The sequence below is a fragment of the Triturus cristatus genome, chromosome 4_1, assembly GCF_964204655.1.
Source record: "Triturus cristatus chromosome 4_1, aTriCri1.1, whole genome shotgun sequence".
NCBI classification, from domain to species: Eukaryota; Metazoa; Chordata; class Amphibia; order Caudata; family Salamandridae; genus Triturus; species Triturus cristatus.
In genome coordinates, this window is record NC_140585.1 from 761,039,554 (window position 1) to 761,183,732 (window position 144,179).

Sequence of the window (144,179 nt, forward strand, 5' to 3'; positions counted from 1 at the left end):
TGTAACCACGCCGGCCGGGCCAAAGCAGTACTCCCTCCACAACAATCAGCCCGCTAGTGGCTGTGGTGGGCCAGGGAGGTGCAGAGACCACGCAACACACCGTCACTACAGGTAGGTTCAATTGAGTAAAAAGATTGAGTAAAATGAAATTCGTGCAATAGTTCTTTTTTTTAAAAGTGCACATCAGAACAATTTAGTTTTAAGAAAGTACAATTACATTAGAGCATCATACAAGCAGCGCGCGAAGCATACGTGTAGCCGTCCGCTTCTACCAACAACTGCAGGCTTATCCTTTGATGATTCTAATATGATTAATTGGTTTAAGGCCAGAATTAATCAAATATGATGTTTTTATTCAACATTTGGTATTATTTCTAATGATAAACTTAGGTCAAAGTTTAATCTTACCCACAGACAGGTTTTTAAATTCCTTCAAATTAGAATTTTCTTTACAGAGTAAGGGGGAGAGGTAGGGGGATTTGGTAAGAATGAGCTTGTTGACAAACTGATTAATGCTACTCCCTCACATACGCAGCAGCATTTACAACTTGCTTAATTATCTTATGAAAGATGATATGGAAAAGTGCTCTGCTAAATGGCAGGTGAAATTAGATATTACTTATGCGACGTTTCAATAAGCATTTTCATGTGCACAAATGGATTTAACACCTGCCAATCTTCAAGTTCAATTTTATAAGACCTGTTTCGCGATATATTATACCACTTCCCGAATTGCCAAATGGAATAATGGGAAAGGAGTGCATTTTCCTCGCTGTGCCTTTTATACGGTACATATGTTTGCAACCTGTAATTCTCTTTTCCATTTTTGAGCTTTGATTTATATTTCTAGCTCACTCCTGTCAAAAGATAGGGTTTATTAAGATGTAATAAAGCCTTCCCAGGCTAGTCCATGGACCTAGCCCACTACAATATGGGAAATTAAATTGGCAGTTTTTCCTTCACCAGGGCATACAAAACCTATTTTATAATGTCCCTGCTTATAATAACAATGCACCCTACCCTTTGGGCACTTAGGGCAGACCTTAAGAGTGACTTATATGTAAACAAAGGTAGTTTATGACTTTGTAGGTGCTTTTAATTCCGATGTCAAATTTGGACACAGCTGTATTTTATTAGCAGCCTGCAAAACAGGGATGACTTTAAAACGACAGCAGTCACCACAGCAGTGCACACTTTTGTGTATTAAATCCACTGAGCCTCTTAAACCTACATGCCCTACCACATACTAGGGATTTACAATAGGTTGTCAGTACTAACTGTAATAACACCTAATTACCCTATACTTTTTACACAGAGCACTGGCTCTGGTTAGCTGAGCCCAGGGCACAGTAAGAGTCAGAAAACCAGCATCTAGTAGTCCAGATGGGGGAAAAGAGTGAGGGGAAATCTGCAAAAAGCCCTGTCTACTCACAGCAACCTACTCCCGGACAAGAGTAAAAAATGATAAAATAATGTCATAAATTAATACTGTGCAAAATGTGCTGCATTGCACGGCACAATTTGCCTTTTCTTGCTACAAAATTTAGTCAACCCTGCCACTTAATTTGGCCCTCACAGTCACATAATTTCAGTGGCCCTAGTTATAGTGATCTTACTCTGTCTAATCACATCTCTTCGCAATGGGATAGATCATAATTCAGTTTGATAAACTGCAATGTGGCATTATATACACAGATTGCCATTAATGCTAATTATCAAAACTTACCTCAGAACTAAATCATTGATTACACAGGTATATTTTCAAATTCACATCTCTAACGTTTTGCCACAAATAAAATTTGATTTTCAGAGAACTAGATAGTGTCTGCGTACATCACAGCATATGCTTTATATGGCTATATTGAAACCAAATATGTACAATTTTCAAGACAAAATCTCATCTATTCTTTTTGGTCACATTTCCTAAATAACATTGTTGTCTTTTTACAATTCACTGCATAGGACTAGGTTTAATACGGCTCGCTGTTACAGAGAAGGGTCACATGGCTGATGATTCATGCACAGAAGCTGCAGAGCTTGTGGTCCCTCAAAGCTGTACCACATACACATTCAAAAATTATATGCTACATGCTCCCCTTCAATAATTTATTGTTTTATTTAGTCAACATCATCATGTTGAACACCCATCCGCTATATAATGAACACAAAACACACCACATACAGGCACCCACCATATGAATTAACGCTATGTTCATATCCATACACACAACACATAGGCACACTGCCGCCAGGCTCAAACACAACACCCACACTAAAAGGGCCATGCCTTAGACACATGCACAAAACCATGACAGGTGCACACACATACAGTACTCACATTCACTCAAACTGCACATGTTCACAAGAAGACCCCACATACAAGATAGATACCAGCACAGACATTCACCATTTGCAAACAGGGTCTCGAAAACTGCAAATCCCTCAGCCTCTTAGTTCTCCTCTCAGTTGAATCTGCCTAGAATGCATATATCACAGTGACCAATGAATGATGGATGGAGCCCAACTGCCTGATATTGAACACTAACAAGACTGAAGTTGTCATGTTTGGGGACAGCTCCTCTGTGTGTGATTCCACCGGCTGGCTGACAGAGCCAGGACCTATTCCAAGCTGCTCCACCAACACCAAGAATTTATGGAAACGTCTTTGACTGCAAACTTGACATCACAGCTCAGGTCATACTCTGAAGATGCTGACGGTGATTTTGAAATGAATCCCAGTCAACTCCTGGAAAACTATCACCCACACTCTTGTCACCAGCAAACTAGACTACAAGAGTACCTTCTCTGCTGGGATCAAGAAGCATCGCTTCAGTAGGCTGCAGAACAACCAGAACCGAGCAGCCAGAATCATTCTCAACCTCCCACGGCACTCAAACACTTCAACTGACCTCAAGGAACTACACTGACTACCCATAGCATGAGCACATTTACAAACTCCTCTCTCAAACTTTCAAGGCACTCTGGCTGAGCATACATCAACAACTGCATCTGCTTTTACAAACCTTCCAGACACCTCACCTCGGCCACACTCCCACTTGCACACATCCCACTCATACAGGAAAACCAGATCTGGCGGTACAGCCTTCTCCTACATCGCTCCTAAAGAGTAGAATGAGCTGCTGTTACACATCTGGGCCTCCTCACTTCTTGAATTCCGCAATACTGCTTTCTTTTTTCCAAATGTGTTGCTGGTTTTAGCTTTTTTATTAATGCAAGTACACCTCGAAATGATGACATTAAAATAAACACTTACAAAGTTCACAGTGTGCAAAGAAATAAATGGTGGGAAACCTGCAAGGAGTAAATAGCCATTCTTGCTAGTGAGCAGATGTCATTGATTGCGTGTGGTAACAGGGACCTCCTAGAGCTTTAACCACTATTACAATCTGCTTGGATTCCAGGTGTTTGTATTGAAGCCGGGCGTGCTGAAAATTATGGGAGTTGGGGTGGATGAGTATAGACATTAGCTCTTACTCGGAAATAATTCTCTACATGCTCTGTATGCCTGTTTGGAAGATGACATAATGTAAATCTAGGGTGTGTAGGCAACCTCCCGAATTGAAAAAAATGTGGCCCAAATATGCCCACCCGAACACACCCTTGGCCCATCCGAATATAAATTCCTGGAATGCTGATACCGCAGGACACCACAAAAAGTATCAGTACTCGGAGATAGCAGGACTGTCAGCAATGAGACATTTAAATACAGGAAATAGGCATACACACAAATACTCTTTAGAGAGAGAGAGAGAAGAGAAACAGTATCAAAAACGCATGTGCACATGGCTACACGGGATATTTCTGGTGACCTAGTTTCCATGGCAGTTCATGACAGAAACAGCAATTTGATCCTTTTGTAAATGGAGAATGATATCTCCAGGCTTAAAAAGCAATTTTCTCTGTTGTAGATACTGGATGTCAGCTATAGGTGCAAGTGCCACTCTCACAAAACCTGCATTCATTTTGTTAAACCTTTTTTTTTCTCTTGTTATACTGACAATCAAATATCGCAGATCGCCACGAAGCCAAGATACAGCAGAGTGAAAACATATCAAGGTTCTGTAATTTCACTGCTGCCCAGTTATCTTTTTCTTATAAACACTTCTACCTGCGATGCTAGGGAGGGCATCATTAACAGATTACCAGATTAATTACAGCACTCTCTCTAAATGTTCTCAGGTTATGATGTATCACACACTTTGAATATGTGACATATGAATCTTTTACAAATGACTGAAGTTGAAAAAACTGTCTTGGTTCTACCAATAACCTGACGACAAAGATATACTTAGGGGCAGATCTATGTCGGAGATGCGCCACTTTTACGCCGCCGTTGCGTCACTTTTGTGACGCAGCGGCGGTGTAAACCCTGCGCCACGTTGCGCCATATTTACATCGTGACGCATCTATGGAGATGCGTCACGATGTAAAGCCCTGCGCCACGTAAAACCTGCGTCAGGTTTCACGTGGGCGTGTCGACATAGGGGGGGGCGTTCCGTCGCAGGAACGCCCCTGAAAAGTGACTCAGTCAAATCTATAAGATTTGACTGAGTCACTTTCCCAACGCTGATGCGCCAAAACCCTGCGCCTGCTTGAAGCAGGCGTAAGGCTTGACGCACCATGTTAGGGATAGGGTTGGTTGGAACAGTGCTGGAGGTGCGTCGCGCTTGCGACGCAACTGAAGCACTGCGCCAACCTTACGCCATTGGATGCGTCACGCATCTGTTTATTCCTGCGCCATGATGCGCCGCATTATAAATGCGGCGCATCATGTGTGGCGCAAGGGTAAACTTGCGTGACGCATCATTCCTGGCGCATCCTTGCTGATTTGCAGGGATGCGCCAGGCAACATAAATCTGTCCCTTATTTTTTTGTCTATTAGTCGAACTTTAAGAAAACATCTTCACCACACGTCACTATCCCATTCCAATCCGAAAAGCAAACTGATACAATTACAGCACTCACATTTATTGACATTTCAATTGTCATGCGTACGGAGTACAACCCCTTTTCCCGGATGACCGATTAATAACCCGTGAGAAGAGAAATGAAGCTCATAAGTGCAGACAGAACGATTACATTTTGATTAGTCTCCCCTGAAAAAGTATTCGGTTCTGTCAACATCTGGGCCTGCCACAACTACACAATGAAGGCTCTAGGAGCCATGGGTCAACCCCCCTGTGCTGTAAGCAAAGAAGGCCCTAAGCAACAATTCTAAAATTCCAGGGTAAAATGCCTGTATCCTGTAAACGTGGGAGATCCGAGGTTCCACAGAATAACAAGCATTGGCAAAGCCAATAGGTCGAGTCTTAATATGCCACTTTATGTAAATACAGACAATCACTAACACTTCACGTAGTCTAATGGATGCATTTAGAAAAAGGCGGGGTGATAGTGATTAGCATGAAGTCAGAGAGTAATTCTGCTCTGGATGGAGCAAAGGCCCTTGCAATCCACGTTTTAAAGGTTTGGCAAGAACATGTATTACAAGCAGCTGCGCAGTCAAACAGACCTAAAAAGGCCAATGGAAGCTGTAAATGAGATTCGAGGCAAAAAGTTGTCAAGAGGCTACAAAATGTAATTGAATGAGACACCAAGCGCCTAGTGGTCTAAGTGAGTGGGGTCTTTTGGGAACTATGTTACCATGCTTTTTTTAAAAATGTTATAAAAAGGTTTCCCTACACTTTGTTAATGCACTCCTTCAGGCTTCAGGTAAAGTAAAAACAGCAGGGCGCCAGGGTGCTTGCTAGCTGAAAAATATGTAAATGTGCAATATTGGTTAATCACCAAACATAAAGGGTGTTTGGTCACCAGTTTAGGTTTAATTGATGGAATCACCTTAAGTTTCAAGGTGACAAAGTTTGGGGCCTGATTATGACTTCGGAGCAGCCACAGTGACGACGGTGCAATACCGCCTCTACCTCCGCAGCGCCAAAGCCACGCAAGTACCGAAAACCCTATTATGAGTTGCAAATGTGCAACTCGAAATATGGTCGGCGGTTCTTTGCCATTCCCATGGAATACAGGCACCGCAATGAGAACAGAATAAAAGGTACAGTAAGACATGGACGTAAACGTCCATGCCATGCTGGAATTTTGTGGGGATACAGACAGGGGGGCAAATGTTGTGCCCCCTGAATGTATCCCCATGGTGGGGTGCCCATGGGGCCGTGTAGGGCTCCCTTTGTTCCTGCACCACCAGCCTTTTCATTGCGTGGCTCCGCCATGACAATGCTGGCGGTCCAGGAACTCGAAATATGCTGAGCGGGACTGTGCCAGTCCCCACTCAGCATATTGCGCTGTGGTGCCCCTGCGCCACCCCCAGAGAACGACTGATCCATGGCACAGCCAACGGTAGACCGCCACAACGACTTTAGAAATCATAATACCTGGGAGAGTGGACCACCACTGCTGCGCCACCGCAAGTCTGGTAATCGGGCCCTTATTCAAGAGGCTAAAAAATGGGTGTTACCATCTGAGGTCTGGAATGAGCCCTTTTAATGGATAATAATATAAAATGCTTGCACTGGAAACAGTCTGATTGTGCATTACTAAAATATATATTTAGAAATCATCTGTTTTATCTTAAATATTAAATTCTTCCACAGTTTACAGCAGCCTATCAAATACTGCCTGTATGACTATTTTAAAATAATGAGACACGCATAGACAGTGCTTTATTTTAAACGATGGGGCTTCGTAGCACTACAAATAAACATCATTTTTCCCCACTGTACAAATTAGGAACAACAGATACTCCAACACAATATATTCACTTGGGCCCATCAAAACATATACACTCAATACCTGGTAAACTGCTGGGGTTGATAAGTTTTGTGAGTTGATCAATACCTAAAATGTATTAGATTTACTGATCAATTAGTTCTTTCCATTTGGTCTGTGGACCAAATTAGTTGGAACTAGTTGATGGCAATGATGCACATATCCCTTCTTAATTAAATGATTTTTTATATGCAGACATAAACACAGACTCAAAAAGTTTAAAAACCTTTATCTAAATTAAATGTGAGTGAACCATTCAAATGCAGACACCATCAATCATAGGAGGGAAGAATTCAAATTAAAATCAGATTTCATTCACATATACGGTGCATTGACGTTGCTCAGAAAAGAGAGGATAGAGACAGCAGTACATACGGAAATGTACGAATTTTACAGTTACCAAGAGATGGTGTGAAGACCAACCCCCTGGCAAAAGGGCTGATAAGGGTCCCCTGGGAAAGGACAGGTGACAAAGGCTTCAGGACAGGAATCAGGACAGGATAGTGGACTTCTCTACACCCGACGAATACGACGCACCCCTCTCTGACAATCTCTTCCTTCTTGAGATTCTTCCGCGATCTTCTTTTAATCAATTACTTAAGAAAGGTACATTTTCTATTAAAATCTTCTTCAGCATCTCACAGCAATCAGCGTCACTAACTACTCCGACAGCATCTCCCCTCTCAGCATTCTCTCAGGCTCTCACACACCCAACTAACTAAACTACCTCAATTAAACCTTTTTTGATTCATGTACCACCCCCTACAGTTGCAATATCATAAAAATACGAGTTCTAATTGGACAGGCAAGGGGCGTTAGGTCATCACACCATGATGGCGTAGCACTTTTCTTTGTTCATAAACCCATCCCCTTATTATTTATTCATCTTTATTAAGTTCTCATGCGGATTTTATTCAATCGGCAACAATATTTCAATAACGTCCATATGATTTCCTTCATTGCCCTCATGGCTTCTGAGTTCCCAGGGTTTAGCAGTTTGGTGGCCTTGGATGCAGTCCAATCATGGGATCATCCTTTCAGGGCAAGTAGCGTTCAGTCATGCGCAGTAGGCTTTCAATCAACCATTCAAGTAAGGGTATGAAGTCCCAAATACGAACTAGTGAAAAGGTCAAAGAGAGAAAATATTAATTAAAAAAATAAATGGTTTCAGTGTATACCACCCACCTCTAATCTATTAACCTTTATTTATCAGTTCTTTCCCCACATTAGCTTTTAATAGATAAAGCATTTTCTAAGCAGTGAAGCAGGTGCCATGCATGTGGGTCTTAAAGACACCATTTTAGTGCATTCTGCTCATGCGCGAGAAATTCCCTCCAAGATGTTAAACGTCACATTGCGTAGATGCAATTGGCGCATGCGCAGTAATGTTTTCCCTGGTAGAGCTGCGCTTTTAGTCCGCTATTCGTATTAATGGTTAGTAAACACATAGGCAAGCATCTCTATCCCTCATATGAGTGAAAGGTACAATGATTATTCACAAGACATAGTTAGTAATTCATGTTAATAAATTAAACAAGTGGATTGAGTTCAAGCAAGTCTCTTAGAAAAGTGTCCTTGCTCCATCAATCCTCTCTCTGATGGCATTATATGCCATCATAAACTACCCATCCCAAAACAGATGCCAGCTTTCATTATTCCCTGAGTTCAAATTTCTCTTTCTCTTTCCCTTCTTTCTCTTTGTTTTCATAATCCTTAATTTCTTTATAAAGCTTGCCTTTCATTTCTTCTAGTTGTATTTCTTCGTTCTCTCTTTTTCTCTTCCTTCCCTTTCCATATAATTCATAATTTCCTTTTCCTCTACAATATCTACACCAAACCGTTATTGTTAAGACTATTATTGTCACACCAACTAATGGTAAGATTATTTGACCTAAAAGACCTTTTCCTATATTAGTACACCATGTCCCTATGGAAGTTATACTCTTTGTTAATCTTTCCCATACACTGTCAACCTCCAGTGGTTTCAAGATTTCATAAAATGTCATAATATTCTTTATGTACTCTTTAATTTCTTTACTTTTATCAGGAATGTCAGTGCAACAGTGTTGAACTTTAAGCATTCCATAGACTCCACCCTCTTTTGTCAATAATATGTCCAATGCAAGACGATTTTGTAAAAACATTGATCTAATTGCAACCATTTCTGTATTGATCATCAAGAAATCTCCAGCAGTATCAGTCGACAGATTATCAAATACTGTTGATAACTGACAAATTCTTTTGGAGTTTAGTATGACTCCCACTGAAGGTATTAGTGCACCAAATATATCACCTACTATTTCTGAAAAACTAGCCCTCTTTCTTCGTGTTAGTTCATTAGTGTTCTTATTGCTTCCAGTGATTCTTTTAACATGATATATCTTAGGAAATACAATCCCAAAATAACAACTTCCGTACCACTGTGCAGGTAACCTAAAATAAGCGTTACTCCCACTCACATAATAAACTCCAGGAAATACTGGATCAGTTCCCCCTTTTAGTCCCCAACCTCCCAAAATTTGGAAGTTATGTTCACATTCACTGGAACCAATAAATATATTATGGTAATTTGTCTTTAATCTATGAATGCAGGTCTTCCCTTTCGTTTCAAAGTCCAGGGACATCGCAGCATGAGTTCTGCCAGCGGTATGAATTCCCTCCCTTTCAGCCCATGTTGGAACATGAGTTTTCTGTTGATCAGCTTTCTTTTGGAAGTCCTGCCTTCTTTCCTCAATTAAATTCAAAAAATGTTTTTCTTCCTCACGTAATGTACATGTTAGTTTATGGTGATGTGCTTTAACTAAATCTATTGACTTCGTTGTCAGGAAGAATTCACCCATGAACTGTGCACTTTGCGCACTAAGTACGGTATTCATGTTCCTTCAAATAGGAAGTTCGGAAAATACTACATCTAGATTTGAATAGTAATACTGTAATTTTCCAGTTGCATAAAACAAACTTGCTAATACTACATAATATACCATAAGATAATGGTAAGTGATGATATGTGACACCCTCTGCTACTGATGCTGGTAATTTCATACAAACTTAACAATCACTAATCTCCATTGTGTCAATGTATTGGAACAATACTTTTGTGAAGACATTTAATGATTTATCATTATCTGCCACTGTGTGCTGGAAATCTATCTCATATGCTCATTCTACTCTATCTCCTTTAAGTATAGCTGTATTTTCATTTATATCAGTGTCATTGTTCTTATTTGTTATCATAAGTAAAGGAACTGCTACTGTCACTAATATAACACTACACATGAAAACCTTACAGCATCTTTGTACACAACTTCGTTTCGGTTGCTCAGTGACTCTATTTCTTGCCATTTTGATCTCAGAGGATACTTTCTCCTCTTATTTTAGTACCAGGAATTTTCTGAATTTTAAGTTTAAGGAAATCTCACTCATTTTCTTTAACCTGTGCGGGATTCTGATTTTCAGATTCCTCCCTTATGTCCAGATTCTCACATTCTTCCAATATAACGTAGGTCCACTCAGGACCTTGGTATTTATTGTTCAGAATTTTCAATCTTAGACTTCTGCGTACATTTTTCTCCTTCTTTTGCCTAGTTTGAATTTGACTTGCGATTTCATTCACTTGTTCTGGTCTTTCTATTATTCTTTTCAGAACAGATCTCAGTTCTTTCACTCCTCCTGGCCAGTTATCTCCTTTTATATCTCGTTTTATTTGTACTGCACTTTCACCCTCTTCGTTTTTACTCAATGTTCTTTTATCATTATTATTATTATTTGGGGGGTTTAAGCACAATCTGTTCTTTTTCAGTTGAGTCACTTTCTGTCTGTTAATGTTCAGGTCTTTCTATTGTTGTTATTTCATCCACCTGAACGTGTTCTTTTTCTAGCTGTCCCTGTTTGGGTTTGCATTGTTTTTTTTTTCTTCCGCCCAAACGTGTTCTTCATGTCCTAACTGGTCCTGATCAGGTCTTATTGCAATTTGCTTGGCTGCTGCAAAATCGTGTTCTTCTTCTCCTAACTGTCCCTCCTCAGGATTGTAAACAGTTTCAGTTACCTTTTCCTGAGTGTTTTATTCTTTCCCTACCTGTTTCTGCTCAGGTTCTAGGGTTGCTTGGTTCTCTTCTTCTTCCTCTTGAGCATGTTCTTCTATACCTATCCGTTCCTAACTACTGTTCTGTCTGTCTCATCTTGTTCGGCTTCTTGAAATGAAATGAAATGAAAAAGGAATTTGCTAAAGCGCACTGCTGCCAAGCGGCTTCCTGGCGCTGACACCTAGTCCAGACTCACAAGAACAGTCCCAGAGAGCTAGATAGGGAAAGCTTGGGAAAACAGAAAAGTTTTAAGGGCCTTACGAAAGTGGGTGTAAATAGGAATGGAACGAAGGAAAAGAGGGAGACTGTTCCAAAACCGGGGGGCAAGGACTGAAAAACGAGTGCCACCAATGCGGGATTTACGGAATCGAGGAACATGGAGAAGAGAAAGTGAGGAGGAGCGGAGAGTGCGATTAGGAGCGTGGGGAGCAATAAGAGAATTAATGAAATAAGGAGCAGAACGGGCATGAGCCTGAAAAGCAAAACAAGCAAGTTTGAAATAGGATCTGAAATACACGGGGAGCCAGTGGAGGCATTTAAGAGCAGGCGTGATGTGAGAGGTTTTGGGGAGACGAAGGATAAGGCGAGCCGCCTGGTTTTGGATGGCCTGAAGGCGGCGGGTTTCGTAGGCAGGAATGCCAACGTACAGGCCATTCCCATAATCCAGGCGGGACGTGATGAGGGCAGTAATAATAGTTTTGAGGGCATCAACAGAAAAGAACCTTGATATCTTACGAATTAAACGAAGGGAGAGAAAGCAAGAAGACACCACAGAACTTATATGGGCGTGCATAGAAAGATCCTGACTAACCTTAATACCCAAAGTCCGAACAGAGGCAGCCGGTGATGGAGGAGGACCAAAGGAAAGGGGCCAGTGGGAAGGGGACCAGGGATTGGAGGGACCACCCGTGAGTACAAGCTCCGTTTTATCAGGGTTGAGCTTCAAATGATTGAAGCTCATCCATTGGGAGATAAAGATCAGAGTAGAAGAGAATTTGGGAAGAGAATCAAGAGGGGAAGAAAGATCGAAAACGAGCTGGAGGTCATCTGCGTAATTATACACAGAGACCCCCAGCGCCAAAAGTGAGGAGATGAGGGGACGAATGTAAAGATTAAAGAGTAGAGGGGAAAGAGAAGAACCTTGGGGGACCCCGCAGGTGACCGAACGCGGGGGAGCGGAAAAGCCGGAGAGCTGTACCGCTTGTGACCTGCCTTGAAGAAAGGACGCCACCCAAGATAGGGCGAGGCCCTGGATGCCCGCCGCGCTGACACGATCGAGAAGAATGGCGTGGTCGACCGTGTCAAACGCAGCGGACAGATCAAGAAGAACCAGGGCTTGGGGGAGGTTTTTGTCCGCCATCCCCTTGAGTTCATCAAGGACTGCAAGAACCACACCCTCAGTGGAGTGGCCTGGGCGAAAGCCTGCCTGATGAGAGGCCAAAAGGGAATTCTCCTCAATATAGGCGGACAGGCAGGATGTTACATAGCTTTCCAAAATCTTCCCAAGGTAAGGAAGCAAAGAAATAGGCCTGAAATTAGATAAAAGAGAGGGATCCAGACCCGGTTTTTTTAAAATAGGCAAAACAATAGCAGATTTAAATGAAGAGGGAACGGAGCCGAGAGCCAGGGACGTGTTAAGAAGGGCAAGAGGGGGGGCCGGACAGTTAGTGTAGAGAGTTTTAAGGATCCGTGCAGGAGCGCAATCCGTAGGGGAACCCGACTTAACCTTGGCCAAAAGGTCAAGAAAAAGCTGGGGAGAGATAGGTTGAAAGCGATCCAGAGTGGAGGTAGAAAAAGAAGAGAAACCAGATTGTTCAGGTGAAGGAACAGAGGGAATATTAGCTTTAATGTTGGAGATTTTATCAATAAAATAGTCGTTGAGAGAAGAACAAAGAGCTTGAGATGGAACAAGGGGTGAAGAAGCGCGATCAGAAAAGGCAAGACTGTGAACGAGAGAAAAGATTTCGCGGGATTTATTGGCAGAGAGGGCCACTTTCTCTGTGAAATATTTGGTCTTAGCCGCGAGGACGGCTCTTTTATAGTCGCAGAGAAGGGCTTTGTATTTGGCACGAAGAGTCGGACAGTAGTTCCGTCTCCAATGGCGTTCAGCGCGCCTGAGACTAAGTTTGAGGGCTTTCAGATCATGAGAAAACCATTTGTGAGCGTCGTGGGGACGGACAGATTTAACCTTCTTGAGCGGGGCCACCCGATCACAGGAAGAGGAAAGCCAAGCACTGATGGTATTGGCTTGACTTTCCAGAGACAAACCCGTAAGATCAGGGGCGGATGAGACCAAGGAGGAAGAAAGAACATTAAGATCCGTCTGGTTCCAACTCCGAGCCAAGATATTTTTTGGAAGAGGAGCTTTGGTGACCGAGCCGAGGAAGATGGAGAATAAAATCATGGCATGATCAGACCAGACGCAAGGAAGGATGGAAACAGATGAAATGTTACAACTTGAGGACCAAACTTGGTCCAGAGTGTGGCCTTGGACGTGAGTAGGGGCCGAGACATGGGGAAGGAAATTTAGACACCGAAGTGTGGCAGAAAAATCTTTGGACAAAGAGTCCTCCCTGGGGTCCCCAGGCCAAAAGTTGAAGTCGCCCAGCAGCAGCAATGAAGAATTGTTTACCACCAAGGTGGCCAAGAGATCCTGCAGGGTGGAAACAAACTGCGGCATAGGGTGCGGGGGGCGATACATAAGGACAACAGTAAGGGGTACAGGGAGATTAAGTGACCGGGCCACAAGATAGTCTACATTAGGTATGGGGGGATGAGCAAGGAGTTGAAATTTCAAAGATGAACGTATTATCATAGCTACCCCCCCCCAGCCTTGCCGTCAGGGCGGTCGGCACGGAGGGCATTGTTTGTACAATTACTTCAGGTATATCAATTTCTGGTATCCATCCCTCCTGACTTGTGTTCGGTTGTTCCAAGTCTACTACTTCTGAATCTATTTCTCTAGATTCTTCGACTTCACAACCTTCAGCTACTTCAACTGTTTTAGTCAGTTCTTCCTCAGAAGGGGCTGGAACCCGTTTGGTATGACTGGCATGGATCCAATTGGGTAACCCTGCACACTTCACTGCTGTGGTAGTGACCAGTAAGACATGGCGAGGATCATCCCACCTGGGGTTCTAGGCTCGTCTTTCTAGCGTATTTCTTCACTACAACCCAGTCTTCAGGATTCAAGTCATGCGCTTGTGGTGGCTGCCTTGCAACTGCTTCCTCTCCAACCTGGTGAGGGACAGAATGCACTGTGTCAGCCAATCCTTTGCAATAATCCAATACCAAATCATCATTTAAACTCATTAATTTATCGCTGGGAATAAATGCTTGTCTCATTGCCCTTCCCAAGATGATTTCATGGGGACTCAGTCCTGTTTTTCTATCAGGAATACTTCGAAGTCCCATCAATACAAGAGGCAATGCATCTGACCAAGACAATGATGTGGATCCACACATTTTAGCCAGCCTTGACTTGATTGTGCCATTATTTGGTCAACCACTCCAGAAGCCTCTGGGCAGTATGCACAGTGCAGTTTCTGATCAATTTTGAATACTTCACATATAATCAAATTACTTCATTATTAAAGTGAGATCGTCTATCGAATTCCAAAGTCACTGGGAAACCGAAGCATGGTGTCAGTTCCCTCAACAGTAGTTTAGCAACTGTTAGACCATAATTTCTTCTAGTGGGATACGCTTCCACCCATCATGAAAACAAACACACTAAAACAAGGACATACTTCATTCATCTACATGGAGGTAGTTCTATGAAATCTGATTGTAATCTTACAAATGGACCTTCTGCCTCTCCAATTTTTCCCCAACTGACTACTGTTTTCCTGCCTGGGTTCTGCTGCTGACAAACTAGGCATCGATGGCCAAGACTCTCTGGGACTATCCTGAACTTCGGATTGTACCAATTTTGTCTGAATAGTCTAATCACGGCATCTCTGCCTACATCAATCATTCAATCAATCATAGTATTTGTAAAGTGCGCTACTCACCCATGAGGGTCTCAAGGCGCTGAGAGGGGGAGGGGAGTTTCACTACTGCTCGAAGAGCCAGGTCTTGAGGAGTCTTCTGAAGGCGAGTAGGTCTTCGGTCTGCCGTAGGTGGGTAGGTAGGGTGTTCCAGGTCTTGGCGGCGAGGTAGGAGAAGGATCTGCCACCGGAGGTTGTTCGTTGGATGCGGGGGACGGCGGCGAGGGCGAGGCTGGAGGAGCAGAGCTGGCGGGTGGGGCTGTGGAAGCTGAGTCTGCTGTTCAGGTAGGCTGGTCCGGTGTCGTGGAGTACTTTGTGTGCGTGGGTGAGGAGTTTGAAGGTGATCCTCTTGTCGACGGGGAGCCAGTGTAGGTTTGTCAGGTGGGGGGTGATGTGGCTGTGGCAGGGGACGTTGACGATCAGTCAGGCGGAGGCATTTTGGATGCGCTGTTGTCGTCGTAGGTGTTTGGCTGGGATTCCGGCGTAGAGTGCATTGCCGTAGTCCAGCCTGCTGCTGAGGAGGGCCTGTGTCACCGTTCTTGTTTCGGTCGGGATCCACTTGTAGATCCTGCAAAGCATGCGGAGGGTGTTGTAGCAGGAGGAGGAGACGGCGTTGACCTGTTTGGACATGGAGAGGGAGGAGTCGAGGATGAATCCTAGATTGCGTGCCTGGTCGGTGGGTATCGGTGCTATCCCCAGAGTGGTCGGCCACCAGGAGTCGTCCCAGGCCGAGGGGTTGGGTCCGAGGATTAGGACCTCCATCTTGTCCGAGTTCAGTTTCAGCCGTCTGCTCCTCATCCAGTCGGCGATGGCCTTCATTCCATCGTGGATGTTGGTTTTGGAGGTGCGTGGGTCCTTGGTGAGGGAGAGGATGAGCTGAGTGTCGTCGGCGTAGGAGATGATGCTGAGGTTGTGGTGGCGGGCCACTTGTGCGAGGGGGGCCATGTAGATGTTGAACAGCGTTAGGCTGAGGGAGGAGCCCTGGGGGACGTCGCAGATGATATCGGTGGCTTCGGATCGGAAGAGTGGGAGGCGGACGTTATGGGATCTGCCGGAGAGGAAGGATGTGGTCCAGTCGAGGGCCTTCTCTTGGATACCGGCTTCTTGGAGGCGTGTTTTTAGAGTGCGATGGCAGACTGTGTCGAAGGCGGCCGAGAGGTCCAGGAGGATGAGGGCTGATGTTTTGCCGTTGTCTAATTGGCGCCTGATGTCGTCTGTGGCAGCGATGAGGGCAGTCTTGGTGCTGTGGTTTCGTCTGAATCCGGATTGGGATGGGTCCAGGATGTTGTTGTCTTCGAGGTGGCGGGTCAGTTGCATGTTGACGATTTTCTCGATGAGTGGCACCATGATACAAACAGGCTATTGGGGAAAGTAAACAATCTGGCATGATTGGTCTGCCATCGGGATGGATCCATACATCATCTTCCGTTCTTCTTGCGCAACCTGCTCTTAACCATATTTCCTTTTTGCTCACCTCAACCTCATCCTGTAACTGTTTCACCTCATCCCATGTTTCTGGAGCTGAGCAAAACATAAGTTGGCATCTGTTTTCACTTATTTCAATTTTTCAATTCACTGCCATGTTGGTCTTTGTGCAATATTTAGCAATCTAGTCAGCATATCGGTTACCGGACGCCACATAGTCATTTCCTGACTGGTGAGCAGCACACTTGACAACTGTACTTCTTTTGGCAACTGAATGGCTTCCAATCATTCTTTCACAATTTTCCCATTTCTTATTGGAGACCCTGAAGAAGTCAGAAATCCCCTCTGCAGCCAAATCTGGCCATAGTAATGCACAATCCAGAAACCATATTGAATGTCAGTAAATATGGTTACCCTCCAATTTTTCCAAAATTTGCATGCTTTGATTAAAGCCATCAATTCAGCTACTTGTGCAGACTTTACTCCTGGTAAATGGGATGCTTCAATTACACCTGCATAAGCCGCATTTAGTCCTCCTCCCTCAACCCTCAGGCAGGAACCATCTACAAATAGATCATGATCGGGATCTTTTAGGGGCTCTTCCCTAATGTCAGGTCGGGGCTTTGTACACAATTCTGTCACGTCCAAACAATCATGATCCACGTCATCTGTCACTTCTTCACAGGTGGGATCTGGCAATAGGGGGGCTGGGTTCAATACTGTACATCTTATTACAGTCAAATTTTCTGGTCCCAAAATCACTCTTTCATATTTAGTCATCCGACTGGGAGTAAGGTGCTGTGTTCGAGTTCTTGTTAAAAGAATCTCGACTGAATGAGGGACAAAAAACCTTAACCGAATGTCCCATAACAATAGGTTCACTTTGCTCCAAGCTCAAACAAGTAGCAGCAACTGCCTTTAAGCAGCCAGGTATAGCTGAAGCTACAGGATCCAAAGTAGCAGAGAAATAGGCTACTCAAACCATGTCTTTGAGTCAAAACTGAAAGTGCACAACCTTCTCTCTCACAACAGAACAATGCAAATTATTTCGTGTGTTAGACCTGGCACCATTGGCGTGGGTCTCTCTTCCATTTTTCGCTGTTGTCTCCTCTGTTTTTGGTGGTGTTATGTGTATTGGCTGTCTGGTTTTGGAGGGACAGGGCAGGCTGAGTCAGACCTGGGTTGAATAGAGAGATCTGTATTGGAGTATGGGGAGGGGTAGCTCCTTGATCTGAATAGGGCTGTGCCTGGCAAGGTGAATGCTGGCTCCACCTCCTACTGTGCGTCTGATGGCAGACCCCCTCTTAGAGAACGAAGACTTTTGGGGTATAAATATCTGTGCTGAAACCCCTACAATTTGTGTTGCTCCTGGACAACAAGAAGAACCTCTGTCCGTGTAACTGAAGGAATCTGCAGGAGGTGACTATCCTTGTGCTTGTGTGCTGTTTCTTGGATTGGCCTGCAGTGGTTACTACTGGACTTGGAAGAAGAGGAAAAGGACTTTGAAGGAACTTTTATTTTTTCTACAGCAATCACCCAAGGGCTAGAAGAGAGATAGCCTCCTGCTGGAGTCTCAGGCACATCAGACTCCACCACCAGCCTCATGTTTCCTCCCAGCAAGGATTTCTATCTGCAGGTGAGGCTCCTGTGAGTTCCAGGGCCTCTAGTTATACTACAGAGAAGAGAGTGCTGAAAATCATCGCTAACGCCCGTTTGCGAGCTGCCGCAGCTGAAGCGCGTATGAAAAATCATCACGCTGCTGCCGCTGAGGGCTCGCTTCCGGAAATCATCGCATCGCACGTTTGCGGGCTGCCAAAGGCTCGCTAACCGGAAGATCATCGCATGGCACGTTTGTGGGCCTCCAAGTGCTTGCTAACCAAAGGTCATCGCATCAAGTTCATCACTTCACGACATTGCAGCGCGGACGCCGTGCGTCTGCCATTTTCATCGCATCGCATCAGGATCATCGCTCCCTCGCGGAGCGCCATTTCTTTTCATCGCAACAAGATCGCACATGCAACAGGCTTGGGGCATCATCCTCCCTCGCTGCAAGGATTTCAACGCATCGCCGGCTTAGCATAGTAGGCATGTACAGATTCATTTGATTCTTGAGTTGTTCTGTCTATCTTTACCCAGTGTGTCTCTTTTGGAGGAATCTTTCATTTCAGGAAAGTAATTACTTGATGATATTTCTTCATCACATCATCTGAGGGAGCTCCTGCCTTAGCATCTCTAGAATACTCCTCACTTGGCCAATAAACTGTGATCTTGCACTCTGTCCACAAATCTGCAGGCATCACAATGTCAAACAAGCCATCTAGGTTTTTCAACAAAACCTTTGAAACCTTCACAAACCTCTCAACTTGTTTATACCATTCCAATGGTTTTTCTCTCAATTTCGGTAAAATCATTTGTAAATGACAAAATATTCTGTCTGTTCCACAGGGCATGAACATATCCACCACCTGGCACTTCTCTCATGGGACATAACTTCTCTGCCTTTCCTGATTCTTTAAGTAAATACTCAGAAGGCGTTCGACTCGCTTGGGCTTCCTCCTTTTTCCTTGTCCACCTAGTTCTCCACCTGTCTTGGTCTCCACATTTTTGTAAAATAGTTAGTAATTCCTTTATCTTTATCTGTAATTTTCCACCAGACACATTCATGTTCTCTTGGTCTTTATCAGTAAATTCTGCTCTATAGGGTTTCTGCAATGCTTTCAATCTCCCTATCTCCACTCCAATCTCTGAGGCCACCTCAGTCAATCTCTCATGATACACCTTTACATTTCACGTAATACTTCTACATATGAACAATAATTCTTCTTCATTGTAATCATTCAATCTCCCTATTCCTACATTGACAGCAATCATTTCCTCCAATTCCACTTCTAATTTGTAAATGTCTAAAATCTTTAGGACTGAACTTCGTCTCTCTATTCCTTGTGCCCATCTTTCCAAATCTTCTGGAGTGACTGCAGTGGCACTTCTAGTTCTCATAGGATTTACTGACTCTTTTTCTTTCATGATTTCAGGGATTATAGGAAGGTCCATTAATGAAATGACTGAGCTGCACTCACTGGCTTGATCCTCTGTTATGACCACCTCTGTTATGGGATTACTCGCAGGAACGAGTAAAATTTGAGACTTTTGGACATTCATTGCATTTCCCATTAATGGCATAACAGGACCTATAGTCACTGGTACTGTCAGAGCTTCTGGATTTAGATATAACTGATTTATTTTCTGTATTCATTCTTCTCTATTTCTATTTTTAGGCCTCTCTTTCTTGGTCTTGAAATAACTGATGTATTATGTAAGACCTGTCCTCTAACAGTTCATCTTCTGATTCACCATGTCCAGTTATGTTCAGATGCTTTGTTTTCTCCTTACATTTACTTCCTGGTGGTTCCTCTGCCTCTAACACTGGATATAACACTTCTGATACCATAGCTCTTCTCCATTGTTTCATCTGATCTTCACGTGATCCATTCATATATCCTGGGAAAAATCCCTTCATCCTGCCTCCTCTACACTTTTCTCTCTCATAGGACTCAGGCTCCCATTCTTCTAAAGCCTCATACTGAGTTAATCTAGGTCTAGGTTCCAAATCAGTCATTCTCATCCTTAAACTCTGAAGAATTCTCCCATTGAAAGTACCATATTCTGGAAAAGCTAGCACTCCATCAACTTTTGTATACTGTATCCAGTTTTCCATCCATACACAAGTATGATAACCTCTCTCCATCATCATGAATGAAGCTGGCGTTTTCAGATGCGGGATAGGAATCTCCTCTCTAGTCAATACGGGCTTGTCTTTCTTGAAGAAATTCTTAATTTTCTTCATAAATGTAATTTTCCTCTTTTCTCCATACATTTTGGGCAAGGGTCTAAGTATAAAATTGTATTCTGCAAACCCTTGAAATCTTCTATTTGGATGATCTACCAAATCAGACTTCTTCATACAATTTTCTTCTGTCCAATCCTAGCGCAGCTTCCACTTTCTTAACCAATTAGAATCAGGTTCGCACTTGTGGTTTGACCAATCCCAGCGCAGCACCTGTGACATCAGTATCACTCCTCACTACTGACCCCTCATTTACAATCTGTGTTTGTCACACACACCCGCTATTTCCACCAATGCCAGCGCGGCACACTGTGACGTCAGTACAACTCCAGCAACTGACCCTCCCTTCACATGGTAATACAAAAACGTATTTCTCAATACTTTTCATTAAATTCTTCGTTAGTAACAACATAGAAACATTCGCTACTTTGCCTGTTCCACTACATAAAGGATAGATTTCTTTTCACTGTGAGTAAAACATTGCTCTCACTCTTCACTGAGTAAAGTCTTCCATTTACTCTTCATACACTGCGAGTAAAACGTTCTGTTCACCCTTCATTTAAGCTTGAAAGAACCTGTTACTCCTTCGGTGTTACCCTTTCTAGGTGATATAAGACCAAAGTTTCATCAGCGAACTCTCTGCTATCAATCACTCTCACTTTTATACGAAATAGTCCCTATTTTAACACTGCCATCCCTGTGTAGCTTCTCAGTGCTATTCCAACAGACGAGTAACCTCACTGCAGTGTGGCTTCCATTTACCACCCGCTATTCCTTCCCGAAATTTCCAGGTAGCACTGTACCTGTGTTTCCAGACAACATAAAACACGACACAACCGTTTTCTTGTTAAACATAAATCAATAATCAATAATCAATACTCATCACCAAACTAGTCAATAATAACCATAGCTCTGCTACCAGAAAACTGATCCAGCGGTACACTAACAACAGATACTCCAACACTATATATTCACCGGGGCCCATCAAAACATATACACTTAATTCCTGGTAAACTGCTGGGGTTGATAAGTTTTACGAGTTGATCAATACCTAAAATGTATTAGATTTACTGATCAATTACATCTTTCCATTTGGTCGGTGGACCAAATTATTTGGAACTAGTTGATGGTGACTTTTATATGCAGAAATAAACACAGATTCAAAAAGTTTAAAAACCTTTATCTAAATTAAATGTGAGTGAACCATTCAAATGCACACTATAGACACCATCAATCATAGGAGGGAAGAATTCAAATTAAAAACATATTTCATTCACATATACGGTGCATTGACGTTGCTCAGAAAAGAGAGGATAGAGACAGCAGTACATACGGAAATGTACGAATTTTACAGTTACCAAGAGATGGTGTGAAGACCAACCCCCTGGCAAAAGGGCTGATAAGGGTCCCCTGGGAAAGGACAGGTGACAAAGGCTTCAGGACAGGAATCAGGACAGGATAGTGGACTTCTCTACACCCGACGAATACGACGCACCCCTCTCTGACAATCTCTTCCTTCTTGAGATTCTTCCGCGATCTTCTTTTAATCAATTACTTAAGAAAGGTACATTTTCTATTAAAATCTTCTTCAGCATCTCACAGCAATCAGCGTCACTAACTACTCCGACAGCATCTCCCCTCTCAGCATTCTCTCAGGCTCTCACACACCCAACTAACTAAACTACCTCAATTAAACCTTTTTTGATTCATGTACCACCCCCTACAGTTGCAATATCATAAAAATATGAGTTCTAATTGGACAGGCAAGGGGCGTTAGGTCATCACACCATGATGGCATAGCACTTTTCTTTGTTCATAAACCCATCCCCTTATCATTCACATATACGGTGCATTGATGTTTCTCAGAAAAGAGAGGATAGAGACAGCAGTACATACGGAAATATACACATTTTATAGGTACTAAGAGATGGTGTGAAGACCAACCCCCTGGCCAAAGGGCTGGTAAGGGTCCCCTGGGAAAGGACAGGCGACAAAGGCTTCAGGACAGAAATCAGGACAGGATAGTGGACTTCTCTAGACCCGCCGAACACTACGCACCCCTCTCTGACCCTCTCTTCCTCCTCGCGATTCTTCCGCGATCTTCTTCTAATCAATTACTTAAGATAGGTAAATTTTTCATTCAAATCTTTTTCAGCATCTCACAGCAATCAGCGTCACTAACTACTCTGACAGCATCTCCCCTCTCAGCATTCTCTCTGGATCTCGCACACCCAACTATCTAAACTACCTCAATTATACCTTTTGGGATTCATGGACCACCCCCTAAAGTTGCAATATCGTAAAAATACGAGCTCTAATTAGACAGGCAAGGGGCTTTAGGTCATCACACCATGATGGCATAGCACTTTTCTTTGTTAATAAACCCATCACCCTTATTATTTATTCATCTTTATTAATTTTCCATACGTATTTTATTCAATTGGCAACAATATTTCAATAATGTCCACATGATTTCCTTCATTGCCCTCTTGGCTTCTGAGTTCCCAGGGAATAGCAGTTTGGTGGCCTTGGATGCAGTCCAATCATGGGATCATCCTTTCAGGGCAAGTAGCGTTCAGTCATGCGCAGTAGGCTTTCACTCAACCATTCGAGTCAGGGTATGAAGGTCCAAATACGAACTAGTGAAAAGGTCAAAGAGAGAAAATATTAATTTTAAAAATAAATGGTTTAACTGTATACCACCCACCTCTACTCCTTAAACTTCATTTATTTGTTTTTCCCCCGCATTAGCTTTAGTAGATTAACAGCCTCATGCATCAAGCCAAAATCCAGTCGGTAAAATACCGAATCGCCAATAACACCCGTTAGCGAGTAAATAAAACCTAATCCCAATGCATCAACCCAAATACAAAAATCGCTATTTAAGGAATCCTTAAATAGCGATTCCTTAAATTGCGATTGCATTTAAGGAATCCCAAATTGAGATTCCTTAAATGCAATGCATGAAAGTTAAAAAATTAGCGAATTCGCTAATAGGGGGAGCAAATTACCATGAAGATGAACTGCATGGTAATTTGCTAAAAGTTTGCAAAATGCACTTTTGTGCATTTTTCAAAGTTTCATGTTGCGCACACACATGCCCTTAGAGCATGTGTGTGTGCAACACATGTGCACATATCAATTTCAGGGGTGCAATAGGGTGTCATTTTGACACCCTTTCACCCTTGAAATTGCATGAGCAATTTGCGAGAACCTACTGGTACTCGCAATTGGCTCATGCAATCTCCAATTCATTCCTATGGGCCTGGAGGCCCATAGGAATGATTGGGACGGCATTCCTTAATTGCTACTCGCAATTTGCTAATCGCAATTAAGGAAAGTTAAGGAATCGCTATTTGAATAGCGATTCCTACATGCATAGCCTTTTGCTATTCCTTATTAGCGATTCCTTATTTTTCGCTAATAAGGAATCGCAAATGGCATTGTTGATGCATGTGCCCCAAAGCATTTTCTAAGCAGCAAAGCAGGTGCCATGCATGTGAGTCTTAAAGACACCATTTTAGTGCATTCTGCTCATGCGCGAGAAATTCCTTCCAAGCTGTTAAACGCCACATTGCGTAGATGCAATTGACGCATACACAGTAAAGTTTTCCCTGTTAGAGCCGCGCTTTTAGTCTGCTATTCGTATTAACGGTTAGTAAACACATAGGCAAGCTTCTCTATCCCTCATATGAGTGAAAGGTTCAATGATTATTCACAAGACATAGTTAGTAATTCATGTTAATAAATTAAACAAGTGGATTGAGTTCAAGCAAGTCTCTTAGTAACGAGTCCTTGCTCCATCAATTGCATTAACCAATTTAGGTTTCATAACGTAAACGAGTTAGACCTGCAATTTTTAAGGTGTGTTCTTTATTTTACATACAATTACTTAATGGTGAAAGACTAACAAAACAGTTACAGAGCATTTTGTTCTTTTAAGCCACATCTTTGACCCTTCCCCCACACTGACTGACTCTGCCCCCTTTTTACACAGGGTCACAGTTCCCACACTTTTTAATGCACTTTAACCACTATATGCACCACATACTTCACATGATTCAGAGACTGTTAAGATGGCCCTGAGCACAGTATGGTAAACAGGATGGCCCTGAGCACTGCATGCCAAACAATCACTGGCAAATCCAATAAGTCTCACTTTAGAGTGCTATTAGAGAGCTGTTAGAGAGCTATTGGCTCTGCAAGCATCATGTATTCATGCCTTATAGTATCAAAGTAGGTACTGTACAACATGAAGGAAAGATTATAAAAGGGAAAAAAAACAAGCACAATGATGCAGTCTCTGTACTATATCATTTTGTATGAGTGTGCATGTATAAAGCATGCATGGGCGCACACACAAAATGGTGCTGCCCAGAGACTGCATCATTGCACTTTTTTTTTTTTAACATTAATGGTGTTTGGTTAGCGGGTTGGGGAGGACCGCCATTTGGAGCTGGGTAGGTGAAAGTGACATAGAGGATGAAGAAGCACAAAGGAGAGAGAGGGTAACAGGGGAGGGTACAGAAGCACACAGACAAGAGAGGGCAACATAAGTGCTGATGAGGGTGACACGCACAGAGAAAACAATGTGGAGGGCATAGAAGCTCATGAGCAAAAGCTTGTTTGAGGGGCCAAAGGACATGAGAAAGAGAGAGTGTGACTTGGAAGGAAACAGCTTGCAAACACATACACTCTTATGGAGTGCTTCATCAAAAGGAAAAAAGTAGGTCCCAAAATACGAGCAGTGGAAGTGTAGAACTTGCCCTTTTTGGCTAAAGTTCCCTAAACTTTTTCTTTCCCCCCAGACCTTTTTTCTGACATGGTGTTGCCAACTTAGATGCTTTGGACACTTTGCCACTGCTAAACAGTGTCAAAGTGCAAGTCCTCCCTCTTCAAAGTGTAATGGCAATTGTTGTGTTATTTATTTATTTTTTACAGAGTTTTATATAGTGCGAACTTGACCTGTACCGGGTATCAGAGTGCTTTACATAGCACCAGTTGCGTTACATGAGGACACATTCATTTTTTATTTTGTTGGGCACGGGGAGATTAAGTGATTTGCCCAGAATCACAGGATGTTCAGCGTCGTTGCCGAGACTCGAACCCAGTTCCCCAGATTCGAGGTCGACCGCCCTAGCCATTAGGCCAACTCCTCTCCCCAATGGTTGTCCATGATTGGTATGTTTGCCTTACTAACAAAGTCCCTAGTAAAGTGCACTATGTGTGCCAGGGCTGGTAATGCAAACGCTACTAGTGGACCTGCAGCACTAATTGTGCCACCCACACAAGTAGACTTACAAAGGGAACTCAGGCCTGTCATTGCAGGGCCTGCACCCAGTTTGTTAAACTGCCATGTTGTTCTGACAAGTGCACCCACTTGTCAGACCTTACCCTTCCATTTCTATGCACATCAGACACCCCTATGGTAGGTCCAGGGTACCCCCTGGGCAGGGTGCAGTGCATGTGAAAGGTAGGACATGTCCTGACAGTGAAATAATCTCCATTTCGTTTTTCACTGTTGAAAGGCCATCTTGCCCATAGAATAGAATGGGAAGGCTGTGTCTCCTGGAACATAGCTGGATTAAAGAATAAACTACCGTCGATGGATTGGTCATCTTTCATCGAAGCCCATGACATTTTGGTGTTTCAGGAAACCTGGTCAGTGGACCCCGTGTACCGCCCTCCTGGACTCTTATCTTGACCAGTACAATGGTACGGGTAACCTAATAGTAGCAGGTGATTTTAACTGTTGTTTTGAACCACTGGACACCCATGATGTAGATCTCAGCTTAGAGGAGTATTATCAGTGGAACATTCCGCAACTGACATTAACCCCTATTAAAAAATGGACGAAAGCTGCACTCCAGTTTAAAGTTTTATGTTTGGAACGAGGGATTAGGGCTGCAAATGGGAGGGTGGATTCGGATAGGCAGGGTTCCTCAACTTTTAGTAACGGGCTGAGAAGTAGTCGTATAGACTACATTTTTCTCAATAAGGAACTTTGGCCCTCCCTTATGGATATGGTTGTCACGGAACGGGTGGAAAGTGACCATAACTCTCTAGTACTGTCTTTGCAGCTGGAAGGACGCCTTGTCACTGAAGAACAGGCAGTGGAATGCGCCCATATTGAAGTGCAGCTTAGTAATGATACCAGAAGAGTAAAATGGTCAAATTGTATTAATAATGAGGAACAATTGGAGTTTATGAGGCAGTTGGTTGATAATGCAACAGTAGATCTCCAAAGATGTGTTACACAGGAGGATATTGACACCAATGTTATTGTCATCCATAATGAACTTTTTAATAAGCTTAAGGGCTTTTTTATAACCAATGTAAAAACATCCAAGGAAAAATATGGCCCAATGGTGGATACATGGTATGGGAAATCATGTAGGGAAGCTTATAAAGCATTATCTAGGGCCATAAGATCTAAGAATAGGGACAGCATCAAAAGAGCGAGGGTGGGTTACAAGCTTGTACAATATAACGCGAAAAGGGACTGGGATGAGCAATATTGGGACGAACTAGTCAAAGCCAGTAAAGATAGAAATATGGCTACATTCTGGCATTTGGTGAAGTGGGGTAAGGGGAAATCAAATCAAATTCCCAGCAATCATGTAGCACCCGAATTATGGGTATCCCATTTCAAGACCCAGTTTGCTATTGCAGACCATGATCTAGATCATGATCATGAACCATTCTTGATTCCAGCAGGTATTCCCCCCTTGCACTTTACTAAGCGGGAGGTAGAAAAAGCACTAAAAGCAGTCCAGAGAGGTAGAGCGCCTGGGTTGGACTGTGTACCTGCTGATCTGTTCTTGCAAAATAAGGCTACATGGGCAATTTATATTCAGTCCCTAGCGAATGCTATTGCCAGTGGCTCCCCAATACCAGACTCATGGCAGGGAGCCGAGATCCTTCCAATATTTAAAAAGGGGGATCGTTCAAATCCTGGTAATTATAGGCCTATAAGCTTAATTGATTGCCTACAGAAAGTGACTGCCAGGCTTGTGTTGAGTCGTATCCAGGTCTGAATAGATGATTATGATATCCTCTCTCCATTGCAGGCTGGGTTCCCCTCATACACGAGCACTATCGACCAGGTTTTTAGGTTTGTTTTAATTTACTGGCACGTGGTGATCTTAAGAGGCGGTACACTATATGCTGCTTTTGTAGATCTAAAGGCGGCTTTTGACCTAGTTCCACGTGCAAAGATGTGGAGAGTATTTGCGGAACAGGGCATGCCTTTGGATCTTCTGGCCTTTTTAATCAAACTTCACACTTCTAATTTTGTACAGGTTCGTTGGGGTCAGCAGGGGAGGGTGACAGATAGGTTTCTGATTGCCAGAGGGGTTCGTCAGGGGTGCGTTTTGGCTCCAACTCTTTTTTCTTTGTATATAAATAGGGTGAATCTGTATTTTATGAATCATCCAACCGACGCCCCCACTCTCGCTGGCATGAAGATCCCCCTGCTTATGTTCGCAGATGATACTCTGTTAATTTCCAACACCCAGAAAGGTTTGCGGTCGGCGATCGATAGATTTGAGGAGTTCTGCCTGGACTATGGCCTTATAGTCAATGTGGATAAGACCAAGTTCATGGTGCTACATAAACATTAGATCGTAAAAGGGAGAGTAGTCATGAATGAAGCCACTTTAGAGCAGACTCAAGTTTTTACATACCTGGGTATAACTTTAGGTAGTAAACTTAAATGGAAACCGCATATAGATCAGTTGGTCCTTAAACACGCACAACTGTCTGGTGCATTATTAAAGGAACAGCGTCTCTCACACACTAAGCCTCTCGCCCCCGCGTTAAAAATTTACAATTCAAAAATTAGTGCTTCTGTCCTGTATGGGGCCGAATTATGGGGTTTTAGAAACATAGCACCACTGACAATTTCCCAAAATAAATTCTTGAGGGATTTAACTGGACTTCCACAATCTACACCACTTTTGCCCCTTTACTTAGATTTGGGTTGTCATCTTTTCGAGGATGTGGCACGTTATAGACCAGTGGCTTACAGGAGAAGGCTCTGGGTTACCCCTGAGCTTTCCCAGTATGCACAGGCTCTCCTCGAAGTAAGGGATGCTGACAGTGCGTGAAAAATTCCCTGGCTGAGGCCTGCAAAGGTTATATTTAGTGCGATGGGGCTGAGTCGATTGTGGGAAAATCCTGTAGACAATGTCTTTCCTTCTAGAAAGGATTTTAAGGAGACCTACTGGAGTATGGTTACCATGAAGCTTTATTCTTCTCTATCCAGGCCATCTTTAACGAGGGAGTTTATGGAGATGAAACATGTTACCGAATATGAAGGATACTGGGATTTTATTACGCTTTCTATAGACAGGAAACGTTACCACCAATTTCGGGTGGGCACAATTCATTTGTTGGTAAGAGGTGTTCTACGACCTGCACAAAATGTCCATTCTGCCCGACTCAGACTGAATCTATAGTGCATATCTTATTCATTTGCGCAGCCTACATAAAAACCGATGCACAAATGGATTAAAGCAATCTGTTTGTCAAAGGGTATTAACACTGGCAGCGAAGCATTTAGGATGCTAAAAACAGACACAACGGAACCTATAGTAATTGCGGTTGCCAAATTTTAAACTGGATGTGGGCCATTCGTGCCAATAAGATGAGATTGCACTAACTTGCTTTTTAAAGTAGACACCTGGTCTTTTTATATAGTCACTCATATACATGTGGCACCTATTGTAAATAGGCATGGGGTTTTTATTGAGTATAGATTGTATTTTTGGATGGAACTACTAGTTGATGTATTTTCCTATTGTATCAGTTTTATCTATTGTATCAGTTTTATATTACTTGTCGTAATGGTATGTTTTTTAATATTTTAAATGTAAATATCTTTTATGATTTTTGTTAAATCGAAATAAAGACTTATCAAATCAAATCGAATGGGAAGGCTGTGTAATATGTTTTCCAGCGTATCTTCCCAAAGGCTTAAGATGGAGAGATGACGTTTAGCATGCCTGAACTCACAATGTAATAACACATTTTTTTATGAAGGTGGTTTTTGCATTGTGTGTTTATAAGCCACTCTTTTAGAATTGGCTGGGTTTTTGTGCTCCAATATTTCAGTGTGTCTCTGCCTGGTTGTGGATTGACTGTCTGGATTTGAAAGCAATAGGATCTGGGGAATGTCTTGACCCAGAGGAGGAAGTGAGACAGCAACAGGCTGACCTGCATCTGGAGTGTAGGGGAGGAGTAGCCCCTAGAGGTGAAGAGGCCTGGGTTGCTGCTAATAAACAATTGTCCCATCTCCTGCTGAGTGATTGAGCATCCAGACCCCCACTAATCAAAGGAAGAAGGTGTCACTGGCAGGGAGGGGTCAGTGCCCCCCTGAGCACAAAGACTTCAAAGCCATTGAGGGGTATAACTATGAGAACTGAAGCCCCTGAACTTTGGAGACTGGCTTGATCAAGATTGAACAAGACTGGAGCTACTTCGTGGTCAAGAGGAACCTTTTCCAAGGAAGAAAAAACTGAAGAGACTGAAGGAAAGGACTGACCCTTGCTGTGTGTTCTGGGGCTGGCCTGCAGTTTGCTGTTTTAACCAAGGAAAGGCTAAAGGGACTTTGTTGTGTGCTTTGTCTTCCTGCTTGTAAGAACTTTGCTGTGTTGTGCCCTGAAGTAACTTATCCCCAAGGGCCCGAGGTGAGCTGGCTCCCTGTCATGGAAACTCAGGAACACAAAAGTTTCCAGGAGAGTCTCAGCGGCGCTGTGTGCGTGTGCTTGTTGCAGCCTGAGACCCTCATAAGGTGTGCCCTGTGATCGTGGGCACCTGGAGTCCAAGCAAGGATCAGCGACGCTGTGTGCGTGTACTTTTTGCAGCCTGAACTCTTTATGAGTATTGTCCAGTTATCCTGTGCACCAGAATCAAAGCGAGTCTCATCGACGCTGTGTGTATGTGCTTTGTGCAGCTTGAGTCCTTCGTGAGGATTGCCTTGTTATCGTCCTCATCGGAATCCAAGTGAGTCTCATCTACGCTGTGTGCTTGTGCTTTGTGCAGTGTGAGGCCTTCATGGGGATTGCCTTGTTGTCATGCACCCGGATTCCAAGTGAGTCTCATCGACGCTATGTGCGTGTGCTTTGTGCAGTGTGAGACCTTCGTGAGGATTGCTTTGTTAACGAGCACCCGGAGTAAAAGTGAGTCTCAGCGACGCTGTGCGCGTGATCTTCATGCAACCTGAGACCTTCGTGTGGAGTGCCCGGCGATCGTGCACCCGAAGCTCAAGGAAGTCTCAGCGACACTGTGTACGTGTGCGTGTGCCCTGTGGCAGCATGAGATCTTCGTAGCAGTAGAGGAGCTGAGCCGCTGGCCCGAGCCCGCCGTTGCCAATTCACAAAGATTGCATCGGAGGCCCAAGTCAATGGATGAGGAGAGTGGGTTCGCGCCCCCCAGGTAACGTGTATCGACTCCTGGGGTGGGGTGCGTGCTCGGAGGGAGACGCTCTTGGCCTCTCTCCCATTCCGGCAGCGCAAGCTTATGCTTCGGCTCGTATCGTGGCCCGTATTGCCAAGGGAGTGGCAGTACTGGGGCCGTAGTGCGGAGCGGCACTTTTTGTTACACAAATATCGTGTTGGGGGCGGATGTATGACGTTACAATGCATACATTTACATCGCGGTACATTACATCGTGGTTTTGACAACGCAAGTCGTTACAACGACTTGCGTTGGAGGGCGCTGGATTTAGGAGTAGTATAATTTACTATTCCAACTCCAGTCTACGTACAGTAGGGAAGGTGTTGGATAGTAAATTATACTATTCCTTGTCCTAGAGCGCCATCTAGCGCAAGTCGTTGTAACGACTTGCGTTGTAAAAACCGCGATGTAATGGCATCGCGATGTAATCCCCGCGTTGTAAACGATGTTTCCCATTGGGGGCAACTGTTGACAAAGGCTGACTGCAAGTCATAAGGAGTGGCGGAGAGACCGCCTAAGGCACCATGATCGGTGCCGGAGTGTATTACGCATTATCTTATTTCTGCATAACGGAGTACCGGATTGTCGTATTACACATTGCATCATTTCTGCATAACGGAATACCTAATTAGAATATTACGCATTGCATTATTCCTGCATAACGAACTACCTGATTAGTGTATGAAGTATGGCATTATTTCTGCATAACGAACTACCTTATTGTCGTATGATGCATTGCATTGTTTCTGCATAACGAACTACCTGATTAGCATATTACACATTGCATTCTTCAAGCATAACGAACTACCTGATTAGTGTATTACGTATTGCCTTATTTCTGCATAACAACGAACCTGGTGGTTGTATTACGCATTGCATTATTCTTACATTGCAAAGAGCCCGATTGCTGCATTACGCATTGCATTATTTTTACTTTGCAAAGTGCCCAATTGTTGTATTACGCATTGAACTATTGTTGCATTGCAAAAGTGCCTGATTCTAGCATTACGAACTGCATAACATGGTATTAGGATTACAGTGGAATGTTTAGAAGTACTCATTAATATCGCCAGAACTGACAAGGGCTGACTGGCCTAATAACCAGCCAGTAGAAATAGTAAACATACTCATATGTCGGATTTATATCGTGTGGTCTTATCGTATATCTTTTTATATAAAATGTATACTCATTTTTATAAAACTCGTGTGGAGTCTATTTGTGGTGTCATCACTGGGTTGCTGTGAGCGTGGTTGCAAATACTTTACACATTTGCCTTGAAGATAAGCCTGGCTGCTCATGCCAAGCTACCAAGGAGGTGAGCGGGGGCTATCTCAGAAGGTGACTTTCCTTTCCCTGACGTGGAAACTTTTATAAGTAATTCAGCATACAGATGAACACGAAGCAGTTGAGTTTCATAGTTCATGCTTTAATTCAGGATCGAGATACATCAAGCGCCCCATCGGTTTATACCATCTCCAGACCGCTCCCTGCTGCAACTGCCCACTCTCCACCAACCACGCATTCCACATTCCCAAAAGGAATCCCCACGAGCTTCCCCGTCACGCAGCCATTCTACTACATTACATGACATGTAAATCCCAAATACAACAGAAACGTGGGTCCCTATTTGGCCTAAGGTACCTACCTCAGCCAACCAGGGATCCCTGGTCTAACAGGAAGGATACAAGTACTTTGGCCATACTCCTAGGGAGGGTCAAACACAAGAAGAGGATGTGAAGCTGGTACACGCTGACGAAGGAGAAACAAGCAAATGAGAGTGACGATGAAGCTAACCAGTGTCAAGAAATGGGCACGCTCTGAGCCCACTTCAAGCTAACAAAATGTCCCACAAGCGCCAGTGCATGCACTGTCTTAGATGAAAAAGACTCTGGGAACCACAGCCCGATGTGGATTATAAGTAAAGTTGCCCATATGCACAAATTGGTGAACGGGCCATAGAGACTGGAAGAGAGGGAACTGCAATAGCCACTAAAGGGTAAAATGCACCGGGGGATGTACGAGAGGAATATCCTAAAAACCACAAGATACAAATCCTGCAGTAAGTAAGGGAAGGGAAAATTACCTATGCACCAAAGGTTAAAATGCATCACGAGACTGCAAGAAAGGCAGGGCGACGAAAGAACCACAGGTTAAGATATATCAGGAGACGGTTTGAGAATGAGAAGGCTCAAGAACCACATGGTAAGAGGGCTACAAAAGCGGAAAGGGGGAGGGAATGCCCTATGCACCAGTATAGCAAATTGCTGGAAGTCACCACATGTTTAAAGGCATTAGAAGACTATAAGTGAGGCAGGCCTTGGGCACCGCAGGGTGAAATGTATCAGGAAACCACAAGGGACAAAGGCCCAAAGCTCTCCAAAGCAAACACACATACTGTCAGAATCCCTACACCAACAGTAAATCACACCAACAGTGAATCCTAGCCAGGCCCTGACACACACGCTCATAGCTCACTGTTCTCAACTCCATATGTTGAATAGAAATCTCTCTATGTATAATCTGCCAGTTTCAGATGTTGCGCATCTGCTCTTCCCCGGAAGGATGAGTCAAGCGCGAGCGAAGTGATCTGAGCTCGAGACCCGAGGCTCCGCGGATATCAAAGATGCTTATGTGGGATAGATCTGGCTGAGCCGTCTGCCCATGTAAAAGGAAACAGTCGACATTGTTTTCATACAACAGGCATTTACGAACTGCATGAATCGCACGAGGTGGGAAGGTGAAACGTTTCATATAGCATAACAAAAGACTTGCATGATTCTTACAAGAAACGGACATACACTAACTTCGCTGTCTGACGTTTAGACCCAAGTTCACTAATCCTTCATGCTACCTAACTCAGCGAGGCAAGTTGCTGCGCTGTGTTTCGTAAAGGAGAGAAAGCTGAACGGTGCCATATTTCCCAAGATATGGGGCTGTTCAGGACTCTCCTTGCCCTGGTACTAATAGCTGCCTAGCGCCAACACAGGCACCTTTGCACCATCATGCAAGGGTGTCTATGTTTTGGGCAGGATTGTTTTTGTGCGGGGATGGATACCTTCCTGCACAAAAACAATCCATAGCGGCTTTTTCTTCTTTACAGCATGGTGAGGTAGGCTCATGGTGCAAACCCAGGTCTCCTGACTGTAGTTAATCTGGGTTTGGGTCAAAATACATGGGTGGTTGCACAAGAACGACCATGCTCCAGCCATGTAAAGTGCCCCTGAGGCAGGGTAAGGAAAGGCAGTGCAAGGTGTTGTGTTGCATTACTTTTCAGGTGAAAAGTGACAGAAGGCCAGGGAAATATTGATTTGCGTGGCTTTGTAAATGTCAGTTATGCACTTGCAATGGTTTGCGTTGACTTGCATGACACAAGAAAACCACAAGTGCTTTGTAAGTCGTGGCCCTATTTTGTGAATGAGAAGATTGCAATTGGTGCAAATTATGGAAAATGGAAAAAACCTTTCTTCGTTCTATCACTTACTGCTGTATGCCTTTCGAATACTAGTGTATACAGAAGGGCCCCCTGTTAGGTGCTCCTAGAACAGGGAAATAACTCATGAAAGAAGTAACGTTTCTAGGCAGCAACAATTTAATTTATAAGTTTAAATCAACATAAGAATCTAATCAATTGAGACAGTATACTCTCACATAGATAAAAATATATGAATCTTTTTATTAATTTTGAATAAAAGTCTGACTATGTATACATGGATATACTGCAGACAGGTCACATAGAACATTAACAAAACGACATAAATCAATCATAATGACAAATAGTGATACATAAAATAAATACTTAACAATATATACAGTACAAGATATATTGGCGTCAAAAACAGTGAGAGATGATTGTTTCAGTGGAACGATGTAATTTTCTACGCGCGTTTCGGCATATGAAACGCCTTCTTCAGGAAAAGCCAAAGTAATTCTGAGTCCCAGAAGAGGGTTAATGCAGGGGATTCTCAGTGTGCAGCAACAGGTGACAGTTACGGTAGATTCTACCGGTTATCGAGGGTCCTGATAATAAAGGTTGAGGATAATCATATGGATCCTGACGCGATATCTCTATATGGATTAAAACAATAATACTCAAAGTCTCTAGGTATTCTCATGTTCCATGGTTATGGTTAAATCAGTCATGGAGGGCGCTTAAACATAAGTCACCGAGAATTACCGGTAGTTATTCAAATTGGACCGGACTTTATCCTACAGCCTTGAACTGTTTGTTAATCAATTTGGATCTCTACGTAGGGTGGAGGGCTAGGACATCGATGCAATGATCAGTGCCGATAATAAATGGTTCAGTATATGGTCTACCACGCCTCTCTTCTATCCAGCACAACGTAGAGATCCAAATTGATTAACAAACTGTTAAAGGCTGTAGGATAAAGTCCGCCCTCCATGACTGATTTAACCATAACCATGGAACACAAGAATAACTAGAGACTTTGAGTATTATCGATAACCGGTAGAATCTGCTGAAACTGTCACCTGTTGCTGCACACTGAGAATCCCCTGCATTAACGCTCTTCTGGGACTCAGAATTACTTTGGCTTTTCCTGAAGAAGGCATTTTATATGCCGAAACACGCGTAGAAAATTACATCGCTCCACTGAGACAATCATCTCTCACTGTTTTTGTAGCCATTATATGTTGTACTGTATATATTGTTAAGTATTTATTTTATATGTATCACTATTTGTCATTATGATTGATTTATGTTGTTTTGTTCATGTTCTATGTGACCTGTCTGCAGTATATCCATGTACATAGTCAGACTTTTATTTAAAATTAATAAAAAGATTCATATATTTTTATCTATGTGAGAGTACACTGTCTCAATTGATTAGATTCTTATGTTGATTTAAACTTATAAATGTAATTACTACTGCCTAGAACCGTTACTTCTTTCATGCCTTTCGAATACTAAAGTGTGTACTTTTTCGACACAATGCTTACACATTTCATATTCAACCAATGAAATGAAAGGAGTCATAGACCGAAGCCATATACTTAGTTATGCTGATTTTATCAACGTCTGAAGGATGAATGGCTTCGTTGGCACCACCAGAACCCACTTATCCCAGGTCAGTTGGAAGTTTTTAGCCAGCCCTGGCTTTTTACCTCTTGTTCATTTTCATTCCTGCACTTGAAGTTTCACATATGTTGAGGAAAGCACAAATCTACAGTTTCCAGAATGCAGAACAGTTTTGATATTAACATAAATAAATAAATATATAAATGAACATGACTGTTTGCCTGCACGTGACATTCCTCGAATAGCAATTTGAGATGGCTATGGGGTTTTGGGTAGTGAGCAATGAGAAAGTTTTCTGCCAAAGGACTACTACTTTTCTAGTCGAATTTGGACAGTTCAGTTTCTCAGGGAAAAAAGACCGCTAATTCTAGATTAGGAGTTGTCAGCTGACTGTATGACAACCAAACTATCCACTCCAGAGTTCTGACCTGCAATTGCCAACTGTTGTATCAAGAAAACAGACACAATCTCCTCTGACTTAAAGAATGAACTAAATAAACTCCCTCAGCCGTCAGAGGGCCATGGTCTTATGAGCTAAGGCCCTATTCTTCTTACATTTCGACATAAGGCATATTTTACACCAATTTACACCAATCTCCCCGGAGCAAAACTTTGAATTAAAAAGAGATGCAGATTCCTCGCCCGCTTCCCACCACATGCCTTTAAAGACGTTTCTCTTCCCACATTTAGTTTCAACCTTTGAAAATGCCTTAATATGTCATATCCCTCAGGCCAGATACAAGCCTTGCTCAAATACATGATTGCCCGCCCCAGCTGATAACTTCCAAGGCAGATCCGGCAGTCGTGACCAATTACAGGACTCTTTTACTTATATATTTATTTACCATTTGTAAAGCGTTAAATGCGCTAAAAAATATTTTTCTGATGCCAACATAACTGGTCCATTTGTGGTGTAATTTGGACTATATTCTACTGCACATTATCATGATCTTATTCCCTAACCAGAGAATTTCACCTGGCCTCCTGCCAGCAAACACACTTCACTTGTGTGAATGCGTGAGTTATTGCCCCAGTTTGAGACATATTACAGAGGTTAATATTTCTCATAATTAAAGGACTTTCATATTCTAATTTGCTTTGATTGATTTTGTTGGTTTTACAACAATTTAGATGTTTGGTTCTGGTTGGAAATAAAACGGAACCACTCATTCAGGTAAAACCGATGAATCTCCGGGCCACATTTATCAACTTTTATGTAGCACAAGGCAGCTAGACAACTTGCAGGAATGGGTCATATCTATCAAGATATGGAATATTCCTGCTCTCTACTTGCGCTGGCTCGGTGCAGCCTAGAGCCAATACAGGCACTCTTGCGTCATGGGGCAAGGGTGCTTGCATTGCAGGCAGGATTGTTTTTGTGCAGGAAAGGACATCTTCCTGCACAAAAACAATCTTTTCATTGATGCACTTGAGGAGGCCGATAACAAAAAATATATTAAGTGTGATCTCCGGTTTGTTCCTTTCTTGATGCTGCTGATCCCCGACTCCTCCCGAAATCAAACAGAGCAGCAAGGAGGAAATTCACTTGATACTCGATCTGTATTTGACCTTACTGAATAAGTGAACAAATAATAAACAATAATTATTCAGCTTATCTTTGCAGTGGTTACGTTGACTTATCAAATGGTATGTGACGCCTTAAAAAAAAATTGCATACCTTGCCAGTACCAGACTGTGTTCCTAGAAGGGAGTCAAGAAAGAAATATACAACAAGCAAAAGAAAACTCTGTTCTCAATAGAATTGTCTCAGGCTTCACAGAGTTCGTAATTAAATGTCTTCTGGTTTAAGTTGTTCACAAATCTCAAAGAACTATGTTGCAAAACTTATGCAAAGATGTCGTGTTCTTCTTGACGTCTTCAAAATAGGTCCCAAGAAGAAATAATGACGTCTTCAAAATAAGTTCCCAAGAGAAATAAAATATTAATCAAGTTGAGCTCTTACCGGTTTTGACATAGCTCTAAAAATAAATGTTACCGCAAACTTCTCGAAGGGTTGCCAAGCAACCGCCTTGGTTGATGACTTCTTCTCTTTGTGTTGCAGGATTAGAGGAAAGACGCCGGGCGAGCGAAGGAGCCAGACGGATGTCTTATGATGAAGAAACTCCCAGGAAGCTGGAATCCGGAAAGGAAATGCCGGGCGAGCAGAGGAGCCAGCCGGATGTTTCCCCTGGAGACTGGAACGGAGGAACAGAGTTCACGAGTCGATCGTGAAACGGAGGCAGGTAGGTAACGTTTACAAAAAGCGAAGCACTGGGAAAAGACGGGTGGGGTTTAAATAGTCACCGGGCACGCGTTTAGCAAGACAGTTTAAACGTGCCCTGAAAGGTTCAGATTTTTGCATAACACGTTTTCATCAACAGAGCAGTTACAGGTGTCTGAAAACGTGGTCAGATAATTGCCCAACTGAGAAGTTAGCAGATGCCTGAAAACGTGTACAGATAATTATCTATAGCTTCAGCCGTGCCTTAAAAGAAATCCTACAATCAACAAACATTGGCAACAACAATTGAAATTTCCATGACTGTATTACATAGAGGCCAAAACAGCACTAGACAATCAGGACAAATGGCGCTAGAGAAGTCCTAGTCCGGGGAACATCTGTCTAGTTCACCAACAAGTGATGAATTTAGGGATTTCTGGATACACAGCTTAGGTTTTTCGCAAAATTAAGTATCTCAAAAATCTTGCTGGTGATGATGTGAAAGAAGTAATGAAGAAAATGCTGTAAACTGATGAAGAAATTGCATACCATCAGATTAAAGAAATGTTGAATCTCGAGTTTAATCTAGTACCAAATGTTGATTACAAAATATATATTTTCAGTCAAGAAGGACAAAGAGTTGGTGAAACCATTGATGACTTTGTAGAGACATTTGATACGCTCATCAAACACTGTAGGTTCAATTAATTCAAAGATGAGCAAGCTATCCATTTTAGAGTTATAGATGGATGCTTGCCAGATTCATTCATACGACAGATGCTGGGAGAAACTCTTATTCTGGAGCGAGTGTTGATGGCTGAAGAGCAGGTTGAAAAAAGAACTTGCATCGTTACTTAAGCATGACATTATTGAGCATTTTACTGGTCTGACACCATGGGTTTTTCACATAGTGGTAGTGCCCAAAATCGACAGTGAAAAATCTATATGCATATGCGTTGACATGCATTATGCAAACAGGGTGTTGGACTTGGCCCTTTTTGCAGGGTCATTCCAGAACTTTCTGCCTTACTCCAGAAATTATTTATGACCTGTTGTTGGTGTTTTTAGGACTCCGGGCACTTTATCACTGCTGTTCAGTGCTAAAGTGCATGTGCTCTCTATGGTAAACTTGGTAAGATAGGTCTACACCTGTTTGGAATATTTAATTTACCTTTCAGTCCCTTGTACAGTGGTATTTCATATACTCAGGGACAGTAAATGAAAAGTTACTGGTGGGCTTGCAGTGCTGCATGCGCCACCCACCAAAGTAGCCTTTTAAACCCTTCTCAGGCCTTTGCCACTGCAGGGCCTGCGCACACAGTTTACTCCTCTCCCCTTTTACTACATATCAATCACCCCTAAGTTAGGCCCTAGCTAGCCCTATGGGCAGGGTGTGGTGTAGGTAAAAGGTAGGACATGTGCCTTAATTGTGTGGCATGTCCTAGTAATGACAAACAGCCTATTTGGTTTCTCACTGCTGTGAGACTGCTCTCTCGTAGGGACGCATTGAGGATTCCCTGATACGTGCTTCAGTGGTAATTCCTGACATGAGAGGCGTAGCGTGATCAAGTTTGGTATGTTTGGGTGATAAATGCTGCTTACTGGTGAAAGCGGATTTATGATTACTATTTTAGAACAGCCACTTTTAGAAGTGGGCATTTCTGTGTGCTATTTTTCTTTGTGCCTGCCTATTGTGTACTGACTGTTTGGCCTTGGAGTGACAGGGGCTGTGGAGGTGCAGTGGCTCCAGAGAGTCTGAATGAGTCAGTGCTAGGCTGAATAGGCCTGGTCTGCATTTGGAGTGGTGGGAGGAGTAGCACTTGCGCCTGAAGAGGGCTGTGCCTTCCTTCCACAATGATGGCTCCTCCCCCCTGTGGTGTGTCTGTGGCCAGGGCTTACACTTAAAATGGAGGTTGTTGTGCACTTGCAAAGTGCCCCCCAGAACTGGTTTGGACTGGGCTCAGAGCCTGTGCCACAGGGAGAACAAAGACTGTTGAGCTATAAGTACTGGGTCTTTGACCCCGTGTCTTGTACGCTACCTTGTGGAACTAAAAGCAGAAGATGCTGCGTGGGACTTGTGACCGGCAGGCTGAGCCTGGAGAAACTGCCTAGGGACTGGACTATCCTGGTGGGGCTGAGAGAAGGACTGTCCCTCTGTGCTGCGGTCCCCTTGTGCCGGCCTGCCAGGCTGCGCCCTGCTGGCATGTCCTCAGCACTCTCCCAGGAGTGCCTCTATGCCCCTGGCCTTGGCAACATCAAGTGCTTTTATCTTTTATACCATAGCGCGTAGTAAAGTGCTTTGGTTGGCCTCGTGCAAGCAGAGAGCAGGTGGAGAGCTCTTTGCTGATGGGGAGCGCTGTGGGCTGCTCCTAGTTGTTCCCCAGCTGGGCAATTCATGTCCTGGTCTTCACCGGCCTTGGAGTGCAGGAGGAGCACTTCATTTTTCCAGTGGTCCCTCAAGAAGCTCGAGGTGAGCGCTTCACTATTACGGTGGTAAGGAAAGCACATTCAGAGTGCTGCATGTAACGAAGGGATCAGCGCGCAGCCAATCCCCTGTTAGTGCCAGTGAGAAAAGCAGCCGGGATCCCAGGACCAAGCACGAGGTGAGCGCTGGCCTTTGGACCCGGAAATCAGGGCAGGTCCGCAAGGGACTCTCTGCTCCCAGGTGCCACCTTGGGCAGCAGTAGGAGCGTCTGGTGGCAGAAAGGAGCACCGACCGTCCTGTCGAATTCCCCTTTCAGTGAGGGCCCCATTCCGAGGCAAGCTTCAAAGCCGCCAGGCAGGTTGCCATAGCAACAGGAGACCCGCCATGGCCAACGGTGCTGCAGAGAGGAGCAGCATCTCCTAAGACAACAGGGGAGAGCTTGCATGCGGCTCGACCGGCAAGAGACCGGGTGAGGAGCTGAGACGGCGTAATTCAATTTGCCGGGTATAGCAGCTGCCCCTCATGGTAGTGGGCAGCTGCCTTGACAAACAGGGCGACTCTGGCCATACTTGGGGGAGCCTGTGAGGTCGCCCCACAAGGGAGGTGGTCCGCCCTCCCCCTTTCTGACACGCACTTTCCAGGAGGCATTGTTGTGGTTTTGGATGCTCGGGGGAAGCCTTGACAGAGTCCCGCGAGTCCTGGAGTAGAAAGGAACCTCCTTGATAGTACCGCACTCCTTAATAGAGGCACCAGAGCATGGTGCCCTCTCAACGATGAGAAGGCGGTAGTAGTGGTTATGCCTTCTGGGTAAAGGTGAATATTGCATTATTTATGCCTGTTGCGAATCAGGCTTAGTGATGATGATAATGCCTGATGCTCACATATATTTAAAAGGTGTTACATAGCCCAAGTTTGCACCCTATGTACTGTGAGGGTAAATTTATGGATGTGTGCACTCTGATAAGTATTTACTATGGGGCACTGCTGATAGTGCTTATGCATAACGGTTCTATGTTGTTTTGATAACATGGGGACCCTATGAGTATTGTGTCCAGGGCCCTGCATATGTCTATGACAGTGGCCCGATTGGCCTAGTGGTTTACTTAATCCCTGTGAAGTCATGACAAGTGCCAGTGGCACAGCGATATTTATGTGATTGTGTTATAATGTGTCTTTATGGACAATACAATGGCTATTTTTATATAACCTTGTGTGGAGTTTCTTTTGTGGTGTGCCTAGTGTGTCGTTGCTGTGTGAGTGTATTGCGCAAACGCTTTACACATTGCCTCTGTATTAAGCCTGAAAGCTCGTGCCAAGCTACCAAGGGGGTGAGCAGGGGTTATCTTCAGTGTGTAAATCCCTTGCCCTGACTAGAGTGGTGGTTTATGTCTGGCTTAGGCACATCCCCTAGCCAACCAGAAATCCCATTTCTAACAGAGGGCAATTGAAAGAGAACGAAATCCAGGTCCACATATTGCTCACATGATCACCTAGCAAGACAGTGCATAAGTGTTCTCGCATCTTGATTTAAATAAAGGTTATCATCAGTTGGAACTCAGAAAAGATTGCAGGTACATTACAACACTTTCTACACATGTTGGTCTGTTTCGTTGCAAAAGACTCGGGTCCAGAAGGTGTGCCCTAAGATATCTTCAAGTCTAATATCCTGCTATGGGCCCCTCTACTAACACAGGATTTTAGGTCAGTAACCCATTCCCAAATTGTGGAAGACCACTTTATTGGTCCCAATATTTAAAAAAAGGGATAGGTCCTTACCATCATGCTACAGCCCATTGTATTAACTGAAGCCTAATTTAGTTTTAGAACTGGTCTATGGACTATTGACCAATGCCTAAACCTCTATTTAATCTTGAGGCAAAACTCAAAGGTAAAAAATGAATCATTACATCTCACCTTCATAAAATTACTGAGCGCTTTCGACCTCAAGAATCATGAAAAGCTGTAGGACCTAATGAGTGGGATGGGTTTGGAACAGGAACTTGCAAAACTTAGATGTCAGATCCACCCAGACCTGACAGGGTGCATTATGGCCCCTCTGGTGAATGCTCATCACACATTAAATCTTCTAGGGGTGTTAGGCATGGATGCATCATGCCCCCTTTCTGTTCCTATTGTATATAAATGGAATTAACTGCTTTCTGATGGAGAAAGAGAAGGATGTGACGTGAACGCGAAAAGAGCCTATTCCTATTTTGCTGTACACGGAGGACACAGTATTAATATCCCGCACAGCAAATGGGCTGCAAACTCTCCTGTACCTATTCTTGTCTTTTATGAGAGACTTGGACCTTCAAGTCAATTTATGACGTGTGGTCGTCCTAGCACAAAGTCCAAGTCTTTTTGAATGGGAGACCACCTTTTAGCAGAGTTAATGCATTATTTTTACTCAGTCACTTAGTTGGACTTCAGTTATTTTATAGGAACTCAAAAGCCATTTTAGATTCACCTGAAAATTGCAACACAATCCTTTACCTGAAATGCTCAGCCTTCAAAAGTCTAAGTGCATCTTGGCAGGAACCTACGGTGTCGGGTTATGGGGGTACAATAATGCTGGGCCCCTTCAAAGCATAGAAAAGAGTTTTACTTGTTGATTACTGGCAGTTCCGGGTAATACAGGTACCTTAATATGTCATGAAGAAGTGGGGTTGACTTATTTGGAAGATCTGATTGACCTGGTGCCTCTATTGCTCTGGATAAAAATCTGAGGCACACCTGAAACTGCAGTGATTAGAACATGCATAACTGATTGACTGTCACTAGATAAAGCCACTCAGATCCCATGGTAACCCAATGTAAAAAAACACACTCAATATATTAGGCCTCATGGACCTGTACGATAACCCTTTCATGAGTAAGCAAGAACATAAATCATGTGTCAAATAGTGTTATTTGGACTATCATCGAAATATACTCTTAGAGCAGTAGTCATTTTATTTTATTTTTCTACCCAGTACTCGGAGCCGAGATGCTCCTTTCCCGTTCCACTACTGTGCAAATCGAACCTTATACTTTATAGAGAAGGGCTAATATAATTGCAGTCCTTAGGCTAGCAGGAGTTGTGTTACTCCTTATAAAACTATCTAACAAAAGCCTTTCAGATTTGGTAGAGATATGGAACATAATGTATTATTTACTGTGAGGTTGACTTATGCACTTTATGCATCCTTGACATGTGTATGGCACTTTTATGATATTCTATTTTTAGCTGTTTTAGTGGACTGTGTGTTTTAATGTTGTAGTATATCTTTATTTCTGTGTTATGCTTTTATGGCCTGAGGACGAATTACGTTTTTTGACTATGACTGAGAGACTCAATTTTGGTGTGTCATCGGCTGCCGAAATTTTCCAAGACGTCATTTGACGTATCATACAGCCTGGTGTAAATGCATTTAATTATAGCGATGACATTGGTTTTCAGAGCTACACAGAAAGAGCACGATAAAGCTCTCACACAAGCACGACGTTTACTTACGATGCAGGTTTGACATTAAATGCAGACAAATGTGAGTTCCACAAGACGAAGTTGCAATTCTTAGGCCATATCTTTTCAGATGGGTGTATAACACCTGATCCTTCAAATGTACAAGTGCTGTCAAATGCTGATCTCCCACAAGATGTTTCTATGCTATATTTGTTCCGTCCATCACCACCCCCTTTTGTACCGCTTTGTTCGCCATAAGTTGGCAGGGTATACTCAGACGTGAGTCCCTTGCTCACTTTGCCACTGGATTCAAGCAAGCCTGGCTGAAGACGGCTGAAATGCCAGAAACCGGTCCTAGGAAGCTTGTTTCCGGTCCAGGGAAGGCATGGCTTGGCAGTTCGGGCTGGACTGTTCCCATGAGGCACAGGGTCAGACTGATTTACATATGGCCATGTCTGAACTGGGGTGGCAGAGTGGGCTAAAGAACGGTGATGGATCAAACCCAGATCTGTTGACTGGGTGTGAGTGTTTGATTGATTCTGATGCTCCGTCCATCACCACCCCCTTTTGTACATTTGTTTCATGGCATGGCCAGTTACTGTTCATAATACATAAGAGACTGTGTTACTGCAAGTGCTCCATTATGAGAGTTGATGAAGAAAAAAGTTTCATTTGAGTCGCCGCAAGAATGCGCAAAAGATTTTAAGATTAAGTAAACCATTGAAAGTGCTGCTGAAATAGCCTAATTTAATCCAACGTTTAATTCAGAAGTAGTTGTTGATGCTAGTCCTGTCAGGTTAGGCGCTATTCTTGCACAGCAGACATCCAAATTCACAAAGGCATATTGTGGCATATGCCAGTAGACATCGGTCTCAGACAGAACATGCTTACTCACAACCTGAGAAAGAAAGTTTAGCTGTGGTATGGGCTTGTAAACATTTCTATGTGTTCCTGTATGGAAACCCTCTTACATTGGTAACTGATCATCAAGCTTTACTTACAATATTTGGCAATCCAAAAGTTCAGATGCTTCCTCACATTGAAAGACGGGGATTATGATTGTAAGAGTACAATTATACCTTTGTACATCATCCACGAAAGAATCAAAATCCTGCTGACTACTTTTCCAGAGTGCCTATTCAAAGTCAAGGGACTCCATTCAAGATACACCAACTGCTATATCATTATCCCAGATCATCACTGCCACAAGTCATGATAGTGACATGCTGAAATTGAAAGAGATAATCACACATCAGTCATGGAACCGACACACTCGACCCCTCACCAATGATGGTGAATACCAAAAATATGAGAACAATAAAGATGAACTGTCTATAACTCGGGAAGGGGTCATACTACGAGAGTCGAAAATCCTAATTACGGAGAGTCTGTGACAGAGAATGATCGAAGTGGCTCACAAAAGACATCATGGCATAGTTGCCACAAAGAGAGGTCTGCAAGATCGAGCTTGGTTTCCATACCTAGATGAATGAGTCAAAAAAGAACTCAAGGCTAGTCACCTATGCAACTGCCTTTCTACAAATGTGAATCAACATACATTGAGTGTGTCAGAACTCCCTAAGGATGCTTGGGAGAGAACAGCCATTGATATCTTTAATCCACTTGATAACGGACATCATGTACTAGTAATCGTGGATGAAAATTCCCACTTCCTGCTCACAGAAGATTTTTCATCCACTACTCATGAACGAGTCATTGAGAAACTAGATAACAAATTTGCAACATGGGGCGTTCCAGCCATTGTGAAGTCTGATAGTGGCATGCATTTTAACAGTCAGGAATGTAATGATTTCCTACAGCATTTGAACATAAAGCATCAGAAGAGTGCACCTTTGTAGCCGCAGGCCAACTGACTCATTGAGCATTTTATGAGTATGCTATAGAAAGCAGTACAGTGTGCAACTCTACAAGGACTCAAGTTAAAAGCTGTACTGAATTCTACCCCATGAGCCTATCGTTCAACATGGCCACAAGTGAAAGACCTGAACCTTTGTTGTTCGGGAGAGCGATGACAACTAAGTTACCTCAATGGACCATCCAACCAAGAAAACAGTGAAAGTACCACTTGCATAAAGGACTTGGTTAAGAAACATAAAATGAAAGCCTATGCAGACACGAGGCTACAGGCAAAGAACCTCATGTTCCACAAAGGAGAACTCATGCTCACCCGGCAGAGAGACACAGGAAGTCTAATGTTCCCTAAAATGTTGAACCTTGCTGTGTGGTATCCACCAAAGGACATTCTGATGACCCCCCAGCATCCTAGGATGTCTGTAACCTGAGACTCTTCTCACTTTAGGCATTTAACTCATCAGCCTCCTGATTGAAGTGGTGAATGAAAGACTGAGTCTGAAAAACTAATGACTGTTGATGTTTCTTCACCATTTTTGAAGATCTTTGACACTGAACACAACAGCTCCCAGCAACCAGATCAGGTGTTATGATCAAAGCACCAACAAGACAAATTGAGAGATATAAAGCTGTGTATGAATGCTAATCTGTAAAAAAAAATACTTTTAATTTAACAGTGGGGGAGATGTAGTGTCTTACGAATTTTTAAGATGGAATCTTTTTGGTCCTTACCGGACTGGGTAGAGCTGTAACGTAGGTGTTAGAGTAGAAGGCAATACACGCTTGGTTTAGAATGTTGAGTTCGCAGTTACACTCAGTACAATAAAGATGTGTCATATTAGGCTGCATGTGAGGCATAGTCATAGGCGGGTACCCAGGCTGGGGTGAATGCTACATAAGTTAAGCCTGACTGCTTTTCTTCCAAGCTATCAGAGGGTAAGGCATAGTTAATGTAGTGGGTTTTGTGGTTCCTGCTGACAATGATTGTGGTTTTCGCTTGAGTAAGTTTTTCATCCCCTTCAACCAATCACCCAGCTTCCTACATGTTTTTTATAAATGTGTTAAAATGTTGCCACATGTTCTAATAAATGCCATCTTGGACAAGATGCATTATGCAATCTCTGTCACTCACGTCAGTCCACCCCCTTGCCCACCATACGCAACTTCTCCCCACAGGCTCCATAGAGCACAGTCAGACTGACATAGATTGGTTTATTTCCACCGCTGTGAATACATTGCTTTTGATGAACTTCCACCTGTTCCCTACGATTTGAAACATTATCAAGGTCTCTTCCACTGCCTTCCATTGATTGTGAATGCTAGTCCATTCACCTGCTGAAAGTTAAGCATGTTCTGATTATCAAAAAGAAGAACAATTCTATTGTTTAAATGCTTCATTTTAGTCACAACATTTCCGGATGATGTTAAATTTTTAAATTGGGAAATTGGGAGAGTGCTTCTTTGTTAAGGTAATAACTGATATTTTTTGCTGCATACTGATTTGCCAAAGAGAAGATCTTTCTTGCTTAAACCATGATGATTTTGTAGTTATACTAATTTGCTATGCGAGAAATGGCGATAGGACCCTAGTTTTGGGGTCAGCCAAAATACTTTCCTGTTCTACTAGGGATGCTTTCCGATTTCTTTTTTGATTTTGCTTCTCATTTGGGACTATTGGGAATATTCTGATTTCGCATACTCTCTATGATTTTGTATCTGAGGAGAGCCTTTATGGCATTATTTCCAATCTCCTTAATTTGAATTCCGTAATAAAACACTTTAACTTATTGCTGATCTAGAAACCATTTATTGAGTGTGCTTTATTATTATATTAACTGATTTACTCTGCTAATCGATGTTTCAGGTGTGTCCTAACATGCAATTCAAACTGTGGGAGAGCCGGATGAGGTAAGAAATTAGGGGTGCTGAAATTTCAGGGTATCTAGTTTTTGGGGTACAGTTCTACCACAATAATGCTGGACATTTACTACCTGTTCCCATGTTAATACTTTACTGCAGGCAGTGGATGGGAGGCACTTTGTTGTAATATATTCAGTATGTAACAGATCATTGTCAGATGGGCTACGTTTTTTACTTTTTTAAATGGGGTTGTAGTGATTCACTGACCATTCAGCTTCCCAGACTTTTCTGCCAACAGCATTTTGCGTGGTTCAAAAAATGTCAAGTACTAACTAAACAAGCACTGCAAATCACATAGGTCTCACCTATGTCAACTATTGCCTTTGTCAATGTTTTAAGCCCCGTTGTACACCAGCGCAGCTGCTATGCAGCATGGTTGAAAGTTTTCAAAAATACACCATGATGTGGGCAGCGCTGGCCATGTCATATTGTTTTTTTTTATTGCTGGCGGGAGGGCTAGAGGTGGGTGAGCCACTAAAAGCTCGAGCCAGGCTCGAGCTTGAAGCCTGGCTCTGGCTCAGCTCAAGGTCCTCTTGGAACCTCGAGCTGAAGAGAGAAAAGCTTTCATTTGTCTTTTCCTGCCTCCCTCTCTCCCTCTACTTTGGTTGCGGCTTTAGGGCCAGTGCTGCCGCCTTTGAATCAGGGAAACCAGGTTCAAGTCTCAGAGTTGGCTCAACATCCCGTGATTCTTGGAAAATCACTTAATCTACCTATGCCTGTAAGTAATGAATGTGACCTTGTGTAATATAACTGGTGCTCACACAAAGCACTCCAATTTGGACTTTGGGTCGAGTTTCTGCTATATAAGAACTGCATCAAAATGCACAAAGAGGACAAAACAAATCCTTAACATAAGGAAAGATAGTATTTTCCTGGATTATTTGTACAAAATGAAACCAGAAAACCTGGAAATATCGCTGCTTCATCACTTAAATTGTGTGATCTTGGGCAAATATTTTAGTTCACAAAACTCTTTTGTCTTCATTATCTTGTATGAAAGCTCTTTCAAATATCTGAGTTCAGAATACCAGTTTTACAAAAAGCTTTTGTGGTTGATTTAATAGACTATAGTGAGACTCTATAGCAAACTGGGCTATATACAGGGTTTACATGACAATTGTCTTGCCTCTTAGCGCAATAATCGTTTATGTTTAAAAACAATTACTTTTAGTAAGTACTTTTTAGTTCAGTGCTATAATATGATGTATAAATGTCAAAGCTTCACGTTAATGAAATGCACATTTTTGAATTTTAAAGCAACTTTATCCTATTCTATGTGGTTTGTTGTGTGATTTACATAGAAAACATTTTCAGGGCTCTGCTATTGCATGGGCTCTAACATCCAAAGCAGATCCTTGGCTCTGCTCTGGCTCGGCTCTCCCTGTGAACGTATTGCCTCAACCACCTCTACAAGTGGCATCTCAGAGAGGAGGACATGCAACAAGGAGAGTGTAGATGCCTACTGCCCTGTACTCCCACCAGCAATAGAAAAAGTGTCATGATGTGACCAGCGCTAGCCACATAATCAATTTGTTTTACTGTCAGTCAAGTCACCTTGCAACCGCACTATTGTGCAATATGGCTTAAAACATTGACAAAGCCAGTAGACAAGACCTACTGGCTTTGACAAAGCTTTTTTTTCTGGCAGGATGGGAGGGTGGGGAGTAGAAGCAAGAATAGGAGACAAGAGAGTGGGTGGCAGGAACAAATCAGGAGGGTGTGGGGATGAAAGCAATAAAGGACAATGGGAGGATGTGGAAACAACAATCCAGTAAAGCAACAATGTGGGTAGGAGGAGGTAAGCAACAATGGGGTGAGCAAAAACACGGGTGGGATGGTGCAAGCATTACCGGGGGTCAAGCAACAGCACTGGAAGGGAGTGAGGGAGGTGGCAAGCAACAATGCGGAAGGAGAGTGTGGGAGTGAGATACAACTATGCGGACAAGCCAAAATGCAGGCTGATATAGAGCAAGGAACAATGCTGGGTGTGAGGGGCCGAGCAACTGCATGGCCAAGCAACCATGGGAGGTGGGAGGGTGGTACAGGGCGAACAACAGCGCATAGCTAAAAGGAGCCAGAACCAAGTCGAGATGGGAGGGGACAAGCAAAAATGCAGAGCAGGACAGAAGAGAGGGGAGACGGACTGCAAACACAGGCACTATTACAGTGTGCTGCTATTAAACAGAAAAGGTGGCTCTGAAAGTGTAAGCTATGGAAGTACATTGGCAAAGAAGCAGTACTTAAGCTGTGCACCAGGGGATGGACAAACTAAGGGGAAGTGAAACTCATAAGCACTGACTAAAGGGAAGCAGGGAAATGATTGAGAATGAAGCCAACCAATGGTAAGTAATGGGTGGGTTTTACGTCGCCTATAAGTAGGATGTCTAAAGTGACACTTAAAAATAAGAACATGCACAATGATGGCTAAATATGGGTGAAACTTACGGACACCACCATCACCAATTAGTAAGAAAAGGGACTCATAAAAGGTGGTCCAACAAGTAGCAACCCTGATCCTCAGTGGAAATTGTTCTTGGCTGTCTGTCCTTTGCCTGTAGAAAGGCTGGTTAAAGCCCAAGCATTGATGCCTCCTGTGGGTTTGTAAGGCAATATTGGCATCAGAATGGTGGCTTCACAATGACGTCCTCTCACGTAGTTACCCCGATATTCCGTACACATGCAGCTGTGTGGTGCAGCATATGTGATTCATGCTTCCTCTTCTGCTCAATTTGTGTAGGGCTGGACATGCTCACCAAAGCAGGGACATACTTGTGGTGCAATTTTCTCCTAAGCATAGCCGAGGACTGTCAGGTGCTGACCTTTTCCAGTTCACCTCACAGTAGGCCTTTATGTGCTGGTAGAGGCTGTGCTGTTTAAAGATGATATGAAAACAAGGTAAAAATGAGATCAGAGGTGCAACAGAGGAGCAAAGCACCAGGGGGCTTATTTACAAGACTTTTATTGACATTCTGGCGGTGCACAGTGCAACGCCATTTCTACAATGCCACATCAAGCCACCCTGTGTGGCTTTTCATGGCCTCATAGATATGGTGTGAGGCAAAGCAGCGAAAGTCTCTGTGTTGCCTCACACTACGAGGGGGATGCGTGCATGAGCGTTACAGTGGGTGTTTCCATGTAGCACCCATGCCATTTGACACATTCCCAGATGTAAAATGTTCTGTAAACCTGGGAATGCATCATATGCCTATGCCTCTCCAAGGGAGGCATAGGGGAGGCACAATGAGGAGAAATAACTTTATTTCTTCTTGGTTACTCCTATTTCTATATGTGCTGCAGTCAGCAGCACACATAGAAGGAGGAAATCCCCTCCATTGATATTGTGCAAGAAGGTGTCCCTTCCTGCACAAAAACAATTCTTCCTACAATGCAGGAATCCTTGTACCATGGTGTAAGGGTGCCTATGTTGGTGAATGGCAGTGAATTTTGCACCAGCACTGGGGAAGAGGACAGGAAAGTGCCATATCTCATAGATATGGTGCATTCCTACCATTTTCTTTTGATGTAGGGCAGAACAGCAAGAAGGCTTGCAGCACTGCCCTTTTCCAAAAGTTTGTAAATGAGGCCCTATTTTCAAACTATTGCAGCTCAAAGCATCAATCAAAAGGTGAGGTGCCTGTTTTATTAATGAGAGGAAGCCAAAATTGAAATTGGATGTTCCCCTGGTTATAGAGTGAACACCTAGAAGGCATAAATTGCTTCTTGCACAGATGAAAATGAGTTCATGTACATACAGAGACAATTGGACTATACCAAAATGAAACCTTATTCTAGTCCCCCCTGACTATGACATCATTAGAATAGATAGACTAGTCAAAACCAGGGTTGGCATTGCCTGCATCCATACAACTACCCTCGCTGTGAAACAGATACACTCAGTGCCAATGTCCTCTTATGAACACCTGGATCTTGAAATCTTGAACAATTTGTACACTCCACATGATATATTACCCCACTGGAGGCAATCTTCTGTTCATTGAACAAATAATGGAGACCATATCAGTCAACGCGGACCAACCCCATAACCATATCTTCCTTGGTGATTTCAACTTACATTAGAACAATGAAAATGATCCATTAGTACATACCTTCAAGACCTTCCCAACTGACCTGAACCTCACCCAGTCTTGCAACAAGCCTATACATTACAAAGGTGCCATACTAGATCTTATCATTGCCAAGGATAATATCATACAATTAGAAGACATATTACCTTGCAATTGGTCAGATCACCTTTCAATCTCCTTCAGTATCTTGGAAAAGGTGTTGATCAGACATGGTCAACATCGAAAAAATAAACAATGGGCATGTGAGTTGAGAAACTTCAAAGTAAATGATCTTACCGTTATGAGAAGTAATCTTCTGCCGCCACCCCCCTAAACATGACAAATCTCGAGGAACTCACTGATCACTACATGCACTCCATGACTGATATCTTCGATGCACTGGCTCCCCTGCAACTCAAAAAAATCCCTAGCAAGCATTCTAAACCCTGGTTCAACGGTTCCCTCAATGTGGAACGATGTAAACTCAGACTCGATGAAAGAACGTGGAGAAATTCTCCCTCCCTAGACAACCTAAAACAGCTAAGAAATACAAGGAAAGCTTTTAACAAACATATACGCACCGCCAAATCTGGTCACTTTAGGTCACAGCTGGACAAGGCCAAAAACAGACCAAAAAAACTCTTCGAAATCATCAATCAACAAACGAACCACTCTAACCAGCTCGGGCATTTAAGGACTCAATCCCAAGCAGCGAGGAATTTTCAGTCCATTTCCTTGAAACATAAGAAAGATTGAATTAGATCTGCAACTCTCCCTACAAGACTTACAAAATCAGGCTCTCTCCACCAACGCCTGGGTTGAGCTCTCCTCAGGTGGAATTGGTTGCCTACACTCAAGAAAATGATGCTTCTTGGAGCACCTTCAGATTTCCGGACGACGCTGGGCTGCTTAACATGATGACTACATTAAAACCATCAAACCACTTCTTTGATCCTATGCCCTCCAAACTCTTTAATTAACTTATCTTGTCCATTTTCCCTCTATGGTCAAAGATTGTACATGAATCTCTCACACATTGAGTGATTCCTAATTGCAGCAAGTCACCCCAATCCCAAAGAAACCTAAGGCAGACTTATCCAATCCTAACAACTTCCGACCAAGCTCCAATATCATGAGTATGTCCAAACTTCTTGAGAAGTATGTCCATACACAACTCTGCAACCACATTGAGCATTTGCAACTACTTGACCAACACCAATCGGGCATAAGATCTGGTCACAGGACCAAAATGGCATTAACACACATAGTAGACGATGCCTTCAGAATTCTGGACCAAAACGAACCATGCCTAATTATTCTGCTGGATCTTTCCTCAGCGTTTGACACGGTCAAACCCGACAAACTAATCAACCTTTTAGAAACAAGGATGGGTTTATCAGATCCAGTCCTAAATTGGTTTGCCTCTTTCCTTCAAAACAGATCTCAAATAATCAAAATTAACAATGATTTCTCCAACAGTGAGCCAGTCTCTATTGGAGTTCCATAAGGATCCGCACTTTCACCCAATCTCTTCCACCTCTACTTGGAACCTCTCACCGAAATTCTGAAACGGTCTGACATTCAATATCACATGTATGCAGATGATGCTCAACTGTATCTAAAAATCTTCTCACCGGACGACATTACTACTCTCAACCATGCTCTTTTGAAAACTCAGCAGCGGTTATCTTGCAACCACGGTATGTTTAAACACACTCAAAACAGAATTCCTCCTGATTGCCCCCACAATTATACTGCATGCATTCAGGGCTAGCTCCAACAACTAACAGCCCTCAATTTCACCCCTCATGTTGTGAGCTCCACTGGATCACTTGGCTTAATCCTGGACAAATGCCTGAATATGCAAGATCACATCAGTGCAAGATGAGCCATTCACCAACTATGCGCATTAAGGAAAATCAAACCGTTCCTGCCGCCTACTGACCTGAAACAAGCTGTCCATTCCCTAGTTATCTCCTGTTTAGATTACGGAATTGCAACTCTGGTAGGGCTACCCAAAGCTAAACTGGCCCCTTCAAGGCCACTCTGAACTCTGCTGCCAGACTCATCACCGGCTCAAGAAAGCATGACCATGGCAGAGGCGGCTGACAGAGGCAAGATGGCGGCCGTGCTGCCGGCCGAGTAAACTGGCTTACTGACACCCTCTAAGTAAACCTCTCCCCCCACTGTGGTCTTTATGGAACCAGACTGCGGGTCTTTTTGGCATGATTTGGAGGCTCTGGCAGAGGTGTTGCGATCAGCCGGCACCTTCAAGACTTTGCAACGCTGGTCCCTTCTTTCTCCGGACATGGACTGCTTGTACAACACGCTCGATGCCTCCGAAGGCGACGATGAGGCGCAAAGAGCCACGGACCGCCCACAGCAGTGAATTTCGCAAATCCCGCGAAGGCTACTGGCGGTGGGATTGGAGCCGGCGCTGGAGTGCGGAGCGTGGCTGGTGGTGTGTCTCCAGATTCAGGCAAACAGATAGTGAAAGGAGGGGCCCCTGCCCACAGTAGGCAAATGGTGACTGCACTCTTCAAAGCGCAGGCAGTAAGATCTAAACAGGCTACAGAGATGGTGGCCGATGGTGGGACTACAGTCAAGGCCTCTGTGATGAGGAACCCTTAGTTACCCCTGGAAGCACTCACCCAGGCCATCTCTTCAACTTCTTTCTTCAATGGCAAAGAGGTGAATGCTGGAAGCAGGGTGACAGGGGATGATTGTAGGGAAACCTTATAGTCTGGGGAAAGCTTGGACAGCTGTGGGAGCACATGCTGAAGGGGGTGCAACGCCAGTAAATAATAAAAACAAAAAGACCCCTAAGGAGGCTGGAAGCCTCCAAAATGCCCTGTTAGAAAAGGGGGCAACTGACAGAAACCATGGAGGCAGATCTAGAGGGAAAGATAACACAGGGAGCTCAAATACCCTGTTGGGAGAACAAGGTGAAGGCCGGGACAACTCTGGACCTATAAAGGAGGGGGACTCTGGAGACAAGTTTTATTCGATGTCAGACCCCTCTAACTCCTCTGGGGACGACGGTCTGGGAATGGGCTGAGCAGAAGAAGATTTAAGCCAGAGTGATGAGAGTGATACAAGCAGCTTGCAATTGGAAGAGGGGGACACAGGTGGTAACTCTGCAGGCGCTCCATTAACGGTTCGTAAACATAGAGAGCACACGAAGATCTCCGCAAATAAGTCTAAAGACCCTGCTGGGTCATTTGTATGGGACTACTATTTTTACCCTAATCTGGATAGCAGTGATGTGGTTGCTGGAGAGGTGCCCATGGGGTCCGGGATATCGCAAAATCCAGAAGAAATCTTGCTCTCCATTATTTATCAGAGTATCATGGCCCCCAGGGAGGAGACTCAGACAGAGAGCCTGAATACCCACGGCGCATGTCGTAAACTACAAAACTCTATATGTAGAGTTGCGAAGTCCTGTTTGGAGTTCGCAGTAAGGATTTGGGAGGCAGAAGCCCGGATTTCAACATTGGAGGATAAGCTCATTACACAAAGAACCCTCACTGATTCCCTAAAATCACAAAAGGAAGTCACTATCTGGAAATTTACTGACCTGGAAAATCGTGCTAGAAGGAATAATTTGCGGATTCTGGGTGTTCTAGAAGGCATGGAGGGAGCTGATGTTTGGAACTTCATGGTAGAACTTTTTATGGAGGCATTCCCAGAACTCACACAGTAGGACTGGAAAGTGGAGATGCACAGGGCCCATAGATTCCCCTTCAATCAACATAAAAGAGCGGGTCAATCCACAACCAAACCCAGAGCTATTCTGATCTGTTTGAACAATTTTTTGGCCCGGGAAGCAATTTATGACTTGGCTAGACCAGATCGGAAAAGGGCAGGAAAGGGGTGTGAATTTTTTGTTAGGCCCGACTTCTGTCATGCTACAGTAGCGAAAAGATGGCAGTTGCGGCAATTGATCCCATTGCTTCGGGCAAAGGGAGTGCAGTTTTTTTTGCTCAACCCAGCCAAACTAAAAGTTATTTGTAAGGGCCAGACACAGTTTTTTACTTCCGAAGTACAAGCAAAATAATTTTGGCAATCGATTTAGGGTATATATGTAAATATACTGTTGGTTTCGCATATGAACTGATTAGCTGTTGTCTACTTTGGAACCCAAGTGGGTTTTTCTCCCTATTTCTTGCCCTTTTCGGTGGGGGGGTACCAGGGAGGTTGGGGTTGCTAGTATCTCATCACTGAGGACCTTCGGTCCTTATGCCTCAATAAGTGGGAGGGAGGGGGGATATGGAGGATGTGGGGTGGAGAGTGGTTTGGGTTAGAGGTGGGCGGGGGCTTTGGGGAGGAAGGGGGGGCCGAAAAATAATAAAAAAAGAAATATTGTGGAAGAAGGGGGAGCATCACATAATGAGTGAGCACGGAGAGAGTAAGGGAAAGTTTGAGGAAAGGTGTAGCATGGTGAAGGAAAAGACACAGATGAAGAAGGGTCCTGAGAGAATCTGGTGGGAAAGCCTCTGCTTCGGAAATGGGTAAGGTGAATATATGTACTATTAATGTGGGGGGCCTAAATGACAGGGGTAAACGAGCAAGGGTTGCCGCGCCTCTGAAAATGCAAGGGTCTGATATAATTTGTCAGCAGGAAACAAACATCCCATGGGGAAAACGGTATATCTTGATGATTAGCAGCTACACCCTGGCTGCATGCTCTACCCAAACTTCCAATATAAGGGGGGTTGCTATGCATGTTAAAAATTGTATAGGGCCTGTCAATGGGGTAAAGGGGGATAAATGGGGTAGAGGGGCGATTGTGTTATTTCCGATGGGACTGACAATCTGCACTATCTATGGTTCGAACCCGGATGAACCAAAAAAATGTAATGCTCTAGAAGTTGAGTTGGCAACCTGGCCAGAACCATTAGTTATCTGTGGGGATCTGAACATTAACCTTGATGTGCACTAAAGACAAGTTATGACTTAGTGGACGTATGGAGTGTGAATCACCCTTCAGATCCAGGCTACACATATTTTTCCTATCCTCACAGTAAATATGTCAGGCTAGATTCTTTTTTTGTATCGTCATGAATGGGTAATGGTGTGGAAATTAAGAAATGTCCTAAACTACGATCTGACCACAACTCATTAATTTTGGAATGTGTAACACAGTCAGGTGTACGAGCTCAGCCCAAGTGGACATTTGATAGAAAACTGCTATACAATGCCTCCTTATGCAACACATGCGGCAATGGATTAAACAATATTTTGATGTGAACCGCTATAGTACTTCTCAAACCATGGTCTGGGATAGCTTTAAGGCGGGTATGTGGGGGGAAGTTATCAGCTTTGTTGGGAAGAACAGGCGATTGGAGAAGTAGGAAATAGAGGGCCTGATTGGTAGACTAACTGTTCTAGAAAAGGGCCATACCTTAGCGATCAGCCAAAAGCAACATGTGACAGTAACATCCTTGCAGCAAGAAATTGTAATGACTAAAGCTGAAATTAGTAGCTATTATAATAGGAGGTGTGCAGCAGCGTACCTGGCATATAAAGAAGATAGCTATGAGTACGGAGAATCTGTGGGTAAACTTCTGGCGCTCCGTACAAAACAGAGGTCAACAAGGAATAATATTTCAGGATGGGCGGTATGTCAAAGGATTGAAAGATATTATTAAAGTTTTTTAATGCTTTTATCAGGATTTATATCGGCAGGGGGATATATATCCCTCCTCCCCTAATTGGATAGAGAGTATGAGGAGTCTTCAAAGGATTGATGATGACACGCAACAAGAGTTAGAGGCAGGGATTACACTGGAGGAGGTGATAAACGCCTTACAATCTATGGCCTCAGGAAAGGCGGCGGGTCTTTAGAAGAAGATAAGCTATTTCAGGTGAAACTCACACCATTACTTTTAGATCTGTTTATTGGGGTACAATATAGTGGTATGCCACCGGCCTCATGGCAAGGGATGGATATAGTTATCTTTTTTAATAAGCCACCAGACAGTCCAGCCTCATATCGGCCGATTTCAATGCCGATGCTAAGCTTCATTTAGTAGGTTTATAGCTCAGGTTGTCTCCCACTGGCAAAACAGCTTTACTCCGGGGAGAGGAACCACTTACCATATTAGGCGAACTATCGCCCTATTTGATGCAACAGAAGTATCAGAGGAGAAGATGGCCTTGATTCTCCTAGATGCAGAAAAGGCCTTTGACCGTGTGGCCTGGCAGTATCTATGGTGGAATTTGGAACGTAAGGGGTTTGGTCCGGGTCTCATTACAGCAATACGAGCAATGTATTTTAGGCCCCATGCTAGGCTACAGATCATGGGCCAAGAGTCAGGCTGTATTGAGGTTGCCAGGGGAACAAGGCTAGGTTGCCCCAGCTCCCCAATTTTGTTCGCCTTATATATAGACCCATTTATTCAGCAATTACTCCAAAACCGGCGTATAAAGCCAGTATCTATCAATGGCTTTGACACCAAAATGGCATATGCGAATGATATCCCTATCACGACTTCAGATCCTGAGATGGCGGTTATAGAAATAGAGAAGCTGGCCGAGGAATATGGTAAGACCTCAGGATATCTCCTGAATGCAGGGAAAACGCATATTGTTTGCAATTCCAATACTTTCTGTATGGATAATCGCAGGTCAGATGTAGCAGTGTATCTTGGGGTTAGAGTCTGCAGCAGGGTTAGTGAAGTGTGGCCAATAAATCTGTGCCCCATGGTTAATAAGATCAGTACAGACTTAAAACACCTGGATAGATTACATCTTAGGATAATTGGTAGAAGTGATATCCTAAAGATGATGATTTTCCTTAAGATTTTGTGTCTTTTTCGCTCCATTCCCTTGGAGATCGGTCATTTCTTAAAAAGACTGGATTCTCTCTTCATTGGTTTTATTTGGCAGTATAAGAAAATCCGCTGATCCTTAAGGCTTTTAACCCTACTACAAGATTGTGGAGGATGGGCGATTCCGAATATGCTTTGCTATTACTACGCTACTTTTCTACAACAGATGGCGGAACTGTTCTCCATGGGGAATACAGGTGTCAATATCAGGGGCCAGGAGTATGATACAGTTATTCCTTCTATTTATGAACTGGTTGTGGGTAGATCGGCCGGCGGAGTGCTTCTTAGACAATTTGATGCCAGTTATTACAAGAAAACGCGATTTAAGTGTGTGATTGCAGTATGGAAAGTAAGGTCTAAATTGGTGAAATTATGAATATACCTATATATAATAGATATTCGCCGCTGTGGCAGTCCTCCCTGTTTCCTGCAGTGTCATATTACGCTGCAAGTAAACAATGGGAACAAAAGGGTATAATCAGAATCGGGGATTTATATAGGGCTATTCAAACCTGATCGTTCCCTGATCTTCTGAAGGGATATGGTGTAACGGCTGGATAATATTTTAAATATATTCAGATTATCAGCTATCTCTCCCAGGCCCGGAATAAGCATCTCTCTTTCATTAAAATTCCACTATTGGACGCAGTTATGAGCTCTGGCTCTAGGATTAAACACATCTATAAAATGTTATTGGATGCAGTTCCAGACGACCTAGAGAAGCTTGAAGTCAATTGGACTCGGAAACTGGGTGGTGGAGACGTAGATTTGTACAGGTCAATTGCATTAGGATCAGAAATTTTTCTAGCTGCTAATCTAAAAGCCCAACATTATCAAACGAGTTTTTGTTTGTACTTTACTCCGGCCACACTTTTCAGCTGGGGAAGAGGGAGAACAATCTATGCCCTAGATGTGCTCAGGGTCCAGCTGACTTGATGCATATGTTTTTTTGTGTGTGGGAAGCTGACACACTTAATAGAATGGATTGAGTCGTTTTTGTAAGACACATTAGGCAGGAGAGTTGTTGTAACCCCACTACTGATGTTATTGGGCCATGATAGTAAGGAGCAACTGGATAATCGCCAGGTGAAATTTACATTCATCGTGATCACAGTTGCTCGTCTGCTTATTGACACTCAATGGAAAGACGTGGAGCCCCCTACTTATCAGACTTGGATAGACCGCTTTTTCACTATTTATTATCTTGAGCGAACCTTGTATTATTGTAAAGGTGGCCATAGTGGTAAGAAAGGGCGGAAGATCTGGACACCAATGAGTAAATGGCTTACAAGGCATAGTGGGGGTAGGGATTGGTTAGATTCTGGCTTGTAAAAGAGGGTTGACTACCCCAGAAGGATGGGGTGGACGGGCGGGTATTCGAGTTTCTGGAAAAATGTTATTTATTATTTGCTGGTTGCCACCTGAATTATTCATTTCAGATGTGTTCCCTCTCTCTTAGGTAATGAAAAGCTTAAGAAAAGTATATTTAGTTATCTATGTGGAAATATTTGTACATATTAATTTGTGAGGCTACAATGTTTGGTTTATAAAAATAAAAAAATTAATGTCATATGTGCCAAGTTACCACTTCAACCATGACAGTGCAGCATGTGCCAGTATAAAAACATTCAAATCTTAAAAAAAAAAAAAAGCATGACCACATCACACCAGACCCACTTCAACTCAGCTGGCTCTCCATCGATACAAGGATCAAGTATAAGATAGCCTGCCTAATGCACAAAGCGCTCCATCAGAACACGCCCACTTACCTGGCAAATAAACTTGAGTTATCGGGTGGGAATTGCGCACTAAGAAGTTCACACACTCTAATGCTGAAACCACCAAAGTCAAAAAAGAAGAGAACTTACAGCCGTGCCTTCTCAGGTCTTGCTCCGAGAATTTGGAACGCTCTCCCGCCAGAAATCAGAATGAACCCCTCGACCTATGCATTTAAAAATGAAGTCAAAGGTTTGCTCCGGAATGGTAACTTGTGACATTAGTTCTGTAGCCTTACAAACTAATGGCGTTGACCTACAACCCTGTATTCCCTTGTCTACTATGCAATCTTCACCTTGTTAACTGTTTACATTTCTATTTTGTCTCCGTTGTTTTTCTGTTGCATAAGCTTAGCTATCTATTATGTCCTCCTGTACCAGCCTACCAGCTGGCTTCATTGTACAGTACTCTCATACCCCGCCGGGTCTTGTTCGTGCTCTATAAAACTTTTCAAATAAAAATAAATAAATAAACCTCATCATCTTGTAGAGCTGAACTCCATTGCAGATTGATCTGAGGTCCAGCACAGGTGCAGCCAAGTCAGTGGGTGATATCAGTGTTGGCACTGGATAGTGCAGGTACCAATGGACAATAAATATTTTGGTCACCAGCACATGTGTTTTTTTTTGACAAATTAAACACTCAGTGGTTGTGAAGTAATTTTGTATTACAGGCACTTGGCATCTATGTTTTAGAATTGTGCAAGATGGTCTAGTGACTAGTCCATTTTGAAATTGTGTTTTTCATGGAACATCAAACGTTAACCTTGACAGATTGAAGGAGTTTGTTTTATATATTTACTTCCCTGAGCTTGGTCGGAGCAGGCAAACCCTATTGTGAGTGTCAGAGGAATAAAGCATGAAGTCTGTGAGAGCAATTCAACTTCAAGTTTGGAATAGGAAGGATTTCCTGCAGGAGCCTTAATTAGTGCATGGCTTGGTGACACCATAAATCATGGTGCCCACAGTGGACAAAGACTCTGCGCACTTCCCTATACTGCTAGCTATACCTTCCTTTTTCCTTTGAGAGAGCGCAAGAAATCTGTTCAGATGAAGGAGCATCAGTTCCACTCTGGCTGAGGGTGCAGGTGTTGTGTTTGTACATTGTGAACAGGTTTCCAGCTTATTATTCTCTGTTGATACCCCTTCCTTTCAAGCTGTTGGTGAGCCATCCTCATTTTGTGCCAGCCAGATAAAAGCTCTCCATAATTTTCTTTTCACAGTTTATTTTTCACACCTTAATGTGGTTCATATGTCTATTTCTCAATGTCTGTGGGAGTACTTTCTTGAGCTCATTATGAGACTCCCTCCTCATACCTCTTATTGTTCCTTGGAGCATTTGCTCATTATGCAGCTTGCACTACGTTTAGTAAGAAAACACACATTTCCAAAAACACCTGAGTCGTTTATTTTCTGTGTGCCACTGTAGGACTGGCTTGGTAGCAACCATCTTGTAGAAATCCAGTGCTCACTGGTCTGGTGGGCACTCTCTGGGCTCCAGCAGTGCTCGTGCCTCAGGGGAAGGCATTGGCTAAGCCAATAGATCTGGCTTTATTGAGCTAAAAAATAAAAAAGACCCAGCATGCACATATGCTGTTTTCATATGTTAACAAATTAAAGCCAGGCCTATTGACTTTCCAAATGTGTATTCTAGTACTGGCTTCGAGGGTGTCTTGGCCTCCATTGTGTGAAATGGCAGACTCCCACCACCATGGCCCAAAGTACTAGCCCCCCTGAAGTTCGGGTCTAGTTGTGTCCTTGCTCTAAAACAACATCAGCTCTGGTGTACCACAAGGCATTATTGTTGGTCACATGTTGTTTAACCAAAATATAGATCCCTGGGAAAGGCTTTTAACCTACAAGACATTACTATCTATTAATACCCTGAGAATACCTAATTACATCTTAAGATGTCTGCTCAAGTGAGGTGCCTTTGCAGCTGGCATGCTGTTTTGAGGAGGCTGTTCCTGTACCCTAGAATGTGTGCCTTCTACCTCCATCTGTGCCAATGCGCACATTCATGATGCAGCCTCAATAGTGACGTCTTCCAAGAACACATTGGAGGACTCTTTCCAATGATCCTGATAGATTCAAGGGCCTTTCCATCGGAGACATTTTGCAACTTAAGCCAGTGATGACACTTCACTTCTGTTGGAGGACAGATGTTCCGTTGTACCAATACTGAACACCTGTGACGTAGATTGAGCCAGTGGCCCAGAAGATATGCACTTAGACCAAGTAACCAGAATGTTAAGTACCATGTATTCACTTAATAGCAGTGGCTATCCCGTCCTGCAGCAGGATTCCCATGGTGCACTTACCCGAGCCAGATGTGTTATTGTTAATGTGCTGCACTCCCTATTACCTCACACTGCTGAGGACTAATCACTCTATCAGTACTAAAGTAAACACACAAGTGATGGAGGGAATGCATGAATTAACCTCACCCATTGATAATTATTTGGGCCCCATCACAGCCCATCTTCTTTTTGCCCACCATGTCACATCCGATTAAACCCATCCAAATGACTAGAACAGTCAGCAACGAGGCCAGATATTAAATGACCCCTTAAAAATGCGGTTAATAGCTTCACCAATCAAATACGCTCAATGATAAAAAGGAGAAACAGCTTCAAAAACGCAGGAGTCCACCGTTAAATGCATATGACAGCGCAGTCCGTGACAGACAGCCACTCGACCCTTTTGTACATGGAGAATCATATTTGCAATCGAAAAACGCCATTTTTCTACCGAGTAAATAAATGATGTCGGCTATCGGTGCACATGCCGCTCTTATGCTATAGGTGTGTATTTTGCAGGACTGCTTTTTCTTGTCCAAATACAGACACAAATATTGCAGACTGCCAGGATGTCTTGATGTGGCAACCCAATAAAGTCTTGTAATTCCATTATTGTCTATTTGTCGTTCACTTTTATGAACATTTCTTTCGATGTGATCGTAGAGAAGACATCATTAAAATACATTATCAAATTACGGGCATTTTTACAAAGGATTGGCGCAGGGCAGCGCCGCCAGTCATTTTGCTGCGCTGCCCTACAGCCAATTCGAAAGGGCAGAAATGCACCGTATTTACAAGCTAGGGTGATTCCTGTCCTTTCAGCCAGCGCCTGCGCAAAATTATCAGCCATGCATCAAGGCAGGCACCCTTGTACCATGGTGCAAGGGTGTCTACATTGTAGGAAGGATCCATTCTCTTGTAAATGAGGCTCAATGTCACTCTGCCATTGCTTTTCACTAATTCAACAGATAAACTGCTGAACAGAAAAATATCAATTATGCACTTACGTTTAGGTTGTGTTCAATTTGATTGCAATTTGAGGAACCATTTGTGTGAGTGATAAGTTTTTTCTTGAACAACAGGCTCTTAGCATACTGATGAGGCGAGACAGATTTTTGCTATTATTGGCGGACAATGAAATATTAATTCCCCCTGACATATTTCTGCTTTGCTCAACTTCAGTACCTGCCAGGTCTGCACCTAAGGGAAGTCCCATAGGCCACACAGTGAAAGGGACTGTGCTATCTATAAGCAGAGGAGGCCCAAGGCTTCACAGTGTCTGGAAAACATTCGCATGACCAATGAGTCTGGATGGAGCTATTGAAGTTGCCACTGCTGGTTTCCTTTGCCATAGTTTTTTTTATTTATTTACCATTACAAGAAAGCAACACATTAGCCATTTTTGGAAAAGTAAACAACAGATAGAATATAACAAAGAGCATTAAGAACTGGCCGCCTGTGCATCCACAAGCATGTGGACACATGGGTGGGCATATTTAAATGTTTTTGGTATAAACTGTTCAAACTCATTCTAAGATGAGTTATGTAGATGTCAACATATGTGCTTGTTAGTGCATGCATGGGCAGCCATCCTGGAGTATTTTTGTTGAAGCAGAAAACACTGAAATGCTTTCCAAACAGGTCTTTAGTAGCATAAAAAATCCTTCAAAAATGACAGTTTGTGCTTGAGCACTTATGTGCATCATTCATCTTTCAATTGTTTTCAAACACTTTTTTTATTTAAAAAAAAAAAAGGGAAATCCCATTGAAAGAAATCTACCCACATCAGTGTAATTCTAGAGGATGCTAAGGCAGCAAGTGTCCCAGTAGCAGTGTATGAGGAGCTGCTGAGTCCTAGCAAAAGTCATTTTTTTAAAAAGTTTTCAATAGGAAAAGCTTCTTTTTTTCAAAAACAAAGGCCATTTGCTCTCTCGCCCTTGCACTAAAGGTGATTATAGCAAACACAAGGGGATGATGGATGGATGGGATTGGTTTCAGGCTAACAGCCCTCATCAGCCAGGCTAGCTTGAATCAAGTGGCAAAGTGAGCAAGGGACCCAAGTCTGGGCATACCCTGCCAACTTAGGGCGAACAAAGCAAACACAAGGAGATGATGGATGGAGTGCTGAAACTTTTCAGACACCCACCCCCAGTCACAGACCTCGGTTGAATCCATCATCGTTCTTTAGCTCACTTCGCCAACCCAGTTCAGACACAGCTTTATGCAAATCAGTCTTGACCCTGTGCCTCATGGGAACAGTCCAGCCCGAATTGCCAAGCCATGTCTTCCCTGGACTGGAAACAAGAATGCTGGGACCGGTTTCAGGCTAACAGCCGTCATCAGCCAGGCTAGCTTGAATCCAGTGGCAAAGTGAGCAAGGGACCTACGTCTGGGCATACCCTGCCAAATTAGGGCGAATAAAGCAAACACAAGGAGATGATGGACAGAGCGCAGAAACTTTTCAGACACTCAGCCCTAGTCACAGATCTGGGTTGAATCTATCATCGTTCTTTGGCTCACTTCGCCACCCCAGTTCACACACAGTTATATGCAAATCAGTCTTGACCCTGTGTCTCATGGGAACAGTCCAGCCCGAACTGCAAAGCCATGTCTTCCCTGGACAGGAAACAAGCATCCTGGGACTGGTTTCGGGCTAATAGCCCTCATCAGCCATGCTAGATTGAATCCAGTGGCAAAGTGACCACGTCTGGGCATACCCTGCCAACTAAGGGCGAACAAAGCAAACAAAGGTGATTATTTCTGGGTGGTTGTGCACAGGAAAAATGCCATCACTAGTCAGATTATATAACTATTGATCGACCTATGAACGTTTGTGTCATTGCGCAAGGGTGCCTGCATTGGCGCTAGGCAGAATGAAGTGGGCCAGCGCCATGAAAGAGCATTTCTGCTCGGGCTCTTTGATTCAACGTTGCACAGTTTAGTAAATCTGACCTACAGTACAGCAAGAGAAGATCAGAGGGCTATTGAATGTGGAATCTAACTGGTAATGGAGTCTGTGAGGAGAGAGATGAGCGCCACGAGCGAGAGAGAGCTTGAAATAAAAGATAGGAAGACCAACTAAGTGCTTTGTTGTCAGTGGCACCAAGGCTGAGAAGAAGAGAACATGGTGGACTGATCAGCTATACTGAATGCAGCTGAGGTCTAGGAGTAGGAGGATATATGATATATTGTTAGTTCGTTGAAGTAATGAAAAAAACACATGTGAGAGGGTAATTTCAGTAAATTGGTGGGGTCAGAAAACTGTATGAGGCCAAATAAGGTTTTGGAGGTGTGAAATTAGATCAACTGGTTAAAGACAAGATGCTCCAAGCCTTAAGACGAAGAAGAGAGGTTTGGACACAAAACAACAAAGAGACGGGGTAGATTTTTCAATATAGGTAATATCACTGCTGACTTTTAGCATAAAGGATAGTAACCAGAGCTATAAGAGAAGTTGAAGAGAGAGTTTTAGGCAAGATAGGGCAAGGCAAGATCTCATCTACTGCCTCCTTCAAAAAATAAGTTTTTACCCTCAGCTATCACCTCTGTGTATGGATTGTAACCATACCTGTGACTCTTTTATGATGCCTAACATTTTTATTGCTGACTACCTTTGAGAACAAGTTTAGTAATTTGTGTATTCTCAATGCTCTTTATTTCATTCATATATGTGAATATTTTAGTTAGCTCAATTATACCCTACCATCCCTTCATGTAAAGTGCTCTGATACCCACTAAGGCCATGTTCGCACAATTCAAAACCTTATAAATAAAATAGAACTCTAGATAATTTGAGATTCTGTGAACTTATTGGATAGTCAGTGCAAAAGAGGGATTGGCTGATTTCAGTATGGGGATTGTAGGAAGGGGGAGTATTAGGTAGTGATGCCGGTACTCTCACAATACCCCAAAGATGGATCTTGAATTCACAATAATAAACCCTGGTGGACTGACAAAGAGCAGTCAGACTTTACTAGAGGAACATGTGTTAAGCACTTCAGAGTACCAACATGAATGATAAGTAACTGACACCACTTGAAAGAAATACAGCACCACTTTCTAAAAATAAAGCAGATTTGTATATGAATTAGACCCCAAAATGAAATAAATCATATAAGTACAAGTGGAGTTGTGAATTTTAGAAGCAATATTAAATAAATAATTCCAAATTTGTGAAGCGCAAACTTATCACCCCTAAGGGTATCCAGGCACCAGCGGGCCATCGGGGAGATTAAGTGGGCTATTGCCCAGAGTCACATGATGCTGAACTGAGCTACCGCCAGTGCCAGGGATCGAAACATGAGTCCCGTGCTCTGGAGTCAGCCACTCACAATAATCACTACTAATCAGTACTGCAAATCTTTAGCGTTGCTCAATGTTAAAAAGCACTAGTGACAATCGGTCACTTACAGGTCGAGTTGCTTGGAACCAAAGAGGATCTTAGAACCAAGACACGACTCGGGAAGCCTGGGTGCAGAGTTGTCCTGGCTGTCCTTGGTGCTAAAGTGGGAGTCGCAGGGAAACAGGTTTTACTGCTTGCACAGTGCTGGTGAGGAGACAGGTGCAAAAAGTTAACAATGAGGTCACTACAAGTGTCGGATGAAGGTGTTGTGGTGTTCCCTTCGGTTGCAGGGTTGAGAGAAGTTGGTGGTTGCCGGACTGGCCACCAACAAGCCTTGGCAGCAGTAAGGTCAGAATGAAGTTATTTTGCTATCCAGAGGTCCGGGGGAAAGTGGTAGCTGCCTAAAACTTGCTAAGAGGTCTGGACTATGTTTCACACAAAGTAATGGACCGTCTACCTTTGGGCGATCCCTCAGCGGGCCTGATGGTCAGTGAATCTTTCGCTCTGGTATGCTCTTTTTACCTGTAGTGTGCAGGGGTCTAGTGCCACTAGTTCAGGGTGGTCTGGAGGTGCCTTTGACTTCAAATGGGTCCCTTTGTCTGGGCAACTGGTCCTTGGTCTGGGACGAGTCACAGTCATGCAGCGTGCAGTTCCAGGAAGGTTACCACAGGTGCAGAGTGTCTCTGGTCACAGACTTGGGCCTCTTCTGTGTCTTTTTTTGCAAGTCAGATCGAAACTGAGGTTCTGGTACCAGGAGTGCCCCTTAAATCCTAGATTAGGGGTGTGGGTGTAAGTGGCCAATAGGCTACGAGCCCCGACGCTAATCCTCCCCTGAGCTGACCACATCCAGGGGTGTGTGTCACCTTTTCTGCCCAGAACCCTCTATTCTGCAACTTTTAAAAATGGCAGACACCTTTCTTAGCTGCACTGACCAGGTAGGCCACTCAAGAGGTGTGACTAGCCTTCTGGGTGTGTATATCTCTTCAGTACCTAATTTTCCCACCTGCCCGGGTACAAATGTGCCTAGGGCTGCAGGAGGGCTGTTTCCTTCTTTGGGAAGCAGCCTGGTTGCATGTAACAGGTGGTGAAGGCTCACCACCTTGATGTGCCACTTCACTAGTCATCCTGTCAGTGAGGGAGGTGTGACCTTCTTCCCATCCTGGCCATGGGTTCTGTCTCCTGGGAGAGTTCACACCTCCTGTCAGGGGGTCAGATTCCTGTCATGTCTGCACCAGTGGCGGGTTGGCAGCCAAAGCACAGGAACGGTTGGGGAAACTAGGTGGGCAACCTGTAAGGTAGCCACTTGGGTGCATGCCACGTCGACATTAACATTGACATGAGAGTAATGTCAGAGGTGTTGTTTGATACCAAACAATATATTTCAGTTATACCATAATGGAGTTGGTGACCTCGAGTTTGGGCGGGTGCCAGTCCATGTTATCCAAAGGACTGTTGATCACTTATAGTAGCTTGTAATGGAAAAGGTCACTATATAGATATATAAACTTGCACTTAAATGTCTACAACTTTAATAAAAATGCACCCTGCCTCCTGGGCACAGGAGGCCTTCTTTAGTGGTGGCAGGTATATATAAAAAATAGTGAGTTGCCCTTGCCACACATGGTGAGGGCAAAGTCGAGTTAGAGGAGTTTTCACAGCTGTAGCGGTAATATGTTTATCTGGGTCCCTCAGGGTGGCACAAACAGTGCTTTGGGCCCTGGTGTCCCCATTAACTCCCATGCCCTGGGTACCACTTGTACCGTTTCTGATCGATATTTAAGGGGATTGCCAATTGGTGCTGCCAATTCACATGCATCAGTTTTAGGGGGAACGCACTGGGGCCTGGGCAGTAGGTTCCAGTGCACTTCCAGAGTCATAACCATCAACATTGTAGCAAAAAGTGGGGGGGTGACCATGCACAAGGGCACTTACTTTCCTATAGGGATCAATATAGTAGAAGATGCAGGCTGCACTATAGATGGTTTAATGGCATATGTTTGGGTTACAGCAGAGGGGTACGAAGAGGAATATGGGATTGTTAGTTATGATATAAGAGTATTCCTGATAATTGTTAATGTGGATGAAATGTATTAGGCAAACTCTAAGTAATATTTAGGGAAATCTGGGAAATTAAGTCAAGAAAATAGTTGGATCTGGCTGTGATCATTGATTTAACCAGGTCTTTCAGAGCATTTTACTGTCCTCCAGATGCTCTGTGGTCATGCCTTTGGACTATGTGCACAAAATCCCATCCCTTCTTGCTTTTATGGTGTGGATGTTGGGGAAATCAATTTCTGTGGGTGCTGGAGAAGTTACCAGGAAGAGATTGTGAGCTGAATGATCATTTCATTGTGTCATTAAAATTGTAAAAGAGAGTAGATTGAAGCAATGATCCGAGGTCATAATGAAAATGGTTTAAGAAAAAAGGCATAGATCTTGATGGGTATTTTAGTTTTGCAACGGGTATGTTTTCATAAGCAAAGGGATGGAAGGGTACACACGATGTTCTTGTTTTCACACATACTTTGTTTTATAATGCTCAAAATTGATAGATGTGCTACTTTTGCCTGTAGTATTTGGCACCATCAATCATTGTGCTTGCGGTAATACAGAAACAATGAGGAGAATATCCATGTGACCACGTGAGAGACAGGCAGATTCACTCTGTGCCATCTGTAAGTCCAGGTGTGCTATTACATCTAACTTTTACCAGCTAAATCATAATAAGATCCAAAATCTTGTGGGGTTTGCAGGGCTTATCCTTATTTACCCACACTCTTTTTTTAAAACGTATGCACATCAATAGGTAAACCTCTGCACTTATTTGACATACATTTCTATTATATTGCTCAAATTAGTGGATACTCGAAATTTTGAGTGTAATCACGAATAGCAGGATACGAAAACGCTGGATATTATTCTAGATTCTCAGCAGAATATGTCAGTCCAAGTCCCCACTATTAAAAAACGTATTTTTAACTGTAAGAATTCCACATATTCATTTCACCTACAAAGTTCAAGCAATTACACTGCTTGTTTTGTCGAGAGTCATTAGGTCGAGCCTAGGCAGCGCGTATAAGCTGTCTGGAAGACCTGCTGGAATCACTAGACGGAGTGCAGTCCAACCTGGTGTTTTTCAGTGGTTCACTTCTGCGTCGCTCTTCCTTGCTGGCTCCTTATTGGTTGGCATTCCAGAGACATCCCTTCAGTTTTTCGCTCGGGAGCACCTGTAAACTACAGTTTCCTTACATTGTATGTGTTGATATGTTCCTTCGAAGACTACTTGTTTTTTTTCCAGTGTGTTGTGCTAAAATGTGGGGCACTGGAATGTCAGTTGTTTTCCACATGAGAAGCCCCTGATAGAGTGCCGTGTTGTTCTGAAATTGTAGGTGTGCATCATAATCACCGGTAGTCCGCACCCATATTTTTAGTGGGAGATTATTAACGTGTGGTTTAGAAATGTAGTACTAAAGGTAGCATATAATAGTGCAAATAGAAAAGTAATCATGTTAATTATGCAGATCAATGTAGTGTTTAATTGATAATGTATTTTAGATAATGCATAATGAATTAGTTCATGTATAATGGGATGTCCTAGGTTTAAACGTGCACCATATTAAAAGTCTGGACGTGTAGTTTTGCTCATTCATGTATGAAGTATAATGAAATCAATGCTTTTAATGTGATTTTAGAAATGCGTGTTTATAGGCAAAGGCCTGACTGCATATATACGTTTCAGAGGAAGGCCTATTCGTTCTTATGTTAGCTGAATCTTGTAGACCGAAAATTGTTTCCCTTGGAAAGGGTCTGGGTTTTGAGAAAGTCAGCAGATCTCAGAGAGTGGAAAGTTTCTCGTTCCCATGTTTCTGTTACAGGTGCAAGGACACCTGGCTTGTTAGGAAGACTAACCCTTTGTTTTAGGAGATAGGATGGCAGGAGAAGCAACTATGGGAGTACACTGGAATGCATATATGATACTTTCAGCGGAGAAGGTGCCTGGATCCCAAGGTCCATCTAACCATCTTTGGATGAAGTACGAGTTTCGGTGGAAAAATACAGAAGGAAGACCTGGCCGGAGAGGTGTGACGAGGGCGTGTTCTACTATTTTGTGATTTTGAATTAGGGACAGTGCCCCGAGGGTTGAGCAGTTGAGGATTAGATGGGAAGCTAGAAGGAGCATCTTAGAATGAGCTCTGTAGCTTGGGCTACTGATTGAGCAAAGTGAGTGCACTTCTATGGAAGTCTTCACTATTGACACCTTTTTACTCTCTTGCCTGGGGACAAATGCTAAGTAGGGATGTCATCTTAGAGATAGAGTAGGGATAGACTAATTATTTTTTTTTCCTTTTTAGGTTAATGACTTCTAACATAGAGATTGGATCAGTTATTGGTTGCCTAATGCTTCTGGAGCTAACTATTCTTCTTATTCTGAGTCGGATGAGACTCCTGCGTAGAATATTCTTTGTACTAGTGCCCATTTATTTCCTTAACCTCGTGATGAGGTGCTTGTATGTGCAATTATTTTTGGCTTTGTAATAAATCCCAAAACTTGAAATTCGGAGTCAGTGATCTTTGGAGTATAAGTGGAAGTTCAATTGGTTATATTGAGAAATTCGATTTTCTTTCCTTCACACTATTTAGCAGATAAAAAGGTCCAGTCGGCCTGAGGAGGATTCTTAGAGATGGTAAGATATGGTAAGATAAGAATCCAGTTCTATCAGTCGGTAGCAGAGTAGGATGGTTATCTCTGATAGTAAGGGGACATCTAGATCAAGATAAGATATTACCGAGTCCCATAGAGCTCGAGCGATGGTGATCCATTGGATTGTAAGTGGAGGACGACGGCGGTTCATGGAAACCGACGGAGAGTAGCGGTGCGGCGGAAGTAGCAGTTGGTGGTAGCGTGAGCATGAACAGGGTGATGTTGTGTTAGATTGCGGTGTTGATTTGAGTGTGTGATGTCTTGCAGAGTTGGAATGAGAGTCGTGTGATTGAGGATTGGACTGTGAGCGCTCGTGGGCCAAGAGATTTGATTTTGATATCCCAGGATAAGAGATTGTGGTGTAGAAGACACCCAGAGTTGAGATTGTTGACCAGAGATTGTGGGAGTCATGAAACGTCATTGACAACCCACGGATGATAGGGAGCATATGTGTGAGTGCGTGAGTAACCGCCGCTGGTCGTAGATTGCTGTATGTGGAACATCGAGAGCTTGATTTAGAGGCGATTGTCTGGTCGTTTTGCGGACAGACAGTTGCCAAATTTGAGGTCAACAGTTTCGAGAGACTGTCCGGTCGTTTGGTGGACAGACAGTCAGAGAAGTGATTGTCCGGTCGTTTCGTGGACAGATAAGGACTTCAGAGTGTGAAAGGGACGCGTGAAAGGGTGAGAAGCGAATTGTAAAAGAGGGGAACTGCTGCAAGCGGAGGAAGAATGACGTCAGACAGGGCCGCGCTGCGATAGGTCGGTTGGTTGGTGTGAGTAGCGCTGGTACTGGTGGATTGACATCAGGAAGTAAACGAAAATATTGTGTGCGAATGAAAAATCAGTTCATCATGAAATGTTTTAAGGTTTTACGAGAACTCTGTAGAGGAGACAGACATGTGGTTACTCGGGGAGGAGAAGAAGCCCCTCCCGAGGATACTCCAGCACATTACATGGCTAAGAATGTGGGGTTGCATACCATAATTTGGCTTGAAAATTGGCATAAAATGACTCAAGGAGAAGGAGAATTAATCTTCCCATGATATGGTACTTTCAGGTTAGACGTGTTGTACCAGTTGAAATCTTTGATGTCTTCTTTGCGACCTCTGCCTATACCGACACAATTTGAGGCGCTACACGCATGGATTAGAGCAGCATATGACAGGAAATGGGATAGAACTCAGGAAAGGGTGAAGAAGTCAATCAGGGCATTCCAAGATGTGTGATGGGATGCATTGGAGAAAAGGTGGACAGTGGAAATGATAGATTATATCCACTAATAGAAAAACAGGAAGCGCGCAGGCGAAGAGCGTAGAGGAAGATGACAGTGATATGGATGACAGCTTGGTAGAGAGATTGTTGTCAGAAAGACCACCTCCATTTAATCCAGATTCTCAGGAAGGAAAGTCAACACCAGTAGAAGGGATTGGTGGACCACAGACTCAGTCAAATATGCGGGTAGTAGGGAAAATCTCAACAGGAACTGAGGACATGAAAATACAGTCTCCAGTAGGTACAGATGCAGCAGGAATTGTGAGGTTACCGGATGCTCTAACCATACCGGTTATCATTGGACCCATAGTATCGGTTTAGGACCCAGAAAAAGAGAAAAATGGCAGTCTAGCACAGTCAACTGCAGGAGAGAGAATCACTATCAAAGAGAATGGCGCAGTGAGGGAAAGAGCACAGGCTCCGAGACCTATAAAATGGAGTACGCCATTGCCAGCCACTGCAGATTACTCTAGAGGACAGGTGGATGTGAGACTGGTGAGATCAAAGTCTTTGGCCGAGTCCAGATCAGATCTGAGAATGTGGGTACCACCTGTGAGGGATCCGAATGGTAGGATGACAGGGAATAGTGAGCAAGATGAGTCAGGAGCCAGACCAGTTTCTGGAAACATGGCATAAGAGAGTAGGTCTCGAGATCAGAGCTGCGAATATGATGAACGGAATGGCGCAGCTTGTCGAGAAATGTTGAGAGGTGCCATGAGGGCAAGGATGTTGGATGTAGTGAGGTTGAAAGCAGAGGTAGATGAAATAATTAATGGAAATCTGCCTTTGGACAGGATAGAAATTTATGAACAAGATGATCTTCCTTTTGGACCAAAGGATGTGACTTGCAAGGCAAGGACTGCGCATGAGAAACTGACAGACTTGGCAAAGAAGTACAAGATGGATTTGTCTAAAATGAAGGCATTGCAGGGAAGCCACAAGTTGCAGTATAGTGATCAAGAACTGGAAGAAAAGAGGGTCATTGGATTGAGGACACACATCAGAGATTTGATTGTAGGGATGCGTGAATGGATCATGCTTGACAAATGGGAGGAAAGGTGGTCTAAGAAGAAGAGCTCCAAAATGACTGGAGGAGAGACGCCGCCTCTGAGTGGAGGGATGTTAGGGGTAGAGAATTACCCTTTACGAGAGGTAAAAAATGGAGGGTACGTGCATGTACCTTGGAGTAGAGGTGATTTGGCTGCATTTACGAACAATTTCCTCGGCTGAGGGAAAAGCCTGTAGAATGGTACAAGCAGGTTGACCGTTTTGTTAAAATCTCGAAAGTGTTGTGGATTGATTTGAACACATTGTTTGATATTGTCGTACCAGGCGATTTATGGTCAGCTTGTAAAGTTGCGATTGAATGGCCGACTTCTGAGACAGAAAGGGATTCTGTCACGAAAGGTCCGTTACCTATAGTTATGAAAAAGTTCCAACAAGTGATTACATGGTTGAAATTGAAGGTATCACCTCAAGATATTGATTGGGTTAAGATAGACCGAACTGTTCAGGAACCAAAAGAGACAGTGCATGAGTATCATGAACATCTTTTGCAAGCCTTCAAACAGTACAGTGGGTTAGACACCTTAGACCCCAAGGATATGGGACAGTTTGTTTCAAAGTTTGTTTTGGGATTGAGACCAGAGGTTAGTTTCATGATACAGCAACATTTGATTTGCTGGCAGAATAAGCCCGTAGATGAAATTTTGCGGTAATGCAAGGTACTATAGTGACGAGGTAGATACGAAGCATCGGAAGTTGAAAGACAAACTGATGCTAGTCCAGATGCAAACGGCCCGGGTCCAACCTAGTGGAGGGAAGCTGGGGAGAAGACAGGGAAATAATCAAGGGAATCAGAATGTGCAAGGACAGGGAAAAGGAAAACCTGTAGACCCTAAGATGGGAATGGATGTGGCGATCTTTGTCACCAGATCAGACATTGGAAGCACAAGTGTCCCCTGAACCCGGCAAACCAGATGCAGCAGGAGGTAGAGATAGCTCAGGTACCTGTAGCTGAAGTGGTCAATGACAAGGCCAAGATCGATGAAAGGGGGGACGTTCAGTCTGCAGGTACAAGTTCCCCAGCCACCGAGGGTCCCACAGAGAACTCGGACCTACCAGCAGATGCCTCTTTTTGAAGGGTATGATAAATACAGCCCAGACCCGTTGGCATGACGGTGCCTGAGGGGGGAGGAGGACTGCACACTTGGAGCAGTCCTGGAGGTAGACCAGAGGGGACCGTTTGTGGAAGCAGATGTTGACGGTCACCCTACCACCTTTTTGGTTGACACTGGTGCTACCCGATCAGCAGTAGTTCCCAACCTACCCCTCTCGGGACAATCGATCAAAGTTGTTGGAGTGGCGAACAAGAAAATGACTAACCCATTGACAGAGCCGATACCTGTGAAAATAGGAACTTTCCGAGACCGACATCATTTTGTGGTGTGTGACTCGAGTCCAGTCTGTCTGTTAGGAAGAGATCTATTGTGCAAGTTAAATTGTACCATCTATTGCACACCTAAGGGGGTTGAAGTACAGACAAAAGACGACGATGTCACCTTTAAAGTTGCCAATCAGCACTTGTGTATAGAAATGTACCCAGCGTTGACAGTGGAAGAGCTTCCACTCGATCTGAGAGATTCTGTGTCATATGACGTGTGGGACTTTACCGGAGAAGAGATTGGGTTGATCAAAGGGGTAGGACCAGTGAAGATTCAGGTCAAACAGAATGTAGAATTTCCTAGAACGCCTCAGTGCAATTTGTCAACCAAGACTATTGCAGGGATCAAGCATGTAATTGAGTCTATGATCAAGCAGGGGATTCTGAAGGAGATAATGGGTAGCCCATGTAATTCACCTATCATGGGACTACAGAAAACGAGTGGGAAATTTAGGATCGTTCAAGACCTGCGAAAGGTAAACACGTTAGTTGTTCCATGTTGTCCAGTGGTACTGAATCCATCAATGATACTGTTTCAGATCCCATGTGAAGCCAAGTGGTTTAAAGTGATTGATTTATGCCAAGAATTCTTCTCGGTACCACTCCATGAGGAAAGCCAATTTCTTTTTGCTTTCCGCCTGGAAACTCGTGTGTTAACGTGGTGTCATATCCCTCAAGGGTATACAGAGAGTCCATCGATCTATAATCAGATCTTGAAAAAGAATCTTGAGAGTCTCGTGTTGCTGCAGAACTCAGTTCTCGTGCAATATATAGATGACCTGCTCATTGCCTCAGAAACGGAAGACGCTTGTAGGATAGATACTATAGCCTTACTGAATCATTTGGCAGAGAATGGACATAAGGTGTCTCCGAACAAGTTGCAGTACTGTCTGGGTGAAGTACAGTACTTAGGTCACAGAATTGAGAAGGGCAAGAGGAAGGTGTCACCAGACCGAATCGAGGCAATTATGAATATGGCCATGCCTACCCCTCAGCGGAAGGTCAGAATGTTTTTGGGGATGGTTGGCTACTGTCATCAATGGATTCCCAACTTCTCGTTTGAGGCGAAGCCCTTACAGAGGCTGACGCACAAGGATGTGAGTGATCCGGTACCATGGGACAACGACTGTTTGTTGTCGTTCCTGCGGCTGAGGGAGGCCATGTGTCATGCCCCGGCTTTAGGAATGCCTGTTTACAACAAGGCTTTCTCGTTGTTCTGTTGTGAGAGAGAAGGTTGCGCATTGTCAGTCTTGACTCAGAGTCATGGAGGTGCTCTTAGACCAGTTGCCTATTTCTCAGCTACTTTAGATCCAGTAGCTTCAGCGTTGCCCAGATGTCTCAAATTCGTTGCTGCAACAGGTGTCAGTATTGAAAGATGTGAGAGCATTGTGATGGGGCATCCCTTAACTGTGTACATACCACATTCTGTTGAATTGTTAATGACACGGACCAAGACACAGCACCTAACGAACTACAGATTGACAGGCTATGAACAAGTTATACTTGCTGCAGAGAATGTGACTCTGAAAAGGTGTTCTGTCTTGAATCCTGCTACATTGATGCCTGTACCGAATTCAGATGATGAAGATTGTGAGGACCATGATTGCCTTGATGTGACTGAACTATGCATCAAGCCGAGACCTGACATTGTCGATGAGCCACTTACTGACCCCGATGAAATGATCTTTGTAGATGGTTCGTGTCTAAGAGACAATGTTGGTCAGTTGAGAGCAGCATTTGCTGTATGTACCATCACAGTAGTCGTTGAAGCTGCTTGTCTAAAAGGAGTACACTCTGCAGAGGTAGCTGAAATCATTGCCTTGACTCGTGCCTGTTTGGCCACTGAGCAAATCCGAATCATGATCTACACTGACAGCCAGTATGGGTTCGGTGTGGGTCATGACTTCGGACAGTCATGGTCACAGAGGGGATTCATGACACCATCTGGTTCACCCATTAGGAATGGGGAGTATGTGAGACAGCTGTTAGATGCATTACAATGTCCCAAGGAAATTCCTGTTGTCAAGTGTGCGGCTCATGGGAAGGGAACTGATTTTGTCTCTTTGGGCAATAATTATGCAGATGAAGTTGCCCGTTTCTGCGCAGAGCAAGGATGTATATTTACAGGAAATTACACAGGAGAGAGCCAAGAATGAACCGAGCTCAGCATGATGTTAGCCATGGCAGACACTTGGGAGGAACTAAAACGACTGCAAGATGAGGTTACTGAACAGGAGAGTGATGGATGGATCAGATCAGGATGTGAGAAAGGAGATATTGATGTTTGGGTTTCAAGTGATGATCGAGCAGTGTTACCAGAAAATTTGTTGAGCCCGATGGCAAGATTGATACATGGTGCAGTACATCTTGGTAGAGATGCAATGTTGCGAGTGTTTTGTGGTACTCTGAAAATTCGGTACCCTGTTTTAGACATAGCCCAACCATGTCGCTTCCTTTGCCAGTAAACCGCGTACTATAAATGCGGTACGCTTAAGTATTCACAACATGTAGAGGCAATATTTACACTGTAGGCATGACTTTAATGTCGAACCCCCGACTTCCATTTTGTACAATGGCTGCTTTTGTTGCCCTCACATAGGCAATACATGAAGCCCATGCATAGGCCCGAAAAGACACGTACACCTTCAAGTGACTTCTTCGTGACCCGTGCAAACTGACCCGGCTGCCCGAGGTCGGGCTTGTCCGGCCAGTTGCTCATTACCGTGGCCAAATGCGATTATCATCAGGGTCTGACACATCATAAAGTACTTCATTCCGCACGAGCCCTGCCTAAATCTCTTTCACACCTGTTTCTGCTTCCTACTTTATGGCTTGTTTACGAGGAGGAGGTGCCCGGTTTTATTAGGGTCTGCTGATATCTGATGAGGGATCTGAGCATTGCTGGGTAAATAATGATGGGTTTGACAAACTGAAATGTGGGATTGTAATCATGACTCTGCTTGTCCTTTGAAGTAAGATATGTGAATGACCAACTGCAAGAGAAGGGCGGTGTTGCCCAGAGCGTAATATTTTGTATATAAGAGAAGATGGGTTTTTGGCTAAGGAGCAGTCTCCTGAGAACATACATAGTGACTGTACTTCTCGGATACCTGTGATTGGTCTGCAGCCAATAAAAGCGATCTTTGACTTCACCAAGAAGACTCTGTGTTTCTGTGGGCCTGAAACAGGACGAACCCGAAGTCTTAGGGTGTGTTCCCCTGCACCGCTGGGTCATATAAAAACCCGGTACTTCAGTTTGCGCCCAACTCGGGGCGATCGTCAGTGGTATCGATCCAAGCCAGAAGTTCGTGAGGAGCGTCGTGTGGAAATTCTGGAGGGTGGCTGCCACCTCATCGACCCCTGCATGTCGACGTGGTCCGAAAGTCTTTGCTGCGAGGTTCTCTGCGTCCCAACGGCTACGAAGGACTGCTGCCCTGATGATCGCCCTGTTTTGGACCCTTTCTTAGAATTTGGTAGAGCGAAACAATCGAGAGAGTCTTCTGGTGACGCCATCGATCATCGATAACTCAGTTAAGTATATGTGGATGAGTGGAGCGTCTCCCAGTTTGGTTTTTTGGTTTGGTATCTCTTTGACGGGATAGCTTTGATTTGGAACTTGCAAGTACCAAAGCCGAAGGACTCGTGTATTCACGAGACTATCGTAGTTGATAATCCTTCGACGTTTGAAACTAGACTAGTGAGCAAAGATGCCTAGTGCTGGTATATTTGGAAATTTGTTTTGTTTGGGTTGCAACAAAGATTCCCGACTGGAGGACTCGTGTCCTGTCCCTCCAGTCGGGACTCCAACTTACGAGCTCTATGTAAAGCATGGTGTGGGTCCCATTACCTATAATGAAACATGGGTCAGGTACACTAGGAAAGATGGTGTTTTGAAATGGCCCCAAAATGGTAGCTTCGACACGGATATTCTAGATAACCTAGAGGTAAAATTGTTCGCAAAGAAAGCCCGGCCGGCGATGTTTGACTCTTTCCGCTTATGGCGAAAGGAGGCCAAACAGAAGGAAATCTAATTAGCAAAAAAGAATAAGAAGGGTATGTCGATGATGCAAGCAGCTTTGCAATTTAAAGAAAATGAGGAAGAACGCATGAATGAGCAGTTGCATAGGCAACGTAAACTAGCAATGGATAAATGCTACCCAGTCCTATCGCCGCTTCAGCAAGATGCTTCGAAGGAAAACGAAAAAGATTCCCTAATGTCACAATTGTTAAATTTGCCGCCACCATATGCGCAGAGCGCTACGGCGCCCCCGCAACATCTAAACATGCAGCCTCCAGTGAATTTGGCACAAGCTCCCCCACAGCCGCCAGCGACTCCTCCGCCGGCTCCTATGCCTGCGATTATTCTCCCCTCACGATAGGATGAGGATTCTGTTATAGACGTTTTCCGTCAGTGGGAAGCACCGAAGCAAAGATATGTGTTTGATAAAATGTGTGATTTTCTCTGCGAGGAATTAGAAGATAATGGCTTAGACCCAAATCCACAGGAGTTGTGCCATGTGCGATTCGATTTTGGGAAAGGTACGATCGTGGGCCCTGATGTTGATAAAGCTGTTAAAAAGTTGTTGTCATTCAGAAATAGAGAGTTTACTAAGTCATTGTTTGGACAGGATTCCCCTGTAAAGAAGAAGGTAAAAGCGCGCCAATACCCGATGAGGGAAGTCCCCCCGGTATGGAAGGAAGCAGTCGCGGCTGATGCCGCTCGCGGTATTGCTGCTGTACCAGCGCATTTTCAACGCGTTTGGGTACATGTTCCATGGAAGCGATCTGAAGTCATCGCGCTCAAGCAAACACTGCCCGACCCCCGAAAGAATCCCGCAGGGTACTATAAGGAGTTGTCACAAACCACAGAATCATGCGTCATGAATTTGGCAGACATCGATATGTTGTTCGGGAATGTCGTTCCGCAGCCTTTGTGGGGATTGATCCGTAATACGGATCATGCTGGTGAATTGGGTGATACGTGGGCTAATATCAGTGCTGCAGATGGTAGGCAAGTTGGTGGTGCAAAACCCGAGCAAGTAGTAGCAGAACTCCCGGGTAGGATAATAACTTATATGAAAACTTTGATGCCCGCAATGCGCGTAAATTGGGACAAACTATCTGCGTGCAAGCAGAAGAAAGATGAAACAGTGTCCGATTTCTTCACTAGGTTTGAAGAAACGTTTCTCGACCACAGCGGACAAGATATGAGTACAGAAGGTGGTCAACGGTTGTTTGTCGATAAATTCGTACATAATTTGCTTCCTGAGTTATGCAAGAAGCTTAAGGACTCTGAGAGTTCTTGGGCGGTGTCCTCTTCAGCGCAAATACTGGCCACTGCGCAGTATTACGAAAATAGAGATAAGGATGAAAAAGAAAGAGCAGACAAGAAAACGAAAGAGTTAAAAACCAAGGTTCTATTGCAACAGGTTTACCAGCCACGTGGAAGTCAGAATAATTATCAGCAAGGCCAGGGTAACTATCAACAGCACCACCAGTTTCAGAATAACTCGCAAAGACTTGGGTATCTACAACGTGTTCCTGTAGCCCCGAATCAATGCTCGTATTGCAAACATTATGAATATAGTTGCCCTATTCTGTCGCAGCGTACACATAATGCATATGGCGCGAGAGGTAGAGGTGGTCAACAAGCTCCCAGAGGAAGAGGACGTGGGAATGGCCCCCAGAGTGCGCGTCCCCTTCCACCTCAGAATACGATGAATGCCTTTGATCAGCAAGGCAATGAGACTGGCAAGACAGCACAGTACTATAATAACGACTATTACGCCGAAGATGGCAATACAGAGGAGAATGAATACTAGGGCTGCCACAGACAAAGAGAGGGAGTTGTTCCAGTACCAGTAGACCAAAGTGGACCCTATGTCAAAGTAACTACAGCGGGTGTGTCAGAACCCTTTCTATTGGACACTGGCGCTGCAAAGAGTTCAATTATGCATTCGAAACTCCCTGGCGCACCTTTGTCTGGCGAAATGAACGTTTCCGTAGGTTTTTCTGGCGCCCCGGTTAGGAACCCGATTTCCGATCCTATTGCCCTATCTGTTGGACCTTGTGAGCTGAAAGCACCTCTTATCCTGACGACAGGTTGTAATGAGAATCTGTTAGGATTGGATCTATTGAAGAGATTACATGCAACATTATATTGCTCCCCCTCAGGGGTGCAACTTACACTGGGCAGAGAGGTGATTTCTCCAATGTTTTTAGCAAAGGATAAATTGCCAGCTGAATTGTCGTCTCTTCCTAAAAGCCTCTGGGCCACCGGCCCTAACGATGTGGGTCTCTTGAGAATACCGCCATATGTGGTCACCTTGAAAGCTAATGTTGCAATGCCACGCATTCCCCAGTACAAGATCTCTAATGAGGGCGAGAAAGCGTTATTAGCAATTGTCCATGATTTAATTGAAAAAGATGTAATTGAGGAGACAAGAGGAAACGTGTGTAATAGTCTTATCCTTCCTGTGTTGAAACGTACTGACCCTTCTCAACCACCTGTCTACAGATTTGTGATCGATCTTAGAGAGGTCAATAAGATCGTTGTACCACAGTTTCCAGTTGTCCCTGATATAACTGCCCTGTTAACGATGATTCCAGCTTACGCTGCTTGGTTCTCGGTGATCGATTTAAAGAATGCCTTCTTTAGCATTCCGATCGCCGAGGAAAGCAGGGATATTTTTGGCTTTTGTTTTGGTGGCCGAAGTTTCCGTTTTAAACGCGCTCCCCAGGGCTACTGTGAGAGTCCGTCAATATACAGTCAGGCTTTGAAAGCACAACTTGACGCAATTGTTTTACCTAATGGCGCAACGCTTGTGCAGTACGTTGATGATTTACTAATAACTGCAGATACTGAGGAGAATTGTAAAGAAGCAACATTGACATTGTTGCGTCATTTGTCTTCCCTTCATCATAAAGTATCTCTCTCCAAACTGCAATATTGTCGACAAGAGGTGACCTACCTAGGTCATCTCTTATCGAAGGAGGGAAGGAAACTGACCCCAGAGAGAATTCAAGCCATTGCAAAATGAAATGTGCCTAGAACGCAAAGAGAAGTGCGTGCTTTCCTGGGTATAACCTCGTACTGTAGGCACTGGATCCCGAATTTTTCCTTGCTAGCAAAACCCTTGATAGCCTTAACGTGTAAGGGCACACCGAATCTTGTCCCATGGTCGGACGAATGTCAGAATAGTTTTTTGGAATTGCGCAGGGCTTTATGTTCAGCCCCTGTGTTTGGTACCCCTGACTACAGTAAGCCTTTTACATTATACGTGCATGAAAGGGACGGTTGCGCATTGTCCGTGTTAACACAGCCTTTTGGTGACAGACCGCGTCCATGCGCATATTTTTCCTCGACTCTGGATCCGGTAGCGAGGGCATTGCCAAGTTGTTTAAGAGCCACAGCGGCAGCAGCTGCCTCTATCCGGCAGTCTGCCGGGATAGTAATGAATAACACATTGACTGTAATGGTTCCGCACGCAGTAGGCACACTATTAAACAGGACCAAGACACAGCACTTAACTAGGGCTCGATTGTCAGGATATGAACTCACATTGCTAGCCAACCATGTACACGCAAAAAGATGCAACACATTGAATCCAGCTACGTTATTGCCGACTACGACAGAGACGGATGAGACAGAACAGCATGATTGTGTGTTCAGAACGGAAGAGGAAACAAAAGGAAGTTTGGATCTTAAAGACACCCCTCTGATTGAATGTGATGGTACCTTATGGGTGGATGGTTCGTGTTTCAAGCTTCCGAATGGTGACACAACTGCTGCGTATGCTATCACGACTTTGCACACGATTGTTGAAACTGCACGAATACCGCATGGCTCAGCCCAAGCGGCAGAATTAATTGCACTTACAAGAGCATGCGTGTTGTCAAAGGGAATGAAAGTAAACATATACACTGACAGCCAATACGCCTTTGGCGTGGCCCACAGTTTTGGGCGCTTGTGGAAAGAACGTGGGTTCTTGACTTCTCATGGAACAAAAGTTCTGAATGGCCAATTGGTAAATGACCTCCTAGAGTCATTAACATTACCATTGCAAGTTGCGATTATGAAATGCAGCGCACACAAGAAAGTGACGGATGATGTTGGTCGTGGTAATGCGTTTGCCGATGAAACAGCGAAAGAGACAGCGAAAGATGTGAAAAATCGAATGTATGTTGCAGGTCCTGCAAGATGGGCTGGTGATGTAGGTGTGTGCGAAGACACAATAGAAAGTGTGAAATCTATCCAAGCCGAAGCTACAGAGAGTGAGTTGAGTGTGTGGAGAGACAGCAAGGGTAAGTTGGATGAAAATGGTTGTTGGATTGATCTGACAGAACACCGGCGATGGTTGCTACCTGATGCGTATGTACTTGCAGTAGTGACCATGGCCCATGGAATGGCGCATATAAGTGTAAAAGGAATTTGTAAATTGTTGGCTCCAGTATGGCAAAATGTGGGAATTCCCAAGTGTGCAAGAAACGTAGTCAAGAATTGCATGGTATGTCTAAAACACAATCCTGGTAGAGGAACGCCAACTCCAGCTGGTCATTTCGCGCCTCCAACGTATCCGTTTGAGGTTTTGCAGCTAGATTTCATCCATATGGAAAGGTGCAACAATCTAAAATATGTACTTGTTGTTGTTTGCACCTTCTCTAGATGGATAGAAGCCTATCCCTTGAAAGACAATACCGCCTTATCCACAGCTAAGGTCCTTGTAAAAGAGTTTTTCCCTAGGTTTGGAATGGTCTGGAGTGATAATGGGAGTGAGTTTGTTGGTCGCGTGATGAAGAATGTGTGTGAAGGATTAGGTATTAGGCAAAAGTTCCACGCTGCAAATCACCCCCAATCGGCTGGACTAGTGGAGTGCTACAATGGCACCCTCAAGCTTAAGTTGGCTAAAATACAAGCAAGCTCTGGTCTTAAATGGCCAGACGCTTTGCCCCTAGCACTCCTATCCACAAGAATGACTGTCCATTCAAGAGTGGGACTTAGTCCCTATGAAATCATCTTTGGCCGCCCGGCCAATATTTGGGGCGTGCCAAGACCAACTAAATTTAGTGAAATTGAACACCCAGTACTGCTTGACTATCTGTATAAATTGACGGCTAAATTGCGTGTCTTACACCAACAGGTTCACGGTACTCTGCCTCAGGTCTCTGAGACACCAGGACACCCTATCAATCCTGGCTCCTGGGTGCTGGTGAAAAATTTCCAGCGGAAAAGTAACGATGAGCCCCGCTGGACCTGTCCCCATCTCGTCCTTCTCTCGACAAGATCAGTGGTTCGAGTGAAGGGGGAAAAGAATTGGGTACACGGAGACCACTGCAAACGGATTCCTTTGCCTTTACCTTACGACCAGTGGGTCCAGGAGGGGCTCGCTGACTCAGAAACAGAGACTGTACCTCGTTTTATTCCTTTTAGCGATGCTCGCGTAAAGGGGACGACGTCTGAACAAGACAGCGATGACATTTTGCAAGAGACTGTGCCTCCGTCAATTCGACTAGACACTTCCGAACCTGAACTTTTATTTCAGGACCAGACAGTACCTGGGAAGAATAAATACAACTTGAGGTCAAGATCTATGGACAAATAAAAACCTTCCTTTCTTTGCTAATTTTGATACTGCAGCTCTCCCATCTGAAGAACTTTTTTTGATTTTTGTTTTCCGAACCACCATCCGGGTTCAGCTGTAGGGTCGCGGTGCCAAGACTTTCTGATACAAGCCGGAGACGCTAGCTCAACGGTTCTGGTTGGTCTAGGGCGTTCCTCTGGACCATCAGGCGTATTCCTTAGCAGAAGACACCCAACCGCCGCGAACAGCACGATTAGAGGATTAAGTTTTTCAATGCGGGGAGACTTGCTGAGGAAGTGACTTTTAAGATCAAAATGTGCAGAGTGGTAAAAAGTAAACGTTTTATAGTGTTATGTTTATTTACCTTGTTTAGTTTGATAATATGTTCTGCAGGATCCATATTACTATCTTTCCAAGTATTGCCTACACTCACTATGCAACCCATACCTCCTCCTACTGTTTCTTTACACTCTTTTCACCCCTTGCCCGAATATGAACAAGCTAGACGTTCAGAGTTTGTAAACAACTCGTTCATCCAACTCCTGCATCAACACCAATTAGTTATAAATAAGACGAATTGCTGGGTGTGTGGCTTAATGCCACATAACATTGACAAGGGCATCCCATATTTGGTGCTGCCGTTCAGCTACAATGGGTCATCATGGGCGTTCCAGACTATGTTCCTCTATGCCCTCGAAACGTATTCCCCGAGAGCACCACGTTCCACTAAACCTAGCTCAAACAACAAAGCATTGATAAGAGGGGTTGCAGATATGAGTAGGGATATTGATGCTTACACATCCATTCCTAAGGACGAATTGCGAGCATATGTGGGCTGGAATGCATCGGGATACAGGATTAGTCTGGGCGAAAAACAACGTGCAAATCCATCTCCAATTTGGCAATGGTCTGAATCTAAGAGCGCAACTAGGGAAGAGTGACTGTGCCGAAACATACGCTTTCCCATCACAGTCTTCCCCTGCATTTTTGGCTGCCCAAGGTACATACTTCGTCTGTCACGATCGAGCATACACATGGTTGCCCCCGGATTTCTCGGGCGTATGTTATGTTGCGAACTTGTTGCCACCAACATTTACCGCCGCCTCGGATTACCACAAAACAAGAGTTGTAAGAGGCGTTGTAAGTCAGGAAGATACTGCTGGTCAGGAAGCAGGAGATTTCTTTTTGGGTTTCCTGCCGTTTTGGGGACCAATGGTCAATAGTAGAAACCTAAGACAACTGGTCCGCGTGGTTGAGTCCACCATTAATGTGACGGCTGGTGCCCTTGGTAATTTGACAGCTGAGCTTCAAGCGGACCGCCTTATGACGCTGCAGAACCGTATGGTTTTAAATGTCATACTTGCCGACCGTGGTGGAGTATGCAGAGTGATCCAATCAAGTTGTTGTATTTTCATACCAGATAACGCTCTGACAGTCTTCCAGGCCATTTCAAAACTACACAGGATCTCCGAGTCCATCCATGTGGATAAAGGAGATTGGTCATTGATGGGATGGCTCTGGGGACTGGTATCCGCCTGGGGTTGGAAAATTCTAGTAGTCATTGGAACGGTCTTAGCAGTTCTGTTCTTGCTCTGTCTGTGTATGCAATGCGCACCTGCGCTGTGTAGCCTCTGTGTCACATCGTGTATGAGGAGACACGTATCAAGAGACGAGCTGAGCAATAAGATGATGCTACAGCAACATCTCCATGACTTCGTGAATATAGACCTGGATTCGGATTAACAGGAGAATGGTTATTGCCCATGTAAGGGCAAAAGGAGGGTCTGTGGTACTCTGAAAATTCGGTACCCTGTTTTAGACATAGCCCAACCATGTCGCTTCCTTTGCCAGTAAACCGTGTACTATAAATGCGGTACGCTTAAGTATTCACAACATGTAGAGGCAATATTTACACTGTAGGCATGACTTTAATGTCGAACCCCCGACTTCCATTTTGTACAATGGCTGCTTTTGTTGCCCTCACATAGGCAATACATGAAGCCCATGCATAGGCCCGAAAAGACACATACACCTTCAAGTGACTTCTTCGTGACCCGTGCAAACTGACCCGGCTGCCCGAGGTCGGGCTTGTCCGGCCAGTTGCTCATTCCCGCGGCCAAATGCGATTATCATCAGGGTCTGACACATCATAAAGTATTTCATTCCGCACGAGCCCTGCCTAAATCTCTTTCACACCTGTTTCTGCTTCCTACTTTATGGCTTGTTTAAGAGGAGGAGGTGCCCGGTTTTATTAGGGTCTGCTGATATCTGATGAGGGATCTGAGCATTGCTGGGTAAATAATGATGGGTTTGACAAACTGAAATGAGGGATTGTATTCATAACTCTTCTTGTCCTTTGAAGTAAGATATGTGAATGACCAACTGCAAGAGAAGGGCGATGTTGCCCAGAGCGTAATATTTTGTATATAAGAGAAGATGGGTTTCTGGCTAAGGAGCAGTCTCCTGCGAACATACATAGTGACTGTACTTCTCGGATACCTGTGATTGATCTGCAGCCAATAAAAGCGATCTTTGACTTCACCAAGAAGACTCTGTGTTTCTGTGGGTCTGAAACAGGAAGAACCCGAACTCTTAGGGTGTGTTCTCCTGCACCGCTGGGTCATATAAAAACCCGGTACTTCAGTTTAGACAAACATGGTACAACCCGAAATTTCGCACGGCTGCTGAAGCAGTGTATCAGAGGTGTGTTACTTGTCAACATATGAATGCTGGAAAGAAGACTGTGGTTACTTTGAGTCACTTTGGGAGGTCGGGAGGACCTTTCAATAGGATGCAGTTGGATTTTATTGAAATGCCTAAGTGTAATGGGTTGAGGTATATTCTGGTGGTGGTGTGTGTTTTTTCACGATGGGTGGAGGCTTATCCAGCACGTAGGTGTGACACTCTCACTGTAGCTAAGCTGTTATTGAGGGAGCTCATCCTGAGGTTCAGTTTTCCAACCTCTTTGGAATCAGACAGGGGGACACATTTCCACAGTGAAATCATGAAGTTGCTTTATGCCGCATTGAATGTGGACCAGAGGTTACATTGCAGCTATCGACCAGAGGCTTCTGGGATTGTGGAACAGGTTAATTGGACTTTGAAAGCCCGGATGGCAAAAGTGTGCACACCGACGTTGCTGAAGTGGCCTGATGCATTTCCCCTTGTGCTCATGAGCATCCGCAGTGTTCCAGACAGGAGAACTGGGTTGTCCCCGCATGAGATCCTGATGTGGAGGGCGATGCGATTGCCAGCTGTACCAGCTACAGCATTGATTAACATCACTGATGACTTAATTCTTGATTACTGCAAAGGACTAGCTGACGTGGTCCATTTTGTGCCTTAGCAGGGGCAAGCAGCAACTGTTCCAGCCTCGAGTGACCTATTCCACGACCTGTGTCCCGAGGACTGGGTGCTTGTTCATAAGCACGTGAGGAAGAGTTGCCTGGATGTTCGGTGGCGAGGACCGCACCAGGTAATACTGGTAACGAATACTGCAGTGAAGTGCGGAGGATTGCCAAACTGTGTGCATGCCTCCCATACCCGCAGAGTTCCAGCACCCTCAGAAGAAACAGCCCCTCTCGTGAATGAAAATCCAGCTGATGTGGCAAGGCCACATGAGAGGGCAAGTCAAGCTGTAAGGGTCACTGACGCAGCTGGTTGTGCACCGGAACAAGCTGACAGGGTTGCGTCAATCAGAACCCTGATTTTGAATCAGACGAAGGAGGTGTTGCTGTGGGTGGAGTAGAGTAAAATTTAGCAAAAGGAGGAAGTGGTGCACAGGGTATTCAGGGAGAGAGCAGAAGTATGACCAGAGCGGAAGAAGCTTGGCCCGCGAGGCAGAGGCAATTGAATCTGCGGTTGGCACCTGAAAGAGACCTTGCTCCAGTGTCTGAGACGTCTGAATCGAAAACAAGTGATGGAGAGCAGGCTTAAGGATGTCTGAGAAGGTCGAGGAGAACAAGAGTGCCGTGTCAGAAGTACACCACCCCGGAGTGGACGTGCGTTGTGAATGATGCCAGGAGTGGTGAGTTCAGGGAGACTGAGGTCCGTGACGGTGGTCAGCAAGATTCCTAACTTAAAAATCGACGTTGGATTGTTGATTCCAGGACTTGAAACCGAAGGGGTGCTGACTCTAACGGTTCTGAATCCCCCACTTCTGAGTAGAGTTCGCCATCGGATATTGCAGAGGTTGACCTTTCCGACGTTTGGTTTTGAGCCACCGACTCATGAAACGATAATTCTTCGTCTTGAACTTTTACAGCATGTTTTAGAGATTCTTGGAGCTGATCTTATTTTGGACTGAGAGTGAACTTTGTTGTAAATAAGAGTCTACAAGAAGATAACCTAGGCACGAGTGGAAGAAGAATAAATGTAGGGACTTTCCACAGAGACAACGAAAGAGAGCTAGGGAAGTCTTTTTGTGGACTGTGTAAATAAGGAACTGAAATTGCAAAGGGGATTTCCAGATTTTCGGAGTGTTGTTCGAATTGGTTAGCAAGCGACATGTGGAAGAGAAAAGAGACTCTTAAGTGTTTGCTGTTGAAACCAAGAACTTTTTGAGAACTTTTCTGAAATCATGGAGGCTGGAGATACACCCAGTAGATCCAAATTAGTAGTAGGTACATTTGTAGGTACAGTGATAGTTTCTATAATCATAGTAGTTGTGGTTTAATATATAGTCCCACATGAGCAGGCAGTGGAGGTGCAAGGTACTCCTACACCCACCACTCCTAGCCAAAAGGAGGTCGCCATAGGAGCTGAAAGAGATTTACTAATCAAAGAGAGTCGTAGATTTCACATAGATTTGTCTAGAGGTGATTTTAAGTTTAATGCGTACGCCAGGCTGCTATATGAATATGTGGATGCGATGGATGCGAAAGATTGTTATGTGTGTATGCAGTTACCTGCTTCAGTGGATGAGGGTATTAGGAATCACCACCTTCCACTGACGTATGGGACTTCATGTAGTTTGTTGCTCAGTATATTTTATGAAAGAGGGCAATTTGAGTATTTCTTTTCTATTACGATGCAGTGCTTCCTGAGGTTCCAGCTTATAAGCATTTGAATAAGTACGATTATTATAAACAAGAAGATAGGCTTAGGATGTATTTCATACCGTTTTTGGAACTAGATACAGTATATGCCCATAGACACAATCTAACATGTTCATTATCAGATGTAGAGAAAATGTTTGTGGATCAGGTAGAAGGTAGATATAGAAAGCTAACACAGACATGAGATACAGGAGACAGTCCAGTAGACAAGACTGAAGAAGAAAGGTCTCACAGAGCAAAGGGGAGTTATGGTCCTATAGCATTGGACAAGGAGCAGTGAGGAAAGTTAAGTGTGAGACGGTATCAGACCTATTATGAGAAGGTCCCAGTGGGACAAAGTACGTGTGATCACATTTTCACTATGGAAGATTCTGCTAAGAACTTTCTGCAAGGTCCTGTACAAGTGATACCAACTGTCTATTATGTGTGTGGAAAGAATGCTTATGTTAAGTTGCCTGCGAATTGGTATGGTACGTGTTATTTGGGGATTATTTTTCCAAAGATTTACCATGCAGAGGATTTGGAGCTGTTAGAGACTGGACAGCATTCGAGGATGAAAAGAGATGAGAGTGCAGGAGATGTGTTTGGAGCGATAATACCAAGTTTGGGAGTAATTTTGAATGATGTGAAGATCAGAAGATTGGCGACTGTGGTTGATGAGTTATCGATGAACACAGCAAAGTCGCTGTTACTTGTGGATGGAGAGATGTTGTCGATAAGGACAATGGTTTTGCAAAACCGCCTTGCTTTGGATGTTTTATTTGCAAAAGAAGGTGGGGTCTGTAAATTATTGAAAGTTCAGGAGTGCTGTACTTATATACCAGACCATAGTAAAGATCTGGAGTAATATATAAGTAACATCACTACAATCCATCAGGAGATAGAGGATTTGACTGAAGAAGGTGTTTGGGGAAAGGTTGGCAAAGTATTTAGTCAGGTGGGAAGTTGGTTTGCAAATTTGGGGAGAGGGTTCCTTAGCTATGTGTTGAGACCTCTCAACATCATTGTGGTTTTTGTGGTTTATTTGTGGGGATTTGTCAGAGCCTATAAGTGGTATAAAGGAAACAGGGTCGAGAGAGCTCTTAGGGAAAATGAGATGAGAATGGCCAGACTGCAGGACAGTCAATATCAGAACCTCAAGAATATGGAGAGACTCCGATGGGGGAGGATGGCAGCAAGCTTTGTTTAGGTTGGTTCTTTCTCCAAGGAAATTGTGTAAAGGTGTGATGACACTGGTCATCAAACGGGGGAACTGATAGAGCGCCGTGTTGTTATGAAATTGTAGGGGTGCATCATAATCACCGGTAGTCCGCACCCATATATTTAGTGGAAAATGATTAACGTGTGGTTTAGAAATGTAGTACTAAAGGTAGCATATAATAGTGCAAATAGAAACGTAATCATGTTAATTATGCAGATCAATGTAGTGTTTAATCATAAATGTATTTTAGATGATGCATAATGAATTAGTTCATGTATAATGTGATGTCCTAGGTTTAAACGTGCACCATATTAAAAGTCTGCACATGTAGTTTTGTTCATTCATGTATGAAGTATAATGAAATCAATGCTTCTAATGTGATTTTAGAAATGCGTGTTTAAATGCAAAGGCCTGACTGCATATATACGTTTCAGAGGAAGGCCTATTCATTCTTATGTTAGCTGAATCTTGTAGGCCGAAAATTGTTTCCCTTGGAAAGACTCTGGGTTTTGAGAAATTCAGCAGATCCCAGAGAGTGGAAAGTTTCTTGTTCCCATGTTTCTCTTACAGGTGCAAGGACACCTGGCTCGTTAGGAAGACTAACCCTTTGTTTTAGGAGTTAGGATGGCATGAGAAGCAACTATGGAAGTACACTGGAATGCAGATATGATAATTTCAGCGGAGAAGGTGCCTGGGAACCAAGGTCAATCTAACCATCTTTGGATGAAGTACGAGTTTCGGTGGAAAAATACAGAAGGAAGACCTGGCTGAAGAGGTGTGACGAGTGCGTGTTCTACTATTTCGTGAATTTGAATTAGGGACAGTGCCCCGAGGGTTGAGCAGTTGAGGATTAGATGGGAAACTAGAAGGAGCATCTTAGAACGAGCTCTGTAGCTTGGGCTACTGATTGAGCAAAGTGAGTGCACTTCTAAGGAAGTCTTCACTATTGACACCTTTTTTCTCTTGTAAGCTAAGGAAAAATGCTAAGTAGGGTTGTCATCTTAGAGATAGGGTAGGGATAGACTCATTTGTTTTTTCCTTTTTAGGTTAATGACTTCTAACATAGAGATTGGAGCAGTTATTGGTTGCCTAATGCTTCTGGAGCTAACTATTCTTCTTATTCTGAGTCGGATGAGGCTCCTTCATAGGATATTCTTTGTACTAGTGCCCATTTATTTCCTTAACCTCGTGATGAGGTGCTTGTATGTGCAATTATTTTTGGGTTTGTAATAAATCCCAAAACTTGAAATTCGGAGTCAGTGATCTTTGGAGTATAAGTGGAAGTTCAATTAGTTATATTGAGAAATTGGATTTTCTTCCCTTCACACTATTTAGCAGATAAAAAGGTCCAGTCGGCCTGAGGAGGATTCTTAGAGATGGTAAGATATGGTAAGATAAGAATCCAGTTCTATCACCCCTAGTAGACAGATGTCATGTATGAATTTAGCGCTGCTAAGCACTGCATTCTGGTCTCTGTATTTTCTTCATATGGACGCTTGTAGGGGCATTGCATGTTTTGCTTCAATTCACTCAGAGTGGATGGCTACTGGTAAATATGCTGTTATGATGTTTGTACTTATAAGCATTTGGGTTGCACCCCAACACTCTTCACAGCCTACCGAGCTACGGTGCCAGTGCTTGTTTTAGTGTGGGGGAGCGGTGTGCCCCAGTGTCGGGCAGGTCTTCAGAGTGCTGCTCGGGCTGGGCCTGCGGGTATGGGGGTGGCAGGGATGCCCTGGCTTGTGTGCTGCATGCTAATGGATGAGTAGCAGCAGGGAGGGGGCAAGGCATTTATATCTCAACAGTGCTCCTGCTGTGTGCTTCTGGTGTTAGTAGCTGTTAGACTGAGAGCCCTTTCATGGAATTACCCCAACTTCCTCCCCACCCCTAGGAGTTAATTGCCATCCTTCCTGAACTACAGTGTGCTGATCGCTCATGCTAGCTATTCATAGTCTGGAGCAGCTGGCATATACGGGAGCTCAGAACTTGGTGTGGGTGACGGAACAGACATCCGGTGTTAAAAATCGCATTTTGGGAACAGGTCATTGTTTTGCTTTTTATTCGTCAGCTTGCAAGGGAATAGACTGGTCTGTTTTTTTCCTGGGAGAGGTGCTTTCCACCTCGCAGCAGCCTTGTGCTGCATTGTTTACAATGCCCTGCATGTCATGTGTAATAAAATCGATCTGAACAACACCCCTTCTTTTGGTCATGCTTGCCTCTTTGTAATGGTTAAAGTCAGGGCACAAGTCCTAAAAAAAGAAGTGGGGCGACTGACCAAGTTAGGCAGTATGCAAGTGACATCATGACGCATGCCATCAAAGCACATGACATCACGACATGTGACATTCCATGTGGCATCACAGGAAAAGACCTCACTGGAAGTGACATCACAAGAAGTGAACCTCTATTTTGTTGCTACCTTTGGGTTTGTTATTCATGATATTGAAACACACATCTTATACAATGTTGTGAGCATCACATGTGCCAACTGAAAATGCAATACATTACGTTGTTAAAAAAGGTTCTCCTGCAAAGTATATCATGTAACATGCAGATGACAGATTTTTATTTTATGTGTATAGGCAAGTTGATTACTGCTTTGAACATAGAGATCCTTGTTACTTGCAGTTAATAAATTGTAATCCTTCTAGTAGACCACACTGAGCTAAGAAAAGTATTTGACTCCTACATCTTGTAACCTTGACTGCCTCAAGTAACACATCTTGTACATTGATTTACACATTTACGTGATTTATTTGGAATGGATAATGTGTATGTTATGTAAAGCACTCTCACACTCTGCATTGGGACGAGTAGCACAATAAAAGAAATTATATTGCGCTATTTAAATTGTTGTTTGTCTAAATAATGGGACAGACCAACCCATCTGACATTCTTACAATGCATGCACTTATATACAACAAAGTAAAATGCATGCATCTCTTAAGTACCTGTGATAACAAACTGTGGGCTTTTGTTTTCTCGCTGGTGCATTTGCGAGGTTCCAGGACGCCTCCAGCCCGATACTCAATCAAAAGGAGACGTGATGGCCCCTTAACTTCTGTCCTTATCTGTGTCCAGCTGGAGGTGAAAAAAGCCCTCTAGCTACCTGCACGTTGCTGCTGGCAATGGAAAGCAGACAACGTGAAGGAGTTGCTAAACGTGTCCCAGTGTCTCTCAATTACACTGGGACAAGTTCAACATATTTCTGTGGGTCCCAACTTCATAGCAGGGTGGATGGCATCTGCCCTGTGAAAACAGTGGGTGGACGCAATGTACCCCTGACTCGTGCCCTGGGTAAAGTGCAGTGTCTTTGGTGGAATCGGTTACAAGGTCCGAATTTGAAAGGGATCAAACACACCGTGGCGGTGTGTGCAGTGTTGAGGTTTACAGTGTCCAAACACGTGCATTGCAGATGCGTTCCCCAGAGGATTGGTGTGTACAGGCACATGCTTTCCCAGGCTGATAGCCTTTCCCTAATACGAGTGTTTATTTTTATAGTTTTATTTCTATGCATGGGGAAATGAGTGCTAATTAAACTGCCTAAATTGCTTGTTTTTCCATGTAAATAACAAACTGACATAATAGAAGTTTGAACCGATAACGTAGAGATTGTGTAGTTTTATTTACGTGGAAATCGGAATATTTTATGTGTTTGAATGTAAACATCTGGAAAAAAACTTTGCTACTACCTCTTTTATAAAGAACACAGTAAATTGATTTCCACTGCGTTCAGCAAGGATCGGTTCTCCTCAGTGCCAGTGCATGGAGTAGCAGGAAGACTGTGCAGCTCAAAATAATGTTTGTTTTCCGAGTAGTACATATGTAACCGTTTGTTTTTGTTGGTTGATGAGGAAACATTGATTTGATAGTTTTTGATTTATAATGGAGAATGACTTCATCAAAAATAACTAAAAAGTTTTTTGAAGCTTCAATAAATATTTTCATGTACGAGTGCCAATTTGTTTTACAAAATCTATGATTGCGTGTCCCGAAAGGAGTTGCATCAATATCTGTTAGGATAGCTTTGTTTGCAGGTATTGTGTACTTTCGGTTTCACCTGGAGCTCAGAGAGAACTCTATAGAACTGTGAACATTGAAAGGTCGATTTAGTAGACATAGGACGTTTGGTTACTGTTAGACCTGGCACCATTGGCGTGGGTCTCCCATCCATTTTTTGCTGTTGCCTCTTGTGTTTTTGCCATGTTTTTGCTTGTCTAGATGCTTTGGGCACTTTGACACTGGTATTCAGTGCCAAAGTGCAAGTACTCCCTATTGTAAAGTGTTGTATTCGATTAGTGACTCCAGGATTGGTTTATTTGATTTACTTGTCAGACCCTAGTACAGTGCACCATGTGTGCCCAGGGCCTGTAAATCAAACGCTGCTGGTGGGCTTGCAGCACTGGTTGTGCCACTCACAGAAGCAGTTGTAAAATATGGCTCAGGCCTGCCATTGCAGAGCCTGTGTGCAGTCTGGGACTGCCATGTTGACTTGGCAAGTGCACCCACTTGCCTGTCCCTAAACCTTCCCTTTTCTACACATTAGTCACCCCTAAGGTAGGCGCAAGGGCAGTGTGCATTGTATGTAAAAGGTAGGACATGCCGTGATGTGTGTGGCATGTCCTGATAGTGAATTACAGCCAATTTTGTTTTTCACAATTGCAAGGCTATCTGTTCCCATATGCCACAATGGGCAGTTTGATTATAACATCTTATAATCTTAACTGACCCTAGGAACAAGATAGGAAATAAAGTTAGTATGCCTGAACTCAGAATGTTAAAATACATCTTTTAGTGTGGGTGATTTTTACATTCTGCGTTTGAAAATACCACTTTTAGAAAGTAGGTATTTTCTTGTCTAATCATCCAGCATGCCTCTGCTAGGTTTGTGTATTCCATCTCTGGTTTGTGAGTGACAGGGGGCTGGAAAGTGCCTTGGCGCCAGCAGTCTGATGGGTCAGGGCTGGGCTGAATAGGACCTGCATTGAATAGAGAGTAGGGGGAGGAGATTTCCTTTCTCTGACCTGAGCCTTCATAGAATAGAGAGTAGGGGGAGGAGTTTTCTTTTCAGCTACCTAGGCCAGGTCTGCTTTCAACAATGCTGTCTCCACCTCCTGCACCAGGGAGGACAGAACAGGTTTTGGCTGGGCACAGACACCCTCTGCCTCCAGAGGACAAAGGATTTTGCAGTATAAATATTGGGGCCCAGACCCCAGATCTTTAGATCACTTCTGGGAATTAAAAGTGATCTAAAGATTAGGTATCTTTGACTAAGTAGAGGCCCTTGCTTCTAGTCAGGGCAAGGGGGCTACACTGCAAAAATAACCCCTTCTCACCCTCTTGGCAGCTTGGCACAAGCAGGCAGGCTTATCTCAGAGGCAGTGTGTAAAGCATTTGTGAACCTCTGCCAACTAGAGACCCCCATTTCTAACAGTTTCCATGCTGCTCATTGTAAGTAAGGTCTTAGTCTGAAATATTGTGTTAAGCTTTGTAGGCCACATTGCTGGAAAGATCAATGCATATCAAACAGAGGCAGAGAGATGGGCTAGTAAAATCCTGAATGATTTAGGCCTAAAGGGCTTGCATTAGTGTTCCAGGAATGGATGAACACTTCCCCACAACTACTAGTGCCTTCTTTGGCCAAACACTGGATTATAGTAATGTCCTCTTGAATGGTACTCCTGTAGACAATATCCACAAAAAGCATTTTGTCCACAGGTCAGCAGCTCATGCAATGTCCAACTTGCCACAATGTGAGCACAATTCTCTTTCACTGAAGAAACTACAAAGGACGAAGGTAGAAAAATCGAGAACTGAGATTAATGATTTGACCTTTGTTCTTGAAACAATTTATGAGGTGGGCCCTATCTGCTTAAAAAAGTGACTGAAGATATATACTACTCTATGTTCTTTATGTTCTGAAGACAAAAACCTTACTTTTCATCACGAAAGTTAGTATTTTCTTTTGTCTGGAGGCTATTCTTTTGTGCTGGGTAAATACATTTTCTGCAACATTGTTCTTGTACAACTCGAAGCCCTGATATCAAACTCTCAGGGCAGCTTGGATATAACTATAGAAAAAACATTTTTAGAAAATGATTGTTTGGAGCAACCTCCCAGCAGAAGTGGTGGACTGACAAAATAAATTGATTAAGAAAACCCTTGATGAGGCACTTGACAACTTTACTGCTCTGTGCACAATGGAAAAGTTTTAAAATATGAAGGGAGATAGGGGTTAGGTTTATTCTGTGATTCATACCATAAATATAAAAAAATGATCATTACTATCAACAGCTACTCGGTTATGCATAATATTATTCCCTGTTTTTACGTCGAGCCTAGGCAGCACGCATGCGCTGTCTGGATGACCTGCTATAATCATTATATAGAGTGTAATCCTGCCTGTTGCTTGTCATTGGTTCACTCCGCTTTCTCGCTCTTCTATGCTGGTTCCTCATTGATTGGCGCTCTTGATACATCACTTCTGTTTTGTTGCTTAGGAGCACCAGTCAACTACAGTTTCCTTACACTGTAGTTGTTTATATGTTCCTTTGTGGACTACCTGTTTTATTTCCTGCTCATGTTACACTGTGGGTGCCTGTTCCTGATACTATGCGCCGTTTATTTTATCATCATGGCGTGCCGCACGCATACCTTTTATGTACATAGGCGCAGGGCTTTAATGTTTCAGCACGGTGCATGCTTTTTGATATGTTTTTTTAGGGAGCGTGGCACGCCACGCTTAATCTTCAAAAATGGTGTCCGCTTGCCTTTCTTTTCTTTGGCGTGTGTGTTGCATGCAGTTTTTTTTGTTAAGTACTCACTGCACTGCAAACCGAAAAATATAAATGAAAACATTATCATTTATAACGCCAATAGCTTTACCTTTTACAAATGCTAAACGCATTGCAAATGCCTGTTTATTCGATTGGCATCTGTCTGGAATTGTATTTATTTATTTGAAAGGTTTTATATAGCGCTGGCTAGACCCAGGGGTATCAGAGCGCTTTACATGAGTATCAGACCATAGTTGAAGGTTACATCGTTACAAAGTTTACACAGTTTTAGAGCATAGCTACATAGTTATATGTTGGGTCGAGACAAACAATAAGGACACATAGATAAGGGAAAAAGCAGGCAAGGGGAGAGATTCAGGGGAGAGGGGGTAGGAGCAGGGGAAATAGACAGAGAACGAAGGAGGGAAAGAGGAGGGGGAGGGTGAGAGACATAGCATGAAAGAGGAGGGGGAGGGTGACGGGGACACAAACCGGTAGACGAGTAATAGATGCGTCCAAAGTCCAGTAAGTTGTGATCCCAGGGGAAGTGGTATCATTCCCCCATCTCCATTGCGAGAGGCTCCCTTTATGCAGTGGACTCTCTCAGAGGGGTCTCTGAGACTCCAAGGCCTATCTACTGGATCCTTCCCCAAAAAGGGGAGAGGGAGTGCTTTGGCAAGGGACACCATACCATACCTCAACTGAGAGTGGCTCCCTTGGCGCTGTGGACTCTCTCAGAGGGATCACTGGGACTCCAGAGTATAAATATTGGATCTTTCCCCAACAAAGGGAGAAGGAGTGCTTAGTAAAAGGGCATAAGGGACAGGGGGCTAGGCAGCGTAGCAGGCAAGGGGAGAGAATCAGGGGAGAGGGGATAGGAGCAGAGGAAGTAGACAAAGAAAGAAAGAGGGAAAGCTGTGGGGGAGGGTGAGACACAGAGCATGAAGGAGGAGGGGGAGGGTGAAGGGGGCACAAACCGGTAGACAAGTAAAAGCCGCGTCCAAGGTCTGGTAAGCTGTGATCCCGGGGGAAGTGGTATCATTCCCACATCTCCGCTGCGTGCGGTTCCCTTTACGTAGTTGACTCTCTCAGAGGGGTGTCAGAGACGCCAAGGCCTACCTACTAGACCCTTCCCCAACAAGGGGAGAGGAAGTGCTTTGGCAAGGGGCGCAATATCATACCTCAACTGTGCGTGGCTCCCTTGATGCTGTGGACTCTCTCAGAGGCGTTACTGAGACTCCAGACTGTAAATATTGGAACTTTGCCCAACAAGGGGAGAAGGAGTGCTTAGTCAAAGGACAACAAGAGACAGGGGGCTAGGAGGCGGGTCGAACTGGCAGGTCAACAAAGGGGGAACAAACAGCAAAAGAAAAAAATCATATTAATTACAGAAAGAAAACACATTCAATACCAGGGTAAATTAGCGATCCAGAAAAAGACAGGATCCATGAAAGGCAGGGGTTAGGGAGAACAAAGTGAGGGAGTCAGCGAGTTGAAGAGTCCCACAAGGAAGAGATACAGATAGCAGAAAAGGAAATGTATACGTTGTAGAGTCACTCAGGGGAGAGATGCAAACGGGAGTGCTCAGAATCACAAAATAGTGATATTAAGTACAAAGAACTACTACATATACTAGTGGTTAGAGTAAAACTATGCAAATAGTAAATTCACTATGGATTCCATTTACACAACGATTAGGCTAAAAACGATTGTATATTACTTATCTACAGAGTGAACGGAGAAATAAGACATCCAAGGGGGTAGAGAGAGGGAGGGGGGAGATGAGATAGGTGATAGGAGAGACGGGGGCCTAGAGGGGGAGTAAGAGATAAGGCAGTCCAGCCGAGGAGCAATGACTGAGGGTCGGCAGGATGAAGTCCAACGGACCAAGGGAGAGGACACGAAACAACAAAATGGTGGCTCTGTGTCGTGGGTATCGAAGGACAGCCATGATAGGAAAATCGGAAGAGCATCGAAGTTCTTCACATGTAGAGCATGTTGAGTCTGCCCAATGTCCGGCTGGGTAGGTGACAGCTGAAGGAAAAGTCAACAGCTCATCTCCTCTATAGCTAACAAAGTAGCTCCACCGGGCATCGTCCAAATAAAGTTAAGTCTCTACGTTCATTGGCAAGATTCACAGGTTCTATGTCCTGATGGGTGAGCTGGATGAGGGTGGTGGGTGGGGGAAAGGAGCGTGGTCTGGTCGGTGTCCACTATGGGAGCTGTCGTACTCATACAATCCTGGAGTTTACATCTTCAGCAGGTAAGGAGTTCAGGCTGGCTGTTTCATGAAAGTCCATAGAGGAAGTAGCCATCTCCCACTCTGCGGTGATGGGGCAAACTAAGAGAGCCACTGTGTGGGATACATGAGGAAGAACCCACTCTAAGATGGCTGCCACCAGCTGGGAATGGACCAGTTCCATTTCTCATTGCATGGCATGCCGTACCTAGTGCTTAAGGAAGGGGGAGCCCTTCATCAACTTCCGAGGAAGGGGGCCAAAATGGATGATAGCCTCACAAAGACGCTAATAGAGGTGCACAAAATGGGTGCCCATCTTGTAGTCAACTGAACTAAGGGGCAACCTAGCATGCTAGGGCAGTAAAGTGGAAAGAACTGTAGCTATAAGCAAAAACTTTCACCACACTTGACATGGGCAGGAGGAGACGGCAGCTGGAGGAGTCACACGGACCGCAGGCGAGCAATGCCCACGCACGCATCAACCCAAATCATTCACCTGCTCTCGACGTGTTGCTCAGAAGCATCCTGCCTGACGCTCAGGCTCCGCAAGATGCCTTGGAATCTCATCAGGCACGGGACTTTTTTTTTACCGCACCTCCAGCGGGACTGCTACCCCTCAAGCGAGATGCTCTGGACCGTCGTGCGACGTGCACCTTCAAACCTGACAAAGATGACAAGGCTGCGCTCAGCAACTCCCCCAGGGATAAACACATGACCCCTCCGGTGCCTGGCACCAGCCATGTGCCAGTATCACAGCGGGGATTGGGTCCAAGTGTTTAGAGACGAGCGTGGCATTCCTGCCGACAGTGTTCATTCCAGTGTGGTGCCAGGCATTATCCTCATCAGCCGCAGGCCGGATCAGGCAGAACAGACCCTCTGGCCATCGGCGTCACAGGATCTCGGCAGCGGGGAAGGGGGAGGTGGGATGTGCTCCTTACTTCTCACGGGTGCATCTGAGCCGGGTTCTTAACGCCGCCCCACCGTTCTGCAGGCAGACTCCGCGTCTGAAGCCAGACTCTCAATGCAACCAGGGCTCCGCACCCACCGAGCAGTAGTACGAGGTCAGGCCCAGGGCCGATCAGACCCTCAGCGCAGCGGCACCTCCAGGGTCACAACTGCGGGGAGGGGTGTGTGCTCCTTAATTCGGCAAAAGATCTTCAACGCTGCCCGTCAGCCCAGTGCCCAGCACGATCACGTCGTACTCCTCATTCATGGCTATCGAGTATGAAGGCGCAGGTCTTCCGGTGTTATTTTTGGTCTTGGCTTGCTCCTGTGTGACACCCAATTTCTAACCCAAAAGCTACGCTGTCTCTGCTGACTCCTCTCCCTCTACCACACTATAAGAATTCATGTGATTCCTACACTCACAGCAACACTGATCATGGGGACACTTATTCATGACAGTCCTTTGAAACAGTTGAGAAACAGCATCTTCATCCCTGTGAAACAGAAAGGCACATTTTGGAATCCATGAGGCCTGCTTCTGCACTGCCAAGGACACTAGCTGATAACATGCTGGATTCTCTCTGTCCGAGTCTGACTTCACAGGACAGCCCACATGCATCAAACAGTTATGTGATAATGTACTGTATCTCTCTCGTTGTCAAACTTTTGTTGGTGCTAACTCTAATTAGCAAAGACTCTGTAGGAAAGGCAATTATAGAATTTAATGTGTTACCTATGTTCATATTATTTCCTTACAGTTTAGTCCTTATTCCTACAGTTACTGTGGTATAGTTGTGATACCGCTCTGCAGTAGAGTGGCTTTGAAGAAAAGTCTCTAATAACAATAATCCTCTTGCCTTTTGTGGGTGCTTGCTGTGGCGAAAGGGTAAGGAAAACCCAAGAAAATACCAGTAGTCTCTGGCAAGTAATCTTGGTCCCTTATTTGGAACTCTTTCAGGTAAGTTTTGGAGGAATTTGTGCAGTATCTGTCTGATGTCCTTTCTCCCTGCTGGTATACGTGCAGTGCTTGGGGGCTAGGGGACATCTACAGACATGAATAGGAGTAGATTAGTGCACAACAACAGAAAGAGAGAGGAGCACAGAAAAGGGAAAGAGAAAGAGTAGAACGAGAGGGCGAAAGAGAGATGGGGAGAAAGAAAGAGATGGAAAGCTAAAGAGCAGAGAAAGAGAGATCGAGAATAGCAGAGGCAGAAATGGGAGAGTTGGAGTGGAGAAGGGAAAATGGGAAAGATAAATAACAAGGGGGGCTTTAAGTGGGCATTAATGAGAAACTGAATTTGAAAAGGGTTCCTATTGGACTCTATGTTCATGTCCTTTAGCTTACAGGTAAACACACCGGTCAATTTCTCAATAATTTTTGTAAAAACACTTAAGGTAATCAATGTCAGGAAGGCAGTCCCTATTTAAATTTCACATAGTTTAATTAATCTTGCATTGCGTATGAGTATTTTTTCCAAATCTTGTTTCTTTCGGTTTTTTTCCTTGCAACGATTGACTCTTGTATAGTACATACATTGACCTAAGCTGCCTCCAGGTGTCTAGGTGAGCTCAGCTTGTAGTTAGGTTTGTTGTAGCGTTAATGTGTTGGGCTTCATAAGCTATTTTATTTAATTTAGTTTCTGTTATCCCAGATTAACCTTAACTACAATATCAAGTCTCCTAGGTCCACTGATGGATCTTGTTCTGTGCTGAAAGGGAATGGAATACTGAGAGGATGGGCAAACATCATATGAGGACCTGGAATAAGATAATTGCTAACGTTCAATATCAGGGGCAATCTCCCAAGTAAACCCATTAAACAGTTAGTTAATCACCAAATCAATTTGAACTTAGCCACAAACAAATAAATGAAGCAGAATCAGCAGAGTTTTTTATCCTAATATAAATATTTCTATTTAAGTTTCAAAGGACTAGCATACAGCCTAAATTTCAAATTAGATCAGGTTTAATTAAAATTTGCAAATTCTGCAAGATTCAGATATGAAGGAACTATCTTCCTCAGCCGAGGGAGATTTTACTATCTCAAAAATAGTGAATTAGTGGGAAATCAGTTGTGCCTCATACCAACCTTTTTAGAATGTTCAGCAAATGTCAAATGCCCAGTTCTAATTCATGGACAGAACCCTCTGCCTCTGTCCACACTGCAGCGTGAATATTACAGCTGCTCTGACCTGAACCCTTGCAGCCGAAAAGGCTCCACTACAGTAGCATACCAGCCAGCAGCAAACACAGTATTTCATCACAGTTCAAGTTGTTTCTGGAAGTCCAAAATTATCAATGTCTGTACAGCAGGATAGGTAAAGGGGTGATGCCGCTTTGTTCGGAATTTAGGAAATTATACTCAATCAAATCCAGGCTTACACCCTGTGACATCACCAAATTTGTCAGACAACTCTGTCCCATTGTTCACTCTCGATAGAATGAGATGATGTAGTAAGTAAAAAGTATACAAATCCGGAAGAATTAAGTAATCCATTACTCACAATTTCCTTAGGGCCACTGTAGTTTAGCAATATGATTGTTTGTAGCATTTGGAAATTAGGCGGGTTCATGCTCTTATTCCTGATCTGTCCATTTCTCAAGCATTGCTCCAGGAAGTAATGCTTTTGTTACAGGTCCAGTCAAAGAAGCTAAAATCATCAAAGAAAACGAATGAGTGTTAGAACTTAAGTGTAAACTTTACAAAAGGTTCCCATAGGCTTCAGACTATTCAGTTCATATTAGGAAAGGAAGCAAAGTTTGAGGCCTTCATGAAATACAGCTTATGCACAATGAATTTGGGCTAAAATATGAATCTCACATTACACAGAATAATGCATTAATTCTTCAATTAAGCGTGTCAATAGGGTATAGGGTACCCATAAAAAAAAAAAATCACTATTAATTCACATATAATTTTGAAAGTCTCTTTGGCACTTTATATGTTATACAGCATACAGGATTTAAAAACATATCAAAAATAAATTTTACAAAGTGCTAATCATAGCATAACCTCGTGTAACACCTATTTATCTTGTCAATGTCAGTGCTCACGCTACACATTCTAGTATTATTATCCATTTTTCTAACACATAAAGCAACTTTATTCTTACATAGAAATGTTCTGTGTTATTGTTTACTTGCCACGTTTATCTAAGCATAAGATCACATTACTAAACTGTCATATTTCACACCAACCTATTGGCTATTATGGGTTATCAAAAAACCTACTTCTAACATTCTGTGTGCTTTTACGATGCTGTATCTAAAACAAACTTCATTTGTGTGGTTTCTTGATACATGGAGTCTAACACATATTTCTGTCATTATCTTGTAAAGGTGTCGCAAATCATTTCTGTGTAAAATTATTGTAAAAAGATAAGAGGTAACATCTCTGATCTATCAGGTGCTTATGATGGGGGACTATTGAGAGGTCTGAAGCTGAGATTGAAGGCAGTGAGGCTTTCTCACAGGGCCTGTTATAGGGTAGTAAAGGTTCTCAGACTACATACACATCCAGTTCTTGACCTCTTTTCCGAGCACACAGAGATATGGGCATGTGTGCTCACTAATTGTGGGAAAGTGTGTGAAGCAGGTGCACAATGGTCAAAATATGGACAGTGCCTAAGAAAAAGACATTGTGGTGCTTACAAATGACTGAGTGGAAGTGCAGAGGAACATGGTGTGAAGGGGAAAAAGGGAATGACTGGGACACTCCGAGACGACTATCCTTCACACAGACCTTGGTAATGTTTAATTTACAGTTGCAAATTGTCTGAATTATTCATAGCAAAATTGTTGTTATGCATTTATTTGATACCGCTAAGAAGAATTAGGAAAGCCAATACGTCTGGCTTGTTTTAGACACTGGGCCATTTTTAGGTGATATGTGTGAATGTAATAACATAAAACTCACAGGGAGGCACCAAAACACTGGCCTGGTGACATGCTGTTTGAAGCACAGCATTTTAGTTTACATGTTTTAAGCCACACCCTAAGTTACATAGGCACCTCTTTTGGAAAGAAATCTAAGTTATGCTTCTTTGACCGTGTCCTTTTTAGAGACTCCACCTTTGTCATCACTTTAAAAGCACTGTGATTGGGTGTAAGAGAATATTACTAAATGTTTAAGGGGGTCTGAGTGAAAGGCAAATGTGTGGCAATTTTAGTGCATTATTACTGATCATAATCAAACATTGTGGAAAACGTTCTCTTTTCTTGTTGGCTTTGCTCGTGTTTTAGCTCTTAGAGCCAAGTTGCACATCTGGCTTAGCTCTTCCCACAAATTCTCAGCATTGCCCACTCCTACGGTGATCTTAATTATGCACCCACCCTCTGTCTCTTAAATCTGGTCACATCTACCTTGCTGCACCTAAGGAAAAGGATCATATAATGCTAGCCATCACTACACTCAGGGACACTGGATTTATGCGGCAAGTAAGGACCAAATTATGCAACAGAGTTGAGTAGATTATGTGTCAAGAAAAGTCAAATTATGTGCCATAATGTGGCATATTGTTTTATAGTGCTACTTCATTATTTTGTCATTTTTAAACTTATTAACACTGTATGGGCATTCAGTGCATCTCATTAGTACCAGTTTATCAACCAAATATAGCAACAAGCAACAGAAAGGGTACCAGTCCAGATTTGCAAAGGGCCTTCCACTGCAGGGAAACACCTGTCGCTGAATTTCAGTATATTTTTAACCATTAGAGCTAGAAATTAAAAAAATATATAAAAGTTTGCAGATTATGTGGCAGATGATTAATTATGTGGCAAAAGCCCAAATCTATAGTTTTTCAAAAATCGCCATGGTCGCACAATCGCTTAAATCTAGTGGCCTGACTACATTCTTTGTCTACCCTCCTTTCCTGATATAAAATGAAAACTTCCAGAAACCTGCCTGATCATTCAGTCATGATGTACCAGCTTAATTTACCTGAAAATCAAAACACGTAGAATGAGGTATGGCTTTCAGCACAGGCAGCAAAATGTTGCAGTTTTCTACCCCTTAAGCAAGGTGCCTCTGCCAATTATTATATGCTGGGCGCAAAGTATGTCTGACCTTCTTGTTCCAAGTTCAATTAAATATATTAACAATTTGTGGCTCTTTTTGTCATGCACCTGGAGGCCTGTCTAACAACTATGTGCTCACAAATACGCCTCCTTGACATTGCCTGACTCAATTAATTCATTTTTATGGTCTGGCTTGACAGTGCAGCTGTCACCAGGCAATTGTGTGAGCATCAATAGAGAGATGATTTAGTACATGTTTTGATTGGGCAGAAATGTGCCTTAAAGCGTCTTAGATAACTAGATAATCAATGGCGTTTCCTCTGGAAGCAACAAAGATGAGAGGAGGTCTGTCTTGGGCTTTAAATGGAATGAAAAAACTGGGGGGGGGGGGGTCTCTCAAAGGGGCGTGGCCCATATAATTAGGGCGTGGCTTAAAAACACATAAGCTAAAAATCTGTGCTTAGCATAGTGTGCCGCCCGATTTGTATTTAGGTGTTTCTGTGATTACATCGAGATATATGATACAACAAGTAACATCATACTTACACCAAATAAGGACTATTAGCTTTGTCAATGTTCGTTAGTTGCATAAAATAAATAAGCAGCAACTATGGCTTGTATATAATATTGAAAAAGCTTCCACTGAAAGCCCCGGTGACACCAGGACAATGTTGCTGCTTCTGCGTTTCAAAAAAGAGAAGGAAAATCCAGAGAGAAAATGACTCTCTTTAAAGGCTTTCCCTTCTCTTACAACGCTCACTTGGCATGAGGTGCCTTCTCCACTAATGAGAAGAGCAGTGTGAGCATCGCACATGATGTGCCTGCTGTCACTGCAGTGCGGCAAAAAACGGGCCGCCTGTGCCAGGGCACAAAACAGAGCCCGATAGAGACTTGTTTCGAGGCCTCAGACCCGGTCCACTTAAAGCCGTGGGGCTGTCATTAAGCTACATAAGATGTTTAGGCCTGGCTTGACAGTGCAACTGTCACTTGACCTTTTAACCTATACCAATATTATTCTATAGTCGTTTGCCTCCTCACAAATATCTATTCCCATGCAATTTAATTATAATGCTTCACATCACCATACATCATTCCTTTAAAACGAGACTATTTGCATTGACAATGCTTGTTTTTTAGGCACAGGGGATTAAGTGACTTGGCCCAGGATGTTGAGCCGAATCCCAGACTCAAACCCACCTCCCCAGTTCCAAAAGCGGCAGCTCTGGCTTAAACGCCACATCCTCTCTCCAATGTGACTGGTGGATACAGCTATACTAAAGTTGCGTTAAACAAGACGCACATCAAACTCCTCAATTTGTAATCAGAGCTGGTGACAGCTTTCCAAAAGGGAGGCAGACATTGTGCTCCTTGTGCCTGCATAGTGCCTACGGCGCATTGCTGTTGAGATTCGCTTTGTTCCACTGGCTGTTCTGGAATGATGTGTCTGTTTATGTCATTATTGCATTTGATTTGTTTGTGTACTTGCACAGCGCCCCTTCTCGTCTGGCAGACACTGCTTAGCAACTAAATGGCAACAGGAGGACACAGGCCCGGCGAGGCGAGGCGCCTGTTCTGCTGGGTGAATTTCCCACTGTTTGCCTGACAGTGGCTCAGGTGGAGGCTACAGTTCGTATGTCTGATGCATGGCGCACCTTTGTCAGACGGGTCCAGGAGGCCAGAATCACCCAAATAACTCACATTTAAATGAATCGCTCACTTAAAGAAATTAATTAAATGTAAACTGTAATTTATAGGACCTTCCTTTCAGGGAGCTGTAAATAATCCTATTAATGATGGCATGTAGTGTAGTGCTCGATACTGACAATCACAGAAAATGATCCTCTCCGTGTGCTCCTCGGCTGCCACAGTGTGCTTGCATGCATACTACATACAGGAAAGTAGGTGAATGTCTGGTAGGGAATAGGTGAAAGTAGATCCAAAGAGACCACATCTGTCGAAATCAAAACTCTGCTCACAGATGTATGCATGCGCCGGCCCCAGCGTGGATTGTCTCAGACATTGAGACAGCAGTGCCTCGGCTGCGGGTGATTAGGGATGCGCCGACTCCAGTCTGTTTCTGACCTAGAACAGCAGCGCGAGGCTATTTATCTTCCTCTAGTTTGCAGCAGCCTCTTATCGCCTGCTTCCGAGACTAGAGACTAATCACCTCAGCGGATCTCCCAGGCTCTCCTTCCCCCAGCAGGAAGCACTGCTGCGTCATAACGACACCGTCCGCGCGAGGGATTTACCAAGTGATTCTAACTGAGAACCAGCAAGACACCGCCATCTTCTGGAGCACGCAGCAAATCATTCTGCCTTGCCTCAGAGGTACAAAACAATTTATTGAGCTGCTATGATGTAGCAAGTTCAATAGATTTACATTTGTATGTGTGGAGAGGCATTGCACTTTCTCGAAAATGGCTGCCTAAATATAAACAGATTCATTCGTGCATACATGAATTCATATGTAGGCTTTGATTGCGCGTGCAATTTTTTTTCGGTATTGTTTGCGATATCTGTTATTTCGAAATTCCACCAGCGTGTGACCCATCCACTCGCAGGGTGAGTGCGAGTGGTTATATTCAATGGAAATAAAGGCCCAGCTTCATTTCAGGGTGCCAACCGAATCAATCGCGCTAGGTTGAATCAAGGCGTTTGACTGCTGAACAGTTTATCAAAGAAGGTAACAACGTAGATGAAAGGAGGGCCGCTGGGATGCTGCATTAACAGAGTTGTTTTTAAGGCTGGCTTCACAATGAGATCGCTCTCAGCAGGCAGTTACAGTATGGCATACACAGAACCTAAAGCCGAACAGTGCACAGGCATGAATTTGTTCCTTGTTGGGCGGACTTCGGAAGGCCACCGGGCAGACAAAGGCCACTGAGCCCCAATCATGGCGTTGAGGTTGTATGCCGCTGGTGTCCCGGGGGTCCGTCCTACTGTGGGTCACAGTACAGAGGGCAAGCCGTCAAAGGCTTCTGAAGGAGGTAGTGTAGTGGGCAAAAGCTCAGAACTCAACAGTTACCAGCAGACAATAACATATTGTCCAGTCCAGTGCTTATCTATGAGCTTACAAATAGTATTTTAATCACACAGCAGTGAAAGTACTGCACAGGACAATTAGGGCTCTCGGTTACAGGGTTGAAATCCTGTTAGAGATCTTCAGTGAGGCGCTATATATCATCGGTACCCTCTTCCCACTATCTGGGTCTTCTGATTTCCATAACTCCTAGTGCATAGCACACAACGAAGTTCATTTGCAGAATTCATCTGCTTCCTTCATCTCTCTTTCCACTCAGAGTTTAGGCCCCGTGGTTACCTGGGTTATTGCAGGTGCGGCTCTGGCAGTGCGATAAAAGCAAGATCAGTGGGCCTACTCCTGCGTACACACCTCTTGCACTGCAAGAAGCACAGCAAATACCTCATGCAGATCTTGATCACTGGGCAAAACTAACATGGCAGGCTCACACACTGGCACTCTTCTTCAGCAATAGTGTCCCCCCTAGGCCAGGTGCAAATGAGGCCTTTGGGCAAGGGCAGCTCCAGGACTGATAATCAGAAGGTGGGTGTCTTCGGCAATTGTGACCTCTTCAACATCGGCAGCAACAAGTAATGTCAATCAATCAATCAGTCGATTTGCATAGCACAGCTGATCACACGAGAGGGTATATAGGTGCTTGCAGGGTCCAAGGGGCTTTTTTGAATAGGCAAGTTTTGTGCGCTTTTCAGAATACCAGTAGAGAAGGGAAGGTCCGGAGCTGCAGGTGGAGGTCATTCAATGTCTTCACTGTGAGATGGGAGAAGGAGCGCCCTCCGCTGGTACTTCTGTTGATGCAGGCAGTTTTGGCCAGCAAGAGGGAGGCAGAGCATAGATGTCTAGAAGGTTAGTGAAAATTCAGACGGTGATTGATGTATGTCGGTCCAGGGTTGTGTAGGGCCTTGTATGCGTGGGACAGTAGCTTGAACAGACATCTCTTCTCTACTAGGAGCCAGTGGGTGGTGGGTGATATGAGTTCATCGGGGTAGGTCGAGGACAAGTCTGGCTGTGGTGTTTGGAATGATCTATAGTCTCTGGAAGATATGTGTGGCGATCCCTGAGTAGAGGGTAGCAACTTGAAGATCTTATGTAAAGTGGGGGCCACTCGGCCCTCACGCCCACATGGCGGTGCGGCGCCCCCCCCCTCCCCCGGCCTTTCGGTGTTGGGGGTGTGTCGCGGGGCGATGACGCGCGCGGCGCGCCCCCAACACCTATAGGTTGATGCCTCCCCCGTGACCCGGAAGCAGCCATTCGGCTTCCGGGGCAGGGGGGGGGCGGGACGACCGGGGTGCGGGCCCCCAGTGCGACGTGCAGCCCCCTTTATAAGGCGCGGGGGGCGCCCTCTTGCTCCTGGCTCGCTCCCCGCGTCTTCCGTGTGCCCCACGCTCGGGGCAGATTAATTATTTCTTTTGTTCCCTCTCCAGGCAAGCGGATCAGAGTGACTCGCTGGCACGCAGCTGCACCCAGGTCGAGGGTCGACTTATAATCTTCACGGAGGAGATCGGCAGCTTTGCGGCATTGACGGCAGAGGACACACGGCGAACACGCGTGATCAACGGGGAGTGAACGGAGGGAGCAGAGAGGTTCCGTAAGCCAGTGGAGATCGAGCCCGTTAATCTACACGGAGCGCTTCAGGTGCCATTCAGGACTGGGGGGAGCGCATCGAGTGTTTCCACCGACCGGTAAGGTGTGGGAGCTGGGGCTGGTCGAGCGGGAGATTAATTGAATTGGTGTCTGCTTGGTTTGTGCAGGTTGCGAAGCAGGATACAGCAGGGCAGCCACTGGAGGGGAGACTAAATAGTAAATGCTTGATTTCTAATTTGTTTGAAGTGTTTTTTTTAGGTGTTTTCTCCCGATCAGTGCTCATATCATATTGGTGTCTGCTTGGTTTGTGCAGGTTGCGAAGCAGGATACAGCAGGGCAGCCACTAGAGGGGAGACTAAATAGTAAATGCTTGATTTCTAATTGGTTTGAAGTGGGTTTTTAGGTGTTTTCTCCCGACCAGTGCTCATATCATTTTCCAAGGAAGGTCCATTTGCAGGGCTGCTGGTGTTGGGCAGGTAACCCAGTTTTGAAGTAATTAATGACATTGCTGTGAATTGTGGGTCTGGAGAAGGGGTTTGTTGATCGCTACGAGTTTATTCCAGCTACAGGGATTGATTGTGCAAAGTGTTTGTCCAGGCTAGTGAAGTACTGGGTATTCTAGACCCAGCGGTGCAGGGGCACACACCCTATGACTTCTGGGTTCACCCTGTTCCGGACCTACAGAAACACAGAGTCTTCTGGGTGAAGTCAAAGAATCGTTTATTGGCTGCAGACCAATGACAGGTATCCTAGAAGTACACCAGCGTGTATGTTCTCAGGAGACTGCTGAAAATCATAGGAATGGACTTCATCTTAAATACCCTTTTTCCTGCCTCAAGCATACATTCCTAGGTTTTATGATACGGCAATATGTAAGTGTACATTACAAAGAAAAGGCAGAGTCATGATGACCATCCCACATTCCAGTTCGGCCAGCCCACAATGATTTACACAACAAGGTTCAGATCCCACATTACATGTAAACAGATCCCCCCAATAAACATGAGCATCTCCTGTTTTGGGAACCAAGTCATAAAGCAGGAACAGCCAGGTGCGAAAGAGATTAGCCAGGGGCTTGTGTAGAATGAAAGGGTTTTATGACGGGTCAAGCCCTGATGCTAATCACAGGTGGAGAGAGGAAGGGGAGCTCGTGAGACCAGTTTGACCCGGGGCAGCAGAGCCAGCTGCCCAGGTCACAGAGAAGTCAGAGAAGAAGCCCATGTACTGTGAGGCCCGTATTTGCTCCATTATAGCCTATGTGAGGGCAATGACAAGATGGCCACTGCTTCCAAAATGGAACCCGCGTAGTGCAGCAGAATAACGTGTACACAGTGCATTCATAGCTAGAACGATAAGAAAAGCACTCGTATATGCCGCATTTACCATTTGCGGTTCGCTAATACCAGGATAGACAGGGGTAGGGCCCTGTTCCCTACGTGGTCCCGAATATTAAAGTACGACAGACCCTCCTTTTGCCCTTACATAGGCAATCACTATACTCATCTTAATCCGAGTCTAGGTCAATGTTCACGAAGTCATGGAGATGTTGCTGTAGCATCATCCTATTACTTAGCTTGTCCCTCGATACAGGTTTCCTTACACATAAGGTAGCACAGAGGCCACATATCGCAGGAGCACACTGTATACACAGACAGAACAGGAAAAGAATGGCTAAGATCATTCCAATGACCATCAGAACTTTCCAACCCCAGGCAGATATCAGTTCCCAGAACCACCCCACCAGTGACCAATCTCCCTTATCCACGTGTATGGATTCAGATATTTTATGGAGTTTGGAGATGGCTTGATACACTGTTGGAGCATTATCTGGTATGAAAATGCAGCAACTGGATTGGATAACCCTGCATACCCCACCGCGGTCTGCAAGAATAACGTCTAGAACCATGCGGTTCTGCAAAGTCATAAGGCGATCCGCTTGGAGCTCAGCTGTCAAATTACCAAGGGCACCAGCCGTTACATTAACGGTGGATTCAACCACACGAGTCAGCTGTCTCAGGTTCCTACTATTGACCATAGGTCCCCAAAACGGCAGGAAACCCAAGAAGAAGTCTCCCGCTTCCTGACCGGCAGTGTCCTCCTTACTAATCACACCTCTCACAACTCTGGTCTTGTGATAGTCGGAGGCGGCAGTAAATGTCGGCGGTAGCAAGTTCGCAATATAACATGTGCCCGAGAAATCAGGGGGCAACCATGTATATGCTCGGTCATTACAGATGAAATATGTACCCTTGGCAGTTAAAAACGCAGGGGAAAACTGTGACGGGAACGTGTACGTTTCAGTGCAGTCACTTCTTCCCAGTTGAGCTCTAGGGTTCTGACCATTACCCTGTAAGCAGAACCGACCCATGTGGGGTACGACCCAGATTGGAGATGAGATTTTTCGCTGTCTTTCACCCAGACTAATACTATACCCCGTCGCGTTCCATCCTACATAAGGTCTCAACTCTTCTTTGGGAATGGATGAGTATGCATCGATATCCCTACTCATATCGGCAATTCCTCTCACTAAGGCTTTATTATTTGTACCAGGTCTGATGGAACGCGGTTGGCGAGGGGAGTATGTCTCTAGGGCGTAGAGAAACATGGTCTGGAATGCCCATGACGATCCATTATAACTATATGGCAGCACCAAATAAGGAATACCCTTGTTAATGGTATGTGGCATTAACCCACACACCCAGCAATTGGTCGTATTCACTACTAGTTGGTGCTGGTGCAAGAGCTGGATAAACGAGTTATTTACAAACTCCGATCGTCTGGTCTGTTCGTGTTCAGGCAAAGGGTGAAAAGAGTGAGAGGAGGCAGTAGAAAGAGGTATAGACTGTTCAGTGGGTGCAATGGGCTTTTGAGTGGAGAAAAACACAAATCCTACAATAAACATCATAATACTACACAGTGTAAAAAGGCACAAAAAGACAAAACATTTACTTTTTACAATTCTACACATTCTGGTTTTAAAGTTCATTTCCTCAATCGGTCTCTCCATCTTAAAAAACTCCATCCTCTACTCGGGCCGCTCGCGGCGGATGAGTTTCTTCTGCTAAGGAGTACGCCTGTCAGTCCAGGGAAACGCCCTAGACCAACCAGAACCGTTGACCTAACGTCTTCGGCCTGTACCCCAAAGTCTTGGCACCGCGACCCTGCGGCAGAACCCGGATGGTGGTTCGAAAAACAAAAATCAAGAAAGTCCTTCAGATGGGAGAGCAAAAAGTGTCCAAAAAGGAAATAGTAAGGAAATCTTTATTTGTCCATGGGCCTGGGTCTCAAATTATAGCGGAGATGGCCAAGTGCCGTTTGGTCTTGGAACAAAAGTTCAGGCTCAGTGGTGTCCAGTCGATTTGATGGTGGCACAGCTTCCTGCAAAATATTGTCACTCTCTTGGACTGAAGCTGTGTCTTTTAGGCGTGCGTCACTGAATGGTACAAAACGAGGTACAGTGTCTGTCTCAGTGTCGGCGATACCCTCCTTGACCCACTGGTCATATGGCAGAGGCAAGGGGACTATTTTGCAGTGGGTACCATGTATCCAATGCTTCCTTCCTTTTACTCGCACCGCTGATCTCGTCGACAGAAGCACAAGATGAGGGCCGATCCAGCGAGGCTCGTCGTTGCCCTTACGCTGGAAATTCCGGACCAGGACCCACGAACCAGGGTTGATAGGGTGTCCAGGAGGTTCAGAAGCTTGGGGAAGAGTATCATGTACCTGTTGGTGCAAAACACGCAGTTTAACAGTCAAATCATACAGGTAATCGAGCAGTACTGGATGCTCAATCTCACTGAACTTCGTAGGCCTTGGCACACCCCATACGTTGGCCGGGCGGCCAAAGACTACTTCATAGGGACTAAGTCCCACTCGTGAGTGTATGGTCATTCTGGTGGACAGGAGTGCTAAAGGCAGGGCGTCAGGCCATTTAAGACCGGTGCTCGCCTGGATTTTGGCCAGCTTGAGCTTTAAGGCTCCATTGTAGCGCTCTACTAATCCATTGGGGGTGATTTGCAGCGTGGAACTTCTGCCTTATGCCTAAACCTTCACATACGTTCTTCATCACTTTACCCACAAACTCACTTCCGTTATCACACCACACCATTCTTGGCATTCCAAACCTGGGGAAAAACTCCTTCACAAGGGCTTTGGCTGTGGATAGGGCAGTGTTATCTTTCAGAGGATAAGCCTCTATCCATTTGGAAAAAGCACAAACAACCACCAATACATATTTTAGGTTGTTGCATCTTTCCATGTGAATAAAGTCCAGCTGCAAAACTTCGAATGGACATGATGGGGGTGCAAAGTGACCGGCTGGAGTTGGGGTTCCCCTACCAGGGTTGTATTTCAAGCATACCATGCAATTCTTGACCACATTCTCTGCACACTTGGGAATCCCAGCATTCTGCCATACTGGAGCCAACAACTTACAGATACCTTTCGTACTGATATGTGCCATTCCATGTGCCATAGTAACCACTGGAAGCACATATGCATCAGGCAACAACCATCGCTTATGTTCTGTCAGATCAATCCAACAACCATTCTCATCCAACTTACCCATACTCTCTCTCCACTTGCCTAACTCTTCCTCTGTGGCTTCAGCCTGAAGCGACTTCACACTCTCTATTGTGTTCTCACACATTCCAACATCATTAACCCATCTTGCGGGGCCTGCAACATACATTCTAGTCTTCACATTCTGTGCTGTTTCTTTCGCGGTCTCATCAGCAAACGCATTCCCACGTCCAACATCATTTGTAACTTTCCTGTGCGCACTGCATTTCATGATCGCAACTTGCAACGGTAGGGTCAGTGACTCAAGGAGATCATTCACCAACTTGCCATTCTGAATTTTAGCTCCATGTGACGTCAGGAACCCACGCTCTTTCCACAGTCGTCCAAAATTATGAGCCACGCCAAAGGCGTACTGGCTATCTGTGTATATATTAACTCTCATTCCTTCAGACAACACGCATGCTCTCGTGAGGGCAATTAATTCTGCTGCTTGGGCCGAATTATGTGGCACTCGTGCAGTTTCCACGACCGTGTGTAAAGTCGTGATAGCATATGCAGCAGTCGTGTCACCATTAGGGAGTTTAAAACATGAACCATCCACCCATAAAGTACCATCACACTCAGTCAGGGGAGTATCTTTTAAATCTACTCTCCCTTTCGTCTCTTCTTCTGTTCTGAACAGACAATCATGTTGCTCAATCTCATCTGAGTCTGCTGGAATTGGCAATAACGTAGCTGGATTCAGCGTATTACATCTTTTTATGTGTATATGATTCGCTAACAGTGTGAGTTCATACCCTGATAATCGCGCACTAGTCAAGTGTTGTGTCTTGGTCCTATTTAATAATGTGTCTACAGCGTGTGGGACCATAACGATCAATGTGTTGTCCATTACCAGACCAGCAGATTGTCGGATAGACATTGCTGCAGCAGCTGTCGCTCTCAGACAGCTTGGCAATGCCCTCGCTACAGGGTCCAAGGTGGATGAAAAATACGCGCATGGGCGCGGTCTGTCGCCAAAAGGCTGTGTTAACACTGACAACGCACATCCATCTTTCTCGTGAACATACAATGTAAAAGGCTTGCTATAGTCAGGAGTGCCCAACACAGGTGCTGAACACAATGCATTGCGCAATTCCACAAAACTTTTCTGGCACTCTTCAGACCATGGGATAGGATTCGGTGTGTCTTTGCATGTTAATGCTAATAAAGGTTTTGCCAACAAAGAAAAACTAGGAATCCAATGCCTACAGTATGAAGTAATGCCCAAGAAAGCACGCACTTCTCTTTGTGTCTTTGGCACACTCAACTGTGCAATGGCTTGAATTCTTTCTGGGGTCAGTTTCCTTCCCTCCTTCGATAAGAGATGACCTAAGTAGGTCACTTCTTGTCGACAATATTGCAGCTTAGAGAGAGACACTTTGTGATGAAAAGCGGATAAATGGCGCAACAATGACAATGTGGCTTCTTTACAGATCTTCTCAGTATCCGCGGCGATTAGTAGATCGTCCACGTACTGAATCAGGATAGCGCCACTAGGTAAGACAAGTGCATCAAGCTGCGCTTTCAAAGCTTGACTGTATATGGATGGACTCTCGCAGTAGCCTTGGGGAGCGCGTTTGAAGCGGAAGCTTCGGCCTCCCAGACTAAAACCAAAAATGTCTCTGCTCTCTTCTGCAATTGGGATACTAAAGAAAGCATTTTTTAAATCAATCACTGAAAACCATGCAGCAGAGGCTGGAATCATCGTTAACAAGGCAGTTATATCAGGGACAACCGGAAACTGTGGCACAACAATCTTATTAACCTCTCTAAGATCAATCACAAATCTGTAAACAGGTGGCTGTGAAGGGTCCGTTCGTTTTAAGACAGGTAAAATCGGACTATTGCAAACGTTGCCTCTTGTCTCTTCAATCACACCCTTATTAATCAAGTCGCCGACAATGTCTAACAATGCTTTCTGGCCTTCATTAGAGATTTTGTACTGGGGAATACGTGGCAGTCTGACATTAGTCTTTAAAGTCACCACGTATGACGGTATCTCCAAGAGGCCCACGTCATTGGGACCAGTAGCCCAAAGGGCATCCGGAAGGGATGACAATTCAGGTGGCATTGTGTTTTTAGACAAGTACATTGGGGAAACCACTTTCTTGCCTAATGTAAGTTGTACTCCTGAAGGAGAACAATACAGTGTAGCGTGCAATCTTTTCAACAAATCTAATCCCAGCAAATTCTCACCACAACCTGTTGTCAGGATCAGGGGCGCTTTCAGCTCACAAGGTCCAACAGAAAGTGACATGGGACTAGAAATCGGGTTCCTAACCGGGGCGCCAGAAAAACCTACTGAAACATTTATATCGCCAGACAAAGGTGCGCCAGGGAGTTTTGAATGCATGATTGAACTCTTTGCAGCACCAGTGTCTAGCAGAAAAGGCTCCGTTACATTTGCTGTAGTCACATCAACATACGGTCCACTCTGATCCACTGGCACTGAAACAACTCCCTCTCTCTGTCTATGGCTGCCCTAGTAATCACTACTTTCTGCATCACCGTCCTCCACATAATAATTATTATTGTAATACTGGGCCGTATTACTAGTCGCGTTAGCTTGCTGATCAAAGCTATTAATGGCGCTTTGGGGCGGAAGAGGACGCGCGTTCTGGGGAACACTTCCACGCCCTCTGCCTCTAGGAGCTTGCTGACCACCCCTACCTCTAGCGCCATACACATTACCGTTCCGTTGCATTAATTTAGGGCAACTATATTTATAATGACCTTCCTCTTTGCAGTATGAACATTGGTTGGGACCCACAGGGACACGTGGTTGATAATACCCATTCATTTGCTGATTGTTCTGAAATTGTTGGGGTTGGTGATAAACACCTTGGGGTTGCCTATAATTATTCTGACCTCCACGTGGTGGATAGGCCTGCTGTAAAAGGACCTTTGTCTTTAATTCCTTTGTTTTCTTCTCTGTCCTATCTTTCTCGTCTTTATCTCTATTTTCATAATACTGTGCAGTAGCCAGTATTTGCGCTGAAGAAGAAACAGCCCAAGAACTCTCTGAATCTTTCAACTTTTTACACAGGTCAGGAAGTAAATTCTGCACAAACTTATCCACAAATAACCGTTGGCCACCCTCAGTACTCATATCCTGCCCACTGTGGTCAATAAACGTTTCCTCAAACCTAGTAAAGAAGTCTGACACTGTCTCATCCTTCTTCTGTTTACACGCAGATAACTTGTCCCAATTTACGCGCATTGCAGGCATTAGTGTCTTCATATACGTGATGATTCTACCAGGCAATTCAGCTACTAAAGGTTCTGGTTTCGCACCACCAGTTTGTCTAGTATCAGCAGCAATAATGTTAGCCCATGTATCCCCTAGTTCTGCATCGTGATCTACATTACGAATTGATCCCCATAGAGGCTGTGGAACAACATTACCAAACAACATGTCTATGTCTGCCAAATTCATAACGCATGATCCTGCTGTTTGTGACAACTCTTTATAATAACCTGCTGGGTTTTTACGGGGATCGGGTAATGTCTGCTTAAGCGCTAACACCTCAGAGCGCTTCCATGGAACATGCACCCAAACACGTTGGAAATGCGCTGGCACAGCGGGGTTATTGCCGGCAGCTGCGACTGCTTCCTTCCATACCGGGGGAACTTCTCTCATGGGGTATTGTCGCGCTTTTACCTTTTTCCCCACAAGGACATCTTGTTCAAACAATGACTGTTGGCAATCGTCATTCCTTAAGGACAATACAACTGCAACTGCTTTATCTATATCGCGGTCCACGATTATACCAGTTCCAAAATCAAACCTCACTCTACACAATTCCTGCGGGTTCGGATTTCTACCACTATCCTCCAATTCTTCAGAGAGAAATTCGCACATTTTCTCAAACACATATCTCTGTTTTGGGGCATCCCATTGATGGAAAACGCTGACAACTGATTCCACATCATATAATGAAGGGAAAACAATCCATCTACGCGCCATGCTGTCTATTACCTTTTTCTCATCAGGGTTAGGCAATTGGCTGCGCAACTGCTTACGCTGCAAACCAGGAGTCGCACCAGATGACTCAAAGAGGGGCGACATTAATGTAGTAACCACATTAGCTAAGCGCTGTCGCGCTGAAGGAGAAGTTGAAGCGGAAACAGGGGGAAAAACAGAGGGAAGAAAAGAGGATGTAGAAACGGGTACTGGAGTGGTGCAAGGAAGAGTGTTAGGGGAGGCAGCTGCTGAATTAGGCAAAGTCGCAGGAAGTGCGGGGGCAGTTGGAAACACAACTGGCAACCCTTGAGAGGGTTGCGCTACAGGGATAAGAGCCGGCTGCAAAGCAGCTGGCGGTTGCGGCAAAGCTTGCGGCATATTGACTGGAGGAGGCATATTCACAAGCTGGGGAGGCGCCGTGGCATTTTGCGCATACGGGGGTGGCGAACTCAACAAATGCGACATCAAGGGATCTTTCTCCTTTTCTTCTGACTCATCCTGCTTAGAATGTGGCAAAGCTGGATAACATTTGTCAATCCCTAACTTACGCTGCCTGTGCAATTGCTCATTCATTTGCTCCTCTTCATTGTCTTTAAATTGTACAGCTGCTTGCATTACTGACATACCTCTCTCTCTCTTATTCTTTTTCGCTAGCTTAATTTCCTTCTGTTTGGCTTCCTTTCGCCATAAGCGGAAAGAGTCAAACATCGCCGGCCGGGCTTTCTTCTTAAACAATTTAATTTCCAAATTATCTAAAATATCGGTATCAAAACTACCATTTTGGGGCCATTTTAAAACACCGTCTTTTCTGGTGTAGTGGATCCATACTTCGTTATATGCAATGGGGCCTACGCCATGTTTTACATAGAGCTCATAAGTTGGAGTTCCAACCGGAGGAACCGGGCATGATTCTTCCAGCTGGAAATATTTTCCACAACCCAAACAAAATATTCTACCAAATATTCTAGAACCAGGCATCTTCGCTCACTAGTCTAGATCCAAACGTCAAAGGATTATCGATTACGATATTCTCGTGAATACACGAGTCCTCTGGCTTTGGGGTTTGCAAACACCAAATCACCTATTACCAAATCAAACCAAACGATCCCGAAGGATACCAAAACAAATGGGAGACGCTCCACGTATACTTAACTGAATATTGCTAATCGATGGCGTCACCAGAAGACTCTCTCGATTGTTTCGCTCTCTCAAACTCGTCAAGGGTCCAAAACAGGTCGATTAATCAGGGCAGCAGTCCTTCGTAGCCGTCGGGACGCGGAGAACCTCGCAGAAAAGACTTTCGGACCACGTCGACATGCAGGGGTCGATGAAGTGGCGGCCTTCCTCCAGAATTTCCACACGAAGCTCCTCACGAACCTCTGGCTTGGACTGGTACCGCTGAAATCGTCCCGAGTTGGGCGCCAAACTGAAGTACTGGGTATTCTAGACCCAGCGGTGCAGGGGCACACACCCTATGACTTCTGGGTTCACCCTGTTCCGGACCTACAGAAACACAGAGTCTTCTGGGTGAAGTCAAAGAATCGTTTATTGGCTGCAGACCAATGACAGGTATCCTAGAAGTACACCAGCGTGTATGTTCTCAGGAGACTGCTGAAAATCATAGGAATGGACTTCATCTTAAATACCCTTTTTCCTGCCTCAAGCATACATTCCTAGGTTTTATGATACGGCAATATGTAAGTGTACATTACAAAGAAAAGGCAGAGTCATGATGACCATCCCACATTCCAGTTCGGCCAGCCCACAATGATTTACACAACAAGGTTCAGATCCCACATTACATGTAAACAGATCCCCCCAATAAACATGAGCATCTCCTGTTTTGGGAACCAAGTCATAAAGCAGGAACAGCCAGGTGCGAAAGAGATTAGCCAGGGGCTTGTGTAGAATGAAAGGGTTTTATGACGGGTCAAGCCCTGATGCTAATCACAGGTGGAGAGAGGAAGGGGAGCTCGTGAGACCAGTTTGACCCGGGGCAGCAGAGCCAGCTGCCCAGGTCACAGAGAAGTCAGAGAAGAAGCCCATGTACTGTGAGGCCCGTATTTGCTCCATTATAGCCTATGTGAGGGCAATGACAAGATGGCCACTGCTTCCAAAATGGAACCCGCGTAGTGCAGCAGAATAACGTGTACACAGTGCATTCATAGCTAGAACGATAAGAAAAGCACTCGTATATGCCGCATTTACCATTTGCGGTTCGCTAATACCAGGATAGACAGGGGTAGGGCCCTGTTCCCTACGTGGTCCCGAATATTAAAGTACGACACTAGTAATATTTGTTTTTTCGTAGGAAGCTTGACTCTGGTGCTGCTTTCTGGTGGCGGACAACAGATCACGGCAGAGTACAGCAACGGGCTGAGGACACACGGGTCTTCGGTGGTAAGGGGAGTGAGGCGGGCCAGCATTTCATTGCTTCTGGAGGGCCGCGGGGCTTGAGACCTTCCTACAAGGGGTTGGCGCTCGCCCACACGCTAAGACTAGCTTGGTGTGTTTTGCGGTCACAGTTGCATGGTGCTTACAGCCATCTTCACATCCTACATCTGAAAAAGGTACAATCGCCGGTGTTTGGCTAGGACTAGTTTGCATTACGATTGTGGAAATATGCCGGGGGCACGAGTTAATAGGAGTTCCCGCATGGAGCAAATGATGCAGGCTATGATGCGCAGGATGACGGCGATTGATAGGCGGTTGGGTAAGGTGGATGAGTTGGGTAGGAATGTGGCAGAGATTAATCAGAGGCTGGACGGGCCGCCGGGTCCACAAGGCAGGCCAAAAAGGATAGTCAACCCACCACTGCCTAGAGGGGAGTTTGTCACCCCTCCTAAGAGGGGCAAGTCTAAGAAAACTGCGCGCGCAACGCCCAAACATACAACTGACGGGGAGGGTTTGCCAGAGGGAGTGCCTAAGGATGCCCCCGGTATGCCCCCGTTGGCACCGGCGGGGCCAGCCCCGGTTATTCCAGCTTTGCCGGTTGCCCCTGTCGTGGTCATTCCCCCTGCCACCCCTGTGAGCATTGCCCCCGTTGGGGTTCCAACCCCCCCGAACAATGTTGTCCCGGTGGAATTGGCATCCCAGATAGCCGCTGTTTTGCCCTGGTTGCAGTTGGGGGGTATTGCCATCCTCTCAGGATCATTCAGCCGAAGCATTGAAACTGGTTGAGATGATTAAGTTGGCCAGGGCGGGGGAAGGGGCACCATTGGCACCACTTACTCCCCCAACAGGTTCTACCAGCGGGCAAACGGCGAAGAAGGATGGGGCGGCGTCGCAAGGTATTGACAATGGTAAGGAGGTGGCTTTGCCATTACTTAAAGATGGTGCTATACCGTCAAGGAAGGAGAATTTGGGGCAACATGTGTCTCAGGCTGTGAAAGAGATGATCTGGGCGGGTAAATATGTCAACATTTTCTCCTTGCTGCTCGATAATAGGGAACTGGAATACGCCAAGTCACAAAAGGAATGGATGTTGCCCAGTGAATGGAGAACAGAGTTGGTTAAGTTCAGGGTTGAGGAGACATTTGTTAACTGGATGAGGGCCTTTTCCGTGTTTAGTGCCATTACAGCTGAAAGGTCGCCCAATTTACAAGCTGAAATGGCCTGCTACCAGAGCAGGATTGCCATGTGGAGCGAGACACAAGTAGGGAATGGGTGGAAAGAGTATGACATTTCATTCAGGAAGGCTAAGGAATTCAATCCTTCTCTAGCGTGGGATGTGGTGGATTCCTTGTCATGGTACAACCAGATATCTGGGGGGGCAGCTGCGATGGGGTCAACCACTTCACAGAAAATATACCCGGCCAAGCCGCAACAGCCCTTTCGGCATGCGCAGGGAGGTGAGGTTCCAGGAAAGGGCAAGGGTTGGGGGGAGAAAAAGGGCGTATGTTGGTATTTCAACAAACGGTCCTGCACTAGGGCAGCGGGCACATGTAAGTTCAAGCACGCCTGTTCCTTGTGCGGGCACCCCTCACACCCAGAGACCTCCTGCAGATTTAAGGGTGGCAACCAGGGCTCCAGGGGGAGAAGGAAACCTGAATAGGCTAGAGGAGGATTTAGTATCGCACACTCCCATTAATGTCATGGCAATGATTCCCTGGCTGAACAGATACCCGGATCACGCAGCGGCTAAATTACTTCAGGAGGGATTTTCTTGGGGTTTCAGGATACCGGCGGGAGGGTACACAGGTAAGACTGAGTGCAGGAACCAACTGTCTGTAAAGCATAACCCAGGGGTAGTGGCTGCAAAAATTGAAAAAGAATTACGCCTGGGTAGGCTGGCAGGACCTTTTGACGAGGTGCCAGTGCCTAACTTTGTTTGTTCCCCACTTGGTGTGGTCCCTAAGAAAGAGAAAGGCGAATATAGACTCATTCATAATCTCTCAGCCCCAAGGGGGGCATCCTTGAATGATGCCATAGATGAGAATGTCTGCAGCGTAAAATATGCCTCTTTTGATCACGCGGTAGTGTTGCTTAGGGGCCTGGGTCCAGGGGCATTGATGGCCAAGTCTGACGTAGAGTCTGCATTTCGTCTTCTCCCTGTGCATCAGGGGGATCACCACCTTTTGGGGTTGAAGTTTGATGGGAAGTACTACATGGACAAATGCATGCCCATGGGTTGTTCGATCTCATGTGCCTATTTTGAGACGTTCAGTTCCTTCTTGGAATGGGTAATGAGGCAGGCAACCGGGCATCAGCAGGTCATGCACTACCTGGATGACTTTTTCTTCCTGGGTGCGGCTGGGTCTCAGAAGTGTGCACGGGCATTGGAGGAATTTTGCGTGCTCATGCGGGCTTTTGGGGTCCCGCTGGCGCCGGGGAAGACAGTGGGGCCAGCTACTTGCTTAGAATTTCTAGGCATTGAAATAGACTCTGTGGAGGGTTGTTTCAGGCTCCCAAAGGAGAAGGTATGTAAATTCAAGGCGGCATTACGCGCATGCCTGGCCAAAGAGAAGGTCTCTTTACAACAGCTTCAGGAAACAGTGGGCCAGTTGAATTTCGCGTTGAGGGTGATACCAATGGCTCGCCCCTTTTCTCGCTCAATTGCGCAGGCTATGAGGGGCCTGCGAGAAAAACACCACCGCACTAGACTATCGCTTGAGGTACGCCAGGACATGCGGATATGGATGGCATTCCTGGAGGACTTCAACGGCAGGGCTGTGTGGTCCGGCCCCCCCATTACTTCAGCAGAGTTGGGTTTATGCACTGATGCTGCTGGGAGTGTTGGGTTTGGTGCCATCCTTGGAAACAAGTGGGTCACCCACAGGTGGCCGGACGAATGGGTGTACAGTGAGTTGACAACCAACATTGGTTTTCTGGAGCTGTTCCCCATTTGGGTTGCATTAATGGTCTGGCCTGACCTCCTGCGTAACAAATCGGTAATATTCTGGTCAGACAACATGACGGTGGTGGAGTGCATCAATCAGCAAGCGGCACGCTGTAAGTTCATACTCCGCCTCTTGAAGGAGATTGTGTTGAGATGCTTGCGATTGAATGTTGTATTTAGGGCAAAACATGTACCAGGTGTCCTTAATAATGCAGCTGATGCACTCTCTCGCCAAAAAATGCAGGTATTCAGGGAACATCTTCCAACAGCAGAGCCTACACCGACTCACTTCCCGTCAGCACTCTGGCAGATTGGTGCCCCAAATTACCGGACCTCGTGGCTGCTAGCTTAGCTCCCAAGACAAGGACAGCTTATGAAGGGGCGTTTGGTTCATATTGCACGTTCTTGGGGCGTGACTGGGAATCCAAATGGGCTTTGGAAAATAGCTTTACGGATTATCTGGGTAGTTTGCATCACGAGGGTTGCTCAGTGGCCACAGCTAACATGCATAGGGCAGCTGTCTCCTTTTACGCACAGGCGAAGGGGGTGAAAGATCCGACTAACAACTTTGCGGTGCGGAAGGGTCTGAGGGGTTGGCGCCGCTTACAGGGCAGCACGGCTGACACTAGGAAACCAATAGATTTGGAGAGGATAACGGCATTACTGCCTGCATTGCATGACGTCTGTAGCTCGGGCTGGGAGATACAATTGTTTAAAGCAGCGTTTACATTAGCCTTTTATGGGGCGTTGAGGCTGAGCGAGTTGGTGGCAGCCTCTAAGGCAGATAGGCAGGTGGGTATCCAATTCCTGAACACAACAATTCAGGGAGACACATTGTGGGTGACGATTAGGAGATCGAAAACTGATCAGGAGTCCCGGGGGGAGACTGTGGTACTGCACAGGGCAAGGGCCAATCCTTGCTGCCCGGTACACCACGTGGAGACTTTCATAAAGCAGCGAGGTGCACTGTTGGGTGGGCCGCTTCTATTACACGCGGACGGCACCCCTTTAACCAAATATCAGTTCAGAAGAGTCATGGAGTTGACTATTGCCAGGGTGGGCCTTGACCCGAAGGAATTTGGCACACACTCCTTTAGGATAGGTGCAGCCACTGAGGCAATCACAAGGGGTTTACATGTGAACAGTGTTAGAAGAATTGGGAGATGGTCACCCAATTCCAATTGCTACTAACGGTATGTGCGGGTACACATGTTGTAAAGTACCTAGGGTATTACTGACATCAGGTTTTTCTTTTCTGGTTTTGCCGTTCCTTCGCTCTGTGACGCAGGCGGAGAGCTTGCTTCGGGTCATCATCAGGATTCATCGGCGACTCATCGAGGTGTGAACAGTCAGGAACACAGGACGCGGTCAGGCAGGGTTTGGATTGTTGGTCATTCTTATGTCAATTGTGCTAAAACTGTCTTTTTTGCAGGCAAGGGTAGAAGGGAGCTAGAGCACGAAGGTTGGTCCATCTCTTTCTTTGGGAGGGGGGGTCTCTGCCTCAGTCAGTTTAGGGGATTCTTTGCTGAGTTGGTCGCCCAACATACAGCCCCACCGGCGGTGGTGATTCTTCATCTTGGGGGGGAATGACCTTGCTAGACTGGGTATGAGGGTCCTCCTGGAAGAGATCATTTCAGCAGCGGGTTGGGTAAGGAGGGTGTGCCCTGACTGCACTGTAGTCTGGTCTCAGCTGATACCGTGGCTGCAGTGGCATGGGGGTGAATCTGTTAGGGCATTGAATCACTCGGTAAAGAGGATCAATACCAAGTTAGAAAAACTTTTCCGAAACTCTCACTTACAGACCATCCCACATGGGGCTATTTGGGGGAAGGATTTGTACTTACAGGATGGGGTTCATTTGACGGAGGCAGGGAATAGAATATGGTGTGATAATATCCTAGCTTGGTTGAAGGGCTCTCTGAGGTAAGGATGACCTTGAGGCAGGAGTTGTGGGGGGGCCAGATCGTCGGGAAACAATGCTGGCCTGTGGCGGTAAGGTCATGATCGGTGAGCAGCAATTTAAGGTCCTAAGGGGGGCGTCACCATCCACGGAGAGGGCGGCCCAGGGGGAGGGGCCACTGGTCCCTCCTAGAACTTCAGGGGCAGGAATATCCGCTAGCTGCTAAAAATGCGGGGGAGGGAGTCACGCTTTCCTTAGGCTGGTAGCCACCCCGCACATACACCATGACGTCAGCATATGACGCAAAGTGTAAGGGCCCTCCTTGTTGTTTAAATGGAGTTCACGATGCCGACGGGGTAGGCGGTCCCCTGTCGTGCATGCGCACCTCTAGGTAAGGGCGTGGTTAGTAGGACTTGACACCGGTTAGCGACCTTGCCGTCCGGCCAGATATGTTAGAATGCAAAATTCAGGCAGGATGTTAGATTCGGATAGGAAACACGCTGTATTAGACGTTTGTTAAGGTTAGCCTTTGATATTTGTCTACGATTCTGTAAATCTAATGTCATGAATTTTGCTTATTCTTGCATAACTGATGTAATGTTGATATTCATCCTTTTATTGTTTTGTATAATAAATACGGCCGGGGGGTCCCTGACCCCCCGCCTTCCAAAGATAATTTGCTTATGACAATTCTTCAAGGTGGTGTGGAAAGCTGGGAGGGGAGGGTAGCCAGTCACGGACCATGTGTAAAGTGGGGGCCACTCGGCCCTCACGGCGATGTGGCGCCCCCCTCCCCCGGCCTTTCGGTGTTGGGGGTGTGTCGCGGGGCGATGACGCGCGCGGCGCGCCCCCAACACCGATAGGTTGATGCCTCCCCCGTGACCCGGAAGCAGCCATTCGGCTCCGGGGCAGGGGGGGCGGGACGACCGGGGTGCGGGCCCCCAGTGCGACGTGCAGCCCCCTTTATAAGGCGCGGGGAGCGGGGGGGCGCCCTCTTGCTCCTGGCTCGCTCCCCGCGTCTTCCGTGTGCCCCACGCTCGGGGCGGATTAATTATTTCCCCACCCACCAGCCCTAAAAACAAGCTACTAAACAATGCTAGTCAGGGGTGCTAGTAAGTGTGACATAGGCCTTTTTTCCCGTTGAAAGGTAGGATTGGTTGTGGTTAGTTAGGAAGGTTGTCTGCACTTACGCCTTTTTTCCCGTTATACAGGTGTGATTATGTTATTAAACAAGGTTGTGGGTACCTAGGCCTTTTTCCCGTTATATAGCTGTGATTATGTTGTCATTAAAAAGGTAATATTGTGTGTACTTAGGCCTTTTTTCCCATTAGCACAGCATGCTTCGTATCTATATTGTTGGTTTTAGTGTAGTGTAGTTGTCCTTTAGCGAGTTCTTTTTTCTAGGTTCATCGTCGTATTTATTAGGGGTGGTCAGGCGGTAAGGTCATGATCGGTGAGCAGCAATTTAAGGTCCTAAGGGGGGCGTCACCATCCACGGAGGGGTGGCCCAGGGGAAGGGGCCACTGGTCCCTCCTAGAACTTCAGGGGCAGGAATATCCGCTAGCTGCTAAAAATGCGGGGGAGGGAGTCATGCTTTCCTTAGGCTGGTAGCCACCCCGCACATACACCATGACGTCAGCATACGACGCAAAGTGTAAGGGCCCTCCTTGTTGGTTAAATGGAGTTCACGATGCCGACGGGGTAGGCGGTCCCCTGTCGTGCATGAGGACTTGACACCGGTTAGCGACCTTGCCGTCCGGCCAGATATGTTAGAATGCAAAATTCAGGCAGGATGTTAGATTCGGATAGGAAACACGCTGTATTAGATGTTTGTTAAGGTTAGCCTTTGATATTTGTCTACGATTCTGTAAATCCAATGTCATGAATTTTGCTTATTCTTGCATAACTGATGTAATGTTGATATTCATCCTTTTATTGTTTTGTATAATAAATACGGCCGGGGGGTCCCTGACCCCCCGCCTTCCAAAGATAATTTGCTTATGACAATTCTTCAAGGTGGTGTGGAAAGCTGGGAGGGGAGGGTAGCCAGTCACGGACCATGTGTAGTGTTCGAAACACTTAAAGAGCAGGCAAAGGAGATTGCATTGATCTGGGACTCCATGGTAAGTTTGCCGTCATTGTTTCCGGTGTGGTCCAAAGAGGAGGGTGCTAGTCCTAGTTCATTGGGCCACCAGGAAGCGATCAAGAGTGTGTTGTTTTTGCCGAAGATCAGTACTTCTGTTTTATTACTGTTGAGCTTCAGGTAGTTATTTTTCATTCAGTCTGCCTAGCTCGCCATGCATCTGTGGAAGCTGGCTCTGGGGGTGATGTGGTCCTTGGAGAGAGAAAGGATGAGTTGAGTATCGTCTGTGTTTGATATGATGTTGAGTCCATCCGATCTGACGATGTTAGCCAGAGGTGTCATGTAGGTGTTGAACAGGATGGGGCTGAGAGATGAGTCCTGAGGGACACCGCAGATGATTTCCTTGGGTTCGGAGGTAAACTGCGGTAGGCATACTTTCTGTGTTCTTCCAGTTAGGAATGAGGTGATCCATCTGAGAGCATCGCCATGGAGGTCGATCCTGAGAGCGTCCCCTTGAATGCCTAAGTGTCTAACTCCAATGTTGGCAGCACCAGTCTCTTATACACATGGCAGGAAGCAGATAGCCCAATGATGTGTGAAAACTTGAGGTTATCACAGCAAGAACTGCTCAGGGAGACCCTTCACACTTAGGTGGCTCCTGGCTTTGTTCCCTATATGTCCCTTTATGTCACCTACTTCCTCTGGTTGTTCCTCATGCTGTGCTTATCCTCCTGGACAGTCAGTCTCCCTGCTGGACTACGAACACACCATCCCTTTTTCAGAAGGTAGACCGGTTTCTAGGCAGACCCTCAGTTCCTCCAACAGAAAGTGATAACTCTTATAATCATTGTGGTGTTAATCTGTTCGTTTGTGTCATTGATCAGACCATGAACATCTTTAGTGCCTTTTAAGGCAACTAATGGTTGCAAAAATAAATTACAAATAGTGAATAAGGAATCTAGCAAAGAGAACATTCCTAATACAATGGAACAATCTTTTAGAGGAATCTTCCCTTTGTGGACTTTCGGTAAAATGTAAATTATTGGTGTTTGAGGATCTGTCTTAATGATGACCTAAGCCTCTTATTTCAAGATCCACCTGGATACCTCAGCTTCATTTAACATTACTCTGATATTATTGCTACTTCATTTGTTAGATAGACACTAAAGATGTCCTTAATCTGATCAACACCTCAAATAAACAGATTAATACTATGATGACTATAACATTAGATGTGGAGGCCTTGCACACCAGTATCCCCTGGATTAAACCTTGAGTGATCAAAAACTGTTGAAGAAAACTACCTTGCAAAATAAGACACCTATCAGTTTCATCATGCCATGTACTACAATAGCTCGGAAGAAGATGTTTTTTAATTAGAATAACAAATTCTTCAAACATTGTATAAGGAACATCGATGGGAAGTATTTTTGTCCCAAGTTAAGCAGACCTGTACATGCACTTCTTTGATATGAATTATATATACACCCTGAGAATACCCATACAAAGATTGTATTGCCCTCTGGTGCAGATACATTGATGGCTGTCTAGAGGTAATGCACAAAGCCAAGCTGTCACCCACCCCAGTTGTATATTCAAAGACAGGCAGCAGGCACCAAATTTCGAAAGTAAGAAAATGTCAACTGGCATTTTCAGGATTACAATTTAAAATCTGACTTCACAATAAGTTGTGATTTTAAATTGTGGTTCCATAGACACAAAACTTGGGGGTCCCATCTGTTCCCAATTGGAAATGACACTTACAAAATGTAATAAAGTAATCCCAATGTTATCCTGGAAAAGAGATAGGCCTTGCAGTGGTGAAAAAGGAATTTAAGAGTTTTTCACTACAAGGACATGTAAAACTTAAAAGTATATTTCCTACTTTCTAGATACACTGCACCCTTCCCTTGGGCTGTCCAGGGCCTACCTTAGGGGTGACATATGCATTAGAAAGAAAGGTTTAGGCCTGGTAATAGGGCTAACTTGCAAGGTTGCAAGGTCGACATGGCAGTTTAAAACAACACACACAGTCTCTTCAATGGCAGGCCTGAGACATGTTTGAAGGGATACTTAAGTGGGTGGAATAATCAGTGCTGCAGGACGCCTAGTAGCATTTAATTTACTTACCCTAGGCACATGTAGAACATTTTACTAGGGACTTATAAGTAAACTTAATATGCCAATTGTGGCTAAGCCAATGTTACCATGTTTTAAGTAGAGAACATGTGCAGTTTAGCACTGTTAGCACTGGTAAAGTGCTCCGAGTCTTAAAGCCAACATGAACGAGCCCAGAAAAAGAGGAGGAGGAAGGCAATAAGTTTAGAGTGACCTTTGAGAGAGGGCCATTTTCCAACAACAAGCTGCTAGAAGAAATACACTCAAAACTCGCAACTCCCTACAAGCCACTATTTGAGCAAAGCACTTGGACAAGATGAAAATCCATATCAACAGTCAAAGAAACACTCCTGACAAACACTACAATGTTGTATTTTAACTGAAAGTAAAAGGGAACTCGGAGTGAGTATTATCCTGTGTTGCATTGGAGCAGTGCTACTAGCATAGAATGAACAAGTGGGGAGTGCACCAACTACTCATGCTTGCTGGGGTTTAACTCATACAGACATTTCCAAATAATGGTGTTTTACCAAGCATTTTACATAAATTTGTTTATGTATACAACATTATATTACATTTTCTTATCTCACAGAATACACAGCATACTCTTCCCCTACAGACTGTTGATAGAGCGTCATGATGTTCTGAAAATTGTAGGGGTGCATCATAATCGTGGATAGTCCGCACCCACATATAATCATGTGTTGTACTAAAATTGATTATTAGAAATGTAGAGGTAATAATGAAATGTGTGAAAATAATGATAGAAACTGGCATATAAATGTGATTGCATAACTTTCGATATTCATTGCAAATGCTTAGTGAAGTAGCTCATGTGTAATGTAATGCATTAGATTTAAACGTGCACCATATTACAGTCTGCATATGTAGAAATAATTAATCATGCCTTAAACTTGATGAAGAATAGTACTTACTTATGCAACACTTACTAATGCGTGTAATTCTTGATGTATAGAGGCCTAAATTAATGTTCACGTTTTGCTATGAAAGGCCTATTCGTATTTCTTATGTTAGCTGAATTGTGTAGGCCTGAAGTGTATTTTCTCTGGAAAGGCTTTCTTGGAGGTAGTCAGCGAAATTCATGTGCGTGCAAGGATACTCTGTTCTCATGCTTCTGTTGCAGGTGCAAGGACACCGTCTTCGTTAGTTAGAGAGATGCCTCTTGTTTTAGGAGTTAGGTATGGAGGAGAGCTGAAACACTGTATATAATTGGAAGAAGCCTGGGATCCAAGGACGTATCAACCGGCGTTGGACGATGTACAAGTTTTGGTGGAAAAAGGTGCTTAGACAGAGGAACTGTTTGGAGACATGTCCTCTATGTTGGGGATTTTGTATTAGGGTTAACGCCCGAGGGAGGAGAGAGCAGATGCGAGCAGAGAACCGTTAGAAGGTAGAGGGAAGGGATTGATGCTGAGGAAGGAGACTTAGAATTAATCTGTAGCTTTGGCTACTGACCCTTACAACGTGAGTGTACTTCTTAGGAAGTCTTCACAAGCTGACTTCTCTTTTCCCGGATTTTGCCTTGGGAGACGCTAAGTAGGGATGTCACCTTAGCGATAGTGTAGGGACAGATTAATGGATTTCTTCACAGGTACTAATGAAGACTGATTTAGATGTTGGAGCAGTTATTGCTTGTTTAATATTTCTGGAGATTCTCATGCTTCGAAAAAGATCAGTCAATCTGTCAATCGTTTCCGTGCCTGGGTGAGATTTCATGTGAGACTCCTCCATGCTAACTAGTTATGCGACCTCCAGCAATATTCAAGTGCATCGTGATTGAGAACTTCTAATTGTGATTATGATTTATAAAAATCCTCAAATTTAGACACAACTCAATTGTCATGTTTCCCTCATGTGAGTTGGATGTCATCACTGAACAGTGAAGAAATTTGGGGGATCCTTTAAGATCCTGCATCTGTCAGTTACTTTTTAGCTAGATCTGGGATTAAGCCACCCCAGTGAAATATGCTGAATATGTATTGGTGCACTTTTCAGACACCAGGACACAATTCCGCATCACCTACACATTGTCGACTTTCTGTTCAGAACAGCAACATGCAGGTGGTGAGGGGACTTTCTTATTTTCAGTTCCAGCTGGGTTCAAATCAAGGCCTGATTTAAAGAGCCATTAACCCTTCTTTTTTATCAGATATCATCCTGTCTGGGAGACATCCAGAGCCTAAAACCTAGATGCCAATGCAATGGAAGAAAATAAAGGCACATAGATTATCATGTCGATCGTACTTAAGAGAAACTATGGTTAAGAGGCAGGCTTTTTGACTTGGTACAACCACCCATTGTAAGCGATGTGTATGCAAAGTAAGTATAGAAGTTATATCTTTGTATATGAATAATTACACAATGATCGATTTAAATGGCACTAACTAATTTATTGTTTATTTCACTTTTTTATATAACACTATTCATTCCAGTGTAGGGTGCCAGAGCACGTTACATCACCCACAATGAGACAATAAATCATACAAGTGTGCAAATCAATGTGCAGGAAATGTCACAAAAGACATTTAGTAGACAAAGCGAAAGTGTAGGGCGTCACATATCATCCATACTTGTAGACATTATGGGGCAGATTTATGAGCCCCTTGCGCCACTTTTGCGTCACTTTTAACATGGGAAAAGTGACGCAAAAGTGGCGCAAGGGGTTCATAAATCTGCCCCTATATGTTATGAGTGCATGATCGAGAGAAACAGGATTTTAAAATGTAATGCAGTGATTGGGTTTGTCTGTAATAACAAGACGTTATTACTACCCAAAGGAACCCTTTTTTTCTAACTTAGAATAACAGTAGGATGAGAAAAAACAATAAGGATCTAAAACCATGACTTGCAAGTTGAATGCAGCTCCTTGATGCTGGTTCATAGCTCACTGTCTGTGCTACATTAGGATTGCAACATATAAATTTGAAGTAACAAAATAATCTCGGTGTCAAAAGCAGTAACCTACTCACCTATTTACGATATGCTTGTTGCACAATGCGCTTTGCAGCAAGCACATGAACTCTCTATGCAACTTTATGAGTATAAACTGTAACACTACAAAACATAGAACTCTCCTGGAACTGCATTAGACACCAGACGTATCTTACCATTGTTACTTGACCATAAAATACCTTAAAAAACACAAGAGACAAGGAACATTTTGTTTAATTAAACATAGAGACCAGGAGAACAGTTACAGGCACAGAGTCTGAGGACTGTCTCAATTTACAATCGGTCTGCGTCCTCTTTTTATACAGTTCATCGTAGGTAATAAAGGTTTCCGGTGATCCATATATGGTGAGGAATGCAAGTTGCTGGCTTTGGAGTCATAATTTATTTGTCAAATGGAAAATACAGGTGGCCTTGACCTTAAGTGGACACAATGTGGCCAGTGGTTAACGTGTCCAGATGTCGACATGGGGAATGCGTGATCACTGCGTGTGCTGTGCCCAGATTGGCTATATGTTCCTAACTCATGTAGCATCTGACTGGTATTTTAGGAGCACGTGTACCCCTCCGGCCATGTGTGCTTTATTGAGGCCAATCTCCCTTGACCATTGTAGTGTGACTGCACCCATCTGTGGGATTGATCTAAGTTTTCCTATATGTGCGTTTTTTCTGCCTCACCTGTGGCCTATCAATCAGTGACCTCAGGCCTAGGTCTTACTGCTTGCCTGAGTACGTATTTTGGAGTCGGGTTTGATGTGGAGTTCACAACGGGTGAATTCATTATTAAAGACGCAATTTTGTTCTCATAACTGAATGTATAATTTTTCATATTAGCATCAACCTTTTCCTTACTGACATTCCCCCCTGTAGTTGATTTTTCAACTACACTATCTAACTCATACCATTTGACAGTTACTTATTTGGGACCTGTTGCTCTAGGTGCTCACTTTCAATTACCAGTACCTTCCTGGTTACTTGCACTTGTTCCCAGTCTGCGTTTTTACAGCAGGTAATCCCCAATTGTACAGACCCGCACACAAATATAAATACAATGAAAACTGGCAACTACAATTTGCACAAACCGGAGATCCACCGTGGGAGCCAGGAGAACCAATTCGAAAACCACTCCTTCTCAGGGTCACCTCCCTCCTCACGCATGTCTCTTTGTAAGTGGCACAATGCTTGGATGGCAAGTGTCAATGTACCATTATCCATATCATTCCCTGGAATAAAGGTGCAGCAGGCCGCACCGATCTTGGTGCACACTCTCCCCTTCCTCCATCGTGGTCATTAACTCCAATACATATCTGTTGCTGCTTTACGATGAGGCGGATTGCTCACAGTTCTTCCTTGATCGAATTGAGGCCGAGCTCAGTGCTGTTCCTCATTTTGAGCATTTTCCATCTGGTTATCTGTAACCAGCAGGCATTGACTTTTGTCTGCAGGCTGAAGAAAGGTATCAACCCTCATGTCCAGACTTGTTTATCAGTTAACAGTCTGAATTCTTCTGCAATGTTTTTGTACTCAGCCCAGCCAAAATAGTCAGCAGTTCTCTTCTCGTGAGCCTGGTGCAGCAAGTTTCTCCTCTTCCTTAACAGGTTCTGGATAGTTCTTCTTCAGGAATGACCAAGGCCAGGGTGTGTATGGTGAACAGATGAAGAGCCTGCACCATCAAGGGATGAGGTGAGGAAATGCTTACTCACCAAACTACCAGTAATAATCTTTCAGCATGGAGGTGCCCCATTGCATAACCGGAATGTGCTTGATTGCTCCGCAGTTAGCATTTTGCCCATTGGAAGAGTTCCATTACCTCTGAAACATAGTGATGCAGTGTAAGCTTCTGTACAATTAGGGGTTGCCCCTTCCCTTCTAGCCAAGTGTATCCACCCACCTCAATGTCCCAGATATACTGAAATGGGGTGGCTAAGCACTTATTCAGCCCTCCCCCATGCGACTGATTCCCCTTTCTGTCCACGAGCTGGACGGCCATACACAGGAACTCTATGCCGGGGACAACTTGTTTTTAAAGAAGACCACCCCAGATACGCTTAGCAAAGGGCCACCCTCAGTCCACAGATGGATGCAGGAGCAGACGTGTTTGTGCATTGAGTTGGGGGTTTTGCTACCTCCATGAATCTTTTCTCTGGGAAGTCTTGCGGCCAAACAGTATCCTCCCCTATTGTGCCCTTTCTACACATCCTGTTGAGTTTGATTTAGATATTAGTCTGTTCCGTGAAGATGTATAATGTAATTGGGTTGGTGTCATATTGGGTCAAATTTACTATTATACAGTGTGGTTCTACCTTGGCGGGTTGGACTTTGGCCCTTATTCTGCATAGATATAGGTGAAGAAGCCATTTTGCTTTCATGGGGCTACCTCTGTGGATAAGTAAAGTTTGTCTGCACCTACTGCATGTGGAATCAATGAACAGATGTCACATGACCTGGCTGATGTTTGGGAGCCAACTGCATTCATGTGCTGGTATCATGTGTTCTGTAAAAGGGCGCTGTGTGCTGGAGTTTTGCTTAGTGTAAATGTAGATGACATGGGAGAGGTCCCTACACAAGCACTATGGTAACTTTTGAATAGACTCTATTTTACACTGCAGTTCCTTGTCACTGACTAAGTGCGGTGTCACCCATTGTAGGCGGACGGTACATAACAATGGAATCATACATAACGTTTCATTTGACATTGCTGGACTTCTTATGGGTCTCGTGGGAGGCATCTGTGGTCCAGCAGCGGCTGTGGTTTCCCTTATCAATTCAGAAAAAAGTTTGCACTGGTAGTTAAAAGTTTCAAATGTAAACTTTTTGTCAATGCTCAGGTGTTTGATGTGGCAGATGGGTGTTTGTGCACTTGAAGGTTCGGTGGTTGACCTTTTTTGATAAGAACTTGGTTAATTGTTAACTCAGAAACATTACGCCGTAACCAATGGTTTCTGGAGTTTCTGTACTTTTACCCTAAGGGTGTGTCTTCCACACTCCACTAGTCGCTCTTTTTGTGAGACACCAGAGGGTGGCCCCCGATGGGTATCTTTTTGAGGAAAAAAGGAGATTATTGGTTATCCAGGCAATTTAATCTCTTTATGAGCCTTTGAGTACCCCCCACCCTTCATTCCTAACTGGATGCTCAGGTTAGTGCATGATATTTGTGGGGTGGTCTCAGGAGCTTAGGGATGGATAGCATCATACTTTAGAAGGAGTTCCGTGGGCATCCCTAGTTTTCCAGGAATGTGTCTCACCTGTTTTTTGCATAGAGGTGTAGTTGGTGTGAGTTGCGTCTTTTTTGTCTACATGTGCGCTGAAATATGTGATGAAGAGTCGTGTTGCTATTTAGTACTGCTGCCAGTTGCAACGCACCCTGAGATCACGTGCGTATGTATCTCTCAGTTCCTTGCATGTGGCGTGCACGTGACCCTCCCTTGTGGCTCCAGGTATCTCAATCCCTCCTTTATCTGCAAACCGCTTTTTAAGCTAACTTTTGGCTGTTTATCTTATGTTATGGGCATTTCCCTAAGTCTTGTGTGATCTACTGCCTCCTTTGCCATGTAGGAAGGGGGTTGGAGGCTACTCTGTGGTCCTTCTTTTTTTTTTTTTTTTACCCCTACCTATGCTGCCTTGTGGTGTCTGTGGTTGGGCTGACAGTTTTCCCTGGTTGGCGCATGCAAGATTTGGAGCACCTGCTAGTCACTATGCTTGATCAGGGAGTGGGCGCATCTGGTGCCCTACCTCCACCTGGAGCGGCACTGTATATTTGCGACCCCTCCTCCGAGGCACCCCCAGGCCCTCGGACCACCCCTGCTTCCTTTCAGCACACTCAGGCCTGCTGTACCTAACTGGTGGCTAATATCTTCATAGTCATGCTTTGTAAGAGCATGGTCCATTGACCTAACTTCAGAAAAGTGGAATAGTTCATAAAAGCAGAAGAGAAAGGCTTGCTAAGTCGGTATTTGCCTTTTAACCTAAAAAACGTGGAACTCAGGATGTTTGATCAAAAATTGTGAGAGTCTGCTGGGTGACAGTTGTAAGAAAGTCATCCTTTTTGCCCTGATCACCCCCATGTTTTGACTGATACTGGTGGTAACTGACTCTTACTGCGCCCTGGACTCTCCTACCCAGGCCCAGGGCTAGTGCTTTGATTAGAAAGGTTTATGGTAATTAGGTGTAATTACAATTGGAATGGACAACCTACCTGTAAGTCCCTAGTATATGGTTGGACATGTAGGTTTTGAGGATCAGCAGTTTTTGAGGCACGTAAGTGTGCACTGCTGTGCTGCCTGCTGTCATTTTAAAAGTCAGCCCTGTCTTGCAAGCTGCTTTTAAATTGAAATTACATGCAAATTCAACTTTGGATTTAAAGGTACTTCCAAAGTATTATACTACCATATATATATATATATATATAAGCCACCCCTAAGGTCTACCCTAGGTGCCCCCAGGGTAGGATGCCATGCAAATATAAGCAGGGACATTTAAAAGAATGTTTTATATGCCCTGGTGAGGAAAAAAACTACCAATTTTGTTTTTCCCCATTGAAGCATTTTAGGTCCATCGGCTAACATTGTGTACGAAAGTGCCCTTTTTGCATGATTGCCTCCTAAGGTTTTGCCAGATACCTGAGGCCCTTTGACTGAGTGTGCCCTGGGTTCCTGCCTATCAGGTGCAGAGGACCTGTGTTCTTTCGCTAACCTGTACCATTTCTCCACAATTGGCACAACTCTGGCCTAACCTGTAAGTCCCTTGTAAGGAGTACCTATGGTACCAAGGGCATTATATTCAAGGGAAGGCCTCTAAGTGCTGCAGCATGTATTATGCCATACTCAGGGACCTCTCACCACAAACAATGCACCACTGCCAATGCAGCCTGCGTGTTGTGGGGCAGCTAAAGGTGAACAGTTGACATGGCACACATACTTGTGTGCCATGCTTTCCCAGCACTGCATGAGGCTTAGGTAAGTCACCCCTAAAGCACGGTGCACTATACCTCATGTGAGGACCTATCGGCCTTGAGCAGATAGACCCATATAATATCTAACTCCATTCTTAGATATTATTAGTGCACAGAAAAGCCATACTGAGTATACGGTTTAGAAACTGGTCACTACGAGTAGTAAGGGTGGGCGGAATTTGCGAAAGTGCCTTTCGCAAAATATCGCAAAACGACTAAAAATCTCCGCGATCATGCACAATTTCGCGTGATCGCGGAGATTTTGTGCTGATTATTAATGCATTTCTGAATTTGACCTTCAACTCGTCACCTGCTTTATTTATATCTGTAACAGATATAAATAATGCAGGTGCCCGAGTTGAAGGTCAAATTCAGTAAAGTGCTTCTTGTTGAGGTTTAATTTTTGTGACAGGAACATCGTGCCAGAATGAATCCTGCTGTGCATTATCCAAGAAGATGCCAACGTTTTGTGCAATACCTCTACTCGACTAGAGTACTTTCTACTGGCTAATCAGTAAGTGCTACCTCGTTGGGTAAATGTATAGTGCTTTTCGAACACTACAGCTGCGTAAAGGGCCAGAAGAGTTGTCTCCAGCGACCATGTGTGTCTGTAACGTTGCCACCGCGCCGACGGGCGCCGGGGTCCCTCGAGTGAGCTGTCCATCATAGTGGGGGAAAGGGCGGGAAGACGTTGCACACCGCTGGTGTGTGGGCCGAGGCCAAACGGGCGGGGCTTCCATGCAGTTCACATGCCTCTTGTTTATAAAGGGCCGGAGAGCAGTGACCGATCAGAGCAGCAGATGAGGAGACAGAATCTCCTGGTGTCAGGAACTACACGGGGATTGCACTCGAGAAACTCATGGATGCACATAGCTCCATCAAGGATTACAGCAAATTGTTGACGATAGGTATGGGGAGACAGCACACCTGCCTAGCCTCGACCGTGCTCACAAATGTTTTTGTGCTGATTAATGCGTTAATGAATTTGAGCTTCAAGTTCAACTCGGGCACCTGCTTTATTTATATCTGTAAGTGCTTCCTGTTGAGGACAGTTTAATTTTTGTGACAGGAGCATCGTGCCAGAATGAATCCTGCCCTGCATATTTACCCAAGAAGATGCCACCGTTTTGTGTAATACCTCTACTCAACTGGAGTACTTTCTACTGGCTAATCAGTAAGTGCTACCTCGTTGGGTAAATGTATAGTGCTTTTCCTACACTACAGCGGCGTAAAGGGCCAGAAGAGTTGTCTCCAGCGACCATGTGTGTCTGTAACTTTGCCACCGCGCCGAGGGGCGCCGGGGTCCCTCGAGTGAGCTGTCCATCATAGTAGGGAAAGGGTGGTAAGACGTTGCACACCACCAGTGTGTGGGGCAGGGCTTCTATGGAGTTCACATGCCTCTTGTTTATAAAGGGTCAGAGACCGACCAGAGCAGCAGAGGAGGAGACAGAACCTCAGGAACTACACGGGGATTGCGTTCGAGAAACCCATGGATGCACAGACCTCCTTACAGCAAATTGCTGACGGTAGATATGGGAAGAAAGCACACCTGCCTAGCCAAGGGTGGGCGACAATTTCCGTTCCCTCACGGATCGCGGAAGTTTCGTAATTTTCGCGTGGAACGCAAAAATGTCGAAATGTCGCAATTTCCGCGAGCAGAATGGAAATTGTCGCCCACCCTTAACGAGTAGTACCATAATGGCTGTACTTAATCTTGGGATGTTTGGTATGAAACATCTCAGAATAATAAACCTGCATTGATTCCAGTGTCAGATTTATTATTCCATGCATTCATGGGTACCTTCTAGAGGGGAACCCTGAACCAAACCAACCACTGGTGGGTGGCTGACTGGTGAAAACCAGCCTTCCACCCTGAGACATGTTTCTAGATCCCTGGGGTGGGAGCCTTCCCTCCAAGGGCCCAGAAACAAAGCCATTCCTGGGCAGCTTTGTTCACACTTCTCAAGGTCAGGATAAGCCATCTGTGACAAGGGAGCTTCAAAGGCCTTGCTGCCTTTGTAACGTGACCCCAGCCTCTCCCGCTGGCAGGAGCAGGCCCCCCTTCATGTCTTCATCTCCTTTTTGGCAGGAAGATAGCCAGGAAAATCAGGACAGCCCAGAAGGTGTGCCCATCTCTACCAACTCCACCCCTCAGGTGGGGAAGCGAGGTTAAGCCCAATTTTCAGACGGAGGGCACCCTCCAATTAGGGACAGAGATTATGCTTACTCCCCCATGTGGTGTGAGCATACTAAGGGTGTAGTCAGCCCTAGGTCAGGATCCCATTGGCTATTACCTTGATACCCCAGTAACCCCCCTAAATACAGTATTTAGGAGGATCCCTGAACCCAGCTCAGAAGTTCCATATGACCTAAGAAGATTGGCAACAAAGCAGAAGAATATCCAGGTGACCACTGCTTTTGCCCCAGCCCTACCACCTGCCTACACCTTAATACAACCCCTGCAACATAACAACTTGCAGCCTGAAGACCAGTGACCTCCAAAAACCCTGAGAGGACTGATCAGCTCTGAAAAAGACCCAAGTCTCCCGAAGACAACGGCTTTGTCTCCAAAAAGATCTCCAAGACCCTGGAGATCTGCGAATACTCACCTTCCAGACCTACCTCTACACCCGATGCCCACGGCCCGAGTCCAGGAGGCCCACTGGTCCAGAAGAGGTGCCCCAGAGGTTTCAAGCCCAAATCCATCGAGGGCCGACGTCTCCTAGCCTTCGTGATGATGTCTGCAGCCTGTGCACCAAGACTGCCCTTGACCTGCCCGGTAAAGAGAAACCTGACATCTAATGACACCCCTGCATTCTCTGGCTCAAAGTCCTGGTGACCAGAACCAATGGTTTCCCGATATCACCTGGCATCTCAACTTCCTCCGCTGGCTGTATGTTCCATCGAAGAGACCTCCTGGTCTAAGCCTGCAACCGAAGATTTCCATAAGGTAACATTGGCCGTCGACCCTGTGTAAGCACCCTGCACCCAGCCACCCCTGTGCTGCAGGTGGTGTGGTTTTGGTGCTGCCTTGGGCCCCCTTTGTATTTATCTTAACTCCTGATGATTGTCCTCCAAGGCCGCTTCACCTGCCTGTGAGCAGCCTCCAACCGATGTGCCCCATGTCCTCATTGACTAGCATTGGCACCCCTGTACTCTGCACCCGGCCACCCTTGTGCTGCTGGTTTGTGCACCTTGATTTCAGAATTGAACCTTGGAGAACATTGCTTCTACCCCCCAAAAGGCCCACACCAAAAGTCGTTTTACCTACCTGCAATTATTAACTTCTTTTTTCCCATAGGATTGCATAGTGTTGACTCTACCCTGTATTGCAACAAAGTAAATTAGGGGCATATCAGTAACGAGGCGTTATGAAATTATCGCCGCTTTTGCATCCGTTTTCAGGCGAAAAGCGGCGATAATTTTATTGCCTAATTAGCAAGGTCACGCTAACGCGTGAAACCTTGCATTAGCACCCGGATTCTTAACGGCTAGGTTTGCATCTCTAATGAGATGCAAAGTGGGCGTTCCTGACCTGACATGACTGGAGAAATGTCGCTAAGCGACATTTCTCCTATCATCAAGCCCCACGCTATGATGCATAGCGGCAAGAAAAGCAGCGATAACCCCTGTTACCGCTACTTTCCTTACGCCTGCTTCAGGACTGACTTAGCCATGATATTCCATGTAAGGTGGATATTATGGCTAAGTATGTAAGGCCCTATCATCAAGCTAACGCCAAACTTCCTGAGATTATCGCTGGGTTTCCAGCGATAATCTCACTGTTTGGCAGTTAGCGCTAGGATTTTCATCGCTTTTGAGATAAGCGTTGTTAATAGCACGCTATCTCAGCGATAAAAAAATCTACGTTAGCCGGCGATAATTATCCTAGCGCTAATTGCGCTTAGCGATAATTATCGCCGGTTGTTGCATATATGCCCCATAGTGTCTACAAATGAGTTGTCCTGCTTACTAATGTACGAGTAATAAAAATAACAAAGTAACAAATTGTTATACAAACAATTGGTCTGGACTTAGAGTGTGACATCATTTCTTGCCTGAGTGTATACAACAAATGCTTAACACTACCCTCTGATAAGCCTAATTGCTCAGCCCAGCTACCACTAACTTAAGAGTAAGGTATTATCCACTTTATCCTCTGCTTTACCTCTGGGGATCCACTGGACTCTGCACACTATAACTTACTTTGGTATAGTATATACAGAACCAGCTTCCTACACATGGGAATACTGTAATACAATGTAACTATTTACATGAGTGAGCTAAAATAATCTTTCAAGGACTTAAAAGATTGGTAATGATACATCCAACAACTTGCCACTATTGAATATGTCATAACTAATACAGAAAATACTTTATAGAACTTTCTTTTCTGTGAGCCAAAATCCAACCTTCTAGAAGCCTCTCCTGATTGGCCAGACCTTAACAGGCTTAGCCAAACTGCTTTGATGAGGTGATAAGCGGCCTGCATGGAGACAAAGGTTATCTGGTGGGGGGTGCTCTGCAGCTGCAGAGAACATGCCAGGAAGAAAGCTGGGTAATCAAACTGGTGTTCAAAGAGAGCAGGACAGTAAGGAATGCCAGCCAGACCTACCCCTTCTTCCTGTACCCCCCAGCAAGATGGGATCCCCAGGAATGGAATTTGCAGGAGGTCTGGATGGGAAATGTTAATGCGAATGAGCCATACAGGGGATTAACTTAGCCAGATCTTCCTGCAAGGAGAACATTTCCCCATCTTGAATTTTAAAGTAGAGTGCTTTGTGGGACAAGAATATACTACACTTTGGAGGAAGCTGTCATGCTTTTGCATGGCACCCTGTACCCCATTCATCAAGGGTGCCCCATGCTTGTCACCCCAGACCACTGGATAAATATGTGAGAGCTACATAGTACCTCAGATCTGCTGCCTGTAACTATAAGGAGAAAAAGAACTGGCCTGCTGGAAACCTGGTCCGCACTCCAAAGGATTGAACTGTGAAGGACTACACCAGCTGCACACTTGGAACTACAGCTCTGAGGACTTTGTCTTGCTTCAGAAAGGAGTAAGTAGTGGACTCCCTGAAAGCAACAGGGTAACAGAGCTCCCCTGCACAATCTCCCCAAGAAGTCCCCAGTTCAGTGGACTTCTAAGGATTTGGTCAGGTGCATAGTGCGAATTGTAGTCCCACAATTTTAAGGACCCTCTCAGAGCTTCTAGACCCTTGGAATTGTGTTCTTGACACTTTCAACCCTCAAGAGGAACTTCAGGAAGAATTCGCAGAAGTTTGGAGCAACGTTTGGAAAAAAAACCATAAGGTGAGTCCAGCCGCCGTCATCGAACAGTGACCCAGTCTGAATTTCAGGTTCATTCTACTGAAATCTCTTTAGCTCAAGACTTCCAGGATTTTACTGAGGCCTCGCACTGATCACAGCGACCGTCATCTACTCTAATCCTGGCCTGAAGGGGAGCCTCGCTTCACAGCGAGAGAAAGTCCTGCAGAAAAGTTTCTAAGTGTGAAGGTATAATTTTGACCGAGGCCTCCACCTTAGTGCATATGACCAGGGCTTCATTGAGGGTGGCCTCATACTTTGCTTTTGT

General features: G+C 44.6%; 1 long non-coding RNA gene across 1 annotated transcript; it reads right to left on the reverse strand.

Annotated features, from left to right (window-relative positions):
• Positions 1–21,307: 21,307 nt before the first annotated feature.
• LOC146855501 (uncharacterized) lies at positions 21,308–108,263 on the reverse strand. The gene is made up of 3 exons (XR_014980845.1): positions 108,049–108,263; positions 103,558–103,704; positions 21,308–22,783 (listed from the first exon to the last, which is right to left on the reverse strand). It is a non-coding gene; the product is annotated as an uncharacterized LOC146855501 (long non-coding RNA).
• Between the last annotated feature and the right edge of the window lie 35,916 nt (positions 108,264–144,179).